General features: G+C 29.5%; 4 protein-coding genes across 5 annotated transcripts; 2 read left to right on the top strand and 2 right to left on the bottom strand.

Annotated features, from left to right (window-relative positions):
- Window positions 1-8,189: 8,189 nt before the first annotated feature.
- On the bottom strand, window positions 8,190-41,839 carry LOC111629487 (rho GTPase-activating protein 6-like). 2 transcript variants are annotated; one of them, XM_023373403.1, is made up of 4 exons: window positions 41,481-41,839; window positions 19,278-19,417; window positions 8,585-8,741; window positions 8,192-8,480 (listed from the first exon to the last, which is right to left on the bottom strand). In XM_023373403.1, exons 1-4 carry the CDS (start codon window positions 41,512-41,514, stop codon window positions 8,296-8,298), a joined length of 516 nt encoding a protein of 171 aa, XP_023229171.1. In that variant the 5' UTR covers window positions 41,515-41,839; the 3' UTR covers window positions 8,192-8,295. The 2 variants fall into 2 exon arrangements, with proteins under 2 accessions (XP_023229170.1, XP_023229171.1); XM_023373402.1 differs by lacking the exon at window positions 41,481-41,839 and having other exon boundaries at window positions 8,190-8,480; window positions 19,278-19,711.
- A 7,118-nt stretch (window positions 41,840-48,957) lies between these two features.
- LOC111629449 (gastrula zinc finger protein XlCGF57.1-like) lies at window positions 48,958-81,991 on the top strand. The gene is made up of 6 exons (XM_023373351.1): window positions 48,958-49,048; window positions 66,895-67,132; window positions 67,988-68,302; window positions 68,373-68,600; window positions 73,033-73,283; window positions 79,230-81,991. Exons 2-6 carry the CDS (start codon window positions 66,896-66,898, stop codon window positions 80,083-80,085), a joined length of 1,887 nt encoding a protein of 628 aa, XP_023229119.1. The 5' UTR covers window positions 48,958-49,048; window position 66,895; the 3' UTR covers window positions 80,086-81,991.
- Window positions 81,992-86,348: 4,357 nt separating this feature from the next.
- Window positions 86,349-109,662, top strand: LOC111629458 (prefoldin subunit 5-like). Its single transcript, XM_023373370.1, has 5 exons — window positions 86,349-86,464; window positions 93,439-93,573; window positions 94,496-94,570; window positions 100,377-100,482; window positions 108,698-109,662. Exons 1-5 carry the CDS (start codon window positions 86,381-86,383, stop codon window positions 108,769-108,771), a joined length of 474 nt encoding a protein of 157 aa, XP_023229138.1. The 5' UTR covers window positions 86,349-86,380; the 3' UTR covers window positions 108,772-109,662.
- Window positions 109,663-118,020: 8,358 nt separating this feature from the next.
- Window positions 118,021-124,101, bottom strand: LOC111629459 (uncharacterized protein CG13380-like). Its single transcript, XM_023373371.1, has 2 exons — window positions 123,907-124,101; window positions 118,021-118,303 (listed from the first exon to the last, which is right to left on the bottom strand). Exons 1-2 carry the CDS (start codon window positions 123,952-123,954, stop codon window positions 118,091-118,093), a joined length of 261 nt encoding a protein of 86 aa, XP_023229139.1. The 5' UTR covers window positions 123,955-124,101; the 3' UTR covers window positions 118,021-118,090.
- Window positions 124,102-128,187: the final 4,086 nt, after the last annotated feature.

Genomic DNA, 128,187 nt, shown 5'->3' with positions numbered 1-128,187 from the left:
TTATATATATAAATATATACAATTATATATATATATATAATTTGTATAATTTTAGAAATTAAAATTCTAATTTGTTGTAAACAACTGCATGCGTAAAAAATTTATTTACATAATGTATTTTATATTATGGTTAATTTTTCCTCTGATTTTATAGTTTGTACTTTCATGAAACATAACTAACAGATAAAAAATTAAATTGAATTGAAGTCATTTGATTTTTGAAATTGAATTAAACTTTTTATTTATTGTTCAGTTAACTTCTGCTTTTAACATTACAAATAGGAACCACCAATAAAATGTTAAAAAAACAGAAGTTAACTGAACAATAAATAAAGAGTGTAATCCAATTTCAAATGTCTTCAATTTAATTTAATTTATCTTTTAGTTATATTTCGTGAAAATACAGACTACAAAATCGAATTCTCCACTTGTAAAAAGAATGTAATAAGTAAGTTCTCAACAAAAACTAATATAAGTGTATTCTTCGATATTTACTTTAAATTAAATTATAGAAAGACGTTTCTATCTAATTATTTAACATTTTATAACTGATTTATAAAATTCGATTCTTCTCAACATATACAAGTACAGTACAGTGGATTTAATAATCAATCTAAATTTGATTTAACGCTGCTTTTATCTGTCAATTTTGAAATTTTATGGAAATTTTGTTCTAAGAATTCCCGTATAAGAAACTGTAATACGAATTGAAACCCGGGTCCTCCAGGGCGATAGTTGGTGTCCTTACAGCTCCATCTCTCCGAAGAGTACGTGTTAGAATCCAATCAGTCTCAAAATGTATTATGAATGATAAGGTGTTTTACGCACTGGCCGATCACTTTGCGAATCGGTTAAAACCGGTTAATTAATGCATAATAAATTACTAAATATTGAGAAATTTTCTTCGTGTTCTTCTACGAGAAAAATTATTTTTCTCGTAGAAGCTATATCAGAACATAGCAATTACTTGTTAGAAACTTTTATATTCAGTTTTAGATATTAAAAACAACAATTTATTGAAATTTCTTTTATCCTCAGATATATATGAAACAGTGAAATATCTTCGGCGATAACTCTTTAATTTCTTATTCAAAAGTAAGTTGTTTCCTATCTAAAATTTGTTTTTAAGAATGCGTGTTTAGTCTGGACTTCTATTTATAATATTCCTGGGTAAGAACTCTTAAATCAGATATTATTATCCTGAAGTAATCGAGGAACCTAAAGTATTTCAAGGATGAATACACTTCAGCTAGACTGTAAAAAAGAGATACTATGCCATTAAGATAAATGATTCTAGCTGAAACTAGCGGAGTTTAAATAACACACTAATTTCACGTGTGATGCGTATCTGAGATTTTCGAAATAAGTTTTTCAGTAAATCAGTCGCATTTGTATGAAAAGATAATGAGAAATGAACAAAGTCTGAGAACTCTGATTTGTTTATTTCAATCATTTCTACCAGTACTTCTGTTAATTCTAGCGTTCTAAAGCAGTGATAATCCGATTACAAGATATTTAAATATTTAATTTTGATTAAACTTCGATTCAACGTTCTACTAATTCTCAATTATTATTTTTATACATTCTAAACCAATGTTTTTCAAGTGAGATTATACGAAAAAAATTGATCAAATATACAGAATTTAATTTATTAATACTAATTTTATTTTCTGATTTTAATGTATTAATGCTATCCATTTGTCTATCTACTGTGTATACATATGTTAATGTAAAAGCCCGAAGTCAGGTAACTCTTAGAAATTACCGGTAAATCTGGATATTGATAGTGAAAGTCCGAAATCCCTGATAAAATGATTACATTTCGAGCTTTTCCAAAAGATAATGGAAATTTCCGGATTTACCGATCGGTTCGGATATAAAAGGATTCATACGTATTTACTTAACTAATGAACAATATAACACTCTGATAAAAATTGCCAGTACACAAAGTAGCCTTCAATAAAATGTCAACTCCGCCACAAGTCTGTTATTTTCCTAAGGTGTAAACAAGGACAAAAAAGACTATTCATTGTATAGTCTAATATTTGTTAAATTTTAATATAACATTCTGTTAAGTGAAGCGAAAGATGCAAAAACATGGCTATTAAAAAAATCTGTTTGCTGTAGACGTTTGAAGAGGTGTGATGTTCTCAACATCGAGAATGAAGAGAAACTAATAGCACCAGTGTCTACCGAAAAAAAAGGAATTCTTTACTACGTTTGTTTTGGTGAAATATTTAACATGATACGTAAAACTAGCATTACTATTGGTCACGGTGGAAGAACTCGGATGGCTATGCAACTGAATAGCAAATATAAGAACGTGACTATTGAATCTATCGTTACTTATTTAAAATTATGTGAACATTGTCAAAAGAAGCAATAAACATTGAAAAAAAAGCATTCTGCATAACGAAATGAATTCACGAGAAGAGATTGAATTAATTGATAAGCAAGCCAATCCAGGCAATGTGTCTAAGTTCATATTAGTATACCGGGATCATTTGACAAAATTTGTTTCTGCAAGCATTAAAATCGAAAAGGGCCGAGGAAGTTGCATATCATCACTTGGATATTTTTACAACTTTTACGCATCTTTATTGCATCAATGGTAGAGTTTTGAACCAAGTTAAATACATAAGAATACTTTTTCACCCGATCCGATCGGTAAATCCGGACATTTATCATTATCTCTTGGTTAAAGCACGAAATGTGAACTTTTACCACTAATTTCTAAGAGTTGCCGGACTTCGTTCTTTTACAGTAATTTAATTAAAATCCAATGATAAGCTGATAACTGATTCAACAATTATAAACTAGTTATGTAAATATCAATGTTCATTTTTGTGATTAAAATGAATACTGTATTTATTTCGATTACAAAAATGAAAATCATATAGATTTGACAAAATCAAAAGAATTTCAAACGATTACAAACTTTGAAAACACAGTAAACCGCTACTATCTCGGACTTCGCATAACTCTAAACAAATTTTTCAAAAAATCTGCCCTAGTTATTGTACAGTAATTTAAAATTTCTTGACAATAGAAAAATTATAATTAACAAATTTTTATAATTAACGAGTGTTTTCGATATCTGGAAGTCTTTGTCATAACGTACATTATATTACTTCAGTCTTACCTACGTTTTTTTTTAACTCTTTCCACCTTGTGGGTACTAAGAAGACCTCTTTTAGCAAGCTCATTATGGATTCGGCCAGGTGATGAGGGACGGGGCCCGACATATCCGGACAAACTACTCATGAAAAATTCCTGGAGATTTTTTACCCGTCTAGCTTCGATCCTTATGGTCCTGTTTTCCAATATAGACCAGTCGCCATATATTCAGAGTTTGCCATGGATTCCACCAACGGTACCATATAAATTCTCCGTGTCTATAGATATCAGTTATTTTTGAGTTGCAATGGCATCACTACAAGCAGTTGAAGTCTGATCGTCATTGATACAAAAGTCTTACATTTTTCGAAGATAAGTGACACTTCATGTCATTATCTTTTGTTAATATTGAAGTTGATATAATAATAGAATATTGTAACTTAGTTTATTTTATCATACAACTAGTGTTCTTTTAATTGCACTTTGTCATTTTAGTAGACTGTGTCGGTCCAAATGATAAAAAGTTAGAGGTACGCAATATAGCCAGTATGGAATATAGTGGAAACGGGTGTATTGGTAAAACATATTTTTATTATTAGGATCTATTATTACTATTGTTATTTATAATTTTAAATATCAATATTAATATCCATTTTGGAATCTTCTATTTCAGATGATATCAATTATTCCAAACGAAGATAACGAGACAAATGAGACGTTGAAAACCTGGATTTGGACTTGAAGAAATTTCGGTTTTCAACTCATAACATTAACTAAACATCTATATGCCTTTGATCAAATAAAAAATATTTTTGTCACTTCCACGCGTTTATTTCTCATGATTTACAAAGTAGTCCATATTGGGAACAAAGTGTTCCTAACAAAGTCCTCTTGTCACTTTTCGCATATGAATTTATTACATTTTTTACATTCCAGTCATAAGAACTAGATTTTTTTCTTTAGTTGTCCAATTAGATCCATTCGGTCGTAAGTCAGTCATTTCTTGATTTTAAAAAAATGGAGTTAGTCAAAATAATAGTTTAAGCTTAGGTGGGCCATATGGGGGCCTTTATCTTATATTTAACTACGCACTATGCATAAATATTTATAAAAACAGATTTATAGATCTGAATTGCATACATCTGACACTTTTATTTTAAAATGTTGCTTTTTTTACAGATGAATCTCTTTCTATAAAGGAAATTAAATTTTTTCAGAAAGTAAATTGCTTCTCTCTATTCTAAACAAAGATTTAACCGTTTCGATAAAGAAGTTTTGCTATTAAAGTTCTAGCTTTACAGTTTCTGTTTAAAGGAGAAAATAAAATCTTTACACTCTTTCCATTTTTATACATTAAAATCCTTTTCTCCATTAACCTGTAGAATTGTGTCAAAGCAATAATTTACGAGCGCTGGTTGATAAAAATTACAGAAACATTCGTATTTACTATGGAATTAAATTTTATTTACAGTGTTGGATTAACTTGATTTCTGTTCAACACACGTAAGATAATTTACGCTTATCTGTGGCTGAAAAATGAAAAACACATCAACATTACTGGAAAGCTTTCGCCCGGAGATTTATTAATAGAAAATGAATCACGAAGTGTAAAATTAAACTTAAGCTATCAAGCGCATAATGATCAATCAGCTGAATTAAATCTAGAGTATCTTATCTAATTCAATCAGTTGTTTAAATCCATCTAAATTAGTACAATTTCATTCAATATGTATAATTATAAAACAAAAATATCAAAAAAATTCTTATTTATCTTCAATGGAAATGTTTAGTGTAAGATGAAAATACAAAGATCATATAGTAATTTTCAGATAATACAAAATAATACAGATATTGTGAATATAAATAAATAAATAATTATTTAAAATGAATAACTTGTAACTTATTTAATTATTTAATGAGTACTCATTAAAATTATTTAATGAGTAACTTGGTTTTCTTTTTACTAGTCGAACATAACTATTACATAATCATATTCGTATAGAAGACAAGCAATTATTTATTGTGAGATCGTCACAATGCCGGACTGCAATTTTTAATCATATTTTAAATTTATTCAATTTAAAATATACAGTATGCTCTACACCTCAAATTAGTGCTGTAGTGTCTTACCACTGTACATCATACTTTTCCGTTAGCAATGGAGTCGTACCGGTCATCTATCTAGCTCCTTTCAGGGGACTTTTTCAATTGAAATAACGTGGCTTCTAGTTTGCGTCGAAAGTTTATAGTTAATCGGGGCCTCCGGCCCCTAAGACTTCCATATAATCTTTTGAATTTTATTTATCTAACGTCATTCTAGAAATTAAGAAAAGACAGACTAACGACAGTGGAAATTTATAGGTGTATAATTTTTTCAAATTGCAGCCCAATAAATATTCAGATTTCCTCAAACGTTTAATTAATATATTTAAAAATGTGGAATTTTTTACATAAATATCACATTTATAGAAATCAAAGTGTTGATTTCAAAATCAGCTTTGTTTTATGGCATCTATTAAGCTACAGTATTACGATAACGCATATCTCTGAAATATACAATATTAACATAGAAATACTTATTATAATCTCGTTTATAATATAAACTATGCACATTTAAAAAATATAAATTATATGTATGCGTCTACATTCTACGTATATGTAGGCCTATAATATACACTCTACGTATATAAAGGAAATATTTCTGAACAGGCACAAGATAGTTACCATTTAATGGAAGATATACTATCAATTTTCAATTTTTTCATTTTTTTTTCTTTTTTCATATATAAGATACAAAACTTAACAGAAGAGGCGCAAGAACACTGCCATTCTCTCGAGTCTCTTTTGGGAAAGCAAAGCAAGAAATCAAAAGTAAACTTCCATGATAAAGTTCTAAATACAAGAAAATGTTTCCACTGTAAACATGACTTGTTTTATTTTGCTAGTCAAAAATAGTTTTATATATTTCAAGAAAGCATTTCGGAAAAAAGTTTCTCGACTATTTGCTGATTTTTCGCATATATTACAATTGCATTCTTTAACAGAATATTCAAAAACTTTACGATAAATTTAAGAAAGAAAAACTATTTAGAGCAAAGTATTGATATGAATGAAGTTAACAAAATACTGTATTATTTTATTATAATGCAAAAGTAACGACTAGTTATAAAATGGTTTAAAAATCATATAATACACCGTATTTGTTTCAAAAATATATATTTGTTATTTTGAATTCATTATATTATTATTATCATTATTATTATTTTGTTAATCATATTTTGTATTTATTACACAATATTTGTGGCCTTTATATCTGGATAACAAATATATGGAGAAAAACAAATATTTTTATATACAAAAACAAAAAGAATAAAACGTTTTCGCAGCTATATAATTGCAAGACGTATAAACGCCAGCTCTCTTCTACAAGGTTACCAAAATTAAAGAGTAGGTGTTTAGAGTTCTCTGTAAAAAGAAGTATCGGACAACTCTCAACTAAATTTGGCTTTCGATTTTCGGAGAAAAAATTTTACAGCCAAGGAAAATTTTGCACTGTTGTCCCTTTAATGTGCATATTGCATATGCTTTTCTAACAAATTTGGAGTGAAAATAAAGTCGAAAACATCCGAAATTAGCACCAAATTTCTTCCTACAAGTTGAATTTTGAAATAAAATTTTTTCCAAAAATCGAAACCGCATATTTAGGACAGCATATATAGGCACTAAATTTGGTTGATATTTGTCCAATAATTTTGTCTGCAGAGAGCTCTGAACACTTACTTTTTAATTATGATCATCCTATTGAATATATATCGAAACAAGCAAAGAATGAAAGGAAAAATAATAATAATAATAAAGTTGTCAAAACAAATTATTGTTTATATAGTTTGAAATGGGATAATGCTTCCCGGTACAATCAGTATCTTTCTTTACCGATTGTATCTGTCCTGTGTGATTCTAATAAGTGTAATTTGTCAGAAAGTAATTTTTATCATTTATTCAATTTACAAAATAGAGTATCTTACTACTCATTTCTCATGTTGATTATTACACATCTGTTATAACGTAACATCAATTTAAAATGTCCATAAAATGTGTTTTCTTTATATGATTTATATGAATATAACGATAATGTTTCCTTCCGATTTTAATAATAAATTTCTTTTGTCTTCGTCTTTTGTGGAAATGAAGATGAAAAATTTTTAAATGCCTTAATCAATCCTCACAAAAATATCCGTGTAAATTATGTTTAAAACACAAAGAAATAGACAAAAGCTTTTAAATCAAAGAAAAAATAACTTGAAGTGATAAAATTTATAAAGATATTTTCTACAGGAAAGATTCGTCATTGACATCCTTACTGATTCATTCTCTAACAAGAAATGCTTCAATAGAAGCAAATTTTGTATCGTAAAGTGACTTGATATAATCGAAAAAAAGCATAGAGTACATTATAAGAGAAATTCAAATATCGAAAAATAAAACATTTTATGTGCTTCAATCCTTGATATTTCAAAGAATATTACTGCTCTATTTGCTTGTGTTTAAAATTTATTATTATTATATTCTGCGTTATTTTAAATTACTTGTTTTTTCATTTTTGTCTTACTTTCTTTTGTCTATTATTTTTTTTTATTTTCTTGTTATTTTGTCTTAGTTTTTTTAACATATATAAAACTAATATTGTTAGTAATGTATAAAGAAAGCCTAATCATAAATTTTAACACATGGAGAGCATCGTGAAACGCAGGAAACTGGCCGACAAAAGCACCTAGCATAAATATAAAAAGTACAGATAGACAAAATTGAATATGTATATCCTAAACTAATCTTCAATTACTTTAATTTTTTAAAACACTTCAATACAATTAACAGATAAAGAAGATAACGTTAACAAATTATAGAAAAACCAATAGAAGAAATATTTTCATGAATTAAAATCAAAACATTCAATGAAACAAATGCTTTATTGCAACCTAATTAGTTTTACGTGTATTTTATAAACGTTGTTATAAATTTTACAATAAAAATATTTTTGTTAATGTTTAAAAGTCTGGGTTTTTAACTTGTATTCTGTCTAATAGACAGACTTAAATTGTCGAAGTTTGAAAAATAATAAAACGTTTTGTTTTATTGAGTACTGTTAATTTCGTTACCCATTCTAAAACAATACAATATTTATTTTGATAAATTTTTGTACAAGTGTGTAAATGTATCATACGTTCCTGCACATAATATACGTTTTGAAATACATTGCTTACCTTTCTCTTTTTTTTCTTTTCCTTCAAAAAAGCTTGTAGTAATTGATTTCTTAGTAAGTAACTTAGGCCTTCGTTTTGTTTTGTGATGAGAAATAGATTCCTCTAATTAAAATAAATACATAAAAATCATTTTACTAAATATTTATTATTTTATATATAAAGTGGTCGATAGTTAACTTGTGGGGAAAAAGTTCTGAATTATTTACCTTTCGGTACTTCAATCTTAAAACCGAGATTTAAAGATTTTAATTTATTTAGAGAAACTTGCTGTAAGGCCAATCTTTCGATTTCTGTTAAAGTTAAGACGTTAGTCGATGTCAATTTTACTTGATGACCAGTCGTAGTTTTCCAGCTGCAATTTCCCTACATAATAGAATATTAATACAGTAATATGAAATATTCCTATTAATATCAGTCTTTTAAATATATATTTATTCTGAAATCTTAAAATACAATATTTTTTTTTGTTTTAAAATAATAATATTAAGATATATTCATTAATTAACATCGGTAGTTTATTAATTCGAATGTTCAAAAATGCAAAGTTTGAGATAGAAAACGTCTTATAATTATTTTTAGAGTAAGTTATAAACTAACTTTCGGTATAATTGCGCTATATTACTATTACTTAGAATTATAAAATTAAAATAAAGCATGACAAAGTATCAAAATTAGCGAATATGTAAATATAAATTACTGTTAAGAAATTACGTTTTAGTTAATATTTTATATTTATATATCCGCGAATTTTTTCGACGACAATTTCTACGATTTATTGGAATATATTTCTCGAGAAATGAGAATCGCATAGAAGCATTTTCTAATAAGAGTGAGTTATTTCTGTCGAATGAATAAGTTTCGAGGAAAGTAATACAAGATGGAAATAACTATCATCAAAGCAATCGTTCTCTGCATTATTCGAACGTGTAGCGATCGAAGTAGATTAACTGCAAAGACTTCTCTCCTTTACACAATATGCTAATTCCGAATAAAGTAGGATTTAGGATACATATATTTGAAGCCAAAGGAAAGTTTTAGAGGTTTTCTCTAATAAAATATTTCGTTTTTTCTTTCACTAAAATGCTAATTTTAGCTTTATCTTGGGCAGTTTTATTATAAATTACAACTAAACTTGAGTTTTTCTAAAGAAGAAATTCTAATTATATATAAAATATTATAAGTTTTGGTATACGATATTTTGAAAAATTAAGTGCCAATTAGCAAATACTGTTACTATACTAGCATTTCTGGACTTGGGATACGCGAATAATTAATTGAATACATTATTAGTAATAAATCCACGTTATACTGTTTTGGAATATATAAAATTTTCCTTTTTCATGAAAGAAGTAAGTGGACTGGAAAATTTGGAAACCTCTGCATTACACTATACGACGTTACTATAGCACAAAATCCGGTTTCGTCATCTCCATACTTTGTGTATTACAGAAAGTATAAGTAAACTAGTATAAACTGTTGTGTGACAAAAATAAAAACTATTTATCTCAAAAATGAAGAAAAACAAACAAAGAATAATCTAGAATGTTAGATATATTGTTTTAAATCATATAAAAAAATAAAAATAATGAATGTCATCAGAGATTATATAATATGCCTATTATAAATTAGAAATGGCACGATCAAGCCGTTAATAACTTCCGTTTCCGGTACTGAACTGTTCGGAAAATCAATATGTCTGATCATACAAATATAACAAGTTCTTGAAGTTAAAACTCAAGTTATTTAAAGTTGTTCAAGTAACTTGATATGTATGTAGTAACCAGATATATGTAATCATCACTTTAAAATTAAAACTCGCCATTGATATTTTACGAAAAGAATATCCTCTTTTTTATATATCGAACCTTATGGGAAACAAATGGTTTTTAAAAGTATTTTCTTTTTAAGCATTCGGTCTCTGCACAAAAGATTTTGGCGAAGAATGAAAGAATGTTACGGATTAAAACGTTATTTTTAAAGCAAACGAATAATCTTAGTGCTGTAAAATAATCTAACATACAGAAACAAACGCACTAAATCGAAATTACTTAATGTGTAGAAAGTAATAAAACGAATGTGACTGACGAAAGCGAAGGATGAATGGAGGATATGAAACGTTTTATAACTCATATTTGAGGTAAACGACCCTCACAGGAAGTATAAATGCAGTTTCCCGCGACATGCGAAACCTTGGCAGCGCCTCGTAAAACTAATTTAAAATGTCACTGTTCCTATTTACAAATCCATTTTTTAATATTCTTTTTGAAATATGAGCCGAGCCGAAAGCGAATAAGAGTGACGATATGTGTCGACGGTACTCGATTCGACAGTTATGCACAAATAATTACCTCTTAATTCGACGAAAACGTGCGTAAGCGAATAGACAACCGAACTGGCGATTTATTTTGCTTCGATGCATATTTGACAACATTATATATATAGAGACTATGTCGGTGCCTTTGTTGTTATTTAGGTTTGGTGAGTCAGCTGGAGTACGAAGGAGAAACAAATACGAATTTTCTCGTGATATTTTTGCCTTCTTTTACTCATTAATCTGATATTTATAACTTTTAAAAATATTATTAAATATTTTTAGTGTTTGCTCGATAAAATCGATGAACTTCTTGTTCTAATTACCAGGTTCATATCCCTCACACCGAAACAAGTAAAATTAAGAGTAAGGTTCGCCTAAATAGGGAAATATATTAATAAGATAAATTCATAAATTCTCCAGAAACTCTATCTTATGTCACTTCTACAGAGTATCGTCTGACTTCCGCTACTAATTAGCTGACGAGGCAAATGCGTCAGGTGAATCTAGAGAAAAGTAGAGTGTGACTAAATGGGCGGGGGATGTAGCAGTGATCGCGACCTAATTTTGTCGCCTTGTTTCGACCCTGTGTATATTTTGTAACAAGCCAATCTATCACTCGTGCCAAAAATACACTATTACCGACGAAGGATAATTAAAATACTGTACACTTCGTCATTCGGACATTAATTGGATATTTTGACAATTTTAGAATTTCTAAGAGTTTTGAAATTTTTTCTATGATAAAATAATGAATCTTTCATAAAAATTTTGTAAAATCTTTTTAAGGAATAAGTCGAAACTCCAAAAACACTACAAACTGTTATAAAATTGATTTATTGTCAATTGTATGCAATAACAGTTTCATTGGATTAAACTTTTATTTTTCCATAATTTAAAAAAACGTCGGAAATTTTATTAAAACATATTTTGAAGTGTTTTTGGACTAGTTTGAGTGAACATCCGTAATTGCCTATTACATCTATCGCGATTAAATTGTGGCTTATCAAATAAAAAATAATATTATTTTTAAAGATTTATTTTTAAAATTTATAATGTGTGAGGGGACTTTAAAACATTAATATTTTTAAACCTTTAACAATTTTAATATTTTTACTATCTTTTCAAAGTAGTTATTCTTCGCTTTTGGAATTATATTGTTGTTATAAAACTCATTTATGATATAATTCGTTACTTTAAGCATACCATATTAATAACGCGTATTGCTTGAATTACAATAGGATTTTTGATTATATAAAAAATAGTACTATATCTACTACTTAATTTACGTTATTTATATACGACATTATTCAATGTAAATTGTCTTTTATATAACATAAATTAAAAAATAGAGTCATTGTATATTGTATACGTCTGTCAATGAACTATTTGATACATTTCTTTAAAAATAAACTCAGGTGAGATCGGAAAAGGTTACGTTCAAATTTGATTTCAATGCCGAATGGCCATATTCGTTATTAATAAAAGAAAAGCAATCATGATAAGATAAATGACGATATAACAAAAAAGTTATAAAAAAAGTATGTCAATTGTTATTAAAATATGTGAAATTCGACACTATACTGTAATTTTAAAAATCAAACTGCCATGTTCAGGAAACCAAAATTATTTTTTATTACATTTTCAACCATTCTGTGGCTATCTTCAACTTAAGAAACTACAAACTTGATATGTAGAAGGTAAATTTAAAATTGATCTGTTAAACTAAAAGTAGTTGTCATTAAACATAAATTAAAACAAAAAAATTATATAATTTTTTAAAATTTAACTCTTAATAAAAATATTATTATAGAATTGAGAAAATTAACTATAATACAAAATGGTCTTGTTTTTACGCATGTCAGCAGGTGCCGCGTAAAACGAAAGTAAGTGCAAATTAGTGCTCCACCCAAGTAGTCCCAAATGATTGTCTAGACACCTGCAACTATTTACAATTAACAGAAAACGTTAAAATTTGTTAAAAGTATGCAGAACAAAATTATAGTGCAAAAAACCAGCAGCATTCTGAACGCCATTCATTGTTCTAGAGTCAGAAGCTAGAGAAGCTTCTTTTGCTGACTTAAGAATCAATTTAAGGCCATATATCAAAAGTTAGAGTTAGAAGTTAACCAATAAGCATTCATAGACTAAAAGTAAAGTAAATGGTTAACTATTCTTGATTTTCAGATATGAATACGGATTAATGGCACTAACAGTGGGTTAACCTAATCATTCATCATTCGCAGAAACAAAATTTACATATTAATCTCGCGTATAACAAGATCTTACTGTGTATGTTTACTTGAAAATAATTATAATAAAACTAGATCTAAGCATATGATTTAAAAGTTAGTCTCTACAAATTCGTTTCGTAATCAATTATAAGATAAGTTGAAAATGTATTAGAAAACTAAAGATATTTGATTATTCTAACTTTTTAACTTTAATATATTTTCACTATCTGCTTGTTTTATTAGCTATGAAAAAGGAAAATACTCTACAGGTATTATGTAAACAAGAAGAAACCAGAGAGATGACATTGAAAGATGATTGTTTACTGTCACAAATAACAATTCAATTTGTTATTGAAAATTAGTTATAACTGATAATTTTTTGAATTTATTTAATTACTTAAAGTGTCAAGTTATTCATAATACTCTAACATTTCCAAAAGTTTTTTATATTTGGGGATGTAAAATATTATGAATAATAAAATGGTGCATTATCTTTATATCTTTTTAAGCAAAAAGTTAAAAACTATCTGTTTCGTTATTTTGCTTATGAATAGTAATTATATGATAGAAATTTCATTTATTGTTAATTTTTATAAAAACTTATTAAACATTAAACAAATTTCAATATTAATGATTTTTAATATTAATGATATTAATAATGATTTTATTAAATTATAATGTAGCTTATGATTAATTTGAAATCTCGGTATGGGTCAATGAGAATGATGGAATTAACTCGTCCGTTGGGAAAAACTGGAAATATTTTTAACATTCAGATATTTTATGATTTAGGAAACGGAAAATTTTCGATATTTGTTACCAAATGTACCCAATACACTTATAAAACTTATTCATAAAATAAATTATGTAAATTCTAAAATATTCATCGAAACAGCAGAACTTTTAGGAGATTGAAAATAAAATTTCTATGATTTATCGAAGTATTAAAACAGAAGAGGAAACATAAACGCTTAAAGTTGGCGCCGGGATGGCGTATTGATGACGTCAAAGGAAACGGATGTTTTAAGATTCTATTAAACTGTTCTTTACAGATTATCTGTATACATACATACACACATATATATACATATATAAAGTTAATATTTTCGTAATATTTAACATGTCAAAGCGGATTCTTCAAAATTTTCGAACTCTATTCGAATGACACTTTATTTTCATTTATTTTATTAGATATAGTATGAAATTATCATTAAAACAATTAAAGATTATAGAGTAAATGTTGTTATAAAAACTGAAAACAACAAATCTACTAACAACCATATAAAATATCAACTGTATGAATCATTTAGGTGAAATCGTCGATGACGTAATTCTGCTGCTACAGCAGGATTATATATTCGCTTCTATTTTCTAAACAGCTTAGAGTGTTTGTTAGGTAATCAAAAAACGGAGATAAATTTTCATTATAAGAGCCTAGTTCGATTCTCGTAAGAATTTTAAATTTTATTCTTTTTCGTAAGTAAAAAGATTCGAAATGACAGAAGTTAATTAAGAACGAAATAAAGTCAAAACAAGTTTTTGTTTAAACAAAATCATGGGACATAAAAAGTATAAAATTTTTATTTCTATCTCAAGACAACTTAGTAACTCCCAGCATTAAACTATTAAATGCATTTAAAATACATTATCAACCTTTAAAGACTAAAATACAAACAAAATAATAATAAATTGAAATAATTAAAATCTTTTACATAAGAGTGTAAACTTCAAATAAATTTCTATAAATAATTCTAATAGTCATTTGGAAGGATTTAATGTATTGCAATAAAGATATCCTAATTCATAGAACACATCAAAAAATGCTTTATTTCCTGGAAATACATTGGAGATTATTTTTTACGTAAAGAATAGACAAGATCGCAGCCACACTTATCTACTCTTCTCGTACTGACGTGGTTTGGTTTTATTCGCGTACGGCAATGCGACACATGGGCAATCCTCCGAGGGGAGAGGAAATGACTCTCGGGAGGTCTATTATGGGAAACTGGCCCTTATTTTGGTTTTACTAACTTAAGGAAAATATGGAAAACTCCACGTGACCAGCCCGTTGGCCAGGCGTGAACCCACGATTAGTGTTCAGTGATTTTATTCACTTAGTCACTTTCCATTCGAAAATTTACAGAATAATTTCAAGTCGTTCTTGTGATATCACCAGGGCCGTTTTAAGAATTTTCAGCCCAATTTATTTACAGGAATTATAAAGGCACAGATGTAGAATAAAAATATTAGTAAGGAACAGTGAGATGAAGCCCTAAAGATGGCGAGACTTCCCGGCCCAGCCCGGGTATGTTCAAGCGTTAATGCGGCCCTGAATAGTATTAAGAAGTTTTAACATTAAATACCATCACAACAGAAATACTGTACAGAAAAAGTATTGCTAATGTGTTAAGATAAATATTTTTGTGTATAAATAAGCAAGCGCTTCGAAGATCAGATTTTGGTATATCAGAAGTTACTTTTTAAAAGCAAAATGCACGATATAGGCCTAATACTTTCCCAAATAGCTTACTGGCTAAGATTTTTAAGATTTGGTGGTGATTGTTGCTAACATTTTTTTTTTCCATAATAATTAAAAATAATTACAATTGTTTTCTTGGTTATAAACAAAATTTACACAAATTTTTCTGCAGTTTTCGGCTACATATATTTGAAAACTAAGAATGATACAGAAACTAGACTAATTAGGCTTTTTCCTTCTTTTTCATTTTTAACTCTTTCCACCCTATCGACACTAACAGGGCCTTTTTAAACAAACTCAGCGTGAGTTCGGCCATATCTATTGTGAAAATGGTTGGGTGGTGAGAGACGGGGCCATCCCTCGCATATACGGAACAGACCATCCCCGAAAAATTTTTGAGGTTCTCTCGAATTCAATCTCGGGAATCAGCCAGTCCATGAATTAGGTCATGCTTTCTAACATTTATCAACTAGTCTCAAAGCTTGAAAATTAATCAAATATGAAATTTAAACTATAACATTTATTTACGTTAACTTCAAACTATAAAATTTATTAAATTTTTTACTAAATTTAAATAAACTATTTAACAACTTTTGTGTTTGAAATGATACAAGATCTTTTATATGATGTAAAATTTCATTGGGCAAATACTGTGTTAAAAACCTTTCGATATTTAAAATTAAAAATTAATTATTATATTAAATTATTAATTAAAATTAGATTAATGCATCGTAAATTATCATTATTACGATTCGGGATGTAGTTTCAAATTGTACTTTTGAAAGTATTTCTAAATTTTTTGTAACTCTGCTTACTACTACATCGAACAAGATTTTGTTAAATAATAATAATTAAACCATTTTCAGTTAGAAGACAAAGTTTTAATATTTAGATTTTTAATTGCTGAGGTAAAAACATTTTCTACATAAATAACTTAGTAAGCTATTTTTTGCAAATTCTTAAGTTACACAAAAATTTGCAGATAAAAAATATTTAATGATGTTTCTTTAGGAATAATTAAGACTTAAACACTGAAACAGAAGTTGATTCTAATGTTTTTGAATAAATTTCAATATACAGTTTAGTATTTATAAGTTTATTCTACTTCAAATTTTTATAGTAACTATTACTATTAAAGAATCTTAATTTCTTCAGGACATTGGCATTCTTTTTTCAAATGTTTATCTAGTTTTAGATATATGATTATTTCAAACACCCTATTGGTCATGGTACAATTACACAGGTCTGCAAAAATTTTTTTCCAGCTGCATGGAATATTTTTGCTGAATTATATGTTTTAAAGATTGGAGATTCTAAAAATAACTTCCGTTACATCCCATCACGTAAAGGTTTTTTGCAAAATAAAAACAAATTTTTGATAAAAACTCTTATTTATTACAATGAACTAAATATATTATATTTTCTTACAACTAATCAACAAATTGTTTCTGATATTTATACACAATTTTAGGTCTACTGTTTTTTCTTATGACACATTTTCTTCTTCTTTTTGATACTTCTCCAAACTCGTTTCCGATTTCCTTCTCTGGTTTCTCAATTGAGCATCCAACAGTAGTCAGCCAGCATATTGACATCCCATTTTCCTTGGTAACGTCTCTCGATATCAGGGACATCCTGGTGAAATCTTTCACCCTGTTCTTATTGTAGGCTCCCAAGTTTTCTGGAAAATAGTTAATATGGGAGTGTAAGAAATGAACTTTTAAGTTCATTTTGCATCCTTGAGCTTCATACGCTGCTGCCAGCATGCGTTGTACAATGGTTTTGTAGTCAGGGTCCTTAATATTTTCCAAAAACTTATGCACTACATTCTTGAAAGAGTCCCATACTTCTTTTTCCTTTTCTCCCATTGCTTCCAAAAATCTGCTTTGTCTTGATCTCCAAGTTTCAATTTGAAATACGCTAATTCAACTTTCTTCGCATTTTCATCTATGTTTCTTCGTTGACTTTTCACTGTGTATTCACCACAAACATAACAGAAGCTGTCGGGAGAAATTACACACCCTCTGGGAGCCATATTCCAGAAATAAAAATACAAGCACAGTAGCGTTCGAATGCTGGATATAAACTGTGTGTGGCATTAGATGGCCAGCGAGATACTGAACTTATTTAGCTTGTTGAAACATGATCTAATCCAACAGCAAGTTGTTTATATTTATTCCTACTATCCTAGATAACATGTCAAAACATGCTCAACCTCACCAATAATATTACTCACTAACAACTTTTAACCTGTTCTATACAATCATGCGACCTTCCTCCTAATGCTAAAACTATTAATACTTAACCCACTTCCCCCTACCACTACTCTCTTCAACCATCAACATTTTTATTTATTTATTACCAAGTCCAGCTATAATTGATAGAACTAATGTGAGAAGTCTTCGTTTTAAGGCCATTTTTTAAATAATAAAAAAAAAAATACTAAATTTTAAGTTAACTAGGAATTTTACACTAAATACAAACAAAAACTTGAGTGTAACAAAAAAAATTGACGAGATGGAATTTTTTGGTTTTTTTTTTCGTTTTTACCAAGTTGAAATCTGTAAGAAAATGTATAAAAATCCTATGCAGTTTTTTACTTGCAGACCTGTGTTATTAGAAGCATACTAACAGTTTTAAGTAAAGCCATTCTCAGTGAAACGTTAAATGAAGCAGTATCATTCTAACTGTAAATTATGTTTAGATCTTTAGGGCTAATTTATTAAATAAGTTCGAAAGTAATTATTCTACTTTTTACGTAGCATTTTACTTTAAAAATAATGTATATTGCAAAAAAATTGAAGTACTGTATATCAATTATTAAGTTCAAATAAAATTCAGGTATACTTTTTGTGATTAGATATTTTTTAAACTTTTAGATTATGGCCATTTTACAATTTTTTACGATATTTTTACGATATCATTAATACTATCTACAAAAATAATTGATTATTATTCAAACAGAGTTATGGAATTGAAATTCTGCTCTGTAAAAAATTATGATGATAAAAATTAAACCAATAAAACATTACTACCATTGCTCTGTAAATACTGTAATAACACGTAACTTACATGATCAGCTGACAACTTTTTGTTCTGAAACATTTTTACATAGAAAAACAGATATCTTAGCAGTACGATGTTGAATTTATAGGAAAACATAAAGAAAATTATAAAAATAGAAATTCTTATCAATTTTCCTACATTTTCGATTAGAAAAATTACCATTTTAAATTTTAAATATAATCAAAACATTGTATTTGCAACAGCCTGGATAGTATTAATTTACAGAATTCCCATGATGAAATATACAGTATTTCAAATATATAAATGTACTTTAGTTTTGTAATAGCTTTTGTAATAACTACTTGTTAACCCTTGTAACATTGTAAAAATAAAATTAACTGCAAAGATTAATTGATCTTTACAGTTAGTTTTAAAATATTTAAAAATCAATCATGAAAAATGCATTTCAATAAAAATCTTTCATTTAATATTAAAATGATTATGTTATTCAGACATGTAATTTTTCTAAACTTGTAAAATAATGCGTTTAAGTATTTGTTTTCGAATCTCCGATCATAAAGACTTAATAAAGTGGATATGAAATTAACTAAATTTTATGTGTATGATATATAATATAAATACAACTGTAAAACCAAATACTTTTATGAAAATATATGTGTTCGTCGTCCCTGAATCACACTTATAGTAGAAACTAATTAATATTTCAATATCACTTATAATATAGGTTCACTTTTAAAGAACCGGTAAATCTAGAATTATAATTTATTGTATATTATTCAAATTGTCAATTTAATTGTCAGTCAAACAGCCAATCTGCATTTCAAGAAAATAATTCGAAAGTAACTTACCTCGGGTGTCCAGGAACAAATGTTACTTGCAGCAATTCTTGATTGAGATTTAGCTCGACTCTTCCAAAGACGTTTAGGTATGCTAACTAATCTGCTAGTAGAACTTGACGCCAGGATTTTATTCTGATGCATTCCTGGACCTGAAAGCATAGGGAGAAACACATCATCATCATCTTCCATACTATTCGGTCTCTGAGAACACGGAAAGGAAGAAGGTGTCGAAAGCCTTCTATAATATCCCATTATATGATTTTCTTCGGTTTCATGTCTACGTAACAATAACTGAGGTGCGAAACATCTGTTCATGGTTTTATCATAATAAAGAAACTACAGGAACCTCGATTATAATTTAAACTAAGTTTTGCTTATGTTCAGAAATAATTCGAAGGAAATGACGTATATCCGTATCCTGGAAACGGAGCTTGGTTTCTAACGGATCTCTAAATTCTAGGAGAAAGTTCTGTTTTATTTAGTGATATTCAATTTTCAACATATAATATTTAAACGTAAACTGTTGCATTTAAATAATGTATATTAAAAATTGAATGTCGCTAAATAAAATAAAGCTTTTTATACTTTAACATTACAAATATAATAATTATATATAAATCGAAATATGTTTTCCTAAGTTAATACAAATACTGCTATATATACAGTAAGCTATATCGGTATTTGAATCAACTTAAGAAAACATATTCCAATTAATCTTTTTGTGGATATTTAATCAATTAAAAGATAAGAAATATACATTAAAGTTATTATGGAATTATAATCTTATAATGGAATTAAATTATGAATCTGAATTGAATATGAGATAAAATCCTTTCATATTAAATACTCTAATTTTCATTTATTAACACTATGAAAAAATATTAAAATTTCCGTGTAAAATTTAATATGAAAATATAACATATGAAAAAATAAAAACAAATAAATATGATTTGGTATTTTGAAAAAGTTATTTTTGTTTACATAACTAAAACTAACTCTTTTTTGTTATTGTAGTTTTTCTTTTTTTTATAATACAAAGAGTCTTAATTTACATGACAAGCTTCTCCCTATCATTCATCTGACACAAACTTTCTCATTTTTAAACATAATGAATAATCGAATGTTATAGCTTTAATTTTCAAATTTTCACTATAAAATCTTAAGATAATTTCCGATTACTTACATAAAATTTAATAAAGTTAAATAAAAACTTTATTAAATTTTAATTCTTCCATTTAAAATCCCTTTCTTAGTAGTTTTTTTTAAATTATATATTAATTTATAACTTTATGAAATAAAAATGTAAGTAGTAATATCATTTAGTAAGTTTAACAAATTACATCAATAATTTATAGTAAAATAAAAATAATTAATTATTTTAAATCAAAATTTTTTTAGATGTATCTAGAATAAATTCGAATAAAATTACAGTACTTAATTACATAACAAATGTATGATATAGTTAGACTTAGATTACTTTGTTTTAATGACTCTTCTAAAAACTGTTCATTATTCCCTAATTAAAAATTTATGCGTATAGAATAATATTTTTTGAGATTAGTAAATGCTCTTTTCATCACTTAATATTTTTATCATTGATATAAAAACGTATAACCTCAAACCGTTTAAATATTTTTTATTATATTGCTTTGAAGTCAGCATTTGTAGAAAAAATTAAATAAAAATTTTAAATTATTTATGAATTAACTTAAGAAGCATATTTTCTTATAATGAATCTATTACATTTAAAATTTTTCTCGCACTTTGATCATTTTAATCATTTTCCATGTTGATTTTTGGATCATAAAAGATACAAAACATTGCACTAATAGAAACAAATAGAAACAGATGAAATATTAATTAATTCATTTATAAAATTAAAGTCAGAAAATTAACAGGAAATTATTTTAAACAAAATTAATTATTAGATATTAATTTTTGCTATTATATAATGACTAATACATTTCTTTTAATTAATAGCTTAGTGTTATTATTGTATTTCAATGAAGAGTAGAAATAATATTATATATCTAATGCTATTCTATCTACAACACTTACGACTTCATTTGGTGTAATATAATCTAAATTTTTCTTTTATCTGACATCTGTGTCTTATTTTCTTTTACATACAGTATATTAAAATAAAAAATTATCTAAAATTAAAACATTTACGTATTATCAGTAAAACTTCTCATTAATTATAGACTATCCTTATAATTTAAACATTAAATTTTATTTATCCTATTTTTTCAATCACAGATCTTATCATACAACGTAACTTATAGATCATCGATTAGAATTTATAATTTATTTAAATTTTGAAGGAAACAAATTTACAATAAAATCTCTCTCTCTCATAGATTTTTGTATGACCTTAGTTTTTATTATTTTAACGAGTTTTTATTAAGCGAAGTCAGCCTACGTCATATTTGATAAATGTCCAAAAAAGAAGAATACGGTGCGTGGGCAAGATGACACATAAATAATCATATTTTATGACACTTTTTCGGAACGTTCAACATATAGTAAGTTTAAATTTAGGGTGTTTTTATTCATATTATCTTTAATTCTTAAAAACTAAATAAGCTAAAATGATTTTTTTCTGTATTAACAAATTATGTTTGAATCATGAAAAACGGAATTCAAAATAAATATATTTCCCTTAAATATTAAAAAAATATATTATATTTTAAAAGTATTTTCGAGTTCAAAGTGCTCTGCTCAGTTTAAATCTGTATTGTATACACACGACATAACAATTTTTAATATTATGATGTATTTTCTAGAAAAATAATGTAATGTAAATTTTATTAAAATTTAATAACACGTGATTTTAATCATAATTAATAAATTATTTTTTTAACATTTTATTAAAATAAAAATACATAGAAGTCAATAATAAATTAATTTAAATGAACTAAAATAATGTATATTAATAGTTACGTTAGAAATAATATTAATTTAAACTTTAAAATAGTTTAAAGTTCGAAGTTAGATAAAGAACGGATTTTGACGTTTGATCGATGATCAATCTAGCAGTTTAAAGTAAAATATCTATGTTGTTTTAATAAACAAACAAAATTTAATATAATCCTTGAAATGTAAACAAGTACACTCAAACAAGGAAACCAACCCGGACAGGAAAAAAAAAGAAAAAGTGCAAGTTGAGTTAAAAATGATTTCGAGTTTAGATTCTTCGGAGATTTCTTTTACTTTTCATTAATATTTTTACAAAGCATTTGCATGTATCTGAATTAATTAATATTCTGATAAATTTCAAACTGGTTAATTGTCTAAATTATTAATATTTTACTTTTTATTTGAACACGACGAAAACTTAAATTTCATTTGTTGTATTAATTGTTTTTTAAACAACGAACAGAATCTAAAATATTTGTTTTAGAAATAAACGAATTATAAAAATTAAAATGTAAATAATTTGAAAAAAAACAAGAGAATTTACGCAATAATTATTTTCATATAACATCGAAAAAATAAGTGTATTAAATTTGATTTACAAATAATATTATGCTTGCATTTTAAAAATATAAGATTTATTAACTATTTAACAATTTTCGACTTCGTCTATAAAATTCTTTTGTTTGTTTGTTTAAAAATGATGAAAATACTCCAAAGAATACTCCAAAAACATTCAGAATGTATTCTTTCAGAATACATTCTGAATGATTTTTGGAGTAATAATATAAAATGTCATGCAATATATTTAATTAAATTTAGTAAATTTAAAATTATGTTTTTAAATTAACTTGACAAATTTCAAATATACTGTAGCTGTAACTTATAAACGATAATGATAATCCAAGAATATTATATCAAAACACCAATATCAATATATTGATGTTGGTATTTTGGTATAAGATTGAAAAAAAAAGTTATTCCGTTAACAACTGTGATCAATATCTGTCTTAACAAAATAATTTGTTTCAGGAAATGCATATACAGTATTGATGTAAGGTTTTTCAAATTTTTGGAGTTAATTTAATATATTTATAAATTATAATTTATTGATTAAAAATTCAAATGATACTCTTCTCATTTATTACCTTTTACGTTATTTGAAATTTTATATTTATATTTATTTAAGTTTTACTTTGATTGCATCCATACTTAAAGAATTATTTCAGTGATGAAATAAGTAAAGAATACTTTTGATATTACCAACTCCAGCATTTTTATTATCATAGATTGAAAAAAACTCCTTCTATTTCTAATAATGTCTTATTTAAGCACTCCTTTCTAATTAACGAGAATTTAATTAGTTATAATAAATGTTATATTCATGAATGATCAATTAGAAGTTTCCATTACAAATAATTATTTCTGAATAAAATTTAATTTAATGATTTGATTACCTTTTATTTCACGTAATTTAATTTTTTGATGAAAATTAAATTTTTATTGATCTGATATTTATGATCTGATATTATTCCTCTAACTTTTACCATAAAATACAAAATTTAAGGGAATATAATCGACCAAAGAAATGCATCAAACGGGAAAGAGATGTGAAAAATTCGAATAAATTACAACAAATTTAAATATATAATGTTTAATTTAATCCAAGTTTAACTGATTGAATTTTATATCTTTGTTTTATGAGTAAAGATTTATTTATTGAGAAAATGCAACGGAAAACAACACAAAGCTGATATTAAATGCTTATCTAAATCTAAATATTTATTATGGAAGCTATTTTATTTTGAATTTTAATAAAATATATTAGGAAAATATTCAGTTTTGAATAATGTAAGTATTTCTTCGTGACTTTATTGTGATTAAAAATTAAAACAGATCTCATCGATCATTAAAAGTTCTAATATGTCTGAAAATAAGAAACGATAATATCTCGTTTCATTAAATAGGCCTACATATAAGAATATTCGCTGTAAAGCTTTTCCTAAGATAATTACAAGGAAAAATTACAACGAGTTTATTTATTGTACTGTTTATAAAAAAGTATGAATTTTATGATAATCAACTTGAAAATTTATTTAAATTTTAATAGTTTTTTATGCTGGTTATCATAAAATTATTATATAAATTGTCAATTTATTATTTTATGAACTTTAATTCATTATATATATAGGCTACTTATATACACAATTATAATTCATAAAATAATAAATCATAAGTATAAATAATAAGAAAGTATTAAAAATTACAGATGATTGTCACAAGCTCAGTTTGCCAGACACAACTGGTTTTGCTAATTAGGTTGACAAAAAAATATATTAATGATATTTGAATTAAATATTTTTAAAATGACTTGAAGGCCAAATTTCTGTAAAAATGCCAATTCTTATGTACTTGATCCTACTTGCATAATTTTTCTGAGTATATAAACAAGTTTGTTGCTACTTAAGCTTAATTAATAGGATTATTTATGAGCTAAAATAAAAATGATTAAATTAAATTCCATCTAAAGATAGGTAATTAGACTGTCATCTTATATTAATATTAAGAATTGTAAATTAAATTAATATAGTTTAAAATAATCCAGTTGTTTAGGTTTAAGTTGATTAAAATCTGGAATTTGCGTAAATCTTTCTCTAATACTTCAAAAAAAAGTTAAAGTATAGTTTATTAAATATAAATTATTCTAATTATTTACTTATGAGTTACGTTAATCATATGTCAGAGATGTATGTTCGATATCAGGTGACTGAAATTAACCAATGAGATTTTTCAACACCACACCTAACATAAAAAATTTAGAATAACTGTTGAGTTATATTAAAATATCTTAAGCCGTTTCTATATCTATATATCACATTATTCATTAAATAAAAATAATTTCGCAATTATAGTATGTTTCTGAATTAAATACTCGTATATTCCTAAAATAAAAAAAACACCTCAAATATTATAAAATTATTATAATAGATTATTAAGCAGAGCTTTCAAAACAAGGGGTGTAATGATTTGTCGTGTATTGGGCCCGTAAAAATTTTTAATCAGCAATGATAATACATAATTACTATCCTTACTCTTGTGTGTAGATTACTGGACTCGGTATAAACCAGTACAAGGAAAAAGCATAATTACAGAAAAAGCTGTTAGTTTCTTTAGTGCTGTTTGTGTATTTATCTGCGTTTAAGAATTTCCTGATCCTGTGACATATGTTTAGTATTGCAACTTTTTGACGATGTGAGATTTCTGTAGACACTACTAGTTCTCAAGATAGTAAAATTGTTTTTAAAGAAGCGTGCCATTAATCAACTACCAGTAATTTAAGTAATCCAATTTTCAACAACATGAAGATGATGATGCAGAGTAGGGATGGCAAACATTTTTTAGTCTGCATGCAGCATAAAGTGAGCATAAATCTGTACTCTAATTTATGTGCTGTTGTGAAGCCGTAATATTTCTAGTCTTTAGTGTATGTCTAGAAGCATTACGGCAACAGTCTTTGTGGTATGATGTCTGTGGAAGAAAGGAAGATGGAAGCGCTACGCTTATCTTTACCAAATAAAAAGTCCTAAGAAAAAATTTGATTGTCATAATTTTTTACTTGGCGCAATTTTTCTACATCTCAAGTGTTTTTGTTTGATAGCAATTGCTTTCTGTTTAACGATTGTCTTATTACCTCGATATCCAAGATGATGACGTATTGTACAGTTCGGTCATCTACCGAACGCTTTTGATACGTCTTTAGTAAAATCGTCACAAAAAAAGTTTAATTTGCATAATAAATTGTTATTCTGGATATTATTTTAAATGAAAAATCATTCGTGTCGATGCAATCTTATCGATATAAGTATAAAATTAAGCAAAAAAAAAAAAAAAAACAAATAGCTTCTTAGGAACACCCGTACTTTGACCTATCGGCTCGGAAGTTTCGCGAGCACCTCATTAATAACGAGAAAGGCCCTTTATAGATAAACCAGAAATTTTACACACTACCTAAGATAACAAGTATCTTTCGAACGAGATATTCAGAATCAGCCTACTATAAGTGTTTGGAGGCGGAAAAATCGACCCCGAAAACTGGCAACTCTGATTCCTATATATATAGGCTACTACTCAGTTAGTCAGTTACTTTTTACTTGACGCTGAGTTACTGCCGCTACTCTTCATATATGCAATATCCATAAGCATAGGATTCTGTCGAATGCCTTTCTGTAATCTATGAATGCCACGCTTAGGTTTCTGTGTTATTTGTGTATTTGTCGTAGAATGACAGAAGCGATGAGTTATGGAGTACTTGTGAGGGTAATGTGAGTATCGGAACTCCCAATAGGCTTAGAAATAAAATTTAAATTAAAAAAACCTTCGTCATTAACAGAAAATCTAAACTTACATTTATTAATTAACAATTCAATATCAATCATTTCATTTCTTATCATGATAAAAAAAAACTAAATGCTGGTTATCAATCGCTTATACTATATGACTGGATTGTTCTAGAAAAAAGATCATAGTTCTGATATCGAATTTGTTCTCGAAGTTTCCGTCTAGATATATCGGGAACATTCTACAACATTTATCTGGCGGATATACAGTTTGAGACCCTCATTTATCAGCAGGAAGGGGTAAGAGACTCTTAGTCTATGACTAATTGTTCTTTGCCTCCCATATGGTCTCTACGACAGCATTTTTATCCTGTGTGAATGTTGTGTTGTTCTAACCTAAATGGTGATATATTTTTGTGATGCATGAATTAAGTATTCTATAGTGTAGAAAGACATGTGATTGGTCTGTATTGTGTAGTATCTTTCTTTAATGGTATCGTTTATGGATTCCATGTAAAAAATTTTGGCATGCCTTGTGGATTGTTGATTGTGTGTAAAATTTTTGGCTAGATCCTGGTGTAGAGATGTACATTTTTTTTTTTTTTTTTGTACTAGAAATTGCGAATGTTGTCCGCACCAAATTTATCCTAACTATGTTCTTTGTACTGCATTTTGAATGTTGTGTATGTTTACTTCGACACAAAATATGCATGATCGGTGTGTTGCAAATGTTTTCTTCTTTCTCTTTGATCCAAATTACTTCATTTTTACGTGTAGTTGGATGGATCAAAATGCAGGCGAGTGGTCTGAGAGTTGCTTTTCTGTTTCTTGTCATTGTGCTTTGATACGTAATCTGTAGAAAAATGTTTTCTTGTTGGTAAATAATTTATTTTATTGTTTTCGTAGCACACGACTTTTGCATTGTTTCAATCTATGCGACTTGCCTATTGTTTTTTATTTCAGGGTGTCAATATTCTGTACGTGAATATTATGTTGTCTGTGCTGTGTATGCGTTTTAATTGTTTGAATATTTTCCTAACTTCTCAAGTTTGGTATTATGTTGTTTTTAGTGTATTGTGTCAGCCTGCCTAGTTGTCTAATGTTACTTATTTGTGCTTCTAATCTTCTTTACTAGGCGGGCTTATAAAATTGTATGTGCTTTGACTGTGTCTGTTTTTGTGATTGTATTTTAAGACCATGATAGGTGTTGGTTATGATTTAATGTGTTTTGATAATTTGTGGGAATTTACTTAATGTAGTTTATCCCACACGTTCTGATGTATATATTTCGGATAATCGTGGTCTCTGTAGGTTCTATATCTATATATTTAATGAGTGTTTCTTCAAACAGATTTGTGCGTTAATTAATTCTCTGTCTATAGAGTCTCTGGCTATAATTGTCGCATTATTTTTTCATTAATGCATGTTATGATGTGCATGTTTTCATGAATTACTGCTGTTGAGATGTTGTCAATGAGTGTCTGACCGTCCGTATTTTGATGTACTGTATCTGTTGTACAATTTGCTTTGTTTTGTAACAGTGAGATGTGCGTAATTTTGTGTGAATCTGTTATGTAAGTCCTTAACCGTTGTCTGTTTCCAGTTTAGTGATGATCCAGTTTCAGCACAATATCGATAACTTCTAGTTTTCTTTACATAGAAAACAAAAATTCTGCATTATTCGTTATTTTCTTGGCTAACTTTATACATTATCAATTGATCTGTGTTATGCAATTATAATCTATTATAAATTTTAGATTCATTACAATCAGCGAAATCGTTCATATTATAACTACATAACATTTCTCATTTACTCAGGATTAATCACGCGAAACACCACGTATTATAAACGATATGGCTCACTCAGTTTTATCCATTAGGATTAGATCTAAGTTTGGCTGATCTAATCACATCAGCCAAACTTGGCAAAAAATTAGGAACGAAGATTCGACCAAAATTAAGGATGATTAATTAGGAGAATGCAAATTTGTTCGAACTTGAATTCATCTTACTTGTTAGTAGTAGGAGAATACCTTATTGTTTAATCATATGACAGTTTTGTGTTCATTTTCGTATAAAAATATAATTCTAAAGCATTGTGATTATAAATTATTCTTGCAATTAAAATAGAAAAATCTTAATATTAAGTAATAATTATAAGATAAATATTTTAATAGGCTATTAATGAAAATTTTAAGGAAGATACAAACACAAAGATTATCGCATCCTAAAACGTTGAAAAATCATTCCCGTGTTATATTCTAACAAGATAATTACTATCTGATAACGATAGTGTATATGAAGAAAGCAAGTTACGAAAATATCGTTAATTTCTTTTCATATGACTTTTATTGAAAACATCGCTGTTTAATTAATATCACCATCAAAACTTCTGAACCTTATTTGTATCTATATTCATTGCGAATTAATTTAAAAAATTGTTCGTAATATTAATAGTTTATTTAGTCAGCCGGGTAGCCAGTTTGTAAAGTCTCAACCACTGCTTTGTGGACCGTAAGTGCATCCGAGCGAACCCCAGAAATTTTTGTGGGTTGTCTGTTTCGGATAAGTCAGACCCCGTCTCCTCGCCACCACCTGGTCCCCATTAAAAACCTGACCAAGCATACAATGAGTCCTAAAATGACCCTTTTGGTGTCCACGGAGAGAAATGAGTCGTAAGTAAAAAAGGAGTTTACTTAAAAATACATATTTAGTAAGCAATATAGTCCTAAATGAAAATAACTGTATCCACTATCATGTGATAACTCCATCAAAGAATTCAAAATAAAGTATCATTCCGATGGAATCGTAAGTCGACTTTTGTTTTTGTTTTTTTTAAATAGTTATCCACTTTTTTTCTTTTGTTAGGAAAATAAGTATTGAATATATGTCTACGATGTTGTTTTTTTTCAATCACAACGATAACAGTAAGAGTTATTGAAAGAAAAAACAACCTAGGACACTAAAAACCATGTAAAAATTATAACTTAATATGATTTTTATAACTATTTATATGATTCTTAGTACCTAGATGTCCTAGGTCTAATAATAGCAACAGGCTTAATATTAAAGAGCTTAATATTACTCATAAAATAAATTGTACTGCAAATATCAATAAAGTTTTATGATGTTCTGTGAAGAAAGTTGTGGAGATTTGATTTGAAAGTACTGTATTTGATTTGCTTTTAGTAATAATTTATTTAAATAAAAATAGTGTAATAAATTCAGTCTATTTTGAAGCTCAAGACAACTATTATAATGTGAATAGTAAATTTAAAAATATTGTATACTATTAGAGTGGATAGTAAACGAAAAGTACAAAAAATAATTTTTTCACTTGTACTGTACTGTACATTTTATTTGATCTTGATCTTCTTAAATCAATCCATAAAAAGAAATATTTGAATGAACATAACTAAAAATAATAAATTGGTGATAATGTAATAAAAACGTATAAAAATATCAAAAAATTATGATAATAACGAATTAAGATATAAACCTAACAACAAAGAAAGCAATGAAAATAGAACAGGGTCACTCTGTTTACTGTCGCTGATGTGGCCACGGTTCGGGATAATATTGTACTTTATACTCTAATTAAAATTATACATATACATAGCGTCATTATTTTCATATTTATTTTCATAGTATCATTATTTTCATTATTTTCACACAGAATTCGAAAATATAAATTTAAATATTAAAAAGAATATTTATATAACTGTAAAAGGACAGTCAGAAGAAAACTGAAACAGGAAACACCAGTTTTCAAAATTATAATATAAAAATAACAATTGTTAAAATATAGAAATATAAATAAAAGCAATGTACATTTTAAAAAATGTATATATACAGTATACATAGATTTTACTGTTTTATTACAGATGTTTAAATAAATTTAAATAAAAAGTTAAATTAATATATNATAAAACAGTAAAATCTATAACAATTTGTTATTTTATGACTCAATTTAATTTACTCTTAAGTAAGAAGCTGAACAGAGTTAATTAAACATAATCCTATCATTTTATATTCGAGCTAGTTAATTATTTTTGAACATGATATTATTTTAATAATTAATTTTGAATTTGAAATACTTTTGTATATGTTTATCTATTATTTGCTGTTCTAATAAGAATTTCTTATGGACAGTATTAATTTTTAGTTGGAAATTTATTATAACAAATAATAGGTTCAAATATTTTGAGTATAATGTAAAAAAGTATTCCAAATTCAAAATTATTTATTAAATTTAATCTTAAGTTATCAAAAATTGCAATATTTAACATTATTAGAATTTCATCAATATCATTTGCGCTTCACATCTATTTTAAAGCCGCTAGTTTCAAAACTCTTACTATTACAACTCGTAGGAGTTCATCTAGATCAGTGTTTCTCAACCTGTAACGAATCGTCGCCCCCTTCAACGTAGTATCGCCCCTTCAATAAAACCGTTACGTAGTATCGCCCCTTCAATAAAACCGTTACGTAGTATCGCCCCCTTCAATAAAACCGTTACGTAGTATCGCCCCTTCAATAAAACCGTTACGTAGTATCGCCCCTTCAATAAAACCGTTACGTAGTATCGCCCCCTTCACTTCAAAATTCCGATGCCGAGGGCCAAGGCTAATGCCAAATTCGTACTGCATCGAATAGACTAGTGATTAGTATAATGTTATTTGTTTAATTATGGTACGATATAACGAATAAAATATCTACTATACTATATTTACTATATCGCCCAGAAAATTGTTTTTCGCCCCCCAAAATATAAATTGTTACTAATCGCCCCCTCAACATGGAAAATCGCCCACATGTGGGCGATATCGCCCCCGTTGAGAAACACTGATCTAGATATTAAGGTTAAGTATCGACAAATATACTGAAAGATTATGCTTGTACGGAATATTTTGTGTCTAACAGTACCTTATTTTCTACTTTAAAAAATATAGTGTTTAATAGATAAGCGTTTTAAAATATCGGAGAACGTTAAAAAAAATCATTAATTTTTTCAACAGAAGAGATGCCGTTGGCAAGTGCTTATATTACCACTCGCAGACATCATGCCAAGAACCATAACCCATCTGGTGAATGGCACTAATTTGGCAACACCAAGTAAAAACCGTGTCAGTGAACTTTTCTTATATTTTAGAAAGAAACAATGAACTGATGATAGGAAACGAAAGTCGGTTGTCATTAAGTGCATCGCACTTGAAGCTAATAGGATGGTGATGGATGCAGAAACAGCAATGGACGCATAAAGTGTTGTTATTTATGGAGTTTATTATATTATTAAAATTATACTCTGTAGGACATCTTAATGTGATGAATAAGGCATTTTAAAAGAGTTAATCACAAGTTCAGACATATTAAATAATTTTAATTTATCTTTGAACCGGACCGACATTAGGGGCTATTTTAAGAAAAGAAAAATAAATATGACTTTAAGTTACAGAGTTCAATATATTTTGTAATTCAATAGCATAAATTTCTACTTATAATAAACAATTTAAATAAACTATTTTAAAATTATTAACTTTTAAAATGAACTTAAAATTCTCCTATAAGCTACGGATGTAGGATATTTTAAGTATTTATTTGGATACATTTGCACACAATAACTGATATGTGCCCTGAATTTTGCATATTAAGGACGGCCTAGACCTATGTTGTGCTTTCCTGAACGAATGAAGACGTTCGACTCGCACGACTTTCTAAATGAAAGAATCACGAGAGTTTACATGAGATTATTATTTGCATAAATAATTCCTTATACTGCGATCGTTTCATCCATTACATACAAAATATTTCACGTAAGATTTTACAAATGAATAAATCGAAAAAAGCATTTTTAATAAAAAAAAATTGATAAGAATTAAAGTTTAATATTTTCGAGGGGTCTTTTTAAGGCCATAAAAATAAAACCTCGTCCATCCCTCCCGCGAGATGGGATGGAAAGCAACTTCAAAATTTCAAATGAAACTCCAATTTTTTAAAATATAGATTCTCTATTAAAAATAAAAAACTTGTATTGAGAACGTTTTTTGTATTGAGAACGAACAGAGAAATAATAATAATAATTTTAAAAGTTATGAGTATAAATAGTTGTTGGTTTTGAAGGATAACGCTCTAATAAAAATGCAAAACTTTTTTTCCAAGGATCGAGTTTTGTTTCAACAACCAACCACGATTCAAGCAAGATATGAAGCAAAGAATAAGCAAATGTGTGTGCTAAAATAACACCAGAAATGTTGTAATCCGTTTGGCGAAACTTTATTACTCGATTACTGAAATGTTTAGATAAAAATAAACATCTAAACATTCGTTAAATAACTGAAAAAATAAAGGAATAGAAATTAATTAGTGCATAAAAAATTTGCATTTTACTTTCCCGGCCGTTAAGTATACATAACAAGGTAAAATAATGGAATCGTGTCAAATTTGAATTTGCTTTGCAAATCTCCACGTTTTGAGACTTTCTGAACCCAAAAAAGTAAAAAAATGCCAAAAAAATTTCGTGAATACGTATGTACAGTACAGTACGGATGTGTGCGTGTGTGTTGGCGTCTATTTCGCTTAATCAGGACGGGGTGAAGATAAGGAAACGAAATTTGGCACGGTAGCTTGTATATAAAAGGCATTGATGCTATTAAATTTTGGTTGTGAAAGGTCAAGGGAATAAAGAGATAGAGCGTGGTCACGTGATATATCTCGCGAGGAATCGGACTTAATGAAGATTTTACTTGTTGTTAGCATTTATAGTGTTTTATAAAACTCATCTCTATCATCAAAATTAAGTCTTTTGCTATTTTATAATAATTAAAAATATGTAAAATTTTTATGACAAAATCTCAAAACAGATGGCGTCACATATAATTTTAGACATTTATTTTGATTAATAATACAAATTACTTTTAAAATAAAATCTCATAAAAGCCGGTGAACATACGTATCCACGTAATTATTTTGTTGTTTTGTTTTTTACTTTTTTGGGTTTAGATCTCAAAACATGGAGATTTACGAAAAACTCGGAGGGTCAATTTTGACACGATTCCATTACTTTCCCTTGTTATCTATAACAGCCGGGAAAGTAAAATGACAGACATGAAAGAAAATATGGTCATTATGTTATAGGAAGTATTTTATATATTGCTGCTTTGAAGTTGTGGGGGAAAAAGGAATGTGGCCAAACAACGGCATTGGAGAGTAAATCCCAATCTACTGTATATATATAATTGAGACGAGTTGATAATGATAATAATAATAATAAGTGCAGAGCCCAAACGGTTACGAGTTGAAAGTTGAAATTTGGTACACAGTTAGGGTATGTCATGAAAATGCACACTAAGAGATTTTTCGAAATTCCCCCGGGGGAGACAGGATTAAGGTTTCGACAATGGAAGTGTTAAGTAACAGTGGCAGTGTTAACAATGGAAGTGTTAAGTAACAATGGAAGTGCTAAGTAACAATGGAAGTGTTAAGAATAGAAGTGTCAACAATGGAAGTGTTAGGTAACAATGGAATTGCTAAGAGAGAGCGACGTGCAAAACGCCGATTTTTCGTTTTTACGGGAAATCGAAGATAATTTTAGACCCATCTAAAAATTCTGTAATTAGCCTAGAAACGGGGACCTAATTCTTGCATTCTGTGAAAACGGCTAAGGTTGACTATAACGTAATAATCTTAATCTTCGCTATCGTTACTTTTTTCCCGAGCAACGCCGGGCCTACCTGCTAGTCTTAAATAAATAAATAAATATGGATACTTCAAAGTATTGTTACCTAGAATGCTATAAGTGGTTCTTACTAATACGCACAGTACCATAATTTCTATTAATATATAAATTTAATAAAATTTAGTATAAAATAAAACCTCGTTATTTCGATATCGGATTATTCAAAGTTTCGCGTAATTCGAAGTCAAGTCTAATCCCCGGCCAAGAGAATAGGATTTCGCATATACTTTAGTTCGGATAATTCGAAGTCATTATCTGGTCCGGTGACTCGCAAAATATCATTTAATTCGAGATCTTCCATCATATTACGTATTTATAAGAAAGTTTCCACCCTCAAGTGGTGGTGATTTCGGTTTTTCCAATTATACATTGATTTATTTGACATCCATTCAAGATCATTCAGACATTGTACACATTGCCAACGACGAGAGAATTTTTTTATTTTTTTGGAAGAAATTCGTTTGAAATTTGATTATTTTGGACATTTTTCTCAAAAGTCTATTATTTCAATAATTCCAAAGTCCATTAAATACAATTTCGTATTCACAATAGAATGCATACTTATAGCTTTAGCCGTTAATAGAGGTTGTTTTATTAGATCACATGATACTCGTAATCTTAAACTTAAGACAGTGAATTCTTCGTAGAACTTACCACTGTTCTTCTAGATGAAATTAGAAATTATAGAAGCACTTAAGCTTCTTTCTTACGTTATTTTCAAATCTTGCTTTGAATGTAATTTGGTTACGTTTTCATTGTTTTCATTAAGTACACGCCAACTGATGATGTTTCGAAATTGCTTAAATTACTAAGTAATACTCGTAATAATTAATGCATTTGTAAACTAACGGATGAAATTATATAAGATAATGTCATAATTTTATTCAATAATTACAAAAAACTTCGATTCGAAAAAAGTTAGGATGATTCAACGTGGTGCTTTTTGATCCTTTGGATTTCGAAATAACGAGGTTTTACTATATAATTAAACATATTTAATTACATTTGTGGGTGACACTTTACTCCTTTAATAATTACTAGACAACCTTATAAATTAATTTAAAGCTGACCATTTTTGTAAAACTCTTACAAATCGTAGCGAGATCGTTCAACTAGCGTACAAGCTAGTTGTACTGTCTCGCTCGCTTTGTAATAGTTGAGCCAAGCTATGGCGAAAAGAAAGTTATATAATCTGCATATGATCGTTTCAAAATCACAATTGCTCTGCACCCGAAACGAGCTAAGTGGGTATCAAGTCTAAGTGCTTTTGTTTATTAACAAATCAACTATTCATGTATTAGTCTATATGAATTTAGTCTACATATGTAGAGAGAAAACTTTTTAGAAATGTATTCCTTATTTTTGAGTGATGTTTTTGGTAACTTAATCTGAGTAAAGCGGAAAATTAAGATTCTACTTGCAGACAAATGAGTAAAATCGTCTTCAGGTATAACAGTCATTGCAGTGCATGACAAAACAAAGTTCAGAGAACGATTCCGAACCTTTATAGAGAAACAAAGGTCACAAGACAAGGGACATGCAGAATACAAGGTCTTCGTTAATACAGTATTAGTCTTTTGAAATTAAACCAGGTGCAAAATCGAATAGAGTACTTTTAAGAATCCAACGAGTTTTCGATAATCGAATTCTCGAGAACAATCAACGAAAACAATGAGAATAAGGTAACACGTGCTGCCAATTTATCTTGTACAGAGTAGTTAATAATGAGTATTCGAAAACAAGTTGATTGGCATGTTGATAATTACAGAGATCGAAGCTAACGATTAATTATACTAATTATATTAATTATTATTTAATACTATAATTGTATTAAAAATTCTCAAGAAACCAGATCACAGAACAGCTTGGTCTTTGTATTGTAATGTCTAACATCGCTACATACAGAAGCTACACAAACATACAAAATTTCATTACAGCCGAGGTTAGCTTTAATACTACGAAATGCTGCTCCCTGTTCCAGTTTTCCAATTGCATGCATATGAGATCTGCATGCAAGACGTGAGGCTGTAGAATACTAGCCTCATATTTCACATCTATTTGTCAGAAAAGTATTACTAAAACCATGATTTGCAAGTTTTCTCAGTCTATTCAATATGCTCGGTTGAAATTTTCAATTTCAAAGTAAAGTTTAACTTAATAAATTATCAATACACCTTTCGTTACTGAGAAATGTTTATTAAACAAAACACAAACGTTTAACATAAAATTTAACTCTTAGGAAAGTTAGGCTTAGCCTCAAAAGGTTCTTAGGTGCTTTGCCACTGATTTCAATAGAAGTCGATACATATTCCAGCAAGTAACTACAGTATCATGATTACAGCATATTAAAATTACATTATAACTTATTTATTTATTTATCTTACTTATAATGATCATTAACCAGAGTCCCCGCAGACTATGAAAAAGGGGAGGGAACAAGCTATAAAAAAAGAGCATCGTAAATTGTGCAAGGAGTTTCAAACTGATTCAACGTTGGATCAGCGCTCCCACAAGGCACCGGTTGCACTCGGTGCTGACTTGACCTTGAAAACAAAGAATAGGATTTTGGTCAACATGCATGGGTCAATGGACAAGTATCGTTCATTAGTTTCTTTTATATTTGCAGAGCAGGCTAGAAGTCACAAATTTTCTGTTGTTTGGGGCTCTGTTGTGGATTAGAAAAATAGCAAACGAGACGAAAAACGAGGGCACGTGCCCCGAGTGCTCCAATGTAACGGGCGCCCTTGTCGTTAACTCTCATTTTTAAGTATGCCTCTACTTTTGAAGGGAACCGCTAGTAGCTTAAGTACGAAATGCTCAACCAAATCAATTTCTATGAATTAGAAACTGAAAATCATATCTGATGATTCTTATTAATGATTATTTTTTAATATTTTAAAATATGTATTTTTAATACTCTAAAATTTTATCTATTAATAAAATATGATGTTCTTTTTTAAAGTCCCTACGCATAAATCTATGTTCAAAGAGAATTAGATAATAGCAATAGATTCTCAATATTAATGAAGATATTTGTGACATTTCCTCTGAAATAAAATTACCCAGTAAGTAATGAATATGAAAAAAAAGAAAATGATCACTTTTATTTAAATCAATCTTTTATTTCATAATTTCGGTCGAAGTTTGTCATTTTTTTATAATAATAACTCTTTAAAATAACAAAAGATCTTTATTTTGAATAGGTTTCCATATTTTTATTATTTTATATTTGTTTAATTAACTTGTAATTGAGTTCAATCTTCGAACGTGTCATTGAAAGTAGTAGAGAAGTATATATATTTTATTTTATAAGTTTAAGTTATTTTTCTTCTGTTTAAAAGTTCATAACACCGCAAAACAGTTTTGTAATATTCATCATTATGATTACTTTCGTTAAGAAAAAAAGCAACTGCTCCATAAAAATATTGTTCACTTAACTATATACAATACTTATTGTGTTATTAAAATTCTATTTATTCGTTGAATACAGAGAGGCACAAAGATCGCAGATTTAGTACTAAACTATTTATAGCACTTAATAACGATTATTCTTAGCATATCGTATCGTATAAAAATAGAGCAGGTTATCTTTCTTTTAAATGTAAATATTAAAATTTAATGATTATCAACTGATTATTAATAATTTCTATCGGTTACAATTGAAAATGTTAATTATAGTTTACAGTAATCTTTGAAAAGTTTACGATTTGATATGCTTTCATACTCTATAAAATGTTTAGTATTAAACATCAAAAATATACAATTTTATAGAATTATTAGAGAGTAAGACATTTAGACTTTCCGTTTCTTTCAGATCGTTTTTCTATCGGTCTGTTCAGAATATGGGCCATGTAGAACAATATCTACTTAAAGATTTTCTACATTTTATACAGATTTGTAAAGGTTACTTTATAATATATATAATCATTTGTTTTTATTTACGTATATTTTTTATCATGCATATTGACTGTTATCCTTTTTTACTTGTATTTTAATCTTTTGTTACGGGCGTTATTTTCGGGAGGACATCAATTGTCTTGTGACATTTCCTTTTGTATTTGCAATAGATAAATAAATAAGCTTAAATCATTTAATTGCAGTTCGATTAATAAACCTTATTCATTAGTATTATTTTTATTCGGCATTAATTTTGTAATTTTTTTCTAGATTAGATTTGGAGTTTATGTGATTATAAAAACTAACAATCTGTGTTGTTAATGTTGTCAAAAAGCAATCTTTAAGCTTTTCTCCTAATAAATAAGAACAGAGACGTAAGGAAAGTAATTTATACTATTGTCATATTAATTAAGTTGGTTTTTAATGTATTTTATTTGTTATTTGGTGATCACTGATTCGTGGAAATGTTTTCGGAATTCAAAATAGTTTTTAAATTGAATTAATGATATGAAAAGGAAAAATACATTTTACGAAAATTGATCACAATAATTAAAATTAATTTTCTATAATGTAAATTGTTAATTTAAAAAACACTATTAGAGTTTTATCTTTTTATTTGAAAAAAAAAAAGTACAGTGTACGTGCTACATCATTTTTTTATGATGTAAAAGAGTGGAAAGACACTAAATCCAATAAATCCTGTTAAGAAGCGATAATAAACCTATCATATTAATAACTCATTATCTATCCCTGCTTCCTTTTAATGTCCACATATATGACCCTTTAATGAATACAGAAGTAGACATTGAAAGCTTCTCGAATTATCATCATTAGTATATCTTTCGACAATGCTTTTTTTTTATAGCTTTAGAACTTATAAACTTTTTCATTCTGGTACTTTTAAACACGTGATGAAATGATATTAATAAGAATTTTCTTCATTTTGCCAGAATAATTTTGGATTTAGTCCAAAGAAAGAAATGTTGATTCTACGCCTCATTACGTAACATGACAAAATATCGGTAATTAACTTCGGTGACGATTCTCTTCACTCATTTAATAATTAATTGAATAATAAGAATATAAAGATTCTAATTTTAATATAATTTATTTTCCAATTGTTAGTTCAAACTTGTTAAATTAAAAAAATCATAAAAAGAAACTATATGAATTAATATTCTTTAAAATCTTTTCTTGGTTATATTAAAATTTTTAAACTTATAAATTAAAAATTAAAGCTTCCTTTATAATTCAAAACGATGCGATAACTGAAAAATATGAAAATTTCATATAAAAATTATGGAGTTGCTCCTAAGTTTTGATAAACTATTTTAAATTAAAGAAAGTTTGCTGAGAAAGGTAACTATGGTATAACGAGCATAATGCTTCGTCAGCAAAAACTTTTCCAGTCCACTTTAAGCTAGTCCCCGTCACATATGATAATTATCAGATCCTGGATCATCTCCAAACAAATCAGACAAAAATTTAATAAATTAAGCAAACTATATTACATTAATTAAAATTATTGATAATATTTTAAACATTAATTTTTATGCGTTTTTATTAAAATTCCAAATTAATTTAAATATTCTTGATCCGTTCGAATGAATATTTACTATATCTTTTCAATTAATTACTATACCAGCCTTATTTTATCTTTTCCTTTTCACTTTAAAAATAAGTAGTTTGATAAAATATATTATAATTACATGCTCTTAATTAATGACAAAATTCTCTACTTATGTAACCTGCTAAAGATATTTAAAATGCAAAGAATTTTACTTTTTATTAAGCGAAATAATTTATATGATAATCTTTCTCTTTGATCTTTAACGTTGTGTTTTTTAATATATCCCTGGGTTATGATGACGACTGATACTTATGTTAGAAAATCTCCAAGTATATTAATTTAAGAAAATTAATTTTATACATTCTATTGTTACTGTTTTAAATTTTTAAAAAATATATATATACATAAAAATCTAACATTAATATGACAAGTTTTTATTTCTACTTTTGTTTTTTCTTTTCTTTTTCAAGGTTATCTGATCTGTTTTAACAAATGTTCTCACCAACTCATGTTAGGATTGACTGCCAGTGCAAGGAAGGTCAAATCATAAATTTTCTGTATCATAAATCAACTTGAATTGAACTTTAAAAAATATTTCATCCGTCTTGTAAAAAGATTCCTAGTTGGAATCCGAATCTTAACAAATACCATTTTACAAGGGGGAAAAAAGTAAAAAATAGCACAAACATCAAAGCAACTTTTCGACATCATAACAGAACATTAAATACACTTAGATCAAAATTATCTTTCCCGTTTGAAGTGTTTCTGGTTATAAGATATCTCATATCTGTTCTTATTGCTGGCTACTTCAAAAAACACTTCAGAAAGATAAGTCTAAACACGGCAATTCTACGTGTTAAATATAGCATCCGAACCATGTTACCCCCGTTTAAATTATACAACTGTTCTTCCAGCTAGGAATATGCTGTCTGGGAGACTTTTCGCTTGTGACAAACACATTTGGCAACGTTACAGTACCTTAGCTTGCTATTAATTTATATATATATAAATTAAAATTAATAGAAAATTTTAAAAAAATAGTTGAAATATCAAAAAGCTGTAAAATAAACAAAACTGTAAAAGTAATTCTCAACAGATTATAGTATACTTCTTTCCCTTTGCAGAAGAAAATTAAATAAACTCCAAACTAAATCTAAATGTAAAGTTCAAAAACAAACTAATTCATATTGTAACTGTTTGTATAATGTCAAATATTTTAATGAAAGATGACAATACACATTTTTCAAATTAAAAAAAGTTATTATTATCGAATTATTTTAAGCTGTTAGAGTCTTTTATACCATCAGATAATTGTATTATATTACATAATTAGTGTAAAACAAAACTTTACCATTTGAAAAGCTGGCTTGATGTTTTTCAAACTGTAAAGGCTTTAGAATGACATTAAAAAATAAAATAAAAATTAAAGAAAACAGAACACAATTTAAAACATATAAAATATTAAAAGAGACTTGTCGCATATTAGTTAAAATAGTTTCAATAGTGTCAAATTATGTAAGATGGTTTCAATAATAAGAAAAGTTGTTTTAATACACAATAGCGAGAATAGTGAACGTTTTAAAGATAAAAACTTCGGCCGCAACATCACTATTGTGTATTAAAACAACTTTTATTATTTTAAAATGGATGTTTAGCAAAACATTTAAATGGATCTGTTCATCTCATTTTACATTATTTAAGTATAAATGTTTTTGTAGAAAGAATATAATTATAATAGAAAATAGATAAAATCTCACCTTCGCTAGTTACTTCATTTGTACGGATTCCCATCTGAATGTTAAGCCTTTTTTTTTTTTTTTAAATTTTCCAAACTTTCGGATTTCAAACGTGTTAACCCATCAATACTTCATTATCGATCGATAAATAAATTAAAAAAAAAGTATTAGAAAGTTTTATCCCAGTTTGTGTATCCACTCTGATGTTGTTTCAACACTCCTTCTTCTCTTTGGACATATTTAGAATTGAAGATGTTGGAGGAGCAGACGACATCCGGGCTTCTCGCGAGATTTGTGCGAGATTCCCAAGAAATGTCTAAAAATAAGCGACCGATGACGTCACGTTTGCGTGGATAGGGAATATCTTGCAGACGAACTTAAATTTTTGTTTTTTTTTTTATTTATTCAAAAAATGGAAAAAAAATCTGTCAACGATTATATAAAAATTGTTAATAGTTTTTTCAAATCTAAACGATTCGATTTATATTTCTACTGAAATGGATATTTCGAATTTTTTTTAAATTTAATTTTATTTTAAATTACAGTATATTTAATAATGTAATAAAATTATTAATTATATTTTTAGTAAAATTAATTTAATATATTCGGTTATTTTAAAAAACGTATAGAAAATTTCTAAATTTCTATTGTTGTGATTTTAAATATAAAATGAGTTAAAGATATATTTATTAATTTAATATATCGATATAGTTACTAGCATTATTTATTATTGTTATTATTATTTTATACAAAATATTTAATAAAAATTAATTTAAAAAAAATAAAATTATAAGTGCTTCCCTCTTGTGAGGAATAAGTGAAATTTTTAATTTCCTTATTTCTTTATTTACACTAATAATTTTTATTAACTCTTTTATCTGTCTTATTTAATATTTTTTATTCAATCTAATAAACTCGAAAATAAAGAATTTAACAGGAAATAATTAGAATTTTCTAACTCTTATATTTTATTTTTAGAAAATTCAATTTTTAATTTATAACTGGAGCTGTTTTTTAAAATAATTTATCGAATTTGAAAACAAATAAACTTCAAAACTTCTTTAGTTTAATACACGAATTTATCTCTGATTATTTGAGAAATTAGATAAAAGATGATAATGGTTAAATTTAAAATATCTGCGAAATGATAAATACTATAAACTCAAGCGATAAGTACAAAAGAAATGGCCATTCACATACTGAATAAGGAGTATAGGAAGAGGGAGTAGAGTAAAAATGGAATAGGAGATAGGAAAACAACGGAAAGAAAGGGACAAGTAGGTGCATTTTGTTATCTCCTACTTACTCTATACCCTAAGACAATTTTATAGCATTAGATGGCCTTTCGGTGAACCTATATGAAAGTTTGTGTGCACTTATAACGAGAAAAAGTGAATTTTTAATAAAACAAAACTAAAAGATAATTTTAATATAAATAGTTTAGAAAATTCGAAATAATTCATTATATAATACACTTTAATTTAAGAATAAAATAGCCGAAAGTTTCCTTTGGAAAGAAAGAAAAAATAAATAAATAATATAATAAAATAAAAGTTGCAGTAAAAGTGGGACATGGAATATGGCTTATGATCTGTGATTAATTACTGGAGTTCTTTGGTTCTGCAAGGTGTTTTAGTACTAAATTCATTTTAAAATTTTTTACTTAAAAATTATGAAATAAAATATATAGTTTTAAACTTATAAATTAAAAATTAAAGCTTCCTTTATAATTCAAAACGATGCGATAACTGAAAAATATGAAAATTTCATATAAAAATTATGGAGTCGCTCCTAAGTTTTGATAAACTATTTTAAATTAAAGAAAGTTTGCTGAGAAAGGTAACTATGGTATAACGAGCATAATGCTTCGTCAGCAAAAACTTTTCCAGTCCACTTTAAGCTAGTCCCCGTCACATATGATAATTATCAGATCCTGGATCATCTCCAAACAAATCAGACAAAAATTTAATAAATTAAGCAAACTATATTACATTAATTAAAATTATTGATAATATTTTAAACATTAATTTTTATGCGTTTTTATTAAAATTCCAAATTAATTTAAATATTCTTGATCCGTTCGAATGAATATTTACTATATCTTTTGAATTAATTACTATACCAGCCTTATTTTATCTTTTCCTTTTCACTTTAAAAATAAGTAGTTTGATAAAATATATTATAATTACATGCTCTTAATTAATGACAAAATTCTCTACTTATGTAACCTGCTAAAGATATTTAAAATGCAAAGAATTTTACTTTTTATTAAGCGAAATAATTTATATGATAATCTTTCTCTTTGATCTTTAACGTTGTGTTTTTTAATATATCCCTGGGTTATGATGACGACTGATACTTATGTTAGAAAATCTCCAAGTATATTAATTTAAGAAAATTAATTTTATACATTCTATTGTTACTGTTTTAAATTTTTAAAAAATATATATATACATAAAAATCTAACATTAATATGACAAGTTTTTATTTCTACTTTTGTTTTTTCTTTTCTTTTTCAAGGTTATCTGATCTGTTTTAACAAATGTTCTCACCAACTCATGTTAGGATTGACTGCCAGTGCAAGGAAGGTCAAATCATAAATTTTCTGTATCATAAATCAACTTGAATTGAACTTTAAAAAATATTTCATCCGTCTTGTAAAAAGATTCCTAGTTGGAATCCGAATCTTAACAAATACCATTTTACAAGGGGGAAAAAAGTAAAAAATAGCACGAACATCAAAGCAACTTTTCGACATCATAACAGAACATTAAATACACTTAGATCAAAATTATCTTTCCCGTTTGAAGTGTTTCTGGTTATAAGATATCTCATATCTGTTCTTATTGCTGGCTACTTCAAAAAACACTTCAGAAAGATAAGTCTAAACACGGCAATTCTACGTGTTAAATATAGCATCCGAACCATGTTACCCCCGTTTAAATTATACAACTGTTCTTCCAGCTAGGAATATGCTGTCTGGGAGACTTTTCGCTTGTGACAAACACATTTGGCAACGTTACAGTACCTTAGCTTGCTATTAATTTATATATATATAAATTAAAATTAATAGAAAATTTTAAAAAAATAGTTGAAATATCAAAAAGCTGTAAAATAAACAAAACTGTAAAAGTAATTCTCAACAGATTATAGTATACTTCTTTCCCTTTGCAGAAGAAAATTAAATAAACTCCAAACTAAATCTAAATGTAAAGTTCAAAAACAAACTAATTCATATTGTAACTGTTTGTATAATGTCAAATATTTTAATGAAAGATGACAATACACATTTTTCAAATTAAAAAAAGTTATTATTATCGAATTATTTTAAGCTGTTAGAGTCTTTTATACCATCAGATAATTGTATTATATTACATAATTAGTGTAAAACAAAACTTTACCATTTGAAAAGCTGGCTTGATGTTTTTCAAACTGTAAAGGCTTTAGAATGACATTAAAAAATAAAATAAAAATTAAAGAAAACAGAACACAATTTAAAACATATAAAATATTAAAAGAGACTTGTCGCATATTAGTTAAAATAGTTTCAATAGTGTCAAATTATGTAAGATGGTTTCAATAATAAGAAAAGTTGTTTTAATACACAATAGCGAGAATAGTGAACGTTTTAAAGATAAAAACTTCGGCCGCAACATCACTATTGTGTATTAAAACAACTTTTATTATTTTAAAATGGATGTTTAGCAAAACATTTAAATGGATCTGTTCATCTCATTTTACATTATTTAAGTATAAATGTTTTTGTAGAAAGAATATAATTATAATAGAAAATAGATAAAATCTCACCTTCGCTAGTTACTTCATTTGTACGGATTCCCATCTGAATGTTAAGCCTTTTTTTTTTTTTTTAAATTTTCCAAACTTTCGGATTTCAAACGTGTTAACCCATCAATACTTCATTATCGATCGATAAATAAATTAAAAAAAAAGTATTAGAAAGTTTTATCCCAGTTTGTGTATCCACTCTGATGTTGTTTCAACACTCCTTCTTCTCTTTGGACATATTTAGAATTGAAGATGTTGGAGGAGCAGACGACATCCGGGCTTCTCGCGAGATTTGTGCGAGATTCCCAAGAAATGTCTAAAAATAAGCGACCGATGACGTCACGTTTGCGTGGATAGGGAATATCTTGCAGACGAACTTAAATTTTTGTTTTTTTTTTTATTTATTCAAAAAATGGAAAAAAAATCTGTCAACGATTATATAAAAATTGTTAATAGTTTTTTCAAATCTAAACGATTCGATTTATATTTCTACTGAAATGGATATTTCGAATTTTTTTTAAATTTAATTTTATTTTAAATTACAGTATATTTAATAATGTAATAAAATTATTAATTATATTTTTAGTAAAATTAATTTAATATATTCGGTTATTTTAAAAAACGTATAGAAAATTTCTAAATTTCTATTGTTGTGATTTTAAATATAAAATGAGTTAAAGATATATTTATTAATTTAATATATCGATATAGTTACTAGCATTATTTATTATTGTTATTATTATTTTATACAAAATATTTAATAAAAATTAATTTAAAAAAAATAAAATTATAAGTGCTTCCCTCTTGTGAGGAATAAGTGAAATTTTTAATTTCCTTATTTCTTTATTTACACTAATAATTTTTATTAACTCTTTTATCTGTCTTATTTAATATTTTTTATTCAATCTAATAAACTCGAAAATAAAGAATTTAACAGGAAATAATTAGAATTTTCTAACTCTTATATTTTATTTTTAGAAAATTCAATTTTTAATTTATAACTGGAGCTGTTTTTTAAAATAATTTATCGAATTTGAAAACAAATAAACTTCAAAACTTCTTTAGTTTAATACACGAATTTATCTCTGATTATTTGAGAAATTAGATAAAAGATGATAATGGTTAAATTTAAAATATCTGCGAAATGATAAATACTATAAACTCAAGCGATAAGTACAAAAGAAATGGCCATTCACATACTGAATAAGGAGTATAGGAAGAGGGAGTAGAGTAAAAATGGAATAGGAGATAGGAAAACAACGGAAAGAAAGGGACAAGTAGGTGCATTTTGTTATCTCCTACTTACTCTATACCCTAAGACAATTTTATAGCATTAGATGGCCTTTCGGTGAACCTATATGAAAGTTTGTGTGCACTTATAACGAGAAAAAGTGAATTTTTAATAAAACAAAACTAAAAGATAATTTTAATATAAATAGTTTAGAAATTCGAAATAATTCATTATATAATACACTTTAATTTAAGAATAAAATAGCCGAAAGTTTCCTTTGGAAAGAAAGAAAAAATAAATAAATAATATAATAAATTAATAGATGTAGACTTATTTATTTAATATACAGTATTTAAAAATTTTATATAATTATTGAAACATGATAAGAATTTATACTTTATTCATATCGTTAACATATTACCATAATAAATTATATAAAATAAAATAAATATTTTATTAGCGATTATGAAAAAGAAAATATTTTCAACGTATTCGATAAATTTATCACAAAAATAAAATAAGAATTACAAATTTAAAGCATTTTTTATTACTTTTAATAACTTATATACTTTATCTACTGTATACGATTTTATGAATTAATAAATTAAAATATTTCCTTTTATTAAATATCCTCTTTCTCTCTCCTCACTAAGCTTCTTATAAACTGTAACTTAGTCATTTTTCTTTCAATTTTAATGTCATTTAAATTTATTACGCTATGTTATTTTTTTTCATTAAAAACATTTCATGTAATCGAGAAAATGTTATATATTACTCTTGTACATAAAAAACAATACATATAATATTTTTTTTCTTTTCATAAATGAATAGTTAAACCTACTGTACAATATAATGAGGGATTCGTCACGATTCACACGATCGATCAACTAAAGAGTTTTATAAAGGAGACGCTTACTCATCTCATTTCCTCATTTAATTTTCATTTAAAATGTTATGAGAGTATCTAATTAATATATAAAATCAATATACGATCTTAAATTATAACTTTGATAAAATGTAATTACTCCTAAATTTTTATCAATTCAGATTTATAACATTGACTTTTTTTTTTAAATTACATCTTTATTATTAAAAATTTTTAATTAATTTATTTAGAAATATAAAATTAAAACGTTTAATTTCTTTTAATAATTTATTAAGGTATAGTATTTGGTAATTATAACACTTAAAACTATTATTATTATTATTTTTATTTTAAACATGCAATAAGTAAAATACAGTAATACCTCGACTTACGCTACCCCGACTTACGCGAACTCGGAGTTACGCGATTTTCAAATCTTGTCGATTCGTCTTTTGTTTGAGCGCCACGCAACTCTTGATTACTCACTCCCCCCACACTATTGTTTAGCTTACATATTCGGACGTGTCGCGCGGAATCGACACATAGCTCCAATTTATTTTGTGTTATTTATTTCTGTGTTTGTTCGATCTACGGAGATTTGAGAGACTCTATGTGGTGATTTCTTGTAACCGTGAACGAATCAAAAGACGAGATAAGATTAACGAGAACATTTATTAGCTTACATACATCCGACTTGGATTTTATAAAAATTGCGAAATTATACCCCGACTTACGCGGTTATCGCTCGGTCCCACCTATCGCGTAAGTCCGGGGTATTACTGTATTTAAAATATATTATATTAATAATTACTTTAATACCTTCAAAATATGTTTATACAGATAAAAATATTCAATACATATTATAAAAATATATTTACAAAGTACATATTACTTATTTTATTGTATATACTTATAAACATTGTATATATTATGCATGGTAAAAATATTTAAAAAAATCAAGAAAATTGATAAATTATTATAGTAAAATAATACATTAAATAATAATTATTATTTTTCGAATTATTCAAAATTAGTTTATAACATATTTCCGAAATTTAATAATTTTTTGTATAAAATTTTTAGAATATTTATTTACAGTTTTAGTATATATTTTTGTATTTTATTTGAATTAAATCTAGAATAATATTTTCTGTATATTTTTATGACATTTTAAAATTTCTCTATAATATTTCTAACCATAAAAATATAAATTATTTAAATTTTTCCTATATGAATTAATATAACTGATTAACAAATATGTGTATTATTATTTAAAAATATATTTTATCAAAATATCTTTATATTTTTTTAATTTAAAATTTTTTAAAATTTATAACAAATAATAATAATAATAATCAATTTTAATGACATTTTTTAAAATCTGATTTAAGTAAACAATATAGGCTATATTTTATGCTATATTTTATAACGTTCGTATTTCGTTTATGGATCGATTTAACAAAAAATATAAATAACATTTAATTTAGTACTGTAATTAGTATATTATTTAATTAAAAAATATTAAGTATTAACGTTGAATAACCGATTTATTTTTAAAAATTTAATTAAAAATTAAATAAATAAACATCGCCTCGATACAATATAATCACACTTGGTGGCGCTTTAGATTGTCATAGTCCAATTTCTTTGTCCGCCATCTTGAAAGGAGAGGCGTCTGTAGTTTTACTAAAGACGTCGAAAAGAAAGGTAAATCGTTCATCTCTTCCGAATAATTTTAATAAATAACGTTAATAACTTATGTCGGAATCGGTAAATAACATCGTTAATGTCGATAAGGAAAGAGAAGATGCTTCACTGCTCGACTGATTAGCCCCTGGGATGTAGGCCGAAGTTTGAAAAGTCGAATCCGTGCAGGCAATTCGTGTTTTGACGAAAAACCATTATTTTCATTTTTAATACGATTTCGTCGTCGGGATGTGATTTTATAAGTTGTTTAACGTATCCCGGGTTACAGGAAACGAATGGAGATTGTCCGGGTTTAGTTTGGCCCTGTCATTCTTCAGATCAAATGCACTTAGAAGAATCAAGATGGCGAAGGCGATATTGTACTTGCCAGTCTGTAATGGGTGTTGTGCAGTGATGTGTTTGTTCGTCTTTTTTCATTCCATGATATATGTTGTTAGGTTTATAATGTGATTTATTTATAACAATTTTGACCTTTTGTAATGGAAAAGTAATGACATTTAATATTTATATCTCTTATTTTTTTTATATTTTCTATCTAGTTTGATTATGAATGATATTTAATAGTGGAAGTGACGATTTAATTATTCAGTTTAGCTTAAAATGTTTCTTATAATCAAATGATTATTTACTTTTTCAAAATATAATAATCATCATCATCCAATCAATTATAATAGTTGAAAATTTTGATATGCTTATTTTGTTGTTAATTTATAAAATATTCTATGTATTTTGCAGCATTTTAATTTTATTTACATCATTTACAGTTACAAGGTTATCTTTTTGTCAGTAATGTATCCTATGAACCTTGATGACCGGTGTATGTCAAAAAACAAAAGAAAAATTTGCAAATAACGTTTTTGAACTCCCAGAGTTCTTCGGGTGTAAACGAATGTCTGATGGAATGTTAAAGCTTTTGGAATATGAACATTTGATGAATCATTTGAATCCTACATACGAGAAATATTTAAATGTCGTATTTACACCCGAGGAAGAACTCTGGGAGTTCAAAAAAGTTAGTTGTGAATTTTTCTTTTGTTTGTTTTTTATCACACGTCGTTCGTCGGTTTATAGGGTATGTTATCAACTATACCTTGGTATTGTGTGTTGTTTATTTTTTTGTTTTGCTAGATTGTGATTTGTGTTTACACTCAGTTCTATTAAGTTATTTATTCTTATTAATGTAGAATACTTAAGTTATTGAAATATGGTCTCGGTGGCTTTATTTCTTTTGCCTTTCATTGATAATCTTTTTAATCATTTTATTAAACAAAGATGATGTGAAAGTTTAAAATATGAACGAATTGATTAATTACAAGTTATAGCATATTCTTTACCTAAATAATTCAATTACAGTTATTGTAATAACTTATTAGATAATCTAGATGAAGTCTTTTATTATCTAAACACCAATCAAATACCGAAATTCTATCGGGCTAGTTTAAGGCTAATTACTAAATGAATTACGTAACCAATTTGGCACCTAACACTTACCTCTAGAGCCAAATTGGTTATGTAATTCATTTAGTAATTAGCCTTAAACTAGCCCAATAGAATTTTGGCATTTGGTTGGTGTTTAGCTATATTATGTATCAGGTCTAGCAATGTTTGTCTTTTATTATCTGTTGTAATGTTTTTGTTTTCAAAGTTATAGAAATAAATGTATTCCTTAAAATTCTGCTCTATCATTTTTATGTAATCTGTTTTACAGCTGAATAAAACAAGCATAAAAATAATATGAAAATAATATTTTTATGCTTGGTTTGAAATTTTAATCTTATTGTTTGTTGATTTTTATTTTTTCATATTCTATTGTTTTTTATATAAACATATAATATTTACATATAAATGTAAAGGTTTATATTTATGAATATACATGTACTGTACACCATGCCAGGGTAAAGTGATAGCCAGCTGAATGCCATGGAGATCCTGTTAAGTGGACACTTAAGTCATCGCCCTCACTTGGCATCGTGTATAACCAGTGTGGTTATATCTAAATTATTAATAGTTCTGGAGGTGAAGATTGGACAGAAATTTGGGTATCATAACTGGCAATGCCTCTGCATGGTAAGCGGGAGTTGTGAGTTTGAGTCTCGTTTTGGGCTGATCCTTTTCTTCCAGAACTTTCTAAATTAAAAATTAAATATTAATTTACTTATAATTACTATATTAAATCTATCAAGAGATAGCATCTAACACCTACTTCTAAGCAGAATTACTGAACATTTAATTCTTGAATAGTGGCCTGTTATAATCTGGCAAATTATTTGTTTTATTTTTTATTTCGTTTTAGAATTTTGAAAATAATGAGTATAGTATTTACTATCTGATAATATTAATGAATTTTAAAAAAAAAATATCACAAGAAATAGTTTCATATATAGAATTCAGTACTTTTTTATCATTTGTGCTATTACTTTCACTTTGCACAATTTATATTAAGGCTCTTTAAAACCTTCAAAATCATCATTAAGTTGAAGAAAAAGATTTTCCAAGCTTTTATTATTTTCCCTACATCAGTGATGTTGAAGCCTTTTCTGAAGTCTAGAATTGATGGACCTCCTTTCTTATTAGTTGCTTCATTTAGTAGCCCACCAGTGGTTGAATGGCTATAACCACTGAACACTGGTAGTTGGTTGTGGGTTTGCACCTCACCATCAGACTGGCTACATGGAGTTTTCCAGATCAGTAACACCCTTGTGGTGCTATCGAGACCATCTTCAATGATGTCTTGTAAATCTTGAGGGAAGTTTTTAGCAAGTCCAAAAATTAAAAATCTTCAGATGTCATTTTTTTGACCAATTGCCATACTTTTCCTCTGTTATCTAAATAGAACCAGGAAAGTAAAAATAGGAGTCCATGATTTTGTTTTTAATATACAAAGATATTACTGTGACAATGTCCATGCTCTGTGATGCGACAAGTGCACCTAATGGAATTTAGGCCTAGGGGCCAAAAATAAAAACAGTATTATGTGTACCTAACAGAAAATAGATGCAAAAAAAAACAAAACACAAGAACAAAGCAATTGGTGGCGATTGTTTTGTTCTTAGATTATCTCTCATTCCTCCATACCTGGCCAATGCAAGGATTGTCTCTCATGGTCTGCAGGTACGAGGATAGCCTCTTTTGTGGTGGCAAGTGTAAAGTTCACCTGTCCATGTCCATTGAGTACTGTACAAGAATCACTTATTCTGTGCCTAACAGGTGCAGGGATTGCTTCTTTCCTTCTGGCTTTTCTACAATTCTATTGCAATAAGACAGTCACACAATGTTGTAGTTATGCTTCCAAATATGTTTTTATTAATTCTCTTGAGTGTTCTGGGTTTTAATTTACAGGAACCGTTTGCATTTTCCTCCAATTACAGTGTTAAATGATCCTTGGTATCTTTTAAGTCTGGCATTGTAGATTTTTCCTTTGTAATGAAAGTTTTTGCTGCTGATATTTTCTTCCAGAAAAAGCCCATTTTATCCACATTAAAAATTTGTGGTGCTATGAAATCATCTTCAATGATGTCTTTTAATTCTTGAGGGAAGTTTTTAGCAGTGTCTGCATCAGTACTAGCTGATTTTCCTTGGATCTTAATGCAATTGAAATTTGCTCTTGTTTGAAGCAATCAAACCAGCCTTTGTTAGACACAAAGCTTTCTTATGAACTTTCTTTTTGCTGAATGTCTTTGAAATGGGAAAATGCTTTGACAGCTTGGTTCAATAACACATGCAAATGCTGCATTTAATTATTGATGCACATATACACTGTTAAAAATTTCTCCATTTGAGGGATTAAACTTTCGACATCTTTAATTTATATCCAAGTTGAATTCAAAGGCTGCACTTCAGTAACTTTAGTTAAAAATTTTGCCTTATCTTTCAAAATCATTGAAACAGTTAAAGCTGGCATAACTTTGAAAGATCTTTTAACAGTTATGCAATTTTTGTGTTGCATTAACATTTCTTATTTTGTTTCCAATGTTATAACCCCTATTTCCTTTTTATCATTGAGTTGAGTTTATTTATTTATTTATTTTTTGCTTTGCTATCATAATGGATAAAATTAAGAAAGAATGAAGAAATTGCACAAAACTGACTAGTGCAAACATTTCATCTTATTTTTTCAATTTGTGTGATTTTATTTCTGCTGAATTGCTGACAAACAGTCTCTGGGTGCAAAGTTAGTTCTCCAAGTTAAGAGAAATGTTATCATGAATGAAAGTTAAAATAAATGGTTATATGAAAGATGCATATAACAATACAGTAAAGCATCGATTATCTGACTCAATTGGGGACTGGGGTTGGTCGGATAACTGAAAAACCAGATAACCAAAAAGTATGAAAAAATACATTATTAGTATAATATATTAGTATATCCCATGTAATTAGTATATTAGTACAGTAGAGCGTCTTTTATCCGAATCAATTGAGGACTCGGGTTGTTCGGATAACCGATTATGTACGAAAAAATATATTAATTTATCACGTGTTGAAATTTTTCTCCGTTGCATGTCGCTTTGCGTTGAATTTTCGTCGATGTTAAGCCTAACGAAGACTCTTGTATCGTTAAAAATTATTTTTTTATTTTGTACAAACAAAATAAATATATTGAAAAATATAAAAACAATAAAAAATTATACTTCAGAAGTTAATTTAGTATCAAAAACGTAAAATATTTGAGTAGCCGAAGACATAGCCAAAGATTAAAGCGCCACAGCACTGGCGAAAATTTAAATTTGTCGACTGGAATTCCTTTGGATAAACGACACTCTACTGTATATCACTATTAACCTACTTTGCATTGAAATTTCATTGATGATAAGCCTAACAAAATTTTTTTAAAATTAATAATTGTTGCTATTGTATGGTTAAAAATTATTTTAAAATTATTTTATTGCTCACAAAGCAAACAACCACTCATAATTAGAAAATTAAACCTCGTTTAAATACTGGGCTCCCTTTCATGGTCAAGCCAGTGTTGCCAGCTAAAACACACACAAATTTGACAAAAGTAATATTAAAGTAGCCAAAACATAGCTAAATATTGTAGCGCCACATCACTAGCAGACATTTGAATTTGCCAGCTAGAACACGGTCGGTTAACCGATGTGACTGTTGATCGAGGGTCGGATAATTCATGCTTTACTGTAAATATAAAGGAAATAATATAAGAGTCAGAGACTGTGGAACTGCAGAACCTCCAAATAAAATCTCAAAGTAATGTTTTGATTTTTTATTATTATATAAATAATTAAACACTATTAAAATTAATGTTTTTATTAAAACTAGTGTAATCAGAACAATTTATAAAAGAAAAATGATTCTATTAGAATAGTTGCATGCTGCACACACTCTTGTGATGGCACTGTACAACAGTACAGTGCTATAGGAGATAGCATATCTCCTATACCTCTCATTCAGAACAAGCTTATTTGTTTGGCCACTGCATCTCATGATTCAATGAAATGCTTGAAATGGCACTGTACTATTTAGCAGTGCTGTTGTAACTAAAGTAGCTAGCCACATGCTCAGAGTCAGAGCAGAGAGAGTATTGTGACCTATAAAAATTAACATGAAAAAGAAAAATTTCAAATCTTAAATTAAAAAATATTTTATAAATGCTATATTGCTACATATATAATATAAAGGAAATCCTTATTAGTTCAAAATTTAAGAGAGAGAATAATTGTGACTTCAAATTATCCAAGATTTACTTATTTCTGTACAATATGCCAAATGCCATGTAACTGATGCATTCTGTTTTCTTAATAAATTATGGCTACTTGTACAGAATGCTATTTCATCAGTAAGTAATAATAATATAAATAAACTGCAGGTAAACAGCACATATCTAGGGAGAACATCACAAATTGTCAGATATCTTTTATTAAAAGTAAAGCAAAATTCCTCAAATTATTGACGAGACTATGTCTCATCTCTAAAATCATGCTGCTGTCAATGGCTGCACACCTTAGAGGAATGAAGGAATACGTGTCAGGAGTTGTGATTTGGCACAAAGTATTTGGTGCCCAAATCATGCACATATAAAATAAACCAGACTTGTAGGTAGTCAGGTGACCGAGAACTGGGTCAAAAGAAAATACGAAATGCTGAGACTGTTTCTACAAATAGGTGTCAGTGCGAGATTTGTGCATGTGTTGCTCGCACTCTCTGAGACATAGTCTCATCCCAAAAATGTCTTCTGTTTTACTTGTTTTAAACTTGCCCAAAAAGTAGTAAGTTGCCCAAATGTAGTAGCCTAGAGTCCTACAAATATCTCAACTCAATCTGCTACTTATAGCCCAACTTGCAATCCCGAGACCAGCCATATTTTATGAGATAAGAGAAAAAAAATAGTAGTCTATAGATAAGATGACACTCGAAAATGTATTATCATAAAAGCAAAGCCATATTGACCAGATTAGAGTTGTTCTTGGTCTATTGTTCTCTTATAGTATGGAAGTACTTCAATCTAAACAAATTAACATAGACATATCACAGTTCAGACAGAATTTTCATTTCAAATTTCGAAGTAGTCGTATTTCGAAGTAACCAAATTCCTTAGCATGTAAATCTCTATATCCACAGCTAGGACAAATAGTACAGTTATGAACTAATGGGATTTTGAATTATTCTAGTTAAAATAATTGACACCTCAGTGTTGTAGTATTACAAACATGATTTATAATTAAGACATAATTGCTAGTACTTTCGATAGCTTACAGCCACCATCACCGAATTTGTTCTATATTCAATCCATGTGCCTTGCATAATTTGAAAAATCCATTTGAAAATCAAATCTTTGAAAATTAATCGTATTTGATTTCTTTTTCGCCTGAAGATGGTGGCTGTAAGCTATTGAAAGTACTAGCGAGTACATCTTATTTATAAATCGTGTTTGTAATGCCACAACACTGAGGTGTCAATTTTATTTGATTGTTGACGTGAAGTATCTTTTTTATGATCATTATCCTAGTTTGAATTAAGGAGGATTTATTGTGTATATATGTTATTGGCCAAACCTGATTTCAGGCCAAACTAGTTTATCAAGATATACTAGTTTAGCCTACGACAGGGGTTGGCAACCTTTTGAGTCGAAAGAGCCAAAATTACAATTTACAAAATTTCAAAGTTTTTAAAGAGCCACAAAATTTTTTATCGCCAACAATAAATAGTACTCGCATAAATAAAGTTTTTTGATTAAAAAAAAACTAATCTATTTATTCATATATAAGTAGTGTTTTTCACAACAAATTAGATAATAAATACATCCGACGACGGCGTCATTCGAGAGCTTCCGACGGACTGACGACAGTGACGACGCGTGTCACGGGGGAGGGGTGCGATGAAAAGCGAGTACAAGTGGCTGAGAGATAGAATCAGTGCCTAATCCTCGTTAATCGATTCAGAATGATTTTTAAATGGTTTTTTTTTTTTTGATAAAATAAATAATATTTGCGTATGGTACTAAAGAGCCGCAGCTTCACATCCAAAGAGCCACATGTGGCTCGCGAGCCGCAGGTTGCCGACCCCTGGCCTAGGATAATCTAGTTTGGCCTAAATACTTTAGGCTTAACAAGTTTGAACTGATTTATGTACTACAAATTGGTGCTAGTGTAAAAAAAAATTTGTGTAATTCAAAATACCACCACAGTACACCCGGTGGTTAAAGTGTACCTAGGTAACCCCACTGGCGGTGCTTCGGTTAGGTTAATTACATTTTTAGTAGACGTTTCCTTTTTTTTTTCTTTTGTTCAAGAACTACCGTGAATCAATAACTAGTGACGTTAAACAATGGGCGGCCTGCTGACAGCTCCCCTCTGGGAGCACAAACAGTCTGAAGTGCCACCATTGGGGTTATCTAGGTACACTTTAACCCACCCTGTAAAAATAAATAAAACATTAAATATTTTATATGTTGCACTAAGAAACAAGTTCATTATTAATTTTAGTTTGACTTTAAAAGTTATTTTTATTATTTTGTTTGAATTTTTGAAAATATTTTCGAAAGTTAATTACCTTTAAAAGTGCATGGCTTAATAAAAAAAATACAAACTGATAAGTACTGATTAACTTATTTTTATTTTATAGTTTTCTACAACTGTTGTGTCACTTCTAATCAATACCATTTTTTATAATTAAGTAGACTATGTTTGAATAAATATTGTTTATCTAATTGATTGCCTTTTAATTTTATTTTAGCCATTAATATACTTAAATCAGGCCTGGCAAACCGCGGCCCGTCACATTAAATTGTGTGGCCGCTAAGCGATATTATATATCTATTAAATAAATGAAAATTTGCATGTGTCATTGTTATAATGCGCAAGTGCGAGTACAAACTCTTGTTATAACAATGAAATCTTATTCATTTTGTATTTGTTTTACTTTTTTAAAAGCATGTTTGCGTAAATTGTGGCCCATTGTTATGTTACGCATGATCAAAGTGGCCCGCGAAACAATTTGGGTTGGCCAGGCCTGACTTAAATAATAATTCTAAATCAATTCGGCCTAGGACAAACTAGTTAAGCCTAAATATTTAGGTCAAACTAGGTTGTCGTAGGCTAAACTAGTATATCCTGGCACGCGTAGGATAAACTAGTTTGGCCTGAAATCGGGTTTGGCCAGTAACATATATACTTATGTAAAATAGTAGCTGTTATTCAGCAGAAGCATGACCAAGGAGGGACTCTTTTGTAAATAAATTAGAGGTGGTCAAATACTATCTGTGAATATTTGAATAATCAAATACTAGAAGTAATTTAAGATTTGAGATCTCAAATATTATGTTGATAAAAAATAAATTCTAATACTAGAATACCTCCAAATATTGTGCCATATGTACAGTAGTCACAGTACAGATCCAGAAGTATTCAAAGATGGATAACTAAAAAATTTTTTGACTATTTGAATAATTATAAGTATGTTTTATTAACACCTGCAAGATGATTGTGTTATAAATGATCTAATAAACCATATTTACCATCATAAATATTTTTAAAAGTAACAGTTTGAAGTTTGAACAAATAAATTATTATTCTTTTTTGTATGTTAATGTTATCGTATTCACCACTGCCTAGAGACATTCTCTCTTCACAACCTCTGGTTTAATTTGTGACAAGAAAAGAAGCAAACTAGATCTGAATGTTTTTGAATTCTAGTTTTATTAAGTAAAGTCTGCAATAGGTGAGAATGAGAACAATTATGTTAATCTATTGTAGTTGAGATAAGAACCTATAATAATCTACCTATACTTGGTCTCAACCTACCACAATGGAGTCTATGAGCACCACCTTATTAGTGTTAATAGGCATATTCAAAATCTCAGCAACTTCTGGTTGCTGCCAGAATGCTCCTTAGCAAACTGCAAGCATTTTTTTTTGGTGCTCAATATGCCAGCAAACAAGATAGTAGCCATCATGAGGCTCATAGAACTCTGTTTGTATTGACAATTTTGAATTTAGTTCATTTTTTGATGATCAAACCCAGAATAAATTAAAATTCGGTTAGTACAATAATAGAATATTTTAATATACTAGTACATTTATGTATGACATCACATAATTTGTTTTAGTTTTTAAAGTGTAATCTTAGGATTGATTTAATTATTTAAAACTGTTACAGACATTTAAAAAATCTTCATCTCTCTTTCTTTTTTTGAAATATTCATTTTTCATTAAGCTGTTCTTGTTAAATAAGTTCAAAAATAAATTTAATGTAAAGTGGAAGTCCACATCATTTGCCATTTTTCTTGTTTTTCTTTCCCAGTATCCCTGGCAGTCAGCATTTGAGTTCTCTCGAAAATGCTAGCAGTTGCATCACTTTCAACAGCAACTCACTGGATTGATGCGGTGATTTTAAATATGCCCAATGTTGTTACCATTATATCACTGCTGACTTCCATGGAAATGTAGTGTTAATTTTTCAAGTACACATACATGATGTTCTATAGTTTTTAAAACTCATTAATTGATGAAAGAATAGAACACCATGCACACGTGGTTGAAAGATCCATTAACACACTACCTCCATGGAAACTGATGGAGTGATATAATAGCAACAATGAAAAGGTACATGCCTATACTGTACACGCCACTGCGATAGGTTGAGTTCAAGTATGAAAAAAGCTACCTTGAAACTCAAAGTCAAAATTAAAAGTTTAAGTTCTTAAAATTTAGTAAATTGTTTCAATTTTTACTTTTTGTTTAACTTTATTAACTTGTTAATATATTGAAATAAATAAAATTAATAATAAATATTAAATAAATAAATTATTAACTAAATAAATTATGTAAAGTAATTAATTAAGTTTATTAAGTATTTGGGGTATTTGAGATTGGTTAATATTTGAATTCGAGAAAAGTGATATTCGCTTATCTCTAAAATAAATAAATGAAGAAAAACTGAAGTACAGTACAGAAAAAAAAATTTAAATATGTCAAACACACTTAAATAAATGTTTATACAATGTCTAAGAGTTTATTCTTCATCCACAGAAGTATAGAGATGAATATAAGTTTGCACATTTAACTCAGATACCCCAATATTGATTCTACAGTAGAGCATTGATTATCTGAAACAATTCAGGACTGGGATTTTTTAGATAACTGATCATTTATGAAAAAATATATTAAACATAAAACTGTACTGTATATATTTTGTATCATACATCTTACAAATACATAAATTATATAAAGTAGTACATTAAAGTTGGCCTACAGTTTAGGTTGGTAGGGAGGAAAAGAGTGCTGCAGCACTACAGCACTAGTGGAAATTTGAATTTGCTGACTGGAAAACTTTCCGTTAACTGATGTTTGGTATTCAGATAATTGATGCTCTATTGTACTTACACTACTGTTACTCGGCAGTTCCTTATTAGACAGCTGCAAACCTCCACTGTTAAGAATGTTTCTATACTTTGTTTCACCTAAGAATACACCACATCAAAATGAACCTTCTTGTTGCATTCGTATTATTCCATGATGAACACACTAACTTCTCAGCTCACTTTGGCTACTTGCAGTTACACATGGAGCACTGGCAAAGTGTCAATGACCACATGAAGTCGTTTGTACCACAAAGCAGTTTACCTGTACTATAAATGATAAATACAGTACTTAATAAATTTAAATGCATTTGGGTCCTTAATTTATTAATTTAAACTTAAAATGTCAACTAGAACTTATCTATTATTAGGACTTGTGATAAATGAAGACTGTTTTCTGATTTTGTTTACTTAATTTGCAGAACCAGTTATCCCAGTATAATAAGTCCTAATAATAGATAAGTCCTAGTTGTCGTTTTAAGTTTAAATTAACAGTACTTCATAGTTGTTAACTATCAAAAGTTTTTTTTTTAAATGCAATAATTTATATTATCTGCAACAAATCTGTTTGTTAATTTTTCTGAGATTCATAATTGGTAGCCTTCAAGACTTAACATGACAGCTTTAGGATTCTGTTTTCACACAAACATATACAAAGTTTTGAAATCTATCAAATATTTTCTAATAATGTATAAAAACTTACCCATATTGAATGTTCAGAAAGTATTATCTTGCATGGATCATGAGTGGCATACACTATACCATGATAGCAAATATCACTGGTGTAATGTATGCCACCTGTACAAGAAAGGGCCATAGGCACAGGTACCATATTCATTCTACAAATGTGCTTTATTTTGTGGGTGAGTTCTGAATTTTTTGGGTGTATGTTATTAGTGTTAGGAGTAGAAATGTGTGTGATGTATGTGTTTTTGTTTTGTTTATCAATGAATGTGATATCAAGTCTGTTGTAATGGATTGTATATATTGCGTTCTAAGATTGCAAAGTGTGTTTGTAGTAGTAGTATAGTAGCTGGGTGCTTAATTTGATTGTATACAAGCTTTTTATATATTATGTTTATTTGGTTATGGCAATGTAAATAATGTATATGCTAAAACTTCAGTAAGTGATATTTTGATGATTTTGGGCATGATGTGACCTTTATTACAAATGTATTATTATTACTTGATTTGTTTAAAGCTTTATTAATTAAAAACACTACTCTTTTGATTTTTTTTTCATAGACTTTTTTTAATCTTTATTTTATCCAATATATTTAAATTAACTTTGCATTTATTATTACTGCTAAAACAGTTTTAACTTCTAGATTTGATTTTATTCCTATATTATTAGAATACTTGTTTTGCTTCTAATTTTTGTAAATTATTTACCAGAATTTGATGAGTGTCACAAAAGATGTTAACAAAAATGGAAAAGTTGAAGTATTTTCTGCTCTAGGTTTCCATCTGCACTTTGGTGAACTTCTGAACAGGAAGTGATATATCACTTTTTCTTTTCTGTTTCTAGAGTATTTTCTAGTGATATGGAAACCAGCCTTTGATCATTTAATTAAAAATTTTTTTAATGCTGTGTTTAAGGAACAGTGTTCAATAAGAATTAATGTTTCATTAATTTTATTTTTGTCTGAACATATTAATCTTTTACTCAATTAATGAATAGTTGAGTATGTGAATGCTATTAGTTTGAATTGTTTTGTGAGTAAATGGTATGTTAAATTCCTTTAAGTTTTTCTACATATTTTTATTTTTATGCAGATTTTCTTCATTATTACACACAGAAAATGGATTTTGCTAATATGCTCCCTACCTATAAGTCTTGCACTACTGATTACACTATCTTTTACAGTAAAATAGTGAAGTGTTTAGTTACAAACAACAGAATTACAAAGAAATTATTATTTTGTCACACCAGATTTTTATCAGATAAAAGTTTAAGATCACTGTCTTTTGGTGTTAATAAAGTTTTGATGAGTGAAGCACAAAGGTAAACAAAATATCTTGCATGCACTTTCAACGTGTACAGAATGTCATCTTCAGGCAAAACAAAAACAAATTTTCGAATGTTGATATAAATTTTAATTTATTCTAATTGGAGTGCATGTAACAGAGACAAATTAACTATGTTAGAAAAATCAAGTATACGTGGTATGTGTAATTCCCTTACAACACCAAAACAATGATGATAAAGTGATATACAGTATATCAGGGCCATAAGTAGAAAATTGCAAAACCAAATGTTAGAACATCAAGATGACATTTATAAAAATAAAATTTTCACAGAACTATCTAGAAGATTCTCAATCATTACTTTACACCCCTGTGGAATGAATCTTCCATTTCTCATACAGTGTGAGGACCGCAACTGTTTATTCATGTGAGAAACATTATTTATTGAAAAATTGGAGTGTAATAGGCTCACTCTAGAGCTCCAAAAATATGAGTTTCGCTATTTAATAATTTAAAAAAATTAATTCACAGCTGCCATTAATTTTCAATTATAGTTTGACCATTAATTAAATGTGTAAGTTTAATAACTATATAAATTTAACACATGAATTCTAATTAATACAAATTAATGTTAAACATTTAAAAATAAGAGGTGCACTCCAATTAGAACATGTTAACATTAATGTTAAAATTTATATCAACCTTCTAAAATTATTTTCTTTTTGCCTGAAAAAGACATTCTATACATGTAGAAAGTGCTTGCAAGATATTTTGTTTACTTTTGTGCTTTACTCATCAAAACTTTATTAATGCCAAAAGACAGTGATCTTAAACTTTTATCTAACAGAGTTACAACTGAGCTAACATCGAAAAATCATTGAATTTTCTTCTGGAATAAAGAAATGAGATAGTTGTAGTGTAGTAAGATGTAATAAGTTTTATGATAATACCATGGGTAGTTTTTTTTATAATTTTCCAAATTAAAAAAAGACACAGAGGAAACACTTGGATTAATGCTGTACAGAGGCTTTACTTTAATTTGTCCATCTTCATTAATTAATTAAAAAAGCTTACCTAAGGTTTGATGGATATTTTATTTCCAATAAAGAATGATGTCTCTGATAATGCCATCTGGAGAACAGCATAGCCGTGGCATTTCTGGTCAATACATTCTTCACTGAGCAGATAATATGTATCAGTATACTATATTTGTATCAGCTGGAGATGTGTTGGTTTGTTTTCCTATCTTTTTCTTGTTCCAAAAATGTGACTAAACCTTGTTGCTTGTTTGTATTCCTTTTTTAAAGTTGCTGGTTAATTCCAAGTTTGTGGTAAACTTGTTTTTGGTTCTATTTTTTTATTCTTTGCTAATAAAAAAGTAAGATGTGCTACATGCTTGCAACTATCAAGTAAAAGTGAATAAAAGGCATTAATCATTTTTCATAGGTCATTAAACTGCTATTAAGTTAATATGTTTATGTTGATTCTTTTATCAATTCTCTTATATCCTATATTGATGAAAGCAAATATTGCATGTACTTTTTATTTTGCAGTAAACATTAGAGATTTAAAAAATTTTTGCATTAATGTTTATTGCAAAAGAAAAAGTACATGCAAGATTTGCTGTCATCAACATAGGATGTAAGAGAACTGATAAAAGAATTAACAAACATTAACTTAATAACAGTATATTTTTTTCAGCTTAATGACCAATAGAAAATGATTAATGCTTTTTGCTTGCAACTACCAAGAAATCCTGTCCATTAAGGCTTGCAACTAATGCTTGCACGTCTTACTTTTTTTTATTAGTAAAGAAAAAATAGAACCAAGAACAAGTTTACCACAAGACTGGAATAAACAAGCAACTTTAAAAAAGGAATACAAACAAAGCTTAGCCACATCTTTGGAACAAGATAGGAAAAAAAACCAATACAAGTCTCCAGCTGATCCAAAAATATCAATAGTATACTGATAGAAAACTCTTCAGATATTATCTGCTCAATGAAAAGTGCATTGCCCAAAAATATCATGGCTATGCTGTTCTCCAGGCGGCATCATCAGAGACAGTGACATACATTATTGTTTATTGGAAATAAAAATATCCATCAAACCTTAGGAATGCTTTTATAATTAATGAAGATGGACAAATAAAAGTAAAGCCTCNTAGATGATTACCTTTCCTTTGGGCTTGCCCCTGTACAATATAAAAAAATTTAAATAAAATAAATAACTTGTAATGGAATTTGTTAGCTAGATTTAGGTACATACATTTACCAAAAGCTGTGTATTTTTGGCAATTTTGAGTAACTTTATGAAAATTGTCTGTTTATTTTAATTTTTTGTCTGCTCTAATGGATTTTCTACAAAAAAAAAAAACATTCTCAAAAGTGACAGGAAATAAAATTATTTCTTAAAACTATGTTCATTTCACCTATGTAAGTACACATGTTTGCAACTGTTTTTCAAATTTCTATTACAAGAGGTTGCTTTACTGTAGTGCCATCTGATTTAGATAGGAAGCATATTGCTTCTCTTTTATCCACACTATCCATCTCCTCGATAACATGATCTCACAGAGGTTAACATTTTCATACCTTCAGCCACATTTGCTGATTTTATTGCTTCCTTGTTCTAAAGAATGATACAGACTATTGACTTTAGAATCTTAAACATGGCCTCCAGATCTGCCACATGTGTACCATTTTCATACTTTGCAATAAGTTCCTCTTTCACCTCAATTGTCAGTACTACAGCTAGTGATGGGCTGATTAATTGGAATCAGAAAAATCAGGCATTTAAGTTATTAGTTTACTGGAAATTTACATGTTCACTGAGCATAGTATGCAATGCTCCGTACACGAGGCATTGTATATCATGGTGGATTTTTCTTTTGTGTAGTCAGAGTGATGAGAGATTGCACTTGGTCAGTACTAACTCTCCATTTTAGGGGAGATAGGGTGACATCTGGCCAGCATTGGACTGCTTGACCAGTAATCTCTATTCTGTATATATATTAAAAGCAAAATGTTCTGTCACTGCCACCCACAAATAATGTAAATTTAAAAAGTTCATTTGATTTACAATTGAAAATTTCAAAACAAGTTTTAAATAGTTTTTAAAAACATTGTTTTAATTTTTCACTTGATTTGGTTTTGGTGTAAAGGCCAAACTTTTATTGTGTTGCAATTTGAAAATATTGTAGACCTATAAATTCCCACTGTCATCCATCTGTCCATCTTTCCTCAATCTCAAGAATGGAGTTATATAGATGAAAGATGAGACTAGATATGGAAATCTTAGGTGCAGGATCCCAACCACTGTTGTAGTCCATTCAAATTATCAGTTCAACCAAACAATTGCCTTAAACAATCAGGTTATAAATCTGCTATTATTAATGATAAGATACTAAGAAATTTCGTACTAGAGGTAGACATTGCTTACTCATGAAAAGTTACTATGATTTATATGAGAAGTGAAAACAGCTGGAGTGACTGACAAGAAAAAACCTAGAGATTACTGGATCTTCAACATTATGATGTTCTGAAAGTTTAAGAAATAGAGAAATTAATAGTTCCACTTAAAAGTACAGAGGCAAAAGTAATATTTTATTGTTCATGTAATGTTCTGTTTGATATTCTGTATGAAATATATTTCTATTGGACATGGTGGCAGAGATTAGACGATAAAAGAACTGAATCATTGTTACAAAAATATTACTTGAGATATCAAGACGTTTTTGGGTGTTTACGATTCTTGCCAACAAAAAAGAAACATCAGGAAGAAATGTGTTGTAAAGCCAATAATAAGATCCTCCAAACAAAGGGCTGACGAAATTTGTGCAAACTTGATATATTTCTGCTTCTTGGTGCACCCTGCATCTTCCAGTCTGATAATGGCCACAAATTTTGCAATAAGCTCATAGAAGGCTTGCATATAACTTGGCCAGAACTTAAAATTTTATACAGGAAACCAAGGAACAGTCAGAGTCAAGGAAGCCTAGAGAGGACCAACCAAGATATAGAAAATATGCTGACAACCTGAATGCAAGATAATCAATCTACTATATGGAGTAACTAGTCTAAAATTTATTTAGTTCATGAAAAATAGAGCTTTCCACTCTGGTATAAGATCTCTTTTTGAAGCTATGTTTGGGTGTGCAGAAAAGGTGGTTTGCAAGATGCTCTGTCTGGAACATGAAATAAGGACACTTTGGTTGAAGAAGCCATATCTACATTATGTGACATTTGCTCAAGGGATTCTGAGGAACACCTAGAAAGCTACATTTCAGATGATGATGTTGAACAGAAGATCTGCAGGTTATGTTTAATGTCCAGAAAGAAAGAGAAGAGGCCAAAGAATGTTTAGAAAATTCACATTCTGAGGCATCTGTAGAAATGACAGTTTGTATCCTGCTGCCTGATGTTGACAGAGGACAAGGAGATGGCAGATTCATTCTTGCTGTTGTTATGGAAGAAACTAGTCAAGGATTTTATTGATTGGAAACAAGAAATGGGTGCCTCAATTATATTGCAGGAATCAATTTAGTGTCTGTGAACAAAAATCAATATCAATTGATGAAATACCATTGATATATCCTCCAGTCTCCTGTACCAACACTTTGGGTTAGTGCAGGTCAGGGTTTAAAAATGCTCATGTAAAAAACAGTGTGACAACAAAAATCGTGCTTGTCTAAAAAAATAATGTTCTCTGCAATTCCAAATGCTACTCAGCACACCTTGTTATAATAAATAGAAATTATTATAGTTTTACAGTATTTATTTATTATATGTAATATAATAATTTGACAAGTTTAACATGCATTTATTTTATTACTTTTGTTTCATATACTAACTAACACTGGTTAGTTAATTCATAGAATACCTAGCTATTCCATAGAAAAACTAGTTAAACTATGTAACTTTTAATTTATTTCATACTATATCTAAATTAGGCAGGTATTCTATAGAATAATGGCAATCAACACTTTAATAGTAACAAGTATTTAATATGAGGTTTTGATGATTAAGGTTTGATTCATATTTTACTTTTTTTTTTTTTAAAGCATGCCTCCAAAACAGTTTTCTTGTGTTCATTGTGATGAGAAATTAGGAAGTCGAGCCAAACTACAAGCTCATCTGAAACGACATCAGATAGAAAAACAAGATGATGAAACTATCGATACTGCTCCAGAAGTTCCTGAAAAGCAAACAAAATTCCCTTGTAACACATGTGACAGAATTCTTACTACTCCAGCTTCTTTGAAACGACATCAGAATTCATGCAATAAAATTGTGAAAATGGTATGTAATTAGTGAATTTTGTTTAAACATTTGTAATTTATCATTTTTATTCATTAATTTAATTTATATGCATTTGTTAATAATTGATATGTAAATCAATAAAATAGGCATAAAATACAGCTAACAAAATACTTCCATATTTAAGTTTACATTATTAGCTTATATACATTATTATTAAATACACTATTACATTATATTGAACTAAAATTTTTAATTATTTATTGAAAGAAGAAGAAAATTTTTTAATGAACTGAATGAGCAATAAAAAAAACAAATTTTGTGTTAATGACTTTAATAGATTCTTAATATTTATGTTTTGTTTTAAAATAATTGATAGACAAATAGTACATGCCAAAAACATTTAAAATTATTCTAAATGAATTGTTAGCTTGATATTGCAAGATTATCATTTTGATAATTTCTATTAATAATATAAATTCTGAAGATTTGTGTTATTTTGGTGTCAATGGTGATTGAAATGGCAGATATGAAGATATTATTATATGACTCCTCCAAAGTCCCCAGATAGGGAGTTATCCATGGAAATTCCCTTTTTTCAGGTAGGCGTTGTTGTCAAACTGGAAGCAGGAAGAGTAACACATTAACTTAAGTATGCTAATTTGAAAATTTTGTGGTAGCAAGTATCATTTGTTACCTTCCACATCAACCAGTCATGTAGCACATGATTGCAACTCCTTGAAACTAAAGTTTACAGTTTCAATTTACTTTTGGTAAATTCATAATAATAATTATCTTATTAATAAATTAGTATGCTAATAAATTAATTTAAAACATTATTTGTTAACATGAATATAATTTTAAAAGTTTGTTTATAATTGAATGAATTCATTATAGGAAGCAGAAGAAATAGTTACCTTGAAAATGGAATTTGAAGAGGAAGAGTTTATAAGTAATGACAACAGTCATATAGAGAAATCTGAAGATACAGAAGATAACAATTTAGCCAATCCAGATTCTCTTAGAGCTCATATGAGAGATAAGATAACAAATAGAGTTCAATCATTACTTGATGAAACCCGGTCACGACGACGTATTTCCAACAATAAATGCAAGGAGTGTGGTGTTACAATGAGAAAGCGATCCAAAGATGAACGTTGCACAAAGTGTAAAAATGCAAGTAAACAAAATAAGCAGATACTAGAAACAAATGTAAGTTTTTTTCTATAATTAAAAATTCAATGAATTATGATTATTATATATTACTTTTAAAATTTGTTAGGAGTTGGGAGAAGGAAAATGTGTAGAGTGTGATTTGACTTTCCCAGATAAAAAAGCCTTAATTGAACATAACACGTCAAATCATAGTACAGCACATCAATGTGTTGTTTGTAAAAAAACATTCAGTAGAAAATATCATTTATATCGCCATTTACAAATAACTGCTTGTTCGGGTTTACCTCCACCATCTCATAAATGTCAAGTTTGTGGAAAGATTTATACTCGTAAAGTAAGTAATGATTTTGATATAATGTTTAGATAAATAACTGAGAAAAATAAAGTAAATTATTAAATTACAAAAACTTTAAATTTTAAAAAATTTATTTGTAGTTTATAGCAGACAGTTTTATAATTTTTGAAATATATTGCTTTTAAAGAAATACCTGTTTTTACAAGAAATCTGAAATTTTAAGTACAGATATATTCACTTAATTGTATTATTAAAAATACATGAAAAATAATTTTCAATCTAATCTGACTTGTTGAGGATAAAAATTATTTAAACTTTAAAACATTGTAAAAGTAACAACTCTATCTCTACCACAATGCTTTGGATCACTTGATCCAGATAGGCACCTGTCAAAATGGGCAAAAATTTCTGAAAAGGCATACTTTATACATAGTCTTTGTATAAGTTATCTATATTAAATGACCACCTGTGTAATGAGACCGCAGACATTGATTTTAGTCTGAAACAACATACAACAACTATAGATGGAATATCTGCTGTGTCATGTAGTAGTAACATCAAATGCCTGAGAATGAAACACACACAAAGTTATAGCTTTTCAAAATCATAAACCTACTTATTTATAATTCTATAAATATATATTTATGTATGTATATATACATACTCTATGTATGTAAACTGGCATTATCTTCTGTCTGATAGTGTTACTTACATTTTTGGTGTCTGGCTGATTTGATTCTCAATATTTTTGTATTTTTGCCTCTAAAACTAATTTTTACATTCTAAGAAACTTGATTTCGTTCCTTGAGAGTAGTATCATCTTGAGAAATTTGTTTAAACTTGGTCGGCAAATTGGACTACCATCTTATATTAATATTAATTCATAAATCCAAAGAGATTTCAACTTAGTCTGTATAGTTATTAGTCAAATTCATAATTCTGGAAGAAAAGATCTGACAGATTCATGCAGTATAACTTATAATGTACTATAAGATAATGAATCAACCTGCAAGATAAGCATGTTGATTCATTCAGCATTATGATTTGAGTTTTTCTCAGAGTTGGTTTTTTCTGGAATAATCTAAATTATTAAATTAAATTTTAAAATCAATTCAATTATTAATATTAATACAAGATAGTGATTTGACTCTACCTTTATATCTAATTTTACACTGAAAGATCACTACTTTAGGAATACCTGCCTAATAATGGGTTGGTCCACCTTTCTGGATGATCATGGGTGTGGAGTCTAACAGATGCTGAACATTCTCTAGTCTTAACTGGACCCATGCCTGCTTGAGAAGTTTTATTAGTTGGTGCACATTTAACAGAGAAGTGGGTGACTACCTCACTGCACATTTCAGCATATCCCAAACATGTTCAATAGAGCTGCAATCTGAAGAATTTTGGGGAAGGAAGTGTGTGTAATTCATCGTCATGTTCCTCCAACTATTCCACAGTGCATTATTACCTTAAAATATGGCATTGTTGTAAGGAAACAACTTGGTATGGATGCAGATATGGGTGCAGATGATCACTTAGCAAGTCCATGTATCGTTCACCATTCAAGGATGACAGCCAATGGCCCTAGACCAGGGGTGGCCAACCTTTTGCATACCATGCGCCAATTTTTTCACAGACGAGTTCAGATGCGCCATATAACTCGAACAATTTTTATACAATCTTACGTTCAATGTTAGGGGTTGATAAATAGAGATAAGAATAAATCTGCTTCGCTTAGGAGAGAAAAAGGAATAACTTTATTACGCAGTTGAATTAATTAATTTATGACAGTTCATTGAAGCACCAATTTACAATAGTCAACAATAATCTCTTGTATGAGAGGGCTATTGCTTCATGATGGTGCTATTGCTGCCAGAGTCTCGTTTGGTAAAGATTACCCTGCACCACAATTATTGGCACTGAGAACAAGATCAGCTTGGAATAACTTTAATCACAATAAATGTTTTCTGCCATTTACACGCCTGTAAACTGATCGGAAATAAAGATCGCAAGACTCAAAATACGTGCGTTCACTGTAATTTACTATGTGGAGAACACTCATTTTATCTGCAAAATAGACTGTAACGAATTGTGCAACAAATGAACTTGCCATGACAGACTATAAAAAATTTAATTTTTTATATAATATTCTTAATCGCAAAAAAGCCAAATCTGGCAATTTTGCTCAGAACTAACTGAAGCGCCACTTGTAATCGTCCAATGCGCCACATTTGGCGCATGCGCCACGTTTTGGCCACCCCTGCCCTAGACCTTGCCAAGAGAATGCTCCCCAGATCATGATACTGCCATTACCAGCTTATGGAATCTCAAATGTGCAACAAGGAATGCAGCTTCATGATACTTATGCTAGGTTCAGACCTGGACCATCAGCATTGTTTAACATGAAACAAGATTTGTCCCTCCAGACAACCTTATTCCACATATCCAACTTCCAATAATGTGTTTTCCTCACCCATATGAGGTGTTGTTTGTGGTGACATGTGATCAACAGAAGCACCATGCACGTTAATGGCTATAACATTCCAGTAGACACAACATATATGACATGGTCATTGTCAAAACATGTCCACTATAGTTCTGGCAGGCAAATTGTTTCACTGTGTCATGTCTTTGTTTGGATACCAGTTTTAACTAGGGTTTCTCATTTCTCGGGAAATTTGCCTTTAGCAGGATTACGGGAAAAATAATTTCTTTTCCCCGAAATTCCGGGATGAGATAGTAAAATAGAATTTCATATGAATAAAAAATATCATACAGGAATATCATAAATTTGAATAATTTAATTTATTTTCTAGTAAGTAACTAAAAGTGTAGGGCCAATCTCACCCATACCGACGCATTAGGCTCAATTAATTTATGTTCTCCTACATTATAAGATGAAAGTAAAATAAAACATTTCATTGGGAGTTTTAATGAACATAATAATGATTATGAAAAAAATACTATTTTATTTCTAAAGATGAAATAAAAAATATACTTATTCCATAAATTTAATGAGAAAAAAGACAATTATTTTGAATTGAACAAAAAATATAACTTCTCAAAAAAAAAATTATTTTCAGTTGAACATAAAAAATACTACTAAAAAATTTATGAAAACAAAAATCTCTCTCTCAAAAAAAAAACTTATAAATTTTCATAATAAGATTTCAAAAAACAAAAATGATCAATACTTTGATCACTTAATCTAGTTCTCAATTTGGTCACAAAAAGACCTGCAGCTGAAAACGCCAATGGTTTGACTTTATAAATTATATTAAAATAAATTATTGTAAAATACGAGTAATTGACTAATAGAGAAATTTCAAATAATCACACTTACAGTTACAAACAATAGGATATAAATGGGAATGTAAGCTTTAACAAATTCCTTAACTTATAAATGCGAATTCGAAACTAAAGTGCGATGAGTGATATTTACTTTCAGCGAACGCTCCTCTGTTCAATGATGCGCAAACACAATACATAGATATTACATGAACTAACAAGTAGAGACTTGTAAAACGTAGGTACAGTAATAATATGCAGCATGAAACCTCAAAATTTCTCTTTTAGGTGAGTCTTTAAGATGCAACTTTTCATGTAATAAATGATAGAAAGAAAACATGACATGATAAATTATTATTGAAATGGAGATTTCCCAGGAAAATAAAATTTCCCGGGATTTTTCTTGTAGGGAATAAACGGTGGGAATCTCAGGAAAGAATCCCTAGTCTTAACAAACATTACTTACCTCTGGAATCAATCGCATTTGGCTAGCTGCTGTATGATCTTCTGGTGGATGCTCGTGCAAGATACATCCACTGCAGTTCACCCTGGACACTGGTACAAGAACAACCAAGTGCATGACTGTAGCTGTTTTAGAAATACTGGACCCCAACAATCTGTCCTTGCTCAAAGTTGTTCAAGTTGGCTCATCTGTTGCCTTCTACTATGTAAATGACAGGTCAACATATCATGACTGCAGTGAATTATGATGTGACAATTACAGGACATCCTTTTACCACTTCAGACATGGTGTTCCTAATGCAGTGATTATTCAGTGTATAGTTTCTTTAATTGGATCTAACATCTTAGAGCATACTTTGATGTTTTCATACTTTAACTATTTTTAATACATCTATTTTAATTAATTAGAAAAATATTGTTTCAGATAATTTTTATATTTTCATATAAAGTATAGAAATTAGTATTTGATTAATATTCTATTTTATGTAATTAATGTTGATGCAACTCTGTATAATTCGCATCCTTAAAGATTATCATATTGAAAGTACACAAGGATTTTTAAAATATGAATGTAGTGTATGTTTTTATTTAATTTTGTAATGGTAAAAAGGTCTAGTTTATATTATCATTTTGTAAATAAATTATTATGCTATGATAAGATTGTATGCCTTATTTATTTTGTCTGCTATAAGTCTTGAAACAATAATTTTTCTTGTAGGACAATTTACGGGAACATTTACGTGCTCATGCTGGAGAAGTTGCCCGACGTAAGAAATATAAATGTGAATATTGTGACAAACAATTTCATGGAACATCTCTTCTTAAAATCCATATTCGTACACATACAGGAGAGAGACCATTTTCTTGTGAATTTTGTTCAAAGACATTTCCTTCAGGTGGTGGCTTGGCTAAACATAGACGAATCCATACAGGTGAAAAGCCGTATGTTTGTACTGAATGTGGATGCAAGTAAGTAAAGTTTTAATAAGTCTCACTGATTTATGGTTATCAATGTGTATTAATTAAAAAATATTTTTTTATTTCTTAACATGTATAAACATGTGCAAATTATTCATGCGTATCAAAATAAGTAATTTCTATAATATTTTAAAAATTTAAAGTTTCTTTAAGAAAACTTTTATAAAATTTCAATCATTAGTAATCTGCAATTAAATATAGAATTTGACATATTATTATTATCATCATAATTCTACAAAATAATAGCTACAAAACAGTTTTATCATTTTATCAAATCTATGAAATTTCAGTTTACTTAATATGTAAATTATTCAGTATTGATTTAAAGATAAAAAGGATTATTATACATTCTTCAACCTGACATTTTCATATATTATTTATCTGAAAGTTGCAGATTTAGAATAAACTAAACGTTATATTTGTTATACTTTAATTTTTAAATCTGTCTAATCAAATGGCTTTTGTTTTATTTAAACTGTTACTCTTTATCCTTTGTTTAATGCAAAAGGGGAAAAATGATTTTGTTAAAATTTAATCGTAACATGATTAACCTGTCCTATGTTGATCCCGAAAATATTTGTGTTGACCTCATTGACCTGCGTGGGCGATCCCGAATATTTCCGTGTTTACATCGGAACGTTTTTGATACTAGATGTTGCTTCATGTCACAATTTTTATATTAAAACGAACTTTTAAAATAAAATTTTTTTCGTTTTTATATTATTCAATATATATATTTTGTTTGTGAAACATAAAAAAATAACTTTTTACGATACACGCGATATTATTTTAAAAAAAATTTAGGCTTAACATCGATGAAAATTCAACATGGCGTCACAGGCAACAAATAAAAATTTCAACATCGAATAGGTTAAACTCAAAATCATAATCATCCAGTAACATATTACTGGATGATTATGATGCTTTTTACTAATTTCATTTAAAATATTGTTTTATAGGATAAATATTTCTTGTACGCAGTTTCTTCAACATTTTCAAAAATCCTGTTATTGTCAGTGCTATAAAGAAACTATGTATAATAATATGGATATGTTAATATATATAAGCATATTAATGTTATTAGTAGATTGAATCTATTTTGTGTTAAAAATAAAAATACCTATAGGTATCTCTTGATTAGTGCAGTTAATTAATCCCTTGATTTTACCATGTATATCAAAATTGCATTAATCAAAATATGGTATCTACATTAAGTAAAGACAGCTGGTAAAGCTGTGCAAATTAAAACTTCTATCATATATATCAAGGGATTGCTGCAATTAATTTTACATGTTAATCAAATTTCACATTAAGCAAGGAATACCTGTACTGTAAAACATGAAGTTATTTCTTAAACAACGTACAATAGTCTGCATGGCAAGTAATATATGATAAAATATTTTTCACATAGTAAAACACTAATACTAATACATTTTGGTATATCTTAAGCAGTTACAACTTTTGTTGTTCATGTTTATTTCAATACAGAGGATAAGTTAATTCTGACTCAAATATAAAACTCAAACTTTTCTTTAAAACATTTTTAGATTATGCAGTTTTTGCAGGCAATAATAGAGATAAAAATGAAAACATTACATGTTCTCAGAGCACAGTGATCAGAATAATTAGGAATAAGACAAAAAAGTGACAGACAATATCAGAAAATGTTTCTAAGCTTGTTTTTCCAGGAGTCTACAAGGTGCATAGCATTCATAATCCAGAAAGTTTAGTTGTTGATAGACAAAGAAAATCTTTTATGCCAACAATCCATTGCAAAGCAACTGGGAATCTTTCAGCCGGTGATTCATACAATAAAATCATAAGGATTTGCAAGCAATGGTTTTCAAAAGCCTGGCGCATATAAATTTACCCCAATTCACAAAAATGACAAGAAGGTAAAAGTTCTGGCTTAGTAAACACTAGTATTGTGTTGTATTCCAAAGACACATGGCAAGTTTTTCCATCAAATATCTTTATTAGTTTAGTTGTACTCGTTTTGGGCTTTGCCCCTCTTCAGTGAACTTTTGGTTACACTTTGAGTTGACTGAAGAGGGGGCAAAGCCTGAAACGAGTACAAAACAATGTACTGTATCAACTCAACTAATAAAGATATTTGATGGAAAAACTTGCCATGTGTCTTTGGAATACAACACAATACTAATGTTCACTAGGCCAGAATTACAGAACAGGACATGGTTTCAAAAAAACAAATCAAAAGGTAAAAGTTGTAAGAGCATCATCTTGCTAGAGATAGATATGAATTTGGCAACAATTCTTGATAAAAGCATACATCTTATTTGCACAACTGCAATGGTGTTAGAAGAATGTTGTGTGTTCAAGCTGACCAGCAAATCCCAAAAGAATGGCTTTCAAAATGCCACAAAAGTTGATTGTCCTGTTGGACTTAGTTGTAGGGGGAATGACTGGAAGAGGACCAATACTGCTAGTCAAGATGGTAAAAAAAAATGTAAAGATGAATGTAGAATACTATGTTGATGTGTTGAAGCCATATTTGAATAAGGAATGTCTCACCTTTATTCAGGAGAGGAGGCAAAAGTTACTCTTCACTTTGATAAAGCAACAAGCCATGTTGCAAACTTTATGACTGCTTATCTCCAAGAGTTGAAAGCAGAGAGGGATATACTTTTGTTTCTGAAAGTGACATTCCAGTCAAGAATTTTGACATAAATTTAATAGACTGGCTACCTTAAACAGATTATTTCTTTGTAAAGTAAAACATCAACATTACAGGGTCTTTGGAAATTTTTACGGGATGAGTGGTCAAAAGTTACTCTGGAAATGTGCCTAAGTGTTCAACTGTTAGAAAAGAGATGCAAGGATGTTAGTGAAAGAAATGGAGATTGTATTGAGCAGATCAAAGGAATTCACTATAGATTATTGTGCCAAATAATTGTATAAATAAACTGAGTCAGAATTAACACACACACTAATTATATAAAGATATAATTGCAAGTATTTTTAATAATAATTGAATTGTCTTCATCAGACTATTACAACATAAAAATGTAATAAGAATATTAGAACATAATGATTTGGAAACGTTATAACTTTTAAATTTATTTATTTATACAGAATATGCTAAGGTAAAATTCTTTCTGTTTCATTAAGGTATGAATTGTATTCAATTGTATGAATTAATTTACATTTCATACATTATTTTGAAGTTTATTTAATTTAGATTTGCCCTGTTACATCTATTTTACTATTTAATTTAATTTAGAAATAATTAAAACAAATTGTGCACATGCTCCATCAGTCTTGTGTTTAGCACTCATTCCACTAGGATCTTAGTGTCGCTTGTGATCACATATTTTTCTAAACTTGTGTTCACATGTATTACTTTTAAACATCAACAGCCATAGCCTGTTATATAATAATTAAAACAAAAATCACATTCAATGAAATGTTTACTTGTGTATAAATTTCTGCATGCAAATTATCTGTGAAGATATTTATACAAAAAAATATTGTTTATTTAGAGATTTTATCTAGTTAAATTTATTTACTTTATTTTTTTATTTTAATATAATTTAAAAACAAGTTTTTTACTGTAAATATTTTGCTGGGTACAACTAGTACATTTAGAATAATAATTTAAAGAATTTTAAATTCTTATTTAAATGTACAATAATGTACAAATTTTTGATTTTATACTATATTATTGATCTATTAAGTTTATTTTTCATGACATTATAAATTTGTACCTTTTGAAATGTCTTCAAAAACTTATGATCTGATTTAAAATAAAGACAAATTTAAGCTACTTGCATGTAAAATTTATTTAAGAGTAAAAAGCTGTTTAACCAGGAAAATTGAAAAAATTTCTATATTGAAAATGTTGTAAGCATTGTTAACATAGGTATGTTTACCTGTAGATTGGTATTGTTCAGGAAGCGTTTGATACACAGTATAGTGAACATCCATATAATGCAATAAAAAATTGCAACTAGTATACATACAAAATTCTAATTTTGTCATCTAGAGATATATATTTTCTTCAACTTCTAGGTCTAGGTTTAAACTTGCATAAAATCATCTGATAATGTATGTCTCCATAATACCATTTTTTTAAAAATGCAGAATGTAACCCCACATTGAGTGGGGCTTTGCTGTACAATGGAACCCTGTGTAATGCACTGTTCAAGTAACATTATTTCTCCTAAGAAAACGTGTAACATTAAGTCCTCATGTTATATAAATTTTTACATGACTGCATATAACTGGTAATGCATTCCTTGTGTACAGAGCATTTTTATTCTTAGTATTTTGTTTTAACTTAGTGAAGGGGTAAGAATTTTCAGTTAGAGTTTGGAGTGTTTTATACTTCCAAGGAGATGGGCAGTTTGGGTCTTCAACTGAAAGACCCAAACAAAACTTGATGAGCATGTAGCCCTAAACACAAACAACTCCTTGTCCAAATAATAGGACTTACTTCTCAAGCACTTTCAAAAAATGGGCTTTTGAAAATTGAGTGTTTAGCTTATAAATCTTTGGAAGCTTTGCTTTGCCTTGTAATTGCAATAGCCAACTGCACAAGATGCTAGGTATAGAAACTGCACCTTTGCACTTTTATTTTATTTTTTTAATGTGTAGCAAAATTATTTTATTGCATTTGCATTTCACTGCAAATTTTTATTTTTTACTGCATTAATTTTTTTCATACCTGAAAGTTAAGAAAACTTGTTAAAACATCAAATATCTTAGAAAATTTTAATATGAAACTTGTGTTATTTTTTGATACTTTATAAAAATAATTATTTTTCATTATAAACAGTGTGTTTAGTTATTACTTTTAATTTACATTACAAATTTAATTCACAGAAGTATCACACAAGTGTCTTCTTAATCTAACATCCTTTTAAACACCTTGGGAACAAACAGTCCTTATGGTGGAGTCAACCTTTCTTTTTAGGCTAATTTCTCCACCTCACTTCATCCTGGCATTTTAAATAAAAATAACAACAAAAAAATTAATTAAAATTGTTTATTCAACTATATATCAACCACTGTCATAATATTTATAATACAGTGGAACCTCGCATAACAAGCAAAATAAATTGTAAAAAATTGCCTTGCTTAACGAGCAATGTTTCGCATAACGAGTGAGGAGGAGAGGGAAAGTCCCAAATTGTGCACATGCTCCATCAGTCTGTGTTTAGCACTCATTCCACTAGCATCTTAGTATTGCTTGTGATCACACATTTTTCCAAACTTGTGTTCACACATATTACATATAAACATCAACAGCCATAGCCCGTTATATAATAAACATGCCAAACGATATGCCAAATTCTTGGGTAATGTAAAGGCTATAATTAAATATTAGAAATTAATTAATTTGACTAGAGGTAGGCAGTTATGCTGCCATCTTGTATAATTAATTTCTAATATTTAATTATAGCCTTTACATAGCCCAAGAATTTAGCATATCATTTGGAGTATTTATCAAACATATTATCTGTGATTCCCCCTGCGATTGAATTCTCATTCCAGATTGGTTCATTCTGCACCAGAAGAAAAGATGATGATGATTCATGCTCCTTAACAATGCACATTGTACAATTTTCTTTGAATAAACATTATACATAAAATATTTGAGTGTTTCTTTTTCCGGTATGGAATGCATTATCATATTTTACATTAATTTCTATGGGAAAAATTGTTTTGCTTAACGAGTGTTTTGCATTACGAGTACAATTCTGGAACAAATTATGCTCATTAAGTGACATTCCACTGTATAAAGATATAATTAGTATGTATCAAAGATATTCAGTATTAATTTAGGAAAGGTTCATTGAAACTGTTAAATCAAAATTATATGATTTTTTAAAATGGTTCAAATTTTGACTTATTTAAATATACCTTAATGTAAAACTATGTATTTATTATTTTAAAGTTTTTATTTCTTTCTATTAGATTTACGTTGAAAGGAACATTGAATCGTCACATGAGAATTCATACTGGAGTCAGACCTCATAAATGTGAATTTTGTGGTAAGCAGTTCATTCAAGCAGGAGGATTAAAAGCTCATCTTTTCTATCATACTGGACAGAATGGTTTTCGTTGTGAACAGTGTGGTAAAACTTTTAATCGTAAAGCCAGGTTGCAAATGCATATGAATTACGTCCATAATAAGATTAAACCATTTGAATGTCAAGAATGTGGCAAATGCTTTACAAGAAAAGAAGATCTTGCTCGTCACTATGTTCTGCACACAGGTGAAAAACCATTCCAGTGCCCAACCTGTTCAAAATGTTTTGCAATTAAACCATCTCTAAAATTGCATCTTTTAACTCACACTAAAGAAGAGCCAAGGTCTTGTCACGAATGTGGCCGTGCATTTATTCGAAAAGACTGTCTATTACGTCACATGAGAAAACGTCACAGGGATCTTCTGGATAAAATATTAATAAGCGAGAAAGACAAGAAGTTTACATATCAAAGTACATCGGGCATGCCGTTATCGAGGACATTAAATGAGCAGAGTCTTTGTGAAAGCATACGGGAGTTGCTAAGTCTTTTGGTAGATGAGCCAACATTGAAAGGATTTGGATGGCCAGACAAACCAGTAGATGAAGTACTAGAATCTGTTATTCGAAGATGTGGTCATACACCAGTTACTCAAGAGAATTATTCTTATTTGGATCGCTTAAGAGAAAACTCAAAATTGTTATTCACCGTCGTAATTGATGATAATGCTGTAAAAACATTATTAAATAATCAAACTGTTGATGAAGTTATTCTTCATGTCTTGCGATTAGCTCGATCATAAATGTTTTAAGAACAAAACATCAGCTTTCAGTTTATTATATTGATAATGTTCTAACATATTATCGTTTTTACTAGACAACTATATCCATTCCATTTATATTATCATGCAATATAATATTTTCCAACAGATTTCTATTACTTTTGCATAATAAACTTCAAATAAGGTTTATATATTATATATAAAATATTTTTAGCTAAGATATTCTTGCTCAAGTAATTGATTTGTAGTTTCCAGAAAAATTTTTATTCCAAATAATTGAAGCAATAATTAATTTTGAATCTCTAAAAGTTCCCATTTTTATTATATTTAAACAGTATGATAGGCCACAATAAATAGGCTAAATTTTAAGAAACTGTGTTATGTTCACATGGAATTAATTATAAATGTTTTAAAGTACAATATAAGATTGTCTTCCGATTCATAAAGAAAATTTTTGGCCCGGTAAAAAGTTAAATCTTGTTCACTGGTTGTTATTTCCTTTAATTTTAATTTTGTGAGTATTGTAAGAATTTTATATGGCTATTTAGAAGAATGTATGCATTACACAAGTATTACTTTTTTTTTTTTTTTTTCCATTTTGTATATTTCAATATTTATGTGTGTACATTAAAAATTAAGGCATCTATCAAATAACATAAATATTCAGTTATCATTTTTTTTCCAATGGGCTATGCTTTCCAAAATATAGCCTCGCATATTGTAGATAATAATAATAATAATGTATTTTCTTAACAAAATAACTGACATGTTCCTACTAAGCACAAATTTTTGACAGATTTTGAATATATCAATATTTGAAAATAGTATTTACTGCATATATATTATTGTATTTTTAATGATATACAATGTTGGAAATTAATTCAGATGTGCCTTATGAATAATTGCTGTTTTAATGGTTTAAATGCAATAATGTTAAATAAAATTTTGCACAACAATTTTATAGAACTTCTATTGAAAGTGCCTTATGATGATTGAATATATATAATGGCAATTTGTTATATCAAATTTATATATAAATTTTGACATTTATACAATAATAATATACTGTTTGTGTATTTATACGAGTTTGTCTTGCATGGATTGTGTGCCGGTCTGACAAATTTGATGAAATTATGTCAATTTATAAAAAAAATTATATGAATTTGTAAAAATCCTGTAATTGGTTCTGCAATTTTCAATTGTGAATGCTGCTACTGTAAAATATACTCACAGTTAAAGATAGATTTTTATTAAATTGTTAATGTACTTCAGAAATTAAAACCAGAATTTATATTGTTGTCTATTCTTATTTGGGATATAATTACTAATGGTGGTGATAAATTTTGATAATTTTTAACAATGCAATATTGTTGATAATTGACATTGTAGAAATTAAAAAAAAAATAGCATTCCTTTGCTTTTATGTCTTGAAAGTTTCAACTCTGCAATCCAGACAAGGCTATCTTGTACATGAATGTTATCATCATTGCCATAAATTTTATACCATCATTTTATGCTATTTGATATTAAAAAAGTTTATTGTAAGGTGTGCCTTTTATTAAATATTAATACTGGAATAGCTGAAATAATTAATAAATTGTATTTTTGTGTGAAAAGGTCACATTGTTTTATTTCAGTAGAAACATTTCATTAGTTTTGTAAGGTTCACAACTTTGAAATCTGTGCATGCATCATTTGTTTTAATTTGATATATCTAATATTTTATGGAAATTCTGTCCAAACTTATTGATCAGGTATAAATAATTTTGATATCTATTGATTTGTAACTGAAATACTTTATGTATACTGCCAGATTATTTCTGCTGTTACATGTGAAATACCTATGATGATGATTTTATTACATTTCTATGTATTTCAAAAATATGAAATAAAATTTTATAAGCTAATTTCTCCATTATTTAACATCATGAAAATATTTAAAATGAAAGGTCTTGTCATGTGTGATGGTTATTATAATCCTACTTTAATGTGACAAAAGTGATTATTACACCAGTGTTCAATAAAATTTTGCCGATTTTAATTATTTTTCATAACATTAAATATAAGCTGTTTCTCAAACATATATTCAAATTTTATTGTTTTTAAAAAATATTTTTAATACTTAAATAGTATAAAAAGAGATAATATGCAATATTTAAAATGTGTAGTTTTACTTTCCCAGCTGGTATGTATACATGAGGGAAGGTATGGGAATCGCGTCAAATTTAACCCTCGGCGAGTTTTTTGCAAAGCAACACATTTTGACACCTGAATCCAAAAACGCAAATTCCATGGATATGTTTGATGCTATTAATGGTGGTTAATTAAAGGTCGAGGAGATCGCGTGCATCTCCAGTAGAGTCAGACTTAAGTAAAATCATTAACATTTATACTTTTGTTTTATAAAACTCATCCCTACCCTCAAAAAATTAGTATAAAATGGTAAAAAGCTTTTATAACAATTTTTTAATGATAAAATTGTGTGTGGTGTCGTCTTATTTTTTGCTTAAAAGTTTTTTTTGATAACTCATAACAGTCGGGAAAGTTACGCAACTCTCGTTACTAGATTTTTTAAAATAAACGTTAGCAGAATAGTAAAATTAATTTTACTTTCCCGGTTGTTATGACGCAAGAATTGTGATCAAATTTTTACTTGTTACTTTCCTAGCTGTTTTAGCGTAACATGGATCATAGTCCCGACTTTTATAATATTGTAATCGTCATATTTGACCTTAGGGTTTTTGGAATCGTGATGTTTTGACACTACTGAAACAAGATAAGTCAAAAAATACTGTGCGTGTTTTATTGTTTAATAACTCAGGATGAGATAAAAATTAAAACAAAATTTTGCACCATAACTTGAATACTACCCCTGAAAAAAGTATGGAATATTTTGTACACTCATAAAAATAGCGAACCAAGGAGGAGGAATCGGAATTGAACGAAATTGTAATGTACGTGTGTGAGTAACGGTGATGTAAGTAATTACAAAATGAAAGCAAAAGGATCGTTGCAGGAAAAAACTACAAATGAAAAGGTTTTAGTACCCTGTTGGGCCGCCTCTATCGTGAATACACGATGCCTTACGGGCGGGCATGGAGGCATACAAGTGTCGTATGGTGTCCTTCGGCATCTCAGTCCACGGTTGCTGCAAGAGGTTTTCTAGTTCGGCCAAACTCCTAGGCTGTCCAACTTGGCATCCCAGGTGATATCAGATATGTTTGATCAGTGACAAATCGGGACCGGGCAGGCCAGGGAAATGTGGCTGAGACAGTCCTGTGACACTCTTGTGTTTGGTAGAACATTGTCCTGTTGGAAAATGGCTCGAGAGCCCTGCCATGAGAGGCAACGCGTGGCTGCAGGATATTACTAACATCACTGGGCTGTCGTATGTGATGGCACGTCAGATTATATCAGCTGAGGGGAGGTGTGCCTCTCAAAAGCGTGGGCAGGATTGAGGCTTTCACCACAGAGCCTACAGACACGAACACTGACGTCATCAGTGACGAAACTGAATCTGGATTCATCACTGTAGATGACCCAGTCTCATTCTGTTGCGGTCCAATCCCGTCGGGAGCGACACAACTACAAACGGAGGCGACAGTGAATGGTGCCCAATGGCTGCCGCGATACCAAATGTGTTGCTCACGAAATGTACGGATAGACATAGAGGCCTGTAATGCTGGGCCACCTGTGCCTGGATGGCGGACAAATAATACAGTTGGCTGTGTGCGTGCTTGTCGGTGGACCAACGCTCCTCTCAGGCTAATGATCTGCCGAGGGCGCCGTGTGTGCGAGCTTTCTCTTATCCGCTGATCTCCAACACTTACAGTTTTGTCAGAACAAACTATTCGGCGATATGACCCTCCAGCTTCTATTAACCCGATGATCCTTCCGCTCTCAAACTTGATTAGTTGTTCATATGGTCTTCAATTGTCACATAAAGGCATCTCTTATGATACAGCGTCCCTCTGCAACAGGTAAATTAAGATCAGGATGCCTTTTCTCTCTTTTTTTATAGGTCAAAGGGGACACAGTTTAACGCATTCTGCTAGTATTATGCAAAAACAGAGGAAACTATGCAATCGGTGGCACTCGTTTGGATAACGTCCTTATACAGAGATCCATCATTTGGTACAATCTTGGAGACATCATTTAGAGCAGTGGATCTTTCCTGGCTGATGACCACAAGTGAACTTTGTGGCATTCCGACGGACTGCATTTATTTTGTTGTTTATTTTCAGGCTTTAAGCCTGTTGAGTCTCAACCATACTCCATAAACGCCAGCAGACTAGGTACGAAAATAATTTATTGCCATCTAGTTCCACGTTTTTAAAATTTTTCAGAACAAGCACTTAAACTTTTAAGCTTTTATGTAGGTGAAAGTAATTACGAAGTTTTAGCGAAATTTGCATCATATACGTGTTTTCTCATTACAAAGATATATTACACCATAAATTTTAAATTCGTCAATAAGTTGGTCAGCCATTTATTCCTTGATTGTTCATTGGAGTTAGAACAAATTTCATTGTAAATAAGTTGTGTAGATGTACGAGACAGATTCAATAAATAAGACTAGTAGCACTGCTAGAGAGCATACAAGGTTCAGACTAATAATATTGAAAGAATATAAGTAATGCTGTTTTGTAGTCGTTTCTGTCAGATGGCATTTGCGTTCACTTCGGTCTTTACAAAATGGCGTCGCTCACATCAAACTGCGCTAGAATCGAGCTGCTGTTTCATTTCTGACAGGCATTACACTTACAAGTTTGTGAGATTTATCGCATGATGTACGCGCACAATATGGAGAGTCACGCATGACTTTTTTGCAGAAACATTACAAGTTCAAGAAAGGCCGCGCATCAATGATGAGCTGCGTAGACTTTTGAACTGAAGCTTTTTGTAGTGAAATGCACGTCTCTCCATATTGTGCATACACTCTAAGATGGATCTCACTATTCGAATACTTTCGACTAGTGATGATAACAGTTTTTATTCAAAATGCGGATCAGAAACATTGAGTTGTTTATTTCTGACAGTTTTACAAAACTTTGACAGCGTTGAAGAATACTCAGAACAGTAATTATCAGTTCAGAAGGACTTCCAACATTGCTTATTAACTTTAGAAAAAAAAAATTTGAACAAATTTTCTGCTATCGACTTTTGGCTTTAAACTTTTTGACTTGCTTATTTTTGCATCTGACAAATTTCTCTGTACCGCTTCACGTCTGGTTATCATTGATTTTACAGATCTTAAGTACTGTAGGAAAGGTCTTCTCCATTGACAATTTGTAGATAATAATAGGACAGTCTGTGTAAACAATGCGGAGTAAGGAATTTTGAGTTATATATTCGTAAAAATCTCCTTTCATTTCGACTACTCAGTATTTTTTGTTTTTCTTTCTTTCGCTCGAGCATGTAGCCTATGTGGGTGTCACAACGCCAAATGGACTGTGTAGCTCCACATTTTTAAAAACTGAATAGAATCTGCCTCTTGTATCGCACTAAGGCCAGACTCTTGAAACTTTTGTCCTAATGTTTTCACGTTACGAGAATCGTTTCTACACAAAATTCATATATAGCAGTGGATATAAAAGCATTTCGATTCTGAGGGATGGGCCACAAAATCATTTCTTCGACAGCCGGCCTAGCATGCGCTTCTCAACGATAATTGCAAATTTTCTCATGTTACATCATGAAATAGACTTCCTTTTTTTCATAATTAACATACAGTAATTCTGTACCGAAGGATATTATCAATACCGTAACTAGGCAGATGCAACAGTGCACAGGCACAAGGACTAAGACAAAGAGGTGGGCATAAAAAGGCATAAAAAGCTATTTAGGGAGAATTCGTTTCAGATTTTAGGAGGAATTCTGTTAGTCTTACGCGAATTTTCAGGTCTGTTCAGAGGATTTTTACAACAGAAGGTTGGCAATCGTAGTGAGATACGACATACAGATGTAGGAGAAGTGAGATTTGAAGAAGAATGTATTTAAAATTTAAAATTATGTATAAAACGTAGCTAATACAAGAACAAAAAGTCCTGATAATCTTTCGAATAAATCAGTTCAATCCATTCTCAATATGGCCGTCAAATTTAACTCGACTATTATAAGCGCTATTATAATATAAATCAAATAAAATACTTTTCAGTGGCTCTGAAATATTTATATATCAGAAACATCTGTTTTTCGCCTTGTACAAATATTATATTTTTGAAATAATGAATTAAATTCATGTACTGTATTTAATTTTGTGTATGAGTGAAAAGAAAAAGAAGGTGTCGCTTCAATCGAAAACGAATAACTCAACATGGCGGGAGGCAAGCCACAAGCCATTGACATTACCACATTAGGACTACCACAATTAACCCAATTGAAACAACAATTAGATCAGGTAATGTGATGTAGAAACAGAATCTTAATAAAAAGCGTTATTATAACCATTTCGACAAATAAGTATACGTTTGGTAATTGATCTGTTACGTTAATGATGTATCCACGAGGTTTCAAGCTAGTGATGGACAAAATACTTATTTGTAAATAACAGTAACAGGTTGAAACTTCTGATATGATAACTAATCAAGTTTTTCAACTCGGGAGGAAACTGAATTTAGAAATTGATAATGAATCGTAAAACACCTGATGATGAGAAATGTTTATTAAACAAACATTAACGTTTTCGACTTAATACGATTAGTTAAACTAACAAGTAAATAATAAAATAAAACAAAATATACTAAATGAACTAATACAATAACAATGTAAATAATATAATAAAACAAAAATTAAGGTTAAAGTATACTTAAGTAACCCCAATGGTAGCACTTCGGTTAGGTTAGGTTAGATATTTGAACTCAGGAGTCTGAGACGAGTTCAATGGTACCCTACTGGAGACCAAAAATAAGAAAGTTTTCATACTTTTTTCCAGCGATTGCGCAATGATCGGGAGTTACTCTCTCCACTAAGCCTATTGCGTATTTAATTTAACAGGCAGTCCAGCAAGTCTGCCATATATACCTTCAACAGAGGCAGATGTTGATCCACGAGTACACTGTTTGTCTGCAGTTGGAGTTAAGTCCTTTTCGCACACCCCTGCACTCCTCAACCTCGGGGCATACAGCCCCTCAGCCACTGACACACTCGCAGTCAGCTAATACTACGCGCCATTTTCGCAGCTTGTTTAACAAACCTAACTTATCCCTCTGGGAGATAATAACTCCGGTCCAAAAGTAGGGTACCATTGAATTTGTCTTGATCCCGAGTTCAAATACCTAACCGAATCACCACCATTGGGGTTACCTAGGTATACTTTCACCAAAAATGAAATAAATACACAAAAAATGCCTCTAAGTATAAGGGCAGGTGCAGGCTATGAATTTTTATGTTTTAGTTTTTCTTTTATGGAGAATTTTCATGTTAATACAACCAACCTTTACTTTACTTTTATAGATTTCAATTTTTTCTTCATGCATTGCTAATGATGAGGAATGCATAGGCCTGAGGATAATTGCTTCATTCTATTTAATCACAGAGTCCTTGTGCCATACAGGATAATACTGTGTTGCAGTGCTCTTTAAGTCTGATAGCTAAATTCCTTCTTGTGACCCCAATATACAAGGTCTGTTCAAAAAGTATCGGACCTTTGGTCGGCAAAAATAAATTTATTGACTTTGAGGTACAAAACCCTAATCCCCTTCAAAGTATTCTCCTTGGTAATGTATATACTTCTCCCAGCGTTCCTGCCATTGCTGGAAACACTGCTGGAACGCATTTTTTGGAATGGCCATCAGCCGGTCCGTCGCATTCCGCACGATGTCTTCTCTCGACTAAATTCGGGTTTCTTTTAGCGGTATTTTCAGCTTGGGAAATAGCCAAAGGTCCCACGGAGCCATGTGGGGAGAGTACGGAGCATGACGAACCACAGGAGTATTGTGTTTGGCGACGAAAGCCNCATCTTAAATACTAAATATCATATGATTTATTATTTAAGTAAACCAGACGTTTTCTCTCTTTACTATGTTTCCATTTTCCAACAAGACAATGCTTGACCACACACACCAAGGATGTCAAAAGGACAGCCTTCACCATATTACCACACTTTCTTGACCTGCCTGTCTCCCAATTTCTCACTGAGTGAACATGCCTGTGATCATCTGGGACGCCAAATTGGACAGACTAGAAATTTGACCAAACAGTTCCATATGTAAAAATGTTTTTGAAAAGATCCAAAATAAATTCTAACAATTTAATATACAGGGTTGGCCAAAAGTCACTTCACAAAGGCAAGCTCTTTCTACTGTAAAGAGGAAAACGGGGGTCATTTAAAAGATATTATTTTTCATGTTTAGGCCAAAAACATCTCCAAGATGTGTACATTATAATGTTAAAAAGAAACTTATAAATAATTAAAAGTAAAAACATTACTCCTCACTTAATGACCACTCACACTTACGACCAATTGAGTTTCGATCTGCGATTCGGGAAATCCTCTATCTAAGCTTTAGTCGGTCAGTGGCGAATGGTGACATGCACACTGAGCATACTATAGGCTTGCTATGCACTTTTTCAGTCAGTTTCATTTCAACAAGCGGTCACTGTGTAACCTGTTTTTTTTTTTTTTTTTTTTAAATCATGTCTTTATTATTTCTTAAAATACTGTATAAATTAGGTGCTCTTTCCAAAACCATTTTTGAGTGTTTTTTGTCCAACACTTGTTTCATGATGATCTTGATGTTTGGATTATGAATGAACTTTGAGATTTTAAACTGATTTGTTTGGGTTCTTATTATATTACCTCCTTTATATCTTTTAATTAGTCCTTCTATTGTACTCTTTTTATATAAGCAATGCATGAAGAAAAATCAAAATCTATAAAAGTAGATTAAAGGATGGTTGTATTAATGCCAGAGATGCAGATGGACTAGCTTCCAAATGGAAATTCTACATAAAAGAAAAACTAAAACACGGAAATTCTTATCCCGCACCTACCCTTATACTTAGAGGCATTTTTTGTGTATCTATTTCATTTTTATTTTATTTTACATATGTTATTTTTTTATTTTATTATATTAGTTCATTTAGTATATTTTGTTTTATTTTATTATTTATTTGTTAGTTTAACTAATATTTTGTTTTAAATTTAAATGTAAAAGTGTTCGAATGTTCTATCTTTTAAATGTTAAAATATGTTCGAATTTCGGTTACATCTGAAGATGGCCTAATACGTATTACGTCGAAAATGTTTATGTTTGTTTAATAAACATTTCTCAGCATCAGGTGTTTGATGATTCATTAAGTATTTTAAAGAGCTGAGTATGATATTTAGTTAGAAATTGATATTGAACAGCTAATTGAAAACCACAAGGAAGAATTAGCAGATGCAGAATTGATAGAGATACAACATGAAGAAAATATTTTAAGGATGACTGATGAAGACACAGATGATACAACACATACAATACATTTTATAAAAAATCCAGCAATGAGTTGCTTAACTCTCCTGGTAACATTTGGTGGCACCATCTGTTATGATATTTTATTTTAAAAATGCTATATTTTTAACTATTATAAAATAGCAAAAAGCTTAATTTTGAGGGTAGGGATAGGTTTTATAAAAAATTGTAAATGCTAATAATGAGTAAAATCATCAAGTCTGACCCTACTGAAGATACACGTGACCCCCTTATCTCCCTATCCCATCAAACTTTAATCACCAAAATTTAATTAGCATCAATCTCCTATAAACAAACCTTCCTAAAAAATTTCGGAAATTTTTGATGAAAAGCACAGGAGTTATTAAATCACCATCAAAATAAAATGTGTGTGTAACTATCTTCTATAAATATGCAAATTTATGTAAATCTATTGTAAAATACATGTAAGTTACATCCATGCTTTTAGTTGTTTTATTTGCTTATTGATGTTATATGCATTTATTTAAAATTAAATTTAAGATATACAAATTTAAATAAAATGTATGCAAATGTATGGGAAATGGCAATTCACTATACAACCACTATTTGATGGTACACATTATGTATGTAACCTGGGATATGGTTGTACAGGTAACCCCCGTATAACACGGCACTTCTATAGCACGGATTTGCTCTAACATGGTTTGAGAATTGGGTAAAACCCTAGTACAACAGGAAATGTAATAAATTTTTACATACTTAACTAATAATAGTTCACAAAAATTATTATTTTCGTGAACTATTAGTACTTAAGTAAATTTTCTCTTCTCGCCTTCTGTTGATACAGGTGGTCCTTCTCAAAACTTGTTTCAATGTTGCCAGATCGCGACGCTTCTGCTTCTGATGTTGCCGAATGTTTTTCCCTTATTCCATACTTGCTTTATTCTTCATAAGTACTTAGCACCATATAAGGAAATTTATAAAGATCTTTTAACTAGAAGCAAGCAATCTAAAATTACATACATTTTGCAAAAGGTAAAGCATGGATCTGAAGATAATGCAGAAAAATGCTCAGAGGATAAGGATAACTTGCCAAAAAGAAAACGCTCTCGGTTAATTAATAGTGTTTTTAGTGATGACGAAGAAAACATTGTTTAATTTATATTAATATGTATCACCTTAAAAAATTTTAATGAAGATATTTATCTTAATTATGAAAATATACTAGCATGTTTTTTAATTTTTGGAACCTAACCCTCCTTTTCGTATTAGTTCTTTGTTTCGTATAACACAGCAATTTTTTGGAACGTAATTACCGTGTTATACGGGGGTTACCTGTATTAATATATGACTTTAGAATGTATATATTTTATTTTAACAATATATACATATTTTTTGTTTAATATCCATATAATATATTAATAATCTACAATCACACAAATATATATCAGTTTGTGACAATTTATGTATTGATTTATGATGTAACTAGCAGATGATCCCAGTGTTGCTCAAACAAAAAGTAACGATAGCGAAGATTAAGATTATTAGATTATAGCCAATCTTACCCATTTTCACCGGGTGCAAGAATTAGGTTCACCCTTTTCTGAGACAAATTAGAGAATTTTTAGATGGGTCTAAAAATATGTTTGATTTCCTGCAAAAATGCAAAAAACCGTATCTAAAGTAGTATAGTAGTAGCAGAGTTCTTCAATGTAATACTTAATCCTCTCCCTCTCCGCACGGGGAGGGAGAGGATTAAGGAAATCCTTTCTTAGTGTACATTTTCGTGAGTACCCTAAATGTGTACCAAATTTCAACTTTAAACTCCTAACCATTTGGGCTCTGCACTTATTATTATTATCAACCCATCTCAATTATATTTTAAGATAGGCAGATTAGTTTTGTTTATCACTGTATATGTTACTGGCCAAACCCGATTTCAGGCCAAACTAGTTTATCCTATGTGTGTGAGGATATACTAGTTTGGCCTAGGCCGAACTGATTTAGAATTATTATTTAAGTCAGGCCTGGCCAACCCAAATTGTTTTGTGGGCCACTTTGATCAAGCGTAACATTACAATGGGCCACAATTTAGGCAAACATGCTTTTAAAAAAGTAAAACAAATACAAAATGAATAAGATTTCATTGTTATACCAAGAGTTCGTACTCGCACTTGCTCGTTATAACAATGACACATCCAAATTTTCATTTATTTAATTGTTTTGGTATACACAAAACAGAAAATGAAAGTTTTAATAGATAAAGAATATCACTTAGCGTGCCACACAATTTAATGTGATGGGCCATGGGTTGGCCAGGCCTGATTTAAGTATATTAATGGTTAAAATAAAATTAAAAGGCAATCAATTAGATGAACAATACAGTAGACCCCCTATAACACTGTTGATAATTCCCTTTTATATGAATTCCATGTTGTATGATTCACTTAGATTTTACAAATATGTGAGCTGTTCACCTCCCGGCACACATATTTATAAAATCTAAGTGACTTGTACAACATGGAATTTATATAAAACGGAATTATCAACAGTGTTATAGGGGTCTACTATATTTATTCAAACATAGTCTACTTAATTATAAAAAACGGTATTGATTAGAAGTGACACAACACTTGTACAAAACTATAAAATAAAAATAAGCTAATCAGTACTTATCAGTTTGTATTTTTTTTATTAAGCCATGCACTTTTAAAGGTAATTAACTTTCAAGAATATTTTCAAAAATTAAAACGAAATAATAAAAATAACTTTTAAAGTCAAACTAAACTTAAAAATGAACTTGTGTTTCTTAGTGTAACATAAAATATTTAATGTTTTATTTATTTTTACAGGGTGGGTTAAAGTGTACCTAGATAACCCCAATGGCGACACTTCGGACTGTTTGTGCTCCCGGAGGGGAGCTGCCAGCAGGCCGCCCATTGTTTAACGTCACTAGTTATTGATTCACGGTAGTTCTTGAACAAAAGAAAAAAAAGGAAACATCTACTAAAAATGTAGTTAACCGAACCAAACCAACCTAACCGAAGCACCGCCGTTGGGGTTACTTAGGTACACTTTAACCACCGGGAGTACTGTGGTGGCATTTTGAATTACATAAAATAATTTTTTTTTACACTGGCATCAATTTGTAGTACATAAATCAGTTCGGCCTAGGTCAAACTTGTTAAGCCTAAAGTATTTAGGCCAAACTAGATTATCCTAGGCTAAACTAGTATATCTTGATAAACTAGTTGGCCCGAAATTGGGTTTGGCCGGTAACATATACGTATAATTGGAAATATAGTTGTAACTTAAATGAACATTATAAATCATTTCAGTTAAGTATAACTACCTATATCTATATTACTTGAATGTTTTTCAGGTTGTAAATATAATTAATTACACTTCTATGCATTCAAAGCTAGAACTATTTAAAATAAGTAAGATAAAACCTTAATATATTATTTAATCTTTAAATAAAAACTTAAACCTACAAGATTGTTTTGAAATTTAAAAACATTATTATAATGCAGTAAAATGCTATTTGTTTATATTTTTGCTTTAAATAAAATTTTATAATTTTACATTGATTACTTCAGTTTTGTGATAACCATCACTTAGGAATATGGACAATAATATATTGATCTTGCAGGCTTCCAAATAATGATTATGACTGAGTTATTTTCAAAACAAAAGATTGTTTGCATTATTATAAACACTTCAGAATTGGCAAACTATAATTGAATATATGTTATGAAATAAACGTCTCAAAACATTGAATACTTATATTTTAAAAGAATAACAGAATTCAGGACTTTTGATAAACAAGCTCTGTTTAAGCATATTAATTTTACTCTCTACTACTTAAACTAATTATAATTAAAACATTCAATTACAAACTTTAAACTAATATTTTTATATTATTTATTATATATTATATTTGTATTATTTTCAGGAAATTGATTTATTTGGAACTTCACTTCAGCAGTTAAAAATAGCACAGACTAAATATCAAGAATCTGGTGAATGTGTTGAAAAATTAATACCTGAAACTGAAGGAAAGGAAATGTTGGTACCATTAACAACATCTGTATCCTTATTTGTGATCTTTAAAATGAATATTTTATTATATTACACTATCCAGTAGAATGTGAATATTGTTATATCATGTAATGTTATCAGAATTAGCAATTCCAAAACAAGATTAAAATACTCTTATAAAACCTTGTATATTGTGATTAGAGTTCAATTATAGTTATTTTTTTTATTTTTTATTTTTTTCAAGTAAATATACTTTTAAGTTGTCATTTTGTACTATCTCATCATATAATTCATAATGCACAATTGTTATCAATTATCAATCTTAAGCAGTACTTCAAATATTAATTATTTTAATTATTTGCTTGCAGTAGAATAGTTTAAATTGATGTTATTTGTTACTTCACTTATGTGCTAGTAATAGTTAGATATTATTAAGAAAAGTCAGCAAACAGCATTAAGATTACTATAGATTATCAAATAGAAATATAGAAAAGTCTGTATCAACTTATTTGAAAAATACTGTATTTATCAAAAGCACAATATTATTTTATTATTTTTCAAAATAACTTTGTTTTTAAATGGTGACTGTTTGAAACTCAAATAGAGCAGTGAAACTTGTGACAGCTTAGTTAATTATTTAGTGTAGTTATTACATAATGTGTGAAGGAGTCATCACTTATAATGGTGTTTCCTTCATATTCCATAGAATAACATAACATTCACATACCTTGTATTTGCAATGATATGCTATTGAAACATTGGGAAACAGAAGAGAGAGGTTACAATAGGAAATTCACTTTCAGGGATCTTATGTGAATTGGTATTGAAATTGTCGGAGAAGTCTGTAATTCCAGTATTTCAACAGAATATCTTTGTGTATACAAAGTTGATATTTATTGATTAAATTTATTAGTTTTCTATTTTAATCGTTTTTGTTAAAATTTATAATAGTGTCTTTGACTCTAATTAAGATGTATGTTCCTGGTAATATTGTTGATGTTAATAAAGTAATTGTTGATATTGGAACTGGATATTTTGTTGAAAAAGTAAGTAATTTATACTTATCATGTTTGTATCTATTATCATATATATTATTTAATAGAGTTCAAAGCAACTGGCAGCTATATTACAATATCATTTCAATTAAACTGTGGCTTCAGTTGTGAAATTCTTTGTATCTATCTGATTTATTTTAAACAGATATTGTGTATATGATAAAAATAATGTTAATTATTTTTTTATATACACAATGTACACCCTTGCTAATTAAAAAATACTGTCTAATAAGACTGATGTTAAATAAAAACTTAACATTAATACTTTATATATGAGGGCAGTTTTTTCAACCTCCAATGGTCCATAAAACAAAGACGAAGTGTAAATAACAAAATGAATTTATTACCATAAGTTAGGTACAAATATGGTTACTTTTTGACATAATCACTGTGAAGATTGAGGCATTTGCCTATTTGTGGACAAGCTTTGAAATCCCCTCTTCATAGAATGTTGCCGCCAGTGATTGAGGTGGTCCTTAATATTGTTTTGAAGATCATCATTACTCTCAAACCTCTGCCCTGCTAACCAAGTTTTCAGTTCAGGAAAGAGGTGGAAGTCTTCACACATTAAAGGTGTGAAGACTGTCACCTTTTAGATTTTCACCTAGCTTGGAACTTTTAACCTATTGGATGTTCAAAGTTTTCTCTGAACATCCAATATATCCATATGATGCCATGTTAAATTTTCATCAATGTTAAGCCTAATGAAAATTACACATTTTTGAAAAGAATAATTGTGACTATTGTATCATATGAAATTATTATTTTATTTGTCACAAACAAAATAGATATATTAATAAATGTAATAACCAAAAAAAATTTATTTTGAAAATTACTTAAATATCAAACCCAGCTTCATTTAAAACAATTAACAAAACATTAACACCTTATATCACTGAGAATACTTTATTTAATCACAAACGTTTTCAGCCTAATGGATTAACAGTTCACCTGATGATGGCCTATCGAATGTATTTCAAACTTGTAGCAAATTGAACATTCAATCATTATAAATTCAAAATTAAAATGAAAAATAAACTAGTAAATCAATAACCAAAATAAATATACTAAATACTTTGAAGCCAGAACAATATAAATAACATTAATTATAACTTGAAATAAAATAAACAAAATAAAATAAAATAAATACATAAAAGATTAAATGTATAAAAAAATATACCAAAAAGGCATCACATTATAAAGGGCAAATAGGGACTAAGAATCTGTATGTTTCAATTTTTATTTTATAAAGAACTTCCATGCCGAAGCTAAACCATCTGAATCTCTAGCATTGATGCAGCCATCCCTTAATTTACTTTTATAGATTTCTATCTTTTCATGTTGCAAAGTCAGCGATGGGAACCGCACAGCCTTGAGAATAGATGCTTCATTCCATTTGAAAATTAACAACTAGGAATTAAGAAGGGCTATATTGAAGTCACAAGACGGAATTTGGCTGTTAGACTTAAAGAACACAGATATGACATTAGTAAAGTACACTGTAACATGGTTTTGTCTAGTATGGCACAGGCGGAGGCTTCTGCGGAAGGTAGCTCAATGACCACAAAGTTTATAAAAAAAGCAATTTATGACAAATGAAAACATACAAAACCTGTTTTGGTAAGCCAGACTTGTTTCACTTTTTTGGACAATTACAGACAAATGAAATAGTCATGTAGACTTTACAATATTCAAAAACTTGATGGATTACAAACCAAAAATAGAACAAAAACATTTTTAAACATCACAATTCACAAAAATTGAAATTTTCAGTACAACTTTATCAGTTCATTTTAGTAGAGGCAGAGAGTGTCTTTTACATGATGTTTGAGATAAGCTGCCTCCCTCTGCTCCTTCACTATTTACTCTGTCTTCTTTACAGCTTGCATCTTTTTTTCAGTATTTGTGCTACTGCTTGAGGATATTGGTTCTGCTGTTTCTTCACCACTTCTCTTCAAGTCTTTCATTCTATGTTTTCTGTTACGCATCTGTTTTTGTCTTTGTGCAAATCATTTCTCCTTTGCAGTTAATTTTACATTCACACCTACCATTGATCCTTTACATCTTTTCACACAGAGCTAACAAAAACTCACAGTCCTCTGGAATTTTTATCATTTTGAGTGCTCTAAAATGAGAAATGTCAAAAAGTTTGTCTAGTTTACTAACAAATTCAGTCTCATTTCTTTGCTGTGTTAGATTGTCGCCCTTTGATTTTTCTTCAGCAAATGCCATTCTTCGAATGTTCACTCTAGTTTGGTTATGCAGTTTCTTGGATCCATCATTGGGAACCTTGCTATTTCATAAAATATTGCCAACTTTTTGACTGTAACAGCTGATGACTGTCTGATAGTCTGTTTCAGTTGAAGATATACAGTAATACCCCAAACTTACGCGATAGGTGGGACCGAGCGATAACCACATAAGTTGGGGTATAATTTTGCAATTTGTGTAAAATCCAAGTCAGATGTATGTAAGCTAATAAATGTTCTCGTTAATCTTATCTCGTCTTTTGATTCGTTCACAGTTACAAGAAATCACCACATACAGAGTCTCTCAAGTCTCCGTAGATATAACAAACAAAACATAAATTGTAGCTATGTGTCAATTCCATGCGACACGTCTGAACATGTAAGCTGAACAATAGTGTGGGGAATGAGTAATCAAGAGTTGCATTGCACTCAAACAAAAGACGAATCAACAAGATTTGAAAATTGCGTAACTCTGGGTTCGCGTAAGTCGAGATATTACTGTAAAAACAAACCAAGAGCCTGACTTGTTGCCGGTTAATTCAGTTATTGTTGAACCAAGGAGGTACGCTTCAGTTTTAGATCTAGTTGTTGCTGCTGCCATATTTATTATTTAATAACTTTGCCAAAATTAACAAAAATGTATTGTGTGATTTGTTTGAGCAGTTTCTGAATTATATAGTCTATGCATCTGATGATATCAGAAGTCCTTCAGTGACGTGCCTGAACTTGTCCATAAAAACCAAATAGCCAATAAATGTTGATGTAGGCAGTATGGGTTACTGAGTCAGTCTCAACCAGAGACAGGAAAAAACATTTGCAGTAAGACTTGATGATGTCAGCAAAATAATGATCAAGAGTCATGACAGAAATTAATTTTGTGGAAATGTCATGTAACTAATGTGTAATTAAATTAATGGTTTATTTATTGAGATGACCAACTACAGTTTTAGAAACTGTTGTACTAAAATGAATACATTGTGGTTCAAGCTTGTGATTGCCATATGCTTATCCTTACTATTTGGAATCTATAAAAATTTGGTGACATTGTGCTACCAGTAAATATTCACCAATTGAGTAGATGTTTGGCACAAATTTTTTCTATGTATATTTGAACAGAAATAGAAGGTAGGAGGGTCACATTTACAAATGTGAAAATAAGTTCCACCCTAATGTATATATGTATAACAGATGAGAGAGAGAATAACTTTCTCTTATTTGCAATGCAACATATAATAAAAGAAAGGAGAAGTATTTCTTTGTATTACTTTCAAATCACATTAAACTAATGTCCATTTTTAAGGCCGTTATAGATGAAAAGTTCAAAATAAAAAATGTTCTTTTTAATTAAATATAAATTTCTGTTATAGCATTTACTGAATTTGTCTTGCTAGTACTCAATAGAAAAACATCAACTTTGAAAAAATTAAGTATCAAAACGTTCAAATATTTATTAATAATTGTATTATTTCTAGCATTTTCTTAATACATTCTTTATATTTTATATATAGAATACATAGGTATCAGAAAATTACTAAATAGTTATAATCATTTCATCAACAATTTTATTTCAAGATTGGAGACAACTGTTCCAATGTAGAATATTTCTGACAAATTTTTTAGAAGTTTGTTTATTATCATCAAACACATGTTTGTAACATACTGTTGAATTTTTTATGAAAATTTAAATATAATTACAAAATATTTTGAAAGAAATCCAGAATTCATTATGATATTAAGAATGCCAAATCAGATATTTGGCATTCTTAATATCATAATTTAATATCTGATTGAACAGAAAGTTCTCACACTTTTGGATGCATTTCATTTAGCTAAGAAAATTTTATGTACAGAATTGACTTCAATCATCAATGTAATCACCGTTGTTGTTGAACACTTCCTGCCAGTGCTTATGCAAGGAATGGATGCCATCTTGATAAAACTCTGGTGGCTGCGACTCAAAGAAGTTCGTCAGGCTGGCCTCCAAGTCTGCTTCATTGTTGAACTCCTTATCTCCAAACGTACGCCGTAAATCCATCGGGCTAGTTTTATGGCTAATTACTATATTAATTACATAACGAATTTGGTACTAGAGGTAAGCGTTAGGCGCCATCTCTTATTAATATTAATAATTATAAATAAATTAATTAATTTAAATAATTTAGAACCGCTGGGAGAAAAAATCGGCCCGGAGCGGGACTCGAACCCACAACTCCTGCTTACCGTGCAGATGCGTTGCCAGTTACGCTACCCGGACCTCCAGTACGATCTCCTCTTCCAGCGTATAACTATGTAACCATCGACGGTTATTACAATGCCGGCTGGGGACACATTCAGTGCCCANAGAGGAGATCGTACTGGAGGTCCGGGTAGCGTAACTGGCAACGCATCTGCACGGTAAGCAGGAGTTGTGGGTTCGAGTCCCGCTCCGGGCCGATTTTTTCTCCCAGCGGTTCTAAATTATTTAAATTAATTAATTTATTTATAATTATTAATATTAATAAGAGATGGCGCCTAACGCTTACCTCTAGTACCAAATTCGTTATGTAATTAATATAGTAATTAGCCATAAAACTAGCCCGATGGATTTACGGCGTACGTTTGGAGATTAGCTATTACATCGGGTTTAGCGATGATCGTTGAACTCTTTGCCAGCCAGGTGATGGTTGAGTGTGGCGAACAGGTGGTAATCCGAAGATGCAATGTCATGGCTATACGGCGGGTGGGGAAAGACATCTCAGTTCAGGTCCAGTAGCTTTTGGCGGGTCTGCTAGCTGTATGTGGCCATACATTGTCATGCAGCAGGATTGTGTTCCGGGCAGGTCTCTGCCAGTTTCTGCTGCGGACGTCGAGTTGTTCACAGTAGAAAGTTGCGTTGATGGTTATATTTTGTGGCAGCAACTCGAACATGATGATTCCTTTAGAATCCCAGAAGACAGAGTGCATGATCTTGGGTTAGGGACAGTGTCCAGGCCTAATGCAGCATTGATGTCAGTGATAGAATTGGCCGCTTTTTTTTGGAACAATAGTCATAAACGAGAAGCAGGCGAACTTGCTCTTTGGTTAGCAGATGTTGGTTGGTCATGGTAAAGCAGAATGAGAGGACTGGATTTGGTATTTTCTTATAGCATGTACCCCGAGCTGTTTATATATTAATACTACCATGGAACATTCTAGAATGTTCCAGAAAAAAGTTATTCTAGAAAGTTCCAAAAAGTGTAAGAACTTTCTGCTCAATCAGATAAGTCCCTAATGTATTCCAAATATTGAAATTTAGCAGAAAATATATTGGATTCTTGGATAATTCGATAAGAATTGTACAATAAGCTTATTTATTGATGATGAAAATTTGTTGCTAAAATAATACATTATACCATCAGTTGAGAAATTTCATGATTAATTTCTTTACTTAACATGAAAGTATTTTAACAAAAATTAACAAATGCTAAAATGATCAGTTTACTTTATCCTTATTAAATATATTGTATAAATTGTTGATTTATCTTTTTTAAAAAGACATTTTTAATATTGTATTATTTGATTTATTTCAGGATATTCCCTCTGCAAAAGATTATTTCAAGAGAAAAATTAATTTTGTAACTCAGCAAATGGAAAAGATTCAGCGGTTAGCTAATGAAAAAATTACAATGCGAGATGGTAAATTTTTTAATCCTTTCTTTAAAGTAAAAGTAGTACTTTTTATTTCATAATTTCATATAATAATGACCAGAAGTTTTCATTTATTAGTTTTCAATGTTTATTGTGAAAAATACAAAAGATAATAAAGATATTATTTTTGAATAATGGAAACTAAATAAATGGAGTTAATTATAAAAAGAATAAGAGACTTATTTTGATTGGGATAGTGTTTAAATCTTTAAAAAAGTCAAGGTTTATGGTTGTAAATTATTCTTTTAAAACTTAATGCATGTTGGAGAATTTTCTTTCTCTCTAAAAATTCTCTCTTATATGTTTACTTTATATAAAAAACTAATTATATATGTTTGCCTATTTTCTAGTTGAGGCTGAAACTTTTTTCAAAACTATATTGGGGTTTATTGTTTTATATTTAATTCTGTCAGTACTTACAAATGATTTTAGAGTAGTTAGAGTTAAACTAAAGAAAAATAAAGAAAAGGAATCAAAACCTGAATAAAAGGATTTCTTGCCTTTGTATTTAGGTTTTGATTCCATTTTTTTTTATTTTTATTTTGTCAAACCACATCTTTCTCAAAATGGAGGAATGGATTGGAGCTGATCTTTGAAACTGCTTTGCAGAAAACAAGAGGAAGATCAATATTTTGTGTAGAATAAATATGTACAGTAGAATCTTATTTTAATGGATCAGAGAAGAATGGATTTCACAGAATAACAAGATTTTTACCCAGGTCTCACCAAATCAATGTAATTTTACCCCCTTTTTGCAGATCCATAACTCAGAATAATGGATTTTTTTCAACTATCTGTTGTATATTGGCATTTTTTTTTTCAAGATTTAGTTAATATTTGGGTGTTTCTGAGAATTTGTAATTTAATGATGCACTTTTTTACATCTGGGATTGTATAATTCTTTATACAATATGATTGAGGAGGAGCCACCTGATGAATATTCTGATGTTGACCCAAGCATAGTGCTGAAATTTAGTGAGGCCATGGAGCCTTTCTAAGTTGCGAAGATTATCCTGATGAGTTTCAGAATAAAGGAACAGGTTGTACTGTATAATACAGCAATTCCCAACCAAGGGTGTGTGCTTGGTGGTTTAGTGGTATGCAAAAAAAAAATTAATAATGGCAGATGTACTATAAGAATATTTGGATTCTGCATTGAGGCCTTTGGCAACATCACAGCACTCGATGCTTAGTTCTAAATAAATACATATAATTATGTTTTTATCATATGTTTTTTATGTCCTTCCTCCAACACTTTTCACTTAAACTAATTTGTAAGTACTGATTGTAAGTGCTATATAATTGACCAAAGTGCCACTGTTTGACAAACATTTTATTATTACAAATTCTACTGGTGCTAACATTTTGACATTCTATAATTTTGTTTACATTACACATTTTAAAGTAAGCAGGATGTTCAATGGATCTGGAAAGCCTGGAAATGTCAGAGAATTTATCAGATAAGGGAAAGTCATGGAAATCTCAGGAAATTGGTATTGAACCTGGAAAAGAAAAAAAAAATTATTATTTTAGCATGTATAATAGAAAAAGAACAACAGAAATGTGCACATTGTTGTCATATGATATGAATGATGATCTAAGATAAATTTAATTAGCATGCATAATGTAAAGTATAATAATTAGTAATTATTTACTTCAATGTTTTAAGAAAATATTGAAAAATTTGAATTATGTGGCTTTAAATTGTTACATTAAAAAATAAGCTATTTACAATTGGAAAAAAAAAAACACTTTTTCTACATTTTTAAGTGTTGTCTTGTGGGATTCACTGAAAAGCAGTTGGCAATCCTAGCTAGCAGTTGGTTTTCTTTGGAAATGAAGTTGTAGAGGTGGTCTGATCACAACACAGTTTCAAAGCTCTTACTGAGTAAATTCTTTGGAGAATCCATCTATACTTTAGCAATGCTTGCAATTTATGATTGCAGGGTTTAGAACTGGTCAATGTTTTAACTAAAAGTCAATTTTTTCATTTGTCATTATTTTTGCAAAATGTCATAAAGAGTCTCTTTTGGAAAGATGTTACTATACAATATTTATTCTATTTTAACGTGCACTTTTTTCAACTTTTTGAGAAGCTGAGAAATGAAGTGCATATTAGATTCAAAGTATAAGTAAGGAGCTTGGAAGCAAAACATGTTAATTTTAATAGATGGGTGATACTCAGATGAAATAAAATCAATTAACCATGGTTAAATCTGTTCAAATTAAAGTTTTAAGATGCTATAATACTGGAAATGATACTTATGTCACTTTAAAAATTTATAGCATGTAAAACTTGTTATTTACAGTCACAAGACAATAAACATATCTAGTATTTTATATATATAAAAATGGATGTGTGTGTCCCTATATTTCACTTTTCAGCCAAAACTACACATTGCACATGAATGGTGTTTGTATGTGGTAGTAGCCCCAAGTCTCCATTCGTGCACTATGGTGATTGCATCTCGATAGCTATAAGGGTGAGGGAGATATGGGGTTGAAAGTGGTTGACTTCGAAGATTTTCTATTTCGATTTAAAAAATTTTCGAATTTGTATTGGTTTGATTATAGAACGATTGTAAATGTTCCAGTAAATTCATCAAATTGAAAATAGTTCGTTTGACTGGACGTAAAAATTCTCTAATTAGTCTGGAAACGGGGGACCTAATTCTTGCATTCTGTGAAAACGGGTAAGATTGGCTATAATGTAATTATCTTAATCTTCACTATCGTTACTTTTTGCCCACAAATAAAAACCCAGCTAAGTGGGTCCTTGCAGCTAGTAAAAAATAAAATCTAACAAATTAGTGTTTTCATTAAAAAAAATAATTGTTTGATCAATAATATGTTCATTCAAATTTATAATACAAATTATATGTAATATAATAAATAAACTGTCATTTAATGCAGAGATGCGATATGTTTTTTGGTGAATGCATTCTTATACTTCCATTTTTTTTTAACAGCAATATGAAATTAATGGTCACTTCTTGGTCAGTAATTTCTTGACATCTGTCACCTTTTTAACTATTTCCTTAATAAAAGTCTGGGTACTTTTCTGTTAATGAGATGCTAGTTGATATATACAGTACAGTGTAAAGAAATGTATTTTAAAATAATAAAATAGCTATTTCAATAGAAATAAATTTTAATAGAAATGTATATGTTACAGTCAAAACCCGTTTTTAGTTAGAACGTGTTTTAACTAGTTGAAACTAGTTTATACTGAATGTCTTTGTTAAAACCCGTTTTGTCTAGTTGAAACCAGTTTATACTGAATGTCTTTGTTAAAACCCATTTTGTCTAGTTAAAACTAGTTTTAACTCAAATGCATTTTTGACTAGCAGTAAATTCTAGTTTTAACTAGACAAAACGGGTTTTAACAAAGACATCCAGTATAAACTAGTTTTAACTAGTTAAAATGCATCCTAACTAAAAACTGGTTTGACTGCAATGCATAGAGTGATTCGGGATAAGATGGTAAGCAGGGGAAGATACCTAATTTTTGATATTTTCAAACGGTGACGTCACATATTGTCATGTATTTGTATGATGAATCGTTGGGCCAATATTGAGTGCGGAAAGCTGTAGTTGGCTACCGTTACTTCATTTTCTACATCCGAGAAGAATAAAAGCTAGATAAGAACGAAGTTTTTGTTGTGAAATGTTTCTAGAATAATTTTAAACTAAAAGTTAAAATGGAATTTATTAAAAATTGCTAAAAACAATTAATGTGTGATGTAGTTAAGGTTCTAAAGTTTCCATTGTCAGCTACCGCCGATCCCGATCGGACATGCTGGAGCACGTGACTCTACTAGGCATCTTACCCCAACAAATGGAAAATATGCCACATTTTTCTTGGGGTAACGTGCCTATTTTTTGTTAATTGATTTCCAATATGCCTATTTTTAATAAACTTTTGTTTTCTCGTTTTATTGCAGGATATGCATAGAAATTATATAAGGACTTCTCAAAAAAGTTTTTGGACTGAAAAAAGCTTTCAGCTAGCTATAGAACACGTTAGAACGGGCGGAAACTTAACAATACTTATACTGTGCTGTTATACTTACTATGAAGTACTTTGTACTACATATGCAATAAATTAAATTTGGTTAAGAAATTCAAAAATTAATTTTAAGCAATTATATTTGTTATCTTACCCTAATGGCATTTGGCATCTCACCCAGATACTTGGGGTGAGATGCTTAAAATGCCAGACAGTGAAAAAGTCGTCATTGCAAACACAGTATAGAATTTTTTAAAATAAACTCCAAACTTTTATTTGAAAGACATACTCCAGAATATGATATTTTCATTAGAGGGCTCCTAAACTCAAATTAGCGCTGTAATTTTCTTCATAAGCAAAATGTTAGGCATCTTCCGCCGAATCACTATACATAACTTTATTTCCCCCAAACATATTTATGTAGCTAAAATTAGTTTTAACTAATGTTAAAAGTTAAAACTAGTTTTATCTAAAGTCAAAACATGTACAGCAGTAAATTAACTAGACAAAACCGGTTTTGTCTAGTTAAAACTAGAATTTACTGCTAGTCAAAAATGAATTTGAGTTAAAACTAGTTTTAACTAGACAAAACGGGTTTTAACAAAGACATTCAGTATAAACTAGTTTCAACTAGTTAAAATGCGTTCTAACTAAAAATGGGTTTTGACTGTAACATATACATGACGTCAAAAATTGTAACAAAAAAAGATGGAAAAAGATGTTAAATTCCTAATCTGCTTTGCAAGATTTAATTTTTTTGGTTTTGTTTTAATCTATTTTTGCATTTTTATTAGAATTTTAATTATTTTGTGTTTTATTAGATCTACTTGACTTTTATTACTCTCGTGCTTTTTCATTATGTCAATAAGACAACAGAATCATGCATGAGATTACAATTATGACTAGTACTTTTCTGTTAAAGGGATGCCAAAGTCTGTTCTGACCCTATGATTGCAGATTTCAGATAGTAAATTAAAAGGTTCTGTGAGTTCCATTACCGATGTGCATCTCTGTACAGTACATACAAATATTGGAATTATACAATTTTTTTTGCATACCCCTAAACCACCAAGCATGTACCCGTGGACCTTGGATATGCCACTAAAGATTGGAAAATTAGAAAAGTTAGAATGAAGGTAGTAACTGACAGAGTGATATTAGAAATTTGAAAAGACTGTGCAAACTGTTTAAGTTACAACCACCAAATTGTTGCGAAAGTTGCCACTGAAATATAAATTGACCAAGAGACTGTCATGCCTAAATCCAGCTACAAGGAATAGAGAGAAAGCACAAGAATTTCTAGATATTACATTAGAAACTCTTATGGCTAATAACTGGATAAATGATTCTACAGGTGATTAAAATTGCTAAGCAATACAAAGACATTTTTAACATCCCCAGGAATTAGTAATTATGGTTAGACACTCCTACAGACAGCATGACAGGTTTGATTCTTTCTGGCTTACTTAGTCTGTCACATCAATATGATAAAGTAAAAGAATTTGAAACATTTGTGAATATTTCAATAATTCTCATGATTTTACTAATGTCCCATGGTAATGCTCATATGAAATGTGGATTTTCCACAAGTATGTTTAATGGAAAACCAGGAAGAAGATACATATGTAGCTTACAGGAAATTACATGATGTAGTCATGTCAGCTAGTGGATTGGGAGAATTAGATATATCAAAATAGTTTATCCATGCAACTTGAATTGCAACTCAGAGATATAAGGAAGCTATGGCAGCTTGTAAACAGAAAGAAATAAGGCAAGAGAAAGAGTGGAGTGAACTTGATGGCTGTAGAAATGGTGAAAAAGCTAAAGAAAAAGATGATGATTCTTGCAGAAGCAAATAAGGAAATTGGGGACATTTGGAAGAACTGCAAAAAGGTTTATTTTATTCTATAATTATATATCACAAAATTATCACACACTATTAATTACTCACTGTGAATTGCATAATATGGAAAATTGTATTGGGTTTACATTATGAGATTGAAAGTGTCAATTTGAATTTCCATATTTTAATAAAATTGTTATGTTGAACCTGTACAATCTTCTGCATGTTTTCAAGCTACAATACCTGAATTGATTAATCAAAATGAAGAAATTAATCATATTTTATAATAAAGGGAATTGAATAGTCTGAGTTTCATTTGGTAATATGAAATAAATTGTGAGTTGTTTCATTTAGTCAGGGAAAAATGCAGGTTTTCATCCTGAAAAACCTGGAAATCTCAGGAAAATTGGAAATTGTTGGACACCCTGCTAAGTTTTTAGTTAGTTTTTACAGTATTTATTTTATATTTAATTTAATCAATTTGCAGGGATTTATGCCACCACACAATTATACACTTTTTTATTAATTAATTTAAAAATTACTGTATAAAAATCGATATCATTCAAAATTAAAATTAATTTCTAATTAAAATAAATTCATTTATGGTTAGATATGGATTTAGTCATGTCAGATAGTGGATTGGGCACTTAAACTCCTTGGCCACTTGGCCCACCAGTGGCCAAGCACTTCCATTTCATGATAGTTCGGTTGTGGGTCCACACATCGCCAGGACAGACTGGCCATATGGAGGTTTTCTCCATGTCTCTAACACCTAAATAGGACCCAGTTACTGTTAAAAGACCTCCCAAAAGGCATTCCCATTAGAGATTGCACTGCTGTAACAAACAAATGGATCAGCGGTTGAAAAGTAGTACAGTAAAAAAGCTGAAACAAAAGTTTGGAAAATTATCAGTTATCAAGCATTTCTCAAGACACACACAATGTTTTGGTGCAAAACACTGAAAAGGTACCATGTTCAGTTCTGCAGGGAGGTAAGAAGAGAAAATACTGTGATGAATACATGAAATATTTATTTTTATATATAGGAGCTGATGACTGTCCTGAATAGAAATGTGTAGTGTGTGGGGAAGTGCTATCAAATAGAAGCATGAAATTTTCCCTACTTTTACAGCATCTGCAAACAAAACATGCCAATTATAAAAACAAGGATTTGATTTTATTATTATTATCATCGTATTTCAATTTTGACATAGTATATCTTGCCAGCTAATAGAGATTATGAAAATGAAGCTATTATTAGTTTCTTTTTTATTAACCAATTTCAAAAAGCAATGCTGTGGTAAGTATTGATAGAAGATTAGATGAAAACACTGAGCATTAAACATTTGTACCTATACAGATAACCTTTTCATTTTCATCAATTCAGCAGCCCTGTGCACCTTCCTTGCCATGCCACATCACTGCTATTTATTTACAGTTTATATAGTTGTATTTTAAACTCGTGTAAGTACAAACATTTTTTTAATGTAAGGGGTACAATTCAGGAAAATGGACTGCCAAGAGGTACACAAGTCAAAACAGGTTGGAAACTGTTGGTATAATACATAACATTGCTAATATCGAGCACTGTTGTATTCAATAGGCAAGAAATCGGTATCAGAACAAAGATGATTTTTTTAACAAACTGAAGGCAAGTGGTAATGAGCATATGTACAGTAGATACAGTTTCTGTTAACTTTGTCATATATGTGTATGATCTTGTAACATACATGTTTCTATAGAATAGAGATTTCAAGAGACTATATAAGAAATACCTGTACTTAAAATTATTCATAGGGATTAAATAATGGATATTTTCCTGAATGGGTGAGAAATCCATTGTTTGTGATATAATGGATTCTCAGAACAATGGATAATTTTTAGTGGCCGAGTGATTCATTGAAACAAGATTCTATTTATTTATTTTTTATTTTATTTTCCCAAAAGACACTGGCCAGGTTGGCCTTTTACAAGCATCTTAACAGCAAATCAACAAAAAAAATTTTTTTTTGTAGTTTATAATAATAAGAGATGAAAAGACAAGAAATATGCAATGAGGAATGAAGATAAGTTTGGATGAAAATTTGACATAGAACCAATTTTTTTTCTTAAACGTTGCACTACAATTTACACTACTTTATTATTATCACTTTTAAGATCAAATCATCAGTTTTGTTTGTATGACAAGTTTGCTTTTGCATGATTTGCTTTCTAATTTTCATTTCTTTGCTTCATTTTTCTGAATATCATTAATTTTATTTATATATTTATAAAATTAATTAATTGTTTAATTTAGAAATTTTAAGTCATTCTTTGTTGAAATACATCAAATTATTTATTTTGAATTTCAGCCGTCATAGAAATAATGGAAGGAAAACTTCAAGCAACTCTCGCAGCTCAACAGATGGCAGCTCCAAAGTCTTGAAAACTTCATTTTTTCAAATTGTTGATTGTTCATTTTTTTTTGTTTGTTTTCATTTCAAAACAAATTTATTTTTATGCAATAGACATTAACTTTGAATTTTTCTAAAACATGCCATCTTGTTCAAAATATATAAATAAAATATTTCAAAAGAAATAATAAATGCTTATTATAAAAAACAGAAATATATTTAAGTTTGATCTGGTACATAACAAATTTTCATAACAGCAAAATATGTTATAAATGAAATGAGAAATCTTGTTTGTGATAACAGAATCAATGTATAGTTCTTTGTGTGAATTTTTGATAAATTTGTACAGTTTAACACTAGAGATAAATTCTATTAGTTTTTAAGAATTAATTAAACTTGCATGTATGTTAGAAATGCTTTGTCTGCTTTATAGGAAAATCTGTGAATGGAAATGTCTAAAATTATAATTTATTGTGGAAAAAATTTTTGACAAAAAAAAAATCATCGTTTTCTACATATCTATTATAAATTCTCTCTTGCTTTACATAAACTTTTTTTATATTTATAACTTTTTAGTAGTTAATATAATAATAATAATCTCTATACATTGTTACATGTGTCCTGACATTATTTATAATTGAAATATTTTATTTTTTACTTGTGTTCATAATTAACAAAAAACAGGTTTTTTTGGTAACATAATTAATGTTTCTTGCTTGTTATTGATATTTACATTCTTGAGTAATTATTAAATACAATGCTAAGTTTACAGAATATGTTTTTATATGTTACATTTGGCAAATGGCTAAAAAGTATACTTATTACCTGAAAAAAGTGAATAAAAGACTGATAAATTTATGCCTAATATTAGTGGATCTGAATTTTTAATTCATTAAGATTTACTATCTGATCACTTACCTATGGTTTCTTTCTCCCTAAGAAAGATTAATAATCATTCTATTTATCTTCTATATAAAGCATTATATTCCTGTTTCTTGTGGTGTTACTTTTATACTTTTAATATTTCAATTCATCAACTGACTAATTTTTTTTTCAAGAAATAATGGAAGATATTTATTTACAAATATTAATAAGTTTTGAAAACAAAAAGAATCAATCACATACTTAGTCAAAAAACCTCTCTCAAAAATACTAGATGAAAATACTTTACAATTAATAAAGGAGAAGACGACTATTGAGTAAGTTTAAACAGATTTAGTCATTGATGCAACAATGTGAAATAATACAGGAGAAAATAAGAGCTCTTACTAAACAGATTAGAAGTTATAATATTCCCTTTCTTTAATTGTAATATGATTAACTTTCTGATAAAAATTCATCTTAGTTTTATAAAGGTATTAAAAACTACCCATAGACATCGTAAAAAGAAAAACCGATGGAACAACAAAACAATTAAGAAATAATGGAGAAACTTATAATGACGAAGATGTCATCAGCAATATCTGCAAATCATTACCATAAAATAGATGGTTTTACAACACCAACAAATTTGATACATCTTCAAATAGAAGTTCTGGTTCTTTTGTTCTTGTTGAATGTACTCCACAAGAAATATGATACAATTATAAATTTATAAATCTAAAGAGAGGTATGCCAGATATTGATCGATCCCTTGTATTTGGTCATAAGAGCAAGACCAGCCTCCTACAAGAGTTGCTCCCGTTGGTTTTTTTGTTTCTACTGTCCCCTTTTTTGTCCATAGTACTATAGCAGTCATCTGTATGGAATCACATATGATTAATAATAAACAAGTAACAGGTTGTTATTTAGATAAAGATTAGAAATAAACCGGTTGAAGTAGTTGGAGCTGCTTCCCCCGGTTCCATACAGGAATCTACGACTTGTAGATTTGCGCTTTTTAGTAGGTGGTGAGCCCGTCTACTTGCCTGATTTAATTAATTTATCCCTTACTTAAAAATATTATTTAGGATTACGCTTATACACTAAGAAATTTTATGAATTGTAATTAGTTAAAAATATAAAAATGAGTAGAAATCGATACTAACTGATGAAGGAGGTGAATACCGCCCTCAATATCGATATCTATATCCAATGAGAATATAGAGTAAGCAGGATATATGCACACGGCAGGCATCTATATACGCCGCGCGAAATGCTCAGTTAGCTCATTAAACAATCATGTGATGATTATTGTATTATTGTGACATATATGTTTATTAGATATATTAATATTGAATAAACCACAATACATTTCAATATTAATATGAAATATTAAAACAGATAACATGGATTTTTCCAGATGAATTAAATCAATCAATCTTGTCTTACCAATTTACAAGGAAAAAAAAGGAACCACATCTTATAATAATTGGTCTATAATTTTCAATAAATCCAGCCACAGCAAAGATTATTGAAAACATTTTTATACGAGATCCAGCAATTATAGTAAAAATAAAGTAATTCATAATAATACAGTAATGAAAAGAATCTCTCTACTACTGATAGCAACTAGTTACTATGGAACTTGACAAATCCCACTTAGTCGTATCAGTATTTGTTGATTTTTCTGAAGCATTTGATGGTGTTGATATAGTGGTTCTTGAAAGCAAATTGAAAAATATAGGATTGAAAGGTATACCATTGTGCTGGCTATTATATTTGTCAAATCGTAAATATGTGAAAGTAAACAACTCTATTTCAATAAATCTGAACAGCTATATGCAAATTTGCTGTAAATTTTGACTTATCACACCTGTTTTCAATAGGAAAGCTCATTGAGATTTTATTAAATTAATATGGAAAGTCCTTAAAAGTTATCAACTTAAGTCCTGTTCAGAAGATTTATTAAAATACTGGACAAATAGCAAATAATTACTGTATAAATGAATTTGAAGTAGCGTTATATCTAACAAAGTGAGAGATTGCCGAACCGCGTGTGACGTCAGAATGTCCGAGTCACTCAGAAGCGTGAGTGGGAGCATTTTGCACAGAGAAATTCCACAGTTACACGATTTATTGTAACAAAAAAATTTCTTACAACAGTAATACACACTTAACGGGCGGCGGAGGCCAAATCTTCTGGGTCCTTTTTTCCGGATGAAGGTCCAAAAAGGAAAGTTCTCAGATGTTTTCGCAGGAGCTGATGGCTCCGGGGCGTTTGGAGAGAGTCCGTTCGAAGTCGAGGTACAGAGGCGATTTCTTTTCGGGTTATCGTGCCACACACACAGAAGACGGGGAGAAGCTCTCCGTGTCCTTGAAAATGCCCGTTTTTCGGGTCCCAGACCAAACATTCCGATAGGCCGATGCCGACTCGCCCCAGTTCTATAATTGGTCCCCTATCGTTACGAAATGTAACGAGATCGGATCCCAGGTTGCGGGAAGAGTCAATGCCGACTGTCAACTGGATTCCTATCGAAGATGTTCGATCTTAGGACTTGCATTCATCTACTGTTTTAACCTGAGACTTTTCTAACAATTCCATCAAGCATGTCCTTATTTGGGCATGAAGTTTAAGTTCATACCCTTTCGTTAAATGGCTTAAAAAAAGATTATAATTTTTAGTGTGATTCCAGCCCACTTCTGGTTTCCCACAAAAGGTTCCTTATTGACCTTAATGTTTAATAATTGTTAATGATCTTTTTGAATTTCTACCAGAAACCAACCGTATAATGTATGCAGATGATATTTTAATATCGGCTACTCAATCTCGAATACAAGGGTTATTCAAGATACTTTAAACCAGGGGTTCCCAACGGGGTCGATGAAATAAGATATAAGTTACCGTATTTACTCCCATATAAGACGACCTCGAATATAGGACGTGGTATGACTTAATAAATTAATTTTATTTTGAATATAACTTTAAATACAATTCTAATTTTATTTCGTTTAATCACGAGTAAAATATCAAATGCACGTAAATGCACACATTGTCTCGCAAAAATGCCAGTAATTTATTAGTCGATTACACCTATGAGTTTCTTCGAATTCTGATTACGAATCTGTTTTCACGTGGGAATGAATTAAAACTTATATCGGGCTTCCGTGTAATTTTGGAATTCAATTCAATTTCATCTTTACTCCTGACAATACACAAGAACGATTCAAACGGCCCAGATAAAAATACTTTTGTTTTTAAAAATTGGCAAAAAAAAACAAGAAAGGTTCCCGATTATATCCCATTTACGTGCATTTGATATTTTATTTGTGATTAAACGAAATAAAATTACAGTTGTATTAATAAATCTAATTTTATTTTAATCGTCACACCTCGTCCTATATGCAATTAGGGTATTTGGTTTTCTACACCTAACATCTCTGATATTGTCATATCTGAATAGTATTTTCTTAATTCTGATAATGTTCCAGGATATATTATTGTGGTAATTAAGTGAATACAATATTTGTTTTTTTTTAATTACAGTACATTCTTTTTTGCATTAATTTCTTTTTTAATTTTTTTACCAGATGGCACTACAGGTACTATCAGAAAGTCATGGTTAGTGATGTGCCGGATATCCGTATCCGCGGATATCCGAGGGAAAAAAAAGATCCATATCCGTATACGTTACTTTTTAGCGGATCTTTAACGGATCTTTTATCTTAATGAATTTCATTACTTATATGAAATTTTAAAGATAGGTAGCAATAGCACATTCGTCATTTACTATCGTAAAATATTTCCATATTACACTACTAAATTTTTTTGTCGGCATTGTTTTTATTTTAATTTAACTCAACACTCTCCAAAAACACAAACGTAATCTACGCTATCCCGTGTCACACTAGCCACAAACCAGTGTTTCCCAACGTGGGGCCCACGCCCCACAGGGGGCAATTGGATTGCTAAGGAGGGCAATTCGAAAATGGACTTGTCCAGAGTTTAAGTTAACCGTATAGCCGCTGTATATGTTAGGGAGACATAAGAATTTTAGAAAGGCTTAGGTGGGGCATAGCACAAAAAAGGTTGGGAAACACTGCACTAAACTATTGTGGCGGTACGCTATATTTTTGTAAATATTAATTTTAGTTTAGTTTCGTTTCTTCTTTCTACCCTTTGTTCTATTGTTCTATTTTCTTCTAGAACTTTCTTATCTATTCCCTGTCCCTTGGGTGGGATGAGCAGTTCCTAGAAATTTGAGGAGCAAAGGTGTAAACAGGAGCCGGAGAAAAAAGAGAAGTGACGTAGCAGGTCATTCGTAAACCGGACGGCAGAGTGTACGGACGAGGTGAGAATACTGGGAGTCGTATTTTCAATGACCGGATAGTTCAGAAATAAGTTCAGAAAAAAGATCATGTTTTAAGGTCGTATTGACGACTGTGGAAGGAAAAAATCCTAATTATTGTAGAAGAGAAGTGGCCAGTTATAGGAGAAGGACGTGTGTTATCCCACCCAATAGTACGCATAAAGAAACAAGCCGAAAAAAGGGACAAAACCCCAGATATCCCTATTTCTATCTTATCTACCATTTTTTCTGTCTTCTTAATTCTATCCCTTTTTCTGTTATTAGTGTTAAGTTAGTGTTTAAGGTTAGTTTTAAGGTTCCGGGTTATATTGTCGCGATCGGGATCTGTATTGTACACGTGCTTTGGATACAGCGAACTATTATTATCGCTGTAATTTCGCATGCTACTGTTTGCACCGTGAAGTTGGAATCCCCCGAAATAGAATCTGTATAAAGACGCGAAATACCTTAATTGGAAAATTATATCAACTTTTGTTACTTTATCCTGTCTGCCTTTGTGGTGAATTCTAATTTAGCACACTTTCACACTATAAACAAAAACACGCGCAGTGCAAGTCAAAACACGTCGCGTTATTAACGCAAAGTGTCAACTATCGGTCCAAGGTCACACGGACCGGCGCCGACTAAGTACTAAAGTAGAGATCCGTATCCGTGGATCTAGACACTAATGATCCGTATCCGTATCTGCGGATATACATTTTTAACGATCCGGTACATCACTAGTCATGGTTATCAGATAAACTGGGGTGCTGCTATTGTGCTCACCCTTTGTTCTAGGGACAGCTGATCCCGATAGACGGCTGTCCGATCGTCCGGTATTAGAGTTACTCATTTCTCTGTCTTTTGCTTGTCCCGGGATTCCAGGATAAAAGTGAACTGTTTCCCGGAATAAAATTAATTATTTTTAAAGATATACAAAATATCTTGAAATCAAACGATAAATTACTTTAAAAAACGAAAAATAATTATACGTTCTGCAACCTCTAAAATCATATTAATAATGCTGTGTAAGGAAAGTTTGACGGATGAAGTTTGTGAGTCAGACACTCTTAGGAGCGAAGTGCAAATGTAAAAAGGAGCGTCATATTCGACCGTATTCCGAAATTCTTAATGAAAGAAATCAAAAATGTAAACAATTAAAGATGGATACTTTTTTCCGAAAAATGTAAAAAATTCGAAACTAAAATTTTTAAATAAAAACATTTAACTTTATTTATGATATAAATTTTTAATTTTTAAAATGTATTTTTATGTATTTTGTATTATATTGTATTAATAAACAAAATTATTAGCTTATTTTTCACTTATGTAGAACCTAACCCTATACCTCACTGTAAATACGGGTTCGTTTTACGCCAGCTTTTGTAGGAACGGAACTGCGGCGTAAACCGAGGGCTACCTGTATAAGATATTAAAAATTACCTTTGAATTACGTATAAATTTTCACAAATAGAAAAAATTATTAAAGTTTGCTGGAAACTGCTTACAACAACAACAACACTTTGAAATGAGTTGAAAATTTAAAGAAAAAAAATGAACTTAGATCAAACTTCTAAGTTAGAAGGTAATTTTCGTCTTTTTAAATAAAAACAATACAAAATATTATTGTAAATTTTTATAAGATTTTAAAAATGAAAGATGGTCAATACTCCGATCACTCAATTTGATTCTTATTTTAGTAATGAAAAGTCCGGCTACCGAGAATGCCCTTTCCGATACAATTGATATGAGTGGAATTCTGTTTTCTCTTAAATGCATTAATTAATTAAACACGTGTTGTGTTTTTTTTTTAATTTAATAAATTTAAGCGACCCCGCAATTAACCTTTCAATATTAGCTACTCAAGTCCGAATAGCTCGATGAAAAATTCTGACGTCTAAAAAAAAAAGTCAACAACCCACTGCGTGTTTAGAATTAACCCTACATTACAAATCTCTTAAGTACAGCGTAGAATGTTGATAAAGCATGATAATGTGAAAAATGTATCTATAACATCTATGTACAATGAGATCGCGCACAACCTCAAAATCTTCCTAGGGCAGCCTCTGGTTCGGCCCGTGAAAATTCTTTCCAATTCGGCCCGGGGGCAACAACTGTTGGTCATCCCTGCTCTATCCGGTAGGCTAAATTGTCGAGAGTTGCATCAACTCGTGTGTATTTTTAATGGGGTTTTTTAGCATTTTTAGTTATTTTAGTTTTATGTTTTTAGTAACACACGATTGTTGATTCGTCTGTTTTTAGAGAGACGAGGCTGAAATCGTCAGCTTTTACGAAGAGGCACGTGAATTTAGAATTGGATTTCTAGCAAGTGTTATAACAGCAAATGTACATTTTTACATCATTTGCAGATTGCACTTTTTTGCAAGAAGGAGAAACAAGATATATATCGGCAAGAAAGTTGTTCAGCTTACATTAAATTCGTAACCGTAATAAAATTTTGGATAATTTTATAAAAATATTACTAATAAACTGGATATTGAAGTATATATTTATTTTTCATCTTTTAAAACTTTCAGTGTTAGAACAATCATTTTTAACTCTTGATTTCCTATTTATTTCTAACTTGCCAGTTAAAGATATTTCTCTCTCTAAAGATTTTATCCCTTTTGATTTCTGCGCCTTCAATACAAATTCCACAGTGGAAACGATGTTAGAGTAAAAATGAGTCATAATCAAACCAACTTTGTTTTAATTAATTATTTATAATTAATGATATTTGAGGTTGAAAGAAATCAACAGCCTTCTTGGCAGTGTGTGAGATGATGAATGCAAAATTTGATCTCTAATTTTCAGTGACTCCAGGTTTCTAAGACGACAAACTGTAGTGTACTAATTAGACGTTACTGTCTTCTGTTATCAAGCTTAATTGGTTTGCCAGACCAGTGCTACGAAAAAACAGCAAACATCACTTTTGTAGTCTCTCTTGTATCATTTCATAGGTATATCTATGGTCTTCTACAATCGTACGTTGGGCATCAGTTATATTTTTAGGAGTCACTGCCGTTCGTGGTCGCCCTTCACGTGGTTCATTATGGAAGGAAGACACCTCTGAAACTTTACCACCTGAACATAATAGTAAAGAATGGAGCATCATCTCCAAAAGCCGATTTCCATCATTTATAAGTAAGTCTATCATTCAGTCTATCACAAAAATAATAATAAATCACTACACAAAGTGCTTCTCTAGAAAGTTCCATTGTTACTATTAGAAAGAGGGTTGTCTCATTTAGATTAAGAGAGATTATGCTAAACAAATTTCAATGTGTCATGTGAAGTTTATTACAAAAATTATTTATTAAAAAGCTTATTAAAAAATAATAATGAACAGTACTCACTCACGGATAGTTTTCTTGTATTGCAAAAACTTTCAGAGTAACCTTCGTATAATATACGCGAGGCTCGCTGCTCCTAAACTAATATTTTGAGGCACTATAGACTATAGCTTAGTGTCGATTCTAGAGTCTAAGTAATACTCATACAAACTTTATTCTTAAAATCCGGTCTGAACCAAAGATTTATATAAAGCGCAAACCAACAAGAATTTTTTATATTTATAGATTAACATTTTGTTATAATAAATGCTAAACAAAGTAAGGTGCAAGATGTGTTCGAAAAAATTTGTATTGAGAGTTGTTAAAAACCACATCGAAAAACTATAGCTTCTATTTAAAAAAATTGTATGTATAGGCTAATTTGTGCTTTTCTAGCTTGGCCCTTTTGCAATGCTATGTTTATTCTTCAGTAGAAAACGAATTACAATATACAGTAGGTCATTTAGAACTTCGAATTTTTGATAATTTTTCGAATCCCGAAATAATACTAGAAAATAGACTTAATACTAAGATTTGATACTTTGAAAATCAGTTTTTGCAATATAAAAACAAACTGAAATATACGCAATTCAGATTTTTCTTTTAAAATCAAACCAATCTCAACTAAATTAATGCAAATTTTTAAAATCACGGATTAGAAACACCACCAGTTATTTTCAAAACTTACGAAATTATTAAAATATTAAACAGTAAAGAAAAACAATAACATTTATTAGTTTTTACTGACATGTAATATTTAGATAAATTATATTAGAATGATATAGTTTAAAAAAAGAAAAAAATAATACAATTTATATGTTTGTCTCGATGACACTGGATTCACTTCTATTCGATTGGTATTCAACGAGTGTCATTTGTCCTCTGCAATTCGGGCAGAAGTTATCCCAATCCATCAAATAAATCATCCTCGGATGAATTTCGCACGACGTTCTAATCCTTCCTTTATCAAACATTCCGCACGATGTGCAAAAGATAACTCCCTTAGGTCTTTCACAAATGCATTGCTACAATACACAAAAAACATTTAAATATCAATTCATTACGAGCAATGAAATTAAATTTTTTTAAAATTTAAGTTACCGGTACTGTAAATGCATAAACCTTTACTTACAAATCGGCGCCATGTTTAATTTATCAATCGAACACGGCGCCAATTTTGAAGCCGAATTTGAAAATTATCGCCAACTCTTACATATTTTAATACAATTACATATTAAAATATATTCAGTTAAGACTATTTTTTATTGTTAATAAAGTTAAATTACTTTTATAACGTTGCCGTAGCGTCCAGAAGTCGCCATTTTCGTCTCCTTTCCAAAATACAGACGACAATAGTTGAAATGACGTCTTTAAATAATAGTCTCGCGTCAAATTTATTGTCTATTATTATTGGTTCGTGAAATATATTTTAAATATTGATAATTATATATTATCAATAAAATACATTTAATATTGATATTATCTTTTTTTAAAATCACTTTTATACTTTTAAATTTGTTAATTTTATTAAATTTTCGACCGTTTGTACGAACGGTACATATATTTAAATTAGGCGTCTCTTTCAATTCATTTCTTTATTCGTACATAATTTAATAAATTAATTTTTAATTTTCGTTTACATTATAAAATTCGTTTAATTATAAATAATATTTAATGGATGTTTGCTATAAAGCGTGTATTAATTAATTATAATTTTAAACGACTTATCGAATATTCCTATAATTACGCGATTAAATTTTATAGACATTTGATAGCTTTTCAATGTCTCTTATTTCATATATTATTATTTTTTTAATGCCGAATGTGTAATTTTTCGTGCTATTCTTAGACGAAAATAAGTACAGTAACAAATCTTATATCTGTACAATTATTTATTAATTTCAATCACCGTTCGATCTTAATGGTTAGACATTTGCAGTGTGCACTGTGCGCCTGCATGTGATATAATTTAATACAGGACAAGTGCGTTGTAGTTGTGGATTATAGTTCAAATAAAGTGATCAGATATTGTAATTAGGCGGGACAGTCCCGCTTTTTGATATGCTGTTCGAATTTTTAAACTGTTTGAAAAATGTCAAATTGCATAAATTGTAATTCAAAGATGAATAGTATTGTATACGAGTTATAACGTAAAGGTTTTAATATTCAATTTATAAAAATTGTATCCCAACTGGAGTTTTATTGTCCAGTCTGTCACTGTTGTCTGTCGGACGACTGTGAACTGTCGAGTATATTTGTGCTGAAGTAGCGCTGTTTCGGAACATGTTTGGTGTTTTGACGTCATATTTAATAGAGTATTTCATTTACGCTACCTATCGCTTGCTTAAACTGACCAATGATGGCTGTTTCCTGTTCCAACGCATACGTCCCTCATCATTCAGCAATGTAACAGCTCCAGATTGAAACACCTTTTCTCAGTTACTGCTGTTGACTGCCGAACGCAGACAATGTGTATCGTGTGTGTATCGTGTCATGTGAATGATGATTTTTACTAATTATCTGAATTAAAAAAATATCTTAATTATTTGAATTTTAATAAGAATAGCGAAATTTTGGCAATCGCTTAATTGTGGGTAAATAAGTCAGAAATAGTACACCGGAATCGATCACGTGACTCTTGACGTAACATCGAAGCACCTGGGCTAACGTTCCCTTCTTACGTTTCGTGATATTTAAATGATAATGTTGATGTTGTGGATACATAAAAATATATTCGATTGTACGTATTTGAAACAAATGGTAAATCCTACCAACATTCCGTCCAAAGCTCTTTTTCGTGGACAGAATAAAATATACAGTAAAACCTGTATAAACCGGAATCGCACGGTACCGAATATTTTTTCCTGGTTTGGCAGGTTTCCGTTTCGAACAGATTCTTTAACATAGAAAAATCACTTCGTTCTAAAGAATTTTCTCCGTTTAGGCTAGTTTCCTTTTTATTCGAGTTACGTTTTGTACAGGTTTTACCGCATACTGTGTAATTTATATAAATATTTTAACTTCAACATAACCAGAAAAAAGAAATGAGAGACTTATAAAATCGAAAATAAGACAATTAATTACTACACAAATATGAGACTATCACTACACAATTTAAAATTCACATTACACATTTTGTGTTCAGTTGTACTGTACGTTAGGATATGCATTTCTATAAATATTACTAAAATTATTATATATTTTTAAAAAGTTTGCTTAAAATCTTTTCAAGTTAAATATATCAAAATATATGCATATTACAACAAACTTTTAAAATATTTTCTTGCCTTTTTCATTAAACAGAGTTTAATTTTGAGTAAAATCTTAATAAAGATGTATCATTATCAAATTTAAATACAAGTCCATAATTATATATTATACTTTTTCTACTGAGGGTTCTTAACCTAGACCTAAATGCTTTATATTGATGAACTGATGGTATAAATGAATGAATTATATTTCTTAATTGTTTAAGCTGTAACTAAAATTAGGCTGAAATACATGTGAGAAACAGATCTTAACTTCGGATTCTGACACTCACAAAGTCAGAACATTGACCTCAAAAGTAAATTGATTCGATTTGGAAGTGACATTTTAATTATTGTCGTGAAAAACTGACCTAGTTTTGCTGTTTGGAGACTCTACTTCAGCGTCAGTCTGCTGTATTTGCCCCTTTTAAGCTGTTAGACAAAAGCTAGCAGAATGAATTGGAACCAAATTGAAAATTAAGTGCTATTTAAATGCTCCATTAAAAAATTGAGTGTTTGATTATTTTTTTATTGGTTCCATCAGTTTTTATGCAATTATATATAGGCATTCTGTAGCATTTTGGAAGAACCGAATAATTTCAATCTTCTGTAATATTGCTAGAGATTAAACTATCACGTTACTCTATCTTCCTTTTCAATTTGATGTATTAAATTTAAATACATTACATAGTCATAAAAACTATTACATAAAAAAGTAAACTAAAAATTACAATACTAACTTATTATAAATATAATATTATAAAATATTATAATTTATAACAAAAATTATTAAAATATTTATTTATTTTCTGGTGATATTATGTTTTGTGAAATATTAGATCCATACAGACAATATGTTCCTAAAATATCAGGTTTATTGACTAAAGAGTTGTTTTTGCCTTTATCAACAGGACTTGTTTGCTATCGGCGTATTCAAACTCTCAGCGTGCTGCCGGAAGTGACGNCTGCTGGCGTTTGCGAGAGAACACTATTTACCAGCAGCGTTGCCACTCGCGATATATGAAAAAACTTGGATCTGGATGGGAAAAAATCCAGATTATTTACCCAGAAAAATTCATGATTAAAATGTAATTATAAATACTTTATCATAGTACTGTACATTCATGCTGTTATAATTACAGACACTATAACAGTGGCGTACCGTGGGTGTCAGCCGCCCGGGGCGGAGGAAAATTTCGGCCCCCTTATTTAGGTATTTCAATTTAAAAGACCAAAATTCAGTCACAGAACAAGCAATGAAAAATTCGGTGATAGTGTAGCGACCTGTTTAAAATAGTTCTAATGGATATTAGTGGTGTATATGAACACGAATGAATCGTACAAGCAAAAAAAGAAAAAAAAAAGGTCAAAAGGTTTCGTAGGAATTCCTGGGACGAAAAAGTTACTAGTTCACCCGGCGAGCCGACTCTCGGACTGTCCGGACGATAGCACTATCGTAGGCACGATGCAAGTATAGATTCATAGATGTTTCAAATTTTTACAAGATATTATTATTATTATTTATTGTGAAATTTTGCCGCCCCCTAAAAGGTAATTTTGCCGCCCCCTAAAATATGCCGCCCGGGGCGGGCCGCTCCTGCCGCCCCCACAACGGTACGCCACTGCACTATAATACAAATTTAAAAAGCCATTTATTACCTAATTTACACAATAGTTAATGTTATTTCACAGCTACTCTGTTCTTTTTCCATTAATAGTACTGCACAATCTTTATGTTCTTCTTGTCGCTTCTTATACCTTTGGTACCTTCTTATACTCCTTGTACTACATCTCTAATTAGTTCAGGTTCGGATTCATACAGTGAACAGCTAAGATTTTTCCTACTGATCTCTTGTTTACCAAGCAACCTGTTTTTTGATGATTCAATAGTTAAATAGCTGAAGTTAAGATCTTGCTGTTTGTGTTGCGATAGCAAATCATTGCGGTGTATGATTTCATAGCTTGAGCAGGTGCTTAAGTGTATCTGAGTGTTTTTAACTACACATGATTCAGGATTCAACGAATAAAGTACCGTGCTTTTCGTTTTTGTTTCTAAAATCTATTTTTTTTATTATTTAAGTTATTTTGTGTTTATACAATAAATATAAAATGACTTATATCATTATCCTGTTGCTTATGAGAATTTATCTTCAGAACTTTGGAGAAAAATGACAATTTCTTCCTGACAGTGACTACGAATCAGACCATCAGATGAGAATGCAATCAGTCGATGATAGTGAAGCAGATGCCAAAGAGTTACCGGAAAACACAGAATCATCTGTCATCAGATTCTGTGTAATTTATTATATGTAAAAATGGAACAACCAAATGGTATAAAGAACCAATGTTCATACTACAAATGAGTGTATAACATTACCGTGTATTGATTTTTTTCTATTGATTTTCTATTGATATTGATTTTTTTCTATTGATTTGTTGTAAAATATAATGTTTAGGAGCTTAATTTTTAAAAGTATAACGTAGTTTGATGTTAATAAACCTTTTCTTAATTCTTCCCTATTATCTGACATTTTTGCTTATCCGACGTTTTACCCTCCCGTTATGTCGGGTAATCGAGACTCTACTGTATATGTAAAGTCATATTTAAAAAAAAAAAAAACATATTTTACGAAAATTAGAAAAAAACAACCTAGAAACCAAGAGAAGGTCGAAAAACCCAGATCTGGGTTTTAAAACCAAGGAGTGGTAACCCTGCTGACCAGTAACATGATGCATCTTTACCCCTTGCAATGGTCAATAAACTAGTCCATCGCCTAAGGGGAGTGCCTTCCTGGGTTGGTCAGACTGTAAATAGGAGCAATTTAACAAGTAAGAAGTAATAAACAAGGATGCACATGATCTAACTCAGTGTTTCTCAACGGGGGCGATATCGCCCCCATGTGGGCGTTTTTCCATGTTGAGGGGGCGATTAGTAACAATTTATATTTTGGGAGGCGAAAAATAATTTTCTGGGCGATATAGTAAAACATTATATTAAGAATAATTAGATATTTTATTCGTTATATCGTACAATAATTAAACAAATAACATTATACTAGTCACTAGTCTATTCAATGCAGTACGAATTTGGCGTTAGCCTTTGCCCGCGGCATCGGAATTTTGAAGTGAAGGGGGCGATACTACGTAACGGTTTTATTGAGGGGGCGATACTACGTTGATGGGGGCGACGATTCGTTAGAGATTGAGAAACACTGATCTAACTTATTCTAATTAGACGTGTTTTCTATATACCGTATATATTAACCAAAACATATTTATAAAACTTAATTATAAGTTCTTTTTTACAAATTTTTTAAATTAAAATTTTAAATTAATTTCAAGTTTTAAAAAAATCGATCAGTTCGACTTACAGTACATACCTTATCATTTTGATCGATCATTTGTGAGGGCAAAGCTATTCCGGACATCCGCTACTTATCCAACGTTGTAAACCGTGTTACGAACTATAATAATAAATTTATATAATTTTCACATATAAAATATTGCAAATTAAAGTAAACTGACTTTACTGTTACATAGAATACGTCTACACTTATACTAAAGAAGCAATTTGCCTCCATAGATCAAGTTTCGGTTTCGGTTTCGTTTCGATCGAATTGCTTATTAACAATATTGCATTTATATAATAAACAATTTGACGGAAATATTTTTATTTCAATGAGCATATACTGGTACGTGTTTAATGTATTTATCTACACGCTATTTAGAAATGTTTTCTTTAATATTTTATTACTTATTAATACGCTCTTTATAGACTTTAAATAAATTTATTTGAAAGTATTTTTTTAATTTGTTATCGATCTAATATATGGTAAAAATTAAATTAATATTAAGTTTGATGTTAAAATAGTTATCGAAGTGATTTAATTTATTTATTTTCTTGCAAGGATTATTCATCTGGTATAAAAATCAATATAAAAATTTGAAATTATTATAGGATCTGTATAGAAAATTTTATAAATGTTTAAGTTATATCTACTCTCTAAGTATATATATAAACTACAGTATAGTACGTAGCTTAATTTAAATTATGACGAAGCTTTTATTCGTCACGAAAGAAAGAAAGAAAACATATATAGAAACAGTGGCACAAGGAATCGATGAATGGTCGCGGAATTTATGGAGAAGTGGGCCAAGCGGAGGGACTTCGCTGATTTTCAGCTTTATTAATGTGGGAATTTTACTGTAATTCGGCCGATATACAGTACTTTAACAAGAGGCGAATCATGTGTAAATTAGCCGCCTGCATGTTAGAGATATTTGGCCGCTCCCGCCCCATTATGTGAATCGCGAGTAGATTTATAACTTAATCCAACCGATAGGAGTTTACTATAGTCTATTTNCTGTAATTCGGCCGATATACAGTACTTTAACAAGAGGCGAATCATGTGTAAATTAGCCGCCTGCATGTTAGAGATATTTGGCCGCTCCCGCCCCATTATGTGAATCGCGAGTAGATTTATAACTTAATCCAACCGATAGGAGTTTACTATAGTCTATTTCGTAACTTGGCACCTATTGTAAACAAAGATTTTGTCGTGTTAATCCGCCGGAGATTTTCATTGGTCAAATCACAATCGGAAGTGGCTAGACACGTGTTGACCAATTAAGCCCCTTTCTCTGCACGTGTTAAAGTAGGTTAGAGTGGTTACAATTTAAAAATTACCGAGATAATACTTAGAAAAGTTATTATAGCCTACTTTAACATTTTTACGTAGCCGTTTAAATTATTTCCATCGTTTAAATATAGTTTGTCAAAAATTATTATTAAATATATATTATTAAAGACTTACACAGAATATATTTATAATTGTGTAGTTGAACATACTTCAGAATTTTTATCTATCCAACTATTTTATTAAACAGATATAAAACAAAACAAAAAATTCTCCGGCAATCCTTAAAAATCATACGCAAACCTCTAAAGGAAAACGTTACTATAATGTATAGATTTATCTATGTGATATTTATATAATTAAAAATTTTTAAAAATAATTATAGTGTAAACTTACCTTATCAATCATCTGTATCTAAAGATAGATGCTCAAAGTAATCATTTATATCGCTTTCGTCACTACTTGTGTTCGACTGAATAATCAGTTTTTCTACGAGTTTCCGAAATCTCATCAGGTTTTCACATTCAAAACCAAAATATTATAGTGTGCATGACCGGAAATAGTTTATTTTTAATGATTCAGAAAGTGCAAATATTCATTAAAATAACAATTTAACAAATATGAAAAATTCTGCCACATTTACTTCGGCAGCTAAAACTTCTGCATTCCTAATGTATTTATTAAATGCTTCATCAGATCTGGTTGCACTTAGAAATTTAATAAGCTCACTTAAAATATTAAGAGATTCATTTATGTTGGATTGAGGACACTGGAATATTTTACTTACAATATCAATTTTTGAAAGAACATCGTTCCATATAACGACTGAGCAATTAACTTGAAAGACAACCTGATCTAACAAACATTGGTTGGTTAATGTTTTTTGGTGCAAGAGTCATTCATATTGGCCAGGCTGCGCCATTCTAACTATGTTTTGTTTTCATGTATCGGGAATTATAATCTATTATGTCGTTTAGACTTATTATGATATCATTTAATTAGTCTGAGAGGTCGAATTGCTTTTATTCCGCTCTCTCATCTTGTATTACTTACAGATTTCACTATTAAACTAGTGATATTACGATATAGTATGTCCCATCTATAAGGGGATGCAGAAAAAAATGTGTACAATTCTTGTACAATATTAAAAAAATTAACTGTTTCAAGTGTTGCGTTGCCATAACTTAACAAACATCTGTTTGCGATAAAATGCACCAGACTGACTTTTTGTTCTCCTATCTGACATACCTGAATTTATAATAATTCTTTGCTTACATAAACTATATATTTTTTCTCGAATATGTAAAGGGCTGTCCATAAATTATGTCTGTATTCTTCTTGAAATCTTTACTCTCCCCTCACTGTCCCAGTTTATGAAAGTTTCTCCTCTTCGGACGTCCAACAAAACTCAATCCTTCTCAAAACCTTTATCAATTTATGAATAATAAAATGCATAAACTGTGTAAATTTAATGAAATAAAACGGACATCCATTGAAATTCAATCCCTTGTCCGACATTGCCCTATTTGTCATAAACTCTCCCTCCCTTCCAGTGTGGACGTCATTCATGGATAATACATAAAATTCTTATAACGATCCAAACCTTACTAAAACGTGGGTACCGAGAGTTCATTTACGCTAAATTAAAATAAGTAAGCACAAAATGAAAACAGTACCTGTTGTTTATTCTTTATCAGCAAAAGTTCTAATCCCACACGACTTCTTTGGTTAAAGTTAAGATTTATGTTTCCACTTCTTTCCCGAGACTACAAATATTCGAGTACAAAGTAACCGGTTTCAATGTATTTCTACTTAAGTTGTTAAATAATTAGGCTAAGTGATTGGGGAATTAGGGACATAAATGAAACCATGTAAAAGTCGGAATTTTACTTAAACAAAAACTTAACCGAACCAATCTCTAAAACAGTACAGTGGGGACTGATTTCTTCGTATTATTATATGTAATAAAAACAGAAATTTTTCCAGTTCAATGAGACTGAAAAGGTATAAATTTCGGAAATTCCCGTGGACACCTGGCCCTACAACGTATTAGTTAGAAAACAAATGACAATCTATTAAGTTTTAACATATTTAGATTCTTACAGATATGATGAGAAACGTTTAAAATTTATAACAACCCTGTCGCGTCCTTCGAAATATACTAGTGATAAGACAAAAGAAGCATTTGACACTGACCAGTATCGGCACCGTTGGGATTTGGCCACCTGTGGGCATGCACGCACTGCACATCTATTAGGACCGGCTCTGGTTAAAGCGTCATCTAATTTTAATTAAAGTATTTCGTGTTAGTTTTACCGACGTTTTAAGTGAAGTAGCTCTTGTTAGTAATTTTTGTTGGTGAAGTTGGATAAACTGAGCCAGCAAGGATGTAAACGGGAGACGGACGAAACTTCTACACGTCTTTATTCTACGAAGAGCTACAGACACACTACACGTTAGAAAAATAGCAATAATTTAGAGGGTCACAGGCAACTAGAAAAAATAAACAGTGTCACCGTACATCGCATTATATCTTTCAGGAGACCAGGAGATAAACTTTTTAACACGTGACAGCCACATTCCTAACAACTCTTTGGTACCAGCAAAGAGAACAATTTCGAAAGAATGATTTGGTCAAATAATGAATGAAAGGAGAAATAGAATAAAACCAGAGAAATTACGTACTCTAATTTTTTTTTAAAAATAAAAAGCTGTAATAAAAATTTATAATCATTTTCATATTTACAATCTTCGAAATAATATTTAAAATTACGTTAATATGTTCAGTTTATTATTTTATAATAAAGTTTAAAACAGTATAAGTAACAGTTATATATATATACAGGGTGGGGCATAAGTAACGCCTTTTTGAAATTTTAAAAAATTTTAAATTTTATTGAATAAAAATTACATAAATACAGCAACAAAAATACAATGATTTAATATTAATGGACATGATCAAGATTCAATACAATGCTGAACTCTACTTGCAACACTTCTACAAACTTTTTGACACATTTCCAT

The sequence above is a fragment of the Centruroides sculpturatus genome, unplaced genomic scaffold (genome assembly GCF_000671375.1).
Source record: "Centruroides sculpturatus isolate CEXI.00-Female unplaced genomic scaffold, Cexi_2.0 scaffold85, whole genome shotgun sequence".
Lineage (NCBI taxonomy): Eukaryota > Metazoa > Arthropoda > Arachnida > Scorpiones > Buthidae > Centruroides > Centruroides sculpturatus.
The sequence above is the reverse complement of the archived record's forward strand: the minus strand, read 5'-3'. Positions and strand labels throughout refer to the sequence as shown.

What these genes read in the sequence shown, in the direction of transcription:
- LOC111629487 (XM_023373402.1), bottom strand. Translation starts at nt 19,583, where the DNA reads ATGAACAGATGTTTCGCACCTCAGTTATTGTTACGTAGACATGAAACC. An exon ending in TTTGTTCCTGGACACCCGAG is followed by an intron (nt 8,742 to 19,277) that starts GTAAGTTACTTT and finishes TCTATTATGTAG; the next exon opens with GGAAATTGCAGCTGGAAAAC. An exon ending in TAAGATTGAAGTACCGAAAG is followed by an intron (nt 8,481 to 8,584) that starts GTAAATAATTCA and finishes TATTTTAATTAG; the next exon opens with AGGAATCTATTTCTCATCAC.
- LOC111629449 (XM_023373351.1), top strand. Translation starts at nt 66,896, where the DNA reads ATGCCTCCAAAACAGTTTTCTTGTGTTCATTGTGATGAGAAATTAGGA. An exon ending in GCAATAAAATTGTGAAAATG is followed by an intron (nt 67,133 to 67,987) that starts GTATGTAATTAG and finishes AATTCATTATAG; the next exon opens with GAAGCAGAAGAAATAGTTAC. An exon ending in TGTACTGAATGTGGATGCAA is followed by an intron (nt 73,284 to 79,229) that starts GTAAGTAAAGTT and finishes TCTTTCTATTAG; the next exon opens with ATTTACGTTGAAAGGAACAT.
- LOC111629458 (XM_023373370.1), top strand. Translation starts at nt 86,381, where the DNA reads ATGGCGGGAGGCAAGCCACAAGCCATTGACATTACCACATTAGGACTA. An exon ending in CTGGATATTTTGTTGAAAAA is followed by an intron (nt 94,571 to 100,376) that starts GTAAGTAATTTA and finishes GATTTATTTCAG; the next exon opens with GATATTCCCTCTGCAAAAGA. An exon ending in AAAAATTACAATGCGAGATG is followed by an intron (nt 100,483 to 108,697) that starts GTAAATTTTTTA and finishes TTTGAATTTCAG; the next exon opens with CCGTCATAGAAATAATGGAA.
- LOC111629459 (XM_023373371.1), bottom strand. Translation starts at nt 123,954, where the DNA reads ATGTCCGGAATAGCTTTGCCCTCACAAATGATCGATCAAAATGATAAG. An exon ending in TGATCGATCAAAATGATAAG is followed by an intron (nt 118,304 to 123,906) that starts GTATGTACTGTA and finishes TGTGTATTGTAG; the next exon opens with CAATGCATTTGTGAAAGACC.